Genomic DNA, 144,179 nt, shown 5'->3' with positions numbered 1-144,179 from the left:
CGAATGGCCTGTTTCTGTGCTGTAAAATTCTATGTAATTCTATGTAAACATCCTGAACAATACAGATTACCTCACACCCTTCGTGTATGTTCAAACTTTCCACTAGTTACCATATTTCTGTGCCTCTTATCCAACTGGTTCCCATTCTACAACTCCTCACTTCAGCCAAAAGCACAGAGCCTTGACACATTCCTTCCTCGAACACAAACCTGACAGAGCTCTCCGAATAAGAAACTTTTCTATTGAATGGACTAAGATTTGACTCTGAGTAAATCAGGCAAACCAAACCTGTCACAGAGGAAGTGGTTTACAGAGTGATAATTCATTTCCCAGCCCCAACACGACTGCAGATCTTTAGCACCACTAGGCCACAGCACCAGGAATAACAGCACACATTCTAAAACAGAGCACTTGTCTTCTGTCTCATCAGAACAGAAGAACATAAGAAATACAAACAGGAGTAGGCCATATGGCCATTCCAGCCTGCTCCGCCATTTAATAAGATCATGGCTGATCTTCTACCTCAACTGCACTTTCCCGCCTTGTCCACATATCCCTTGATTCCCTTAGTGTCCAAATAGCCATCGATCTCAGTCTTGAATATACTCAATGACTGAGCATCCACAGCCCTCTTGGGTAGAGAATTCCAAAGATTCACAACCCTCAGTGAAGAAATTTTTCCTCATCTCGGTCGCCTTGTTTTCTCTCTCCCTCCTTTCTTGAATTGCAGGATTACATTTGTTATCTTCCAATCCACGGGGACTGCTCTAGAATCTAGGGAATTCTAGAAGATCAAAACCAATGCATCCACTAATTCTGCAGTCACCTCTTTTCAAACCCTATGATGTAGGCCATCAGGTCCAAGGGGTTTGTTGACTTTTAGTCCCATTAATTTATCCAGTGCTTTTTCTTTACTAATCTAAATTGCTTTAAGTTCCTCACTCTCATTAGCCCCTTGGTTCCCATTATTTCCAGTATGTTGTTTGTGTCTTCTACTGTGAAGACAGATACAAAATATTTTTTTAACATCTCTGCCATTTCCTTATTCCCCCTCCTGTCTCTGCCTCTAAGGGACCCACGTTTACTTTCGCTAATCTCTTACTTTTTATATACTTGTAGAAGTTCTTACAATCTGTTCTTAAATTGCTTGCTAGTTTACTCTCATATTCAATTTTCTCCCTCTAACAATTTCTAGGTCATCCATTGCTGATTTCTAAAACCCTCCCAATCCTCAGGCTTACTACTCTTCGTGGCAATATTGTAAGCCTCTTCTTTGAATCTAATACTATCCTTAACTTCTCTGGTTAGCCACGGTTGGATCACTTTTCTGTGGAGTTTTTATTCCTCAAGGGAATGAATATTCGTTGGGAATTTTGAATTATTTCTTTAAATGTTTGCCATTGCTTATCTACCATAATTTCTTTTAATCTAATTTCCCAATCTACCTTAGCCAACTCGCTCCTCATATCTACGTAATTGGCTTTGTTTAAATTTAAGGCCCTAGTTTCGGACTTAACTACATCGCTCTCAAACTCTATGAAATTCCATCATATTATGATCATTCCTCCCCAGAGGATCCTTAACAATAAGATTGTTAATTAACACTATCTCAATATACAATACTAGATCTAAAATAGCCTATTCCCTCGTTGGTTTCTCGACATATTGTTCTAGAAAACTGTCTCGAATGCATTCCATGAACTCAACATCCAAACTACTTTTGCCAATTTGGTTTCCCCAGTCTACATGAAGATGAAAGGCCCCCACAATTCTTGCATTACCCTTCTTACATGTTCTTCTAATTTATACTCTGTCCAACACTATTACCACTGTTAGGAGGCCTATAAACTACTCCCACCCTTGTTTTCTGCCCCTTGTTATTTTTTAGCTCCACCCATACGGATTCTACATCCTGTTTTCTGAGCTAAGATCCTGGGCTCAATTTTAAAACCGAGCCGGGAAGGGGCGGGGGGATTAAATTGAGAATGGAAAACCCACGGACATCCTTACGATTTTGACGTAAGGATGTCTTTTATTTTTTTTATCCGTTTCCCGTCCGACTGACCGGCCTGATTGACAGGCTGGTCTCAGTTGGACCAGAGACCAGTCAGGGAGAGGACGTGTTCAGATAAGTCTTCGGGTAAGTCTTTGTTTTATGGATGGGGTTGGGGGGGCGGGAAATCGGGTGGCATGGGTGGGCACGGGATCGTTGGGGGGTCGGTGCAGGTAGGCTTGTTGGGCCTGGGAAAAGCACTCCTGCTCCTCCAGGCCCACAGGCTATGCCTTTCTAGGCATCTACCTGTTAGTCTCGGGCCTTCTCGCTTCCTTTCACGAGGCGTAAAACAGAAGGCCCGGGAATCCAGTTCAACACTCTGAGCTGAAGTTCCTCGAGTTGCAGACACTTAATACAGATGTGGTTGCCTGGGATCACGCAGCTCTCCACAAACTCCCACATGCTGCAATTATGGGACATCACTTGCACTGCCATCTCGATCTAATCTGGTTTTATTTATTTAAAGTTATTATGTAATGAATTCACTTGGTTTATTTTCAGTTATTTTTATAAAATTAATTTATCTAGTCTAAGTTATTAATTTAATAAAGTATTAGCATGTTATAGGTTCCTAGTTTATACGACTCCCCAAGCTCAGAGAGCAAAAAAATGTATTACTCACCAACCAGTCATCAACCCGCTGTCCTCAGATGTCACTCTTACAAATTTCGGCCTGTGTTTGTGTTGGTCTCGACCCTATATCCCGCCCTACTCTCAGTCGCTGGTCCCACTCTGCTCTCAAGCCTCTGCTCCCACTCATTTAATCCCCAATAACCACTAAAAACAATAACCAATGAAATAACTACTTACTGACTTACCCTCGACATTCCTCCTTGGCTTCTTTTGATTCCTCATGCGATTCCCTTTATGCTCCACTCAGTCTTAGTCTAAATCACTAAGCACCTCCTTCCCCCTCTGCACCTAATTCCCACACTCACCAAATTCCCAGTTGAATGTCCTCACTCTGTTAGCGCTTCACTCCATTAGAGGTTCACTCTCTGTCTCTCCCAACCTCTGTGTCTCAAAAGCATTTCCCCATATAAAGAAAGATTTACATTTCCATTACCTCCCATGTGCCATGTTTCTGCTCAGTGCCAGGATGTTGACGGGATCATCCACAATGAGGTCATGAATAGCAAGGGCCTTGTTCACAACTGAATGAAGGGAGGGAAATACCGAGAGGGGCTGTGATTGCTAATCTACCCGTGGGGTCTGGATAGTGGGAAGGCTGAGCAGGATGGGGCCGAGATTCGAGAGGTTAACCCCCGAGGAAAGCGTCGGCCAAGGTGACTGGCGAAGGGGGAAGATGGGATAGTTGGATAAAGGAAATTATCGTTACCAAACAAGGCTTTTTGATTCCTTGCCCTGTCGAGAACACCAGCTTACCGCAATCACTTACGTAAAGGCTTCAAGCAACAAAAGGAACAATTAAAATGTGAATAATATCATTATCACTGATGCCACTGGCAGTTATCCAACATGTGGTAATTATCACTACACTTCATTGTCTTTACAGTTTTAAACACAACTTTAATAGAATGAGTCAAGTTGGTCAAGTTTTAATATTTTTAAGTATAAATACATCTATTGCTATCCTCTGAATTACATAGAATGCACAGCACAGAAACTGGCCATTCGGCCCAACAGTTCCATGCCAGTGTTCCTGCTCCACATGAGCCTCCTCCCTCCCAACTTCTTCTAACCCCATCAATATATCCTTCTATTCCTTTATCCCTCATGTACTTATCTAGCTTCCCTTTAAATGCATCTATGCTATTCGCTTCAACTACTCCCTGTGGTAGCAAATTCCACATTCTAACTACTCTCTGGGTAAAGAAGTTTCTCCTGAATTCCCTATTGGATTTATTAGTGACTCTCTTATATTTATGCCCCCTAGTTCTGGTCTCCACTGCAAGTGGAAACATCTTCTCTACATTTACCCTATCAAACCCTTTCACAGTCTTAAAGACCTCCATCAGGTCACCCCCTCAGCATTCTCTTTTCTAGAGAAAAGAGCCCCAGCCTTTTTTAAAATTCGTTCATGGGATGTGGGCGTCGCTGGCGAGGCGGGCATTTATTGCCCATTCCTAATTGCCTTTGAGAATGTGGTGGTGAGCCTCCTCCTTGAACCGCTGCAGTCCATGTGGTGAAGGTTCTCCCACAGTGCTGTGAGGAAGGGAGTTCCAGGATTTTGACCCAGCAACGATGAAGGAACGGCGATATATATCCAAGTTGGGATGGTGTGTGACTTGAAGGGGAACATGCAGGTGGTGTTGTTCCCATGTGCCTGCTGCCCTTGTCCTTCTAGGTGGTAGAGGTCGCGGGTTTGTGAGGTGCTGTCAAAGAAGCCTTGGCGAGTTGCTGCAGTGCATCCTGTGGATGGTACACACTGCAGCCACTGTGCACCGGTGGTGAAGGGAGTGAATGTTTACGGTGGTGGATGGGGTGCCAATCAAGCGGGCTGCTTTACCTTGGATGGTGTCGAGTTTCTTGAGTGTTGTTGCAGCTGCACTCATCCAATCAAGTGGAGAGTATTCCATCACACTCCTGACTTGTGATTTGTAGATGGTGGAAAGGCTTTGGGGAGTCAGGAGGTGAGTCACTTGCTGCAGAATACCCAGCCTCTGACCTGCTCTCGTAGCCACAGTATTTATATGGCTGGTCCAGTTAAGTTTCTGGTCAATGGTGACCCCCAGGATGTTGATGGTGGGGGATTTGGCGATGGTAATGCCGTTGAATGTCAAGGGGAACATGCCTGTTCAATCTTTCCTGACAGGTATATTCTCTCAGTTCTGGTATCATCCGAGTAAATCTTTTGCACCTTCTCCAGTACCTCTATATCTTTTTTATAATATGGAGACTAGAACTATTCGCACTACTTCAAGTGTGATCTTACCAAGGTTTGATACAAGTTTAACACAACTTCTCTGCTTTTCAATTCTCTCTCTTTAGAAATGAAACCCAATGCTTTGTTTGCTTTTTTAATGGCCCTATTAACCTGCGTCGCTACTTTTAGTGATTTGTGTAACTGTACTCCCAGATCCCTCTGCTCCTCTACCCCATATGTGTGCTCGTGATCTATGACCAAGCTGTTGCTGACTACTTCCTTAATAAACCTTGCTGTGCAGACCACTCAATGTCCCAATTTCCCACATCCGTGGGTCAATTTCCTGCTGCTCCACTCCCCCGATTTCAGGGCAGCATTCGCAAATGTTTTTATTCCTAAAACCATAGACCAAGACTACTAAATGTAAACCTGACAACCAGAACATGAAGAGCTGATTTCCTTCTCAACCAGGATGTAGATTCGCTGCAATTAATGCAAACTCCCTGCAATGAACTTCTAAGACTTGTTAGCTGAGAAGGGCACCCAAGTCAATGAGAAACACGCTGTGGTTAACCATCGCACTCCACTTCAGGATGTGGTGTGATTTCACATTACGCAATGTCAAAAATAACACTGTTTACTACTAGAAGAAATAATAGGGTGGGGGAACACCTGAGAGAAAGCTTAGAGCAACAGTTCAGCCTAAATGGAAATCTGAAACCACTTGAAATAGGTGGAGGGAACAACAAACTCAACAAGCCTGGTACAAAGATTTGTCAATAAATTAATGACGAGTTAAATATGTTAAAGCCAGCACTGAAAGCTGCAGATATACAGTGTGAAGCATCTTCAGGACAATTCAGTCAGAAAGCATCATTCAACGATGTAATGGGAAAGTGAACTTCCTCAGAGTTACTCCCGCTCTGCCACCATTACTCCATCTCATGCGTAAACAGGGTTTCTGTCACACTTCCGGCGAAGTTACGGTGGCAGAGCGGGAGTAATGGTGAGGAAATTCCCAGACATGGGGCTCGATTTTAGGGTCGGGTTTCCGGCGGGTTACCAGCGGGGTGGCCCCGAAAATCCCGATCTCCGGTCACGTGACTGGATCGCGACAAAATCCCGGCCACTTCCGTGTACCGTGCTGACGTGCGGGGCTGCGCGCGCAAGCCCCGCTGGTGGGAATCCCGCAGGCAATTAAAGCCAGCGGGGTTCCACTTGAGTGTACTTAACTTGCTCGTTGTGGTCAGTTAATGAGCTGAAGCAGCTGTCAAAAGAGGAAGTGTGGGATTTTAGGTTCAAGGCAGTCAGTTTCCCACACTGGGGGAAACAGGACCCTTCAAACCAGGCGTGTTGCAGCCAGCAGCCTGTGGCAGGTGCCAAGGTGCACTCCACGGGGGAGAGCCCTCACCCACGCAGGAGGCCACCGCGTCACATAGGGCAACCCCTGCCCCCCACCACCCCCCGCCAAGCCAGAGGACAGACCGACACGAAACCGCAGCCCCAGTCCGAGGACCCACACACCTACCCTGCACAACCCCTCAGACCAACACCTGCCAGTTGGGTGGTGTGTGGACACCCTTGGAGGACGAAGAGCATGACCAGCACCAGCAGCCTCGCAGTCCACGCCATCCGCCGCAGAGACGTGGATCCCCCCAACACGGTGTTGTTGCACGCCCACCTGCACAGCAGGAGGGAGGGCTACCGCAGAGAGAGACGCGTCGCAGAGGGCACTACCCTCGCCACAGGGTCCACAGACCGAGGCGCAGCTCCCCGGACCTCTCCGAGCAGCAGTGCACAGGGAGGCGCAGATTCGCTCGACATGTAGTCGTGGAGATCTGCAGCCTCTTTCATGCCGAGCTGCTCCTGGCTGGCCCCAGCACCAACTGCTTACCTGTCGCTGGCAAAGTCACCACTGCCCTCCACACCTTCTCCTCCGTATCCTTCCAGGGTGCAGCCGGCTACACCGCCGATGTCTCTCAGTCGTCTGCGCGGACGAGCCCTGCAAATACACCTGCACCTACTCTGCAGTAACACGATGGGTGGCATCAGTGGTGGGTCCTCATAGTGATACCCAGGAGCGGGCATTATTGGACACAACGGACAGGATTCGCGGAGACATGGCAGTGGTGGTGTCAATATAATGTGTGCTGTTTGTTGCTCTGAAATTCAATATGGGTAACACCCATGACAAACCCTCAGACACCCTTGTGCACCCCCTTCAGCGCGGAGAGAGCGAGAGTCCAGTCGGTGAGCGGCGGGAGAGAGCGAGACCAGAGCGGAGATATAAACAGTGCGGAGAGAGCGAGACCAGAGCTTACTCTGAGAGCGAGACTCTGAGACCAGCGGCAGTTCGGGGTGACGTCACCAGTCAGAAAGTGACGCGGCACAGGGGAGGCAGCTGATTGGTGAGTAGGTTCAGGTGAGTATTTCTACCATTTTACTGTAAGTAAAGTAATAAGAAAGGGAAGATCTGCAGGTTTTATAGCAGATAGTGTTTTTTTTAGTGAACCTAGGTCCCTAGTATAGTTAACATTTTCTAATTTCAACATAATTTAAAAGGGGTAACTCAGCTAAGGCAAGTCATGGCAGCAGACCTCGCACCCGTGATATGCTCCTCCTGCAAGATGTGGGAAGTCATGGACACTACCAGTGTCCCTGCCGACCATGTGTGCGGGAAGTCTGTCCACCTGCAGCTACTGACCGATCGTATCTCGGAGCTGGAGCTGCGGGTGGACTCATTGTGGAGCATCCGCGATGCAGAGAAACTCGTGGATGGCACGTTTAGCGAGTTGGTCACACCGCAGGTAAAGGGTATACAGGCAGGAAGTGAATGGGTGACCACCAGGAAGAGTAAGAGATGCAGGCAGGTAGTGCAGGGGTCCCCTGTGTCCATCCCCCTCTCAAACAGATATGCCACTTTGGATGCTGTTGGGGGGGATGACTTATCAGGGGAAGGCAGCAGCAGCCAACTTCCTGGGTAGCTCTGCTGCACAGGCTGGGAGGAAAAAGAGTGGCAGAGCTATAGTGATAGGGGACTCAATTGTAAGGGGAATAGACAGGCGTTTCTGCGGCCGCAACCGAGACTCCAGGATGGTGTGTTGCCTCCCTGGTGCAAGGATCAAGGATGTCTCGGAGCGGCTACAGAACATTTTGGAGGGGGAGGGCGAACAGCCAGCTGTCGTGGTGCACATAGGCACCAACGATATAGGTAAAAAAGGGGATGAGGTCCTAAAAGCAGAATATAGGGAGTTAGGAGGTAAATTAAAAAATAGGACCTCAAAGGTAGTAATCTCAGGATTGCTGCCAGTGCCACGTGCTAGTCAGAGTAGAAATAGGAGGATATTTCAAATGAATACGTGGCTAGAGGAATGGTGCAAGGGGGAGGGATTCAAATTCCTGGGACACTGGAAACGGTTCTGGGGGAGGTGGGACCAGTACAAACCGGACGGTCCGCACCTGGGCAGGGCCGGGACCGCTGTCCTAGGAGGAGTGTTTGCTAGTGCTGTTGGGGAGGGTTTAAACTAAAGTGGCAGGGGGTTGGGAACCTGAGCAGGGAGAGAGAGGAAAGCGTAACAGGAAGGGACAGAAGGTATGGAGTAATAGGTAAAGTGTTAAAAAAGGAAAAAGCAGGAACTAAGCGTCACAAAACAGATTTGAAAGTTCTTTATCTGAATGCACGTAGCATTCGTAATAAAATGGACGAGTTAACGGCACAAATAACTACGTATGGGTATGATCTTGTGGCCATTACAGAAACATGGCTGCAGGGTGACAACGACTGGGAATTAAATATGCCAGGGTATTTAACAATCAGGAAGGACAGGCAGGAAGGAAGGGGAGGTGGGGTGGCTATGTTAATAAAGGAAGGAATCACTGTAATACAGAGAAATGATATTGGGACAAAGCATCAAGATAATGAAACAGTTTGGGTGGAGATAAGGAATAATAAGGGAAAAAAAACATTAGTGGGCGTAGTATTTAGGCCTCCTAATAGTTGCAACTCTGCTGGAAGAAGTATTAATCAGGAGATAGTCGGGGCATGTAATAAGGGAACAGCCATAATTATGGGGGATTTTAATTATCATATTAACTGGACAAATCAAAGTGGGCAGAGCAGCCTTGAGGACGAGTTCATTGAGTGCATCAGGGATGGATTTCTTGAGCAGTATGTAACTGATCCTACAAGGGGGCAGGCAACCTTGGACCTGGTCCTGTGTAATGAGTCAGGATTAATTAATAATGTCCTAGTTAAGGATCCCCTTGGAACGAGCGACCACAACATGGTTGAATTCCATATCCAATTAGAGGGTGAGAAGGTTGATTCTCAAACAAGCGTACTGAGCTTGAATAAAGGAGACTATGATGGTATGAGAGCGGAATTGATTAAAGTGGACTGGGAAAATAGATTAAAGGGTAAGACGGTACATGAGCAGTGGTGTTCATTTAGGGAGTTATTTTACAACTTTCAAAATAAATATATTCCACTGAGGAAAAAAGGGTGTAAAAGGAATGACAGTCACCCGTGGCTAAGTAAAGAAATCAAGGATAGTATCCGACTAAAAACAAGGACATATAAGGTAGCCAAACTTAGTGGGAGGATAGAAGATTGGGAATTCTTCAAAAGACAGCAAAAAGTAACTAAAGGATTGATTAAGAAAGGGAAGTTAGATTATGAAAAGAAATTAGCAAAAAATATAAAAACAGATAGCAAGAGTTTCTATAGTTATATAAAAAGAAAAAGGGTGGCTAAGGCAAACATAGGTCCCTTAGAGGATGAGACCGGGAAATTAATGGTGGGAAACATGGAGATGGCAAAAATGCTGAACAAATATTTTGTTTCAGTCTTTACAGTAGAGGACACTAAGAATATCCCAACACTGGACAAACAGGGGACTCTCGGGGGGGAGGAGCTAAATACGATTAAAATCACTCAAGAGATGGTACTCAGTAAAATAATGGGACTCAAGGCGGATAAATCCCCTGGACCTGATGGCTTCCATCCTAGGGTCTTGAGGGAAGTGGCAGTAGGGATTGTGGATGCTTTGGTGATAGTTTTCCAAAATTCCCTGGACTCAGGAGAGGTCCCGGCAGATTGGAAAACTGCTAATGTAACACCGTTATTTAAAAAGGGTAGTAGGCAGAAGGCTGGAAATTATAGGCCAGTTAGCTTAACATCTGTGGTGGGTAAAATTTTGGAGTCTATTATTAAGGAGACAGTAACGGAACATTTAGATAAGCATAATTTAATAGGACAAAGTCAGCATGGCTTTATGAAGGGGAAGTCATGTCTGACAAATTTGCTTGAGTTCTTCGAGGATATAACGTATAGGGTGGATAAAGGGGAACCAGTGGACGTAGTGTATTTAGACTTCCAGAAGGCATTCGACAAGGTGCCACATAAAAGATTATTACTTAAGATAAAAAATCACGGGATTGGGGGTAATATTCTGGCATGGGTGGAGGATTGGTTATCGAACAGGAAGCAGAGAGTTGGGATAAATGGTTCATTTTCGGACTGGCAACCAGTAACCAGTGGTGTTCCACAGGGGTCGGTGCTGGGTCCCCAACTCTTTACAATCTATATTAACGATTTGGAGGAGGGGACTGAGTGCAACATATCAAAATTTGCAGATGATACAAAGATGGGAGGGAAAGTAGAGAGTGAGGAGGACATAAAAAACCTGCAAGGGGATATAGACAGGCTGGGTGAGTGGGCGAAGATTTGGCAGATGCAATATAATATTGGAAAATGTGAGGTTATGCACTTTGGCAGGAAAAATCAGAGAGCAAGTTATTTTCTTAATGGCGAGAGACTGGAAAGTACTGCAGTACAAAGGGATCTGGGGGTCCTAGTGCAAGAAAATCAAAAAGTTGGTATGCAGGTGCAGCAGGTGATCAAGAAAGCCAACGGAATGTTGGCTTTTATTGCTAGGGGGATAGAATATAAAAACAAGGAGGTATTGCTGCAGTTATATAAGGTATTGGTGAGACCGCACCTGGAATACTGCATACAGTTTTGGTCTCCATACTTAAGAAAAGACATACTTGCTCTCGAGGCAGTACAAAGAAGGTTCACTCGGTTAATCCCGGGGATGAGGGGGCGGACATATGAGGAGAGGTTGAGTAGATTGGGACTCTACTCATTGGAGTTCAGAAGAATGAGAGGCGATCTTATTGAAACATATAAGATTGTGAAGGGTCTTGATCGGGTGGATGCGGTAAGGATGTTCCCAAAGATGGGTGAAACTAGAACTAGGGGGCATAATCTTAGAATAAGGGGCTGCTCTTTCAAAACTGAGATGAGGAGAAACTTCTTCACTCAGAGGGTGGTAGGTCTGTGGAATTTGCTGCCCCAGGAAGCTGTGGAAGCTACATCATTAGATAAATTTAAAACAGAAATAGACAGTTTCCTAGAAGTAAAGGGAATTAGGGGTTATGGGGAGCGGGCAGGAAATTGGACATGAAGCTGAGTTCGGATCGGTCAATGCCCTGTGGGTGGCGGAGAGGGCCCAGGGGCTATGTGGCCGGGTCCTGCTCCGACTTCTTGTGTTCTTTAGATTTGTGGTTGGGATCAGATCAGCCATGATCTTATTGAATGGCGGAGCAGGCTCGAGGGGCCGATTGGCCTACTCCTGCTCCAATTTCTTATGTTCTTATGTTCATGCTGACGAGACGTTTGCCTTACGCTGCCTACTGCACATATGTGATGCATGCCCTGTGGCTGCAGCACAGGTGGTGGCAGGTTGAGTGAGGCTGGCCGTGAGGGAGATGCACGAGAGGGTGAGTATGGGATGGAGCCATGAGATTGTATGAGGATTGGGTCGCGTGTTAGTGGCAGGATGAGTACTGGCGAGGTGAGTAGGTGGAGGTAAGATGAGGATGGGGTGTGAGTGGGTATGAAGGGTGATGTGACAGAATAGTGTTGGCGGTGCCGAAGGAGATGTGGGGTGGGTGCAGTGTTGTGGCAGACGGAGTGTAGGGGAAAGACTTCGTGTTCTCACTGTGGCTGACCTACTGCGGTCATTGCAGCGCCTCCTGCACTGTATGCAGGTGGGCCATATGTTGGTGGCGCAGGTGACCCCCTCTGCCACCTCGAGCCAGGCCTTCTTGGTGGCAGAGGCAGGCCGCTTCCTCCCGCCCGCCGGGGGGAAGATCTGTGTCCTCCCCCTCCTCCTCACCCCATCTGATGATACCTGGGGTGAGGCATCATTAAACTGGGAGCAGCCTTCCCCCTGGGCTGCTCCATGCTGCAATTTGTTCCATTGGTTGCAGCATCTGTCAGTGGAGGACTGCCCCTTTAACTAGAGAGCCTCCAGCTGACAGATCGTACTGCGCATGCGCAGCCCGACCGACGCGCAGGCCAGCGCCGTGGACCCCGGAGGAGCAGGTAATTGATTCCTCTTAGTGGGTTGCCTGCTACGATCGCGTGGGCAACCCACTAATTTCGCCGTTCGCGTTTTCGACGCTCCCGGAGGACCACCCGCTGGGAACCCGCAGGCCTGCTAAATTCGAGCCCATGGAGTCAGTGGTTCACGACATTACACAAGAATCAGGCAATAGGGACTTACAAGTCATTTCAGCAGATGAAACAACATAACCAATCTTCAACATTCTTCACACTGCCCTACCAAATAGTAAAACACTATGGGGATGATTGTGACTTTGGGCGACAGTGTAAAACAGCTAATATCGATCAGCTGCCCTTTATACATCTCTCCCACAAATCAGGAGAGATGCATAACGGTCGGCTGATCGATATATCGCCCATTTTTCACAGTCGCCCAAAGTCAAATTCACCCCCTGTGTGTTTATGGAATGAATTTTCCCTCACCTGTCCTCTATTACATTTTATGATCGCACCACAAGATACATGGACCTAAGAGTAGAGGCCAGGGCCCAAGTACACAAACAATGCTTTACTCATATTGAGTTAAACTTCAATATATTCATGAAGGATGAATTCGTAAGAAGAGTTTTGAAATTGCTCAGCCGTTCTTGTGAACACCCACCGTAATTCTGAGCAATGTCATCAGATTCTGGTCATGAGAGGGAGATTCCTGCGGCCATGTTTAGGGGCTAGAACATCTGCCTACACCAATCAAGGCCACTGTCACAGAGGGGAGGGGGAAGGATGTGGGGACTCAATATCGGGAGTTTCCAGTCCTTGGCCGTCAATTTGGAATCAACGTACTATTGGTGCAGGTACTCAGCAGGCATATCTCCCTAAAACTAATGGAAGTGAGGCCAGAACCAACTGTTATTATTGTACCTTTGCTAATACTTGTTATCAGAGAGCAAGTTATTATCTTAATGGCAAGAAACTGGAAAGTACTGCAGTACAAAGGGATCCGGGGGTCCTAGTGCAAGAAAAGCAAAAAGTTAGTATGCAGGTGCAGCAGGTGATCAAGAAGGCCAACAGAATGTTGGCTTTTATTGCTAGGGGGATAGAATATAAAAACAGGGAGGTATTGCTGCAGTTATAGAAGGTATTGGTGAGACCGCACCTGGAATACTGCATACAGTTTTGGTGTCCATACTTAAGAAAAGACATACCTGCTCTCGAGGCAGTACAAAGAAGGTTCACTCAGTTAATCCCGGGGATGAGGGGGCGGACATATGAGGAGAGGTTGAGTTGATTGGGACACTACTCATTCGAGTTCAGAAGAATGAGAGGCGATCTTATTGAAACATATAAGATTGTGAAAGGGCTTGATCGGGTGGATGCGGTAAGGATGTTCCCAAGGATGGGTGAAACTAGAACTAGGGGGCATAATCTCAGAATAAGGGGTTGCTCTTTCAAAACTGAGATGAGGAGAAACTTCTTCACTCAGAGGGTAGTAGGTCTGTGGAATTTGCTGCCCCTGGAAGCTGTGGAAGTTACATCACTGAATAAATTTAAAACAGAAATAGACAGTTTCCTAGAAGTAAAGGGAATTAGGGGTTACGGGGAGCGGGCAGGAAATTGGACATGATTTTAGATTTCAGGTTAGGATCAGATCAGCCATGATCTTATTGAATGGCGGAGCAGGCTCGAGGGGCCGATTGGCCTACTCCTGCTCCTATTTCTTATGTATTCTCACCTTTGATCCCACAGACTTTGTACTGTTTCAGGATTGTTTCCCTGGGCTGTGTCTATCAGCAGCTGAGCAATCCTGCAAGGTCAAATCCAGGTCTTGTAATCCTCAGATTATGGGTACTCTGGTCCTGATCTATCTGGTTGTAAATGCTTTGAGTATTATTGTGCTCCTTGCTCCATTGTACCCTCCACCCTGTATCTTCTGTGAAAAGTACCCAACTGCTTTGTAGTTTATTGCCCAGAATGTGGTCTCCATTCCCAGATGACAGGATCATTTCCAGGATTGTCTGATCCATTTAATATGAAATTGCCTTCATTATCTAAAAAAGATAGGATTTGTGTTTTCTGCAAGAAATAAATATAAAATAAATATTTTAAAATCAAACAGCAATTCCTTAATTCAATGTGTATAACTAATAATATTGCAGGGAATTTATTTACAACTTGCAGTTAAATTTTTATTTTGTTCAGAAGTTCTGCAACACATTCACAACCATGTAAGAAATAAACAAAAAATGCTGGAAACACTCAGCGGGTACGGCAGCATCTGTGGAGAGAGAAACAGAGATAACGGGCCAGAAATCGCTCCCGCAATACCAGAGGAGCCCAACAGCGCTCTCTGTTTTTACTGGTGAATTGAAGGAGTGAGTTCCCGTATTTGCACACGCTCAGTAAAACGCAGAAATCGTGAACTTGCTCCTCGTGGTTTGCCAGCGATATGACAGCTTCGAATTAAAGGGCCATCGCACGCTACAATCAGAGAAATCATTGAAAAAGCGCCAGCTTGCTTATCTGCCCAGCTGGAAAGTAACTAATTACAGCACCAAACAGGTACGCTTATAATACCAGGTCTGAACTAAGTTTTAACAGCACGGTAAGTCTTAATAACTGCCAAACAACTAAAAATTAACTTTTAAAAATGTGGAGTATCATATTACTCCTTATTTTAATAGTGTTTGATCATTAAAAAAAAATTAAATTTAAAACATTTTTCTTACTTTTCTCTTCTGTCTCTTTAATTTAATTCAATTATTTCTTTGGCTTTTCATAAAAAAATACATTTTTATTTACAATAACATACAGAATACTAACTTTAAATGAAGTCTGCTTGCCTGCTTGAGCAATGCAGCCTGAATCTGTGGGCGTGACTTCTCTTCCTGACAGATTTTGTCGGCGTGTCTCCTCACGGACGTTTCCAGCCGCACGGCAACTCACTCTGTGCAGAGACTGGGTTGATAGCGCACCATTTTGTTTAAAGTTCAAATTCAAGCAATTCGACGTCACAGAGCCCGCAGTAGATATTTTTGTTAATTTAATTTGCAGGAGCTGCGGTGAGTGTTGCCTCGACGCTCTGGGCGATTTCTGGCCCGTTGCTTCAGGTCGATGACCTTTCATCAGAGGTCGGAGAGAAGAGCAGAACTTCTCCAAGGTGGACATTCCTGGAAGAGAAGTGGAAGTGAATTAAACAATAATGGCCCAGAATTTGCTGAAACAATAACGGCATGTGAACTACGCACGCCATTATTAAAGTGCAAATCGGCCAGCAACTTGTGGCGATGAAGAGATACCACGTGAATTACGAATCGCCACAAGTTGCTGGCCGATTTGCGCTGCTGCACCATTAGCTTCGTGAAAACTGCTTCTCGCACTTAACCTCCTGGTGACTTTCATGAAGTTTCTGTATTTGCACGTTAATTACCCATTAAACTCGCCAGAGAAAGTTAAGTCTCGTAATTAATAGTGCAAGTTCCCATTTAACGATGTGATAATTGTTAATGACTGCCAATCAACCTCTCTGGCCCAGAAAGTGAACAATTAAAAGTGTGGAGTCTTATTCCTTCAGGTAGTGAATTGCTGATGGAGATTTTATTAATGTCAAATTTTAATTTTCTTTTACTTACTTTTCCTTTCAGTCTCTTTTTTTCTCATACCCTTAATCCAATCTTTCTTTCCCTTGCTTTATTTCTTTCTGTACCTGATTTGACATTGAATCCATCCACTCTAATTCACCCTCCTTCTCAGTCCTTCCTCTGTTTATTTCTCAGTCCTTTAATCTCATTGGTTAAGGAAATAGACTGTTGGTCCCGTTGTTCACCAAGGTCCCAGATGTCCAATTGCCCTCGTTATCGGCTCGCACTTCCACCAACTTACAGGGCAAAACATGTTTGAGCTGAAGGGTGAGGGAAAGTCTAATTAACCGGGCACTTCGGGAGATGCCCTGCTCCAGCAAAATCTGGGCCAATAATAAAAGAGACTGTAAACATCGGCACAGGCCCCAGGGATTTACAAACAGACATTTTGTGGACTTTTGTGTTTTGACATTTTTCTGCTGAAAGAAACAACAGCCCGTTTGAAAAGTGGGTGTGGCCCAGGTGTGTGTAATGGACAACGGATTCTGACCAGACTCCTGAGCCAATTAAGGGAAATGTCTGAACGGACAGAGTTTCTCTGGGAACACAATGAGCCAGGAAGGGCAATGCATATGGTTATTGGCAGGAGATGGAGACACCATTGTTAATCAATGTTAAACCACTTAACCCAGGACCAGGTGCGAAGTGAAACCCACTATCAGCCATTACCACCATTACCTAGATGAGGTAACTCCGAAGGGCGGGAAACCAAACAAAGGAGGGCCATCAAAATCCCAGACCGGTTGGAAGCAAAACGACATCACTGTAAGATACTGACTACACAAAAACAGCAAGCTGCAAAAACAGCACCGCAGGAAAAGGAACGTTTCATTTTTTGGCACAAAGAAGTTTGGAACTTTGGGGGGTATAAGAGGAGGCAGTATTGGGACTTTTCACTCTCTTGCTTCCTCGCCTGCTCTCATCTTCGCTTGTCCTCACCTTCACAACAAGAACTGAGCACTCCACCTGGGGTGGAGAGAAGAAACCACCACAAGAAGCAGAGCCTCGTTCTTCAACTGTAAGGACGAACCTCAAACTGAGACTTGAATACTGCGCGGCGGTACGGAACCAGGAGACACGTTTTCTACAAGGGGAAGCAGTGAGAAAGTCAAGGGACAATCGAGGTGAGCATTGTCCAAGTCCACATCCTTAAGACCACCGGTATTGTGTGAAGGGGTGTTGTGTGTTCCCAACCAAGCCATAGGGGTTTAGTGGGAAGGTTCTGCGTAGTGACGTAGTGTACTGTTTTGTCTTACGCCACTGTTTTTTTTTGATATATTGAAGATGGCGGTGTGTGTTAACCTTAATAAACACTGTACGATTGAGTCCGAAAGAAAACCTAACCGTGAGTCAATTCTGTTCACAGTAATTCCCGTCGTCTAGAACTGTGTAAGGGTGGGGCGGGGGGGTGATTTGAACCACCCAGGCAAACCACTCACATACTGGCTCTGACTGGTCAGGGGAATGGACCAGAGTTCATTTGAAACGTAAATATCTTGAATTGGGCTGATGTTTTCATTGGTGTCTCAGGGGAGGAGGCTCCTGTCGGGGATACCGCCGGACAGTATTTGTTAACTTCGCGGTAATCAATGGTTAACTGCCATGAGTCATGGAGTTTATGGATGGGACAAATTAGGGAGTTACAAGTGCTTGATGTCTTTGTCAGGACTCCCTGTTCAACCAGTGACTTCACTACCCTTGCTATCAGTATCTCCGCTTCCTTCAGGAAACAGCATAGTCGGGATGGTCGGGGTGGGTCAGGTCCCTCAATCTGTACTAATCGTTCTATTCTGCCACACTCATTCTTGTGTTGTGCCCAATGGGGGCGGTCTTTAGCTGTTGATCAAATTCTCTCCGTTCGTGTCAGAGTTACACTGCTGGGTCATACTGACCTTGTATCCCTATCAGCGGCCCTCCTTGCGGAGAGTCTGCAACCCATTTGCCACAATCAGACATTGACCATGTCCACTACCACATTGTTCTTGTCCATCCAATCTACTCCTAAGATACCATCCTCCGTCTCCTGTCGTTTTTGAGTCCACACTATGTGCCGAGTGTGAACATCCACTGTTGTAACTTCCGTCTCCACCATCTTCCCCGTAGCTCCTCCTCCTCCAAAGCCCCCTAGATCTATTGTGCTTTGAAGCTCAAATTGTTGGTCAAGTGCACCACATACCACGGTATGTGACGTGCCAGGATCTACTAGCAATATTTTTGGGCAGCCTCAAACCATGCTTTGGTATGGGGCCTTCCATTAGGGTCCCGGTGCAATGCACACAAGGCTGCCTTGACTGGAGAGGCCGCATACCGTCATTTCATCTGTCCCTGACTTTCACGGGTGGGTGCTGAGCAGTTTATGCTTCCACACTGGCGGGGAGGGAATTGCTGAGGAATGGTAGGATCAGAGTGATCTCAGTGCTTCTTTAGGAATTCTATCTCCTGTCTCAGAGCGTCTATCTCGGATTTTAATCTTTCCTCCGGCTCCTGTATTTTTTTTAGACAGTGGGTATAATCTCACACTCCTGCTACACTATGCTGGTCATCTAGTTTTCTAATTGTTTCTTAAGTTTTCTAACTTGCTATCCTTGCCATAACACAACTACAGCTTTCCACTTTTCCTTTCTCACTTGTTTTTCTTTAGTTAGTATCTTAACCAACTCCCCTAGCTGTTCTAGGTTTTCTGCTTTTTCTATCAAGAAGATTTATTCACTGGCGTCCAAAATTTATTAACTCTTAAATAGTCCAATGACACGACATTTCCCAATTCTTGTCATAGAGATATGAGATATCCTTTCATTAATTGTTTCTTTTTTCAGACAATTTTTCTGACCACAAGATAAAAGGGGTGCTGTCAGTTTGCTAACAGCTATCACATTTCAGTACAACTAAGATGATTATCTAAAAATTTTCAAAATTGATGCCCTATACTAGATAACACGATATCGTTCTTTGATTACAGTTACACACATTAACTCCTTACACATCAATTCACACTCACCAATACTCCAACCAGATCAATTCACCCTAACCAATGCACATCACAACTTCAATCATTTAAGAAATTCAAAATGTCAGTTTTCTTTTGTGATAATCTCATGTCCGGAATTTGACACTCTCACATTTAAATTTATCAGAACCAGAATTTCACTGTGGCCACAATAAAAGTCTGTTTTCTACAAATTGATAGGTTAGTTAACCTCAATAACTCCAATTTTAATTCAGCAATATCAAAATTAAACACAAGACGGAGCAGATAAAATTATCAATATAGCACGTGCTTACTAAAACCCAGTACACGACAGCATCTTTCGTTTCATTCGTTCTTCAGGTGCATCTTTCCAAAAACTGTAAAATGCAGGAAATAACTGCCTTCACAGCAAAGCAAAATCTTTGTAACATTACACAAAAGAGGAAAACACATAACAAGCATCAAAAAGGGGCCATAGCCTGAACAGCGAAAAGAGAGCACTCACAATGAGGACAAGCTTTTTAAAGAGACAGTACATTGAAAACAAAAAACAATTCTGTAGCTTGTGATCCTCTCCCTTTCTCCTTCCTGAAACCAACTTAAAATTTCTGATGTTTGTGACTTAACCCCATTCTGTACCGAATCAAAATCTCAAGCTCACAGTCTATGTCCTCACCCAAGCCTGGTGTGGTGAAGGTCCCTCCATCTTTCTTTTTGTTCTTCTTTCTTCCTCAACTTTCAACCTACCCTTCAGAACTTCAGCTTCCTCTCTCAACCTCTCTAACTCCTGACACTGAAACAACAAGACTCCTGCTTTCCAATCCTCCTCTTTAATTTTTTTCTCCTTTACCACTTTCTTCATCTCCTCCTGGTTCTTTTGCCAATTATTTAAAATCTATGTCGTCTGGTTACCGATCCTCCTGACAATGCAAACAGTTTCTCCCTATCTACTCTATCAAAACCCTTCATAATTTCGAACACCTCTATTAAAACTCCCCTTAACCTTTTCGCTTTAAGGAGAACAATCCCAGCTTCTCTAATCTCGCCACAGAACTGGTAACATTTTAGTAAATCTCTTCTGCACCCTCTCCAAGTCTTTGATATCCTTTCTAAAGTGTGGTGCCCAGAATTGGACATCCATAACAGACTTTTCAGTTTTGGCAACCAGTTCTGAAATTACATCTTAAAATGAATTGCTGAGCTAAGCAGTAATGCACTTTGTGTATGCGTCATCAATTGAGGTTGTTAATTGCTGATCAGCAGGCATTCCAGAAACTTTGTGGGAAATCCTACTGTTTAATGTATAACAGCAGTTGTGTGAGCCCTTTTCACAGTAAAAATTGGCAGGAGAGTCATGTTCTTTGTTGAGATAGAGTCAGATATTTTTTTTCCACTTAGTATTGCTGCCTTGTATTCTTTGTTGTGATGCATGTACTTATGTTGATATCATGAACTACTTTGCCCTTTACTTTTTCCCTTCTCAATTTAAATCTCCCAACTTTGAACCTTCCCCACTCCCTTTTCTGGCCAAAAAGTCAAGGGGCACAGATCCAGTATCCAATTGGAGCTGTGAAGAGGAGGAACAAAGATGGCAGCTTCAGGCTAATGAAATTAGAGTCCAACAGAGGTAAACCACCCACACTCAAAGATACCTCAATATGTCACTGGAGCGATGTTTAAGGAGGCTTCAGTTAACTAGACCTTCAGGGACCCACATCTGCAATCTGCCACTGAGTAATGGAGGTGAAAACCCTGGAATCATTTAAAAAACAATTGGACATTGCAATGGGGAGACTATAGGGTCTTTCTAGATGCATAAACTAAGATGGCCCAAATAGTCTTCCTCATCATTAATTATCTTGTGAACTCCTTGGACCCAAAGAGAGACAATCTCTTGAGCTGAGCTGTGTTGCCCTATGCTGTGAGATCAAACAGTAGTGGGTTCAAATTCCTAAGCTACTTGAAACCACTTCATTGATTATTGCAGCCCCCGCAGTGAGGGGGATTGCCATCTTATCATTTTAACCTTTGAACTGATTGCAAGTAGTCTGCATTACTTAGAACGCATGAGAGATCCAGGGCAGAAAATTCACAAATACCCATCACTGTATCGCTTTAGCATGATGAGAAATTCTTTAGATGAGGTAAGTATGAAAAGCAGAAATTCTAGGGTTAAAATATCCTAAAATTCTCCTTTACTGAAAATTTGACTTTCCTTCGTTGCAGTGACAGCGAATCCCTCTCACAGTCTGGCTGAAGGAGACAATGTTAACCTTACCTGCTCTGCTTCTCATGTTAGTGGAGCAACAAGACTTGTTTGGATGGAAAATGGCAGAAAAATCCTTGTTAAAGAAAAAACATTTAATCCTTCAGGAGAAGGAAACCACAGCCTGTTGCTGTTTATTCAGGAGATTGGGCAAAATAACAGAAAATGGAAATGCCTTGTATTTAATGGAACCATGCCAAAAATTTACATCACGTACCAGCTTGAAGTTAATGGTAAGAATTGTATTCATTTTACAATGTGCCTGATGGGGCTGAATAGTCTTGCTTTCAAAAGTAACCATGAGTGATTCTTTTAACGTCATGAATTGCACGCACCATTCATCAATGCTGCACACACCTTGCATAACTACCCATTGCCACCCCGTGCCCTCTTTTGTAATTGCACAAAGCAGTGCTATGGCACACCACCAGATTTTGTACTTGTTCCAATGAGTCTTGTTTGCTCAGAGCCACAGGGTTTCTGTTGTTTGAACTTTCATCAACATCCTACTTCCTGCTACATTCATCTGTATTGCGGTACAATGAACCCAGCTGAACATGTGGAAGGGTACCATAGAGAAGGGTCGGCAGACTGCAAACTCAATTTCTGAACTAATTTTGTATCCCTCTATCACTGCAACCTTTTCTCAATCACCCACTGTTTATTAACATAGAGCCCTACTCCATTCTGTGACATTTTGCTCAGTCTTGTAAAAGTACCACAAATCCTTTATACTGTGTGTTACAGTTGTAGTATAAATGTAACATATGTGATTTTGAATGCATGAATATGTAGGTGTCAGCCTTGGCTCAGTGGTAGTATGCTCGCCTCTGAATCATAAAGATTAAGGGTTTAAGACCCCCACCCCTCACTTGCCTCCAGTGTCCTTCATTATTCTTCGGCAAGAAAGAAAACACTTGCATTTGTATAGCATCTTTCACGACCTCAGGATGTCTCAACGCACTTTACTGTCAATGAAATATTTTGAAGTGTAATGTAGGAAACGCAGCAGCCAATTTGTGCCGTCTGCCCTCTCAGGTGGATATTCGAAGAAGAGCAGAGGAGTCCTGTCCAATATTTATCCATCAGCCAACATCACTGAAACAGATTACCTGGTCATTTATTTCATTGCTGTTTGTGCGACCTTGCTGTGTACGAATTGGCTGCCGTGTTTCCTACATTACAATAGTGACTACAAGTCTACTTGATTACTACATTGACTGTAAAGAGCTTTGGGATGCCCTGAGGTCGAGAAAGGCGCTATATAAATGCAAGTCATTCTTTCTATGCCATGCACAGTACACATGCAGTTAGTAAACAACAAAACCTTTAACTCTCTTCTATTGGTAGCTGTAATGATGCTTATCTGGACCAGCCATATCAATAACAAACACAAAATGCTTTACTTACACCTCAGCATTTTCAGGGCCCATCATTTCTTTCTGCTGATCTCCTGAATCTGTTGACTGCTTGCTGAGCTATGGTCAACTGGTGACCTCTGGTAATAACTCAAGTGGCCATTATTCATATGTAAATATTGACAGTGAGTTTTGTTGGACTATTTGACCACAGGCCATTATAACTGAGTCTGATTCTGTCTTCACCTGAAGCCCACATACGGACACCTTCCAGTAGTGATTGCTGGACAGCAATCAGGAACAGGAACCGTGGTCACTTCTCCTCTTTCTAACCTGGGGAGTTAAGACCAATTCTAACCACACTCAGGGTTGTGCATGTAATTGAAGCTGACACTTTAATGCATTCCTGAGAGAGTGGTGTATTTTCAGAGGTGCTGTCTTTCAGGTGAGATGTTAAACTGAGATCCTGTCTGCCTGTTCAGGTGGACATAAAAGATTCCGTGGCATTTTTTTGAAGAAGAACAGGAAGGTTTTTCTGGTGGCCTGGCTAACATTTATGCCTCAACCAACAAAACCAAAACAGATTAACTGGTCATTCATCTTACTGATGTTTATGGACTTTGCCATGCACAAATTGGCAGCTGCATTTTCCTCAAAACAACATTCGAAGCTAATTAATTAGCAATAAAGTGCTTTGGGACACCCAAAGAATGTGACAGGCATTCCATAAATGCAAGCTTTTTTTTCACATTACTGGACCCGAGAGTAAGAGGGAGCTGAGCTAACATTACTGAACCCGAGAGTAAGAGGGAGCTGAAGAGTCATCACTGATCCTTGTAAACAATTTTACAACACAAAGTTATAGTCCAACAATTTTATTTTTAATTCCACAAGCTTTCGGAGGCTTCCTCCTTCCTCAGGTGGTGTGGAAATGATATTTTCGAATCCTTCGCATTTTAAAATCACAGAACAATGCCTGGTGATTACTGCCCGTTGCCAAGGCAATCACAGTGAGCAGACAGAAAGGTGTCACCTAAAAAGGCCACCGAATATACAAACCCCCCAAAAAAAAGAGAGAGAGAGAAGGAAGACAGTCAATGACCCGTTATATTAAAAACAGATAACATTTGTTCGCTGGTGGGGTTACGTGTAGTGTGACATGAACCCAAGATCCCGGTTGAGGCCGTCCTCATGGGTGCGGAACTTGGCTATCAATTTCTGCTCGACGATTTTGCGTTGTCGTGTGTCTCGAAGGCCGCCTTGGAGAACGCTTACCCGAAGGTCGGTGGCTGAATGTCCATGACTGCTGAAGTGTTCCCCGACAGGGAGAGAACCCTCCTGTTTGGCGATTGTTGCGCGGTGTCCGTTCATCCGTTGTCGCAGCGTCTGCATGGTCTCGCCAATGTACCATGCTCTGGGGCATCCTTTCCTGCAACGTATGAGGTAGACAACGTTGGCCGAGTCACAGGAGTATGAACCGTGCACCTGGTGGGTGGTGTCCTCTCGTGTGATGGTGGTATCTGTGTCGATGATCTGGCATGTCTTGCAGAGGTTACCGTGGCAGGGTTGTGTGGTGTCGTGGACGCTGTTCTCCTGAAGGCTGGGTAATTTGCTGCGAACGATGGTTTGTTTGAGGTTGGGTGGCTGTTTAAAGGCGAGTAGTGGAGGTGTGGGGATGGCCATAGCGAGGTGTTCGTCATCATTGATGACATGTTGAAGGCTGCGGAGAACATGGCGTAGTTTCTCCGCTCCGGGGAAGTACTGGACGACGAAGGGTACTCTGTTGGTTGCGTCCCGTGTTAGTCTTCTGAGGAGGTCTACGCGATTTTTCGCTGTGGCCCGTCGGAACTGTCGATCGATGAGTCAAGCATCATATCCCGTTCTTACTAAGGCGTCTTTCAGCGTCTGTAGGTGTCCATCGCGTTCCTCCTCGTCTGAGCAGACCCTGTGTATTCGCAGGGCCTGTCCATAGGGTATGGCCTCTTTGACGTGGTTAGGGTGGAAGCTGGAAAAGCGGAGCTTCGTGAGGTTGTCCGTGGGCTTGCGGTAGAGTGAGGTGCTGAGGTGTTCGTCTTTGATGGAGATTCGTGTGTCCAAGAAAGAAACTGATTCTGAGGAGTAGTCCATGGTGAGCTTGATGGTGGGATGGAACTTGTTGATGTTATCGTGTAGTCTCTTTAGTGATTCCTCACCGTGGGTCCATAGAAAGAAAATGTCGTCGATGTATCTGGTGTATAGTGTTGTTTGGAGGTGATGGAGGAGCCATCAGCTGATTAATGGCTCAGGAAGTTTATCCAGAGTCGCTGAACCATACAGACAAGTAAGGTCCCAGGATTGACCTCTGGTCCCCTATCGTCTCAGGCTCATCTAAGCTGGGGCGGTGAACACAGGAATGCTGCAATTAGCCACAGCTAATTGAGTGAGGGAGGCCACAATTGACCAGAGTTGCTGCCCCTGATTGCTTGTCATCGACCACTGCTGGAAGTGCACATTTGTGGGCATCAGGTGAGGTCACAAGTAGGCTCAGCTGTGATACCTGCCAAGGAGAAATAGCCTGTCAACATTTGCCTTCAAGGCTTACAGATGAATAATGGCCATTTGGGTGAGGTACCAGAGGATAGACAGTGCTCATAGAATATGATCCAGGCCAACCTTCAGGGGAAAAGGGGGGAAAATTGACCAGAGAACGGCTGAAACTTCACGAGCCAATTTGAAACTTCTAATTTAAAAAAAAAGAGTTACCGTGGGAATTGGTGTCCTTTTGTCAATCTATTTTAAATAAAACCTGCTCATTTACAACTCAAAATGAAGAACTTCCTCCTCCAGTGGAAGCTATTAAAAGCTTTTGTATTACAGATCTGAATTTTTATTAAAGATTTCTTATTAAAGATTTGTATAGAAGATCTGAAGATTTTTAACAATCCTTTGATTAGAGTAAATAATGGTATAGTTCACACCAACTAATCTGGGTTGGGAGTGAGGGAGATATTCCATAATATCAACACTTTGTTTTTGTATAAACTGTAAAATTTAAGATCTAAATCCTCAATGATATGATTTTTTTTCAAACAGAGATGAATAAGATTGCTTATTTGAACTATATTCGCATTTCTGTGGCTCTTGTGCTTCGTCTGTGCATCATTGCAGCAATAATGAGTTACCCGAGGAGGATCAATGAACCAGGTAAAAGAAATAGGTGTCTGCAGATGATTCGGTCACTCGTACCAGACAGACTGATGGTGAAAGCCCTAAGGAGAATGTACCCTCACTTGCTCTTGCCCTGACGAGCACCTGCATGGAAGTAGGTGCCCCACATGACTTAGATAGTTTTAGGGGATTGCACTGGAGGGTTCACTGAGCAGAGGTGAGCAGATGGAGGTGCCAAGCGACGCCCAGGGCACAGCTAACCGGAATGCCAGCTCACATCCCAGCATTGCTGAAGAGGACAGAGATAAGACTTGGAGAATCCAGCATTTAAGAGAAAGATGAATTAATTGCACCAGCAATTGATGAATGTATTGTTAAGCCTACCAGGCAGTTTCCAAAACATGTTGGATATGTTGGTGGCATCATCCTATCCAACATGTTTTGGAAACTGCCTGTTAGGCTTAACAATACATCCATTAATTGCTGGTGAAATGAAATTGATGGTGGAATCCCGTATCAATTAGAGGGGTATCACACGTGGTATTGACAGTCTGCAGTCAACCATGGAGTGTCCGGTCACGTCAATGGATGCTGCAGCTGTGAGCTGTGCCCCCTCCCCCCACCCCCTAGAGGAGGCGATAACACCAGTATTGCCTCTCTCAGGGATGTTCATGCGATGGTCATGCAGACTGTGGACTCCACTACCTCCTCAGCCTTGGACAGGAGAGGAGAGAGAATGGATAGGGGCTTCACTTGGATCACTGATCTCCTAAGGTCTGCTCTCTCACAGATCAGTAGGTGCTGAGCATTAGAGCAGGGACAGTCATAAGAGACCATAAGAGCATAAGAGACCATAAGAGCATAAGAGACCATAAGAGATAGGAGCAGGAGTAGACTATTCGGCCCCTCGAGCCTGCTCCGCCATTCAATGAGATCATGGCTGATCTGATTTTTATCTCAACTCCACTTTCCCGCCTTTTCCCGATATCCTTTGACTCCCTTGCTGATCAAACATGTGTCTAACTCAGCCTTGAATGTATTCAATGACTCAGCCTCCACAGCTTTTTGGGGTAAAGAATTCCAAAGATTCACGACCCTCTGGGAGAAGAAATTCCTCCTCATTTCTGTCTTAAACGGTCGACCCCTTATTCTGAGCCTATGCCCCTGGTTTTAGATTCCCCCATGAGGGGTAACATCCTCTCAGCATCTACCCTATCGAGTCCCCTCAGAATCTTGTATGTTTCAATAAGATCTCCTCTCATTCTTCTAAACTCCAATGAGTATAGACCCAACCTGTTCAATCTTTCCTCATAAGACAATCCTTCCATACCCGGAATCAACTTAGTGAACCATCTCTGAACTGCCTCCAATGCAAGTATGTCCTTCCTTAAATAAGGGCACCATAACTGTACGCAATACTTCAGGTGTAATCTCACCAGCACCCTGTACAGTTATAGAATGACTTCCCTGCTTTTATACTCCACCCCCCTAGAAATAAAGGCCAATATTCCATTTGCCTTCCGGATTACCTGCTGCACCTGTCTGTTGACTTTTTGTGTTTCATGTATGAGGATACCCAGATCCCTCTGTATCGCAGCATTTTGTCGTATTTCTCCATTCAAATAATATTTTGCTTTTTTATTTTTCCTCCAAAGTGGATGACTTCACATTTTCCCACGTTATATTCCATCTGCCAAATTTTTTCCCATTCGCTTAACCTGTCAATATCCCTTTGCAGACACTTTGGGCCCGATTTTAGCACCCGCTACGGGGTGCGTTCTCGGCGGGGGGGCCACGAAAATCCCGAAATCCAGGTGCGGGACCGGATCGCGCCTCGATCCCGCCCACTTCCGGGTTCCCCGATGACACGCCGGCGTGCGCGCGCAGCCCCCACTGGTGGGAATCCCGCAGGCAATTAAAGCCAGCGGGATGCCACTTGAGAGTATTTACTTTGCTTGTTCAGGTCATTAAATGACCTGATTAAGGGACTGTGTGTGATTTTGGATAAACATGGGACTGTTTCACACACTGGGGGAAACACTCCCAGTTGAAATGGATGTGTTGCAGCTGTCAGCCTGTGGCAGCTGCAAAGGTCCATTTGACAGGTGGGTGGGGGGAGACCCACACCCATTGCAGGAGGCCGCTCTGTCACTTGGGACAAAGTTTGGCCTGCACCACCCTCCTCCTGATGGTCGAAGTCACCAACCTGCACACTTACCCCGGGGTCCGGAGACATGTACCTACATTGCGGACCCCCTCAGATGTACATCTTGCGGATGGGGGCCGCCGTAGCTGCAGTCATGACCTCCTCAGAGGGCGAACAGCATCACCAGCCTCACCAGCCTCGCCATCCACGCCGTCCACCTCTGACACGTGGAGCTCCACAACAGAGTGCTGTGACACATTCACCTGCACAGCAGGAGGGAGGGCTACCGCAGAGAGAGATGCGTCGCAGAGGACACTACCCTCGCCACAGGGTCCGCAGACCGAGGCTCAGCCTCCTGGACCTCTCTGAGCAGCAGTGCACACGGAGGCTCAGAGTCAGTCGACATATAGCCGTGGACATCTGCAGCCTCTTTCATGCCGAGCTGCTCCTGGCTGGCCCGTGCACCATCTTCCTACCTGTCGCTGTCAAAGTCACCACTGCTCTCCCGAACTTCTCCTCCGCAGCCTTCTAGGCTGCAACCGGGGACATCCCCGATGTCTCTCAGTCGTCTGCACAGAAGAGTCCTGCAAATACACCTACACCCACTCTGCAGTGACACACTGGGTGGCATCAGTGGTGGGTCCTCATAGGGATACCCAGGAGCGGGCATTATTGCACAAACCGGACAGGATTGGCGAAGACATGGCAGTAGTGGTGCCAATATAATGTGTGATGCGAGTTGTTCTTTAATTCAATAGAAGTAAGAACCATGACAAACCCTCAAACACCCTTGTGCATCCCCTTCATGCTCACGACACGTTTGCCTTACGCTGCCTACTGCACATATGTGATGCATGCCCTGTGGCTGCAGCACAGGTGGTGGCAGGTTGAGTGAGGCTGGCCGTGAGGGAGATGCACGAGAGGGTGAGTATGGGATAGAGCCATGAGATTGTATGAGGATTGGGTTGCGTGGTAGTGGCGGGGTGAGTACTGGCGAGGTGAGTAGGTGCAGGTAAGATGAGGATGAGGTTTGAGTGGGTATGAGGGGTGATGTGACAGAGTAGTGTTGACAGTGCCGAAGGAGATGTGGGGTGGGGGCAGTGTTGTGGCAGACGGAGTGTAGGGGAAAGACTACGTGTTCTCACTGTGGCTGACCTACTGAGGTCAATGGAGCGCCTCCTGCACTGTATGCAGGTGGGCGATATGTTGGTGGCGCTGGTGACCTCCTCTGCCACCTCGAGCCAGGCCTTCCTGGTGGCAGAGGCAGGCCGCTTCCTCCCGCCCGCCATGTGGAAGATCTCTGTCCTCCCCCTCCTCCTCACCCCATCTAATGATACCTGGGGTGAGGCATCATTAAACTGGGAGCAGCCTTCCCCCTGGGCTGCTCCATGCTGTAATTTTTGCTGTTTGTGGCAGCATCTGTCAGTGGAGGACTGCCCCTTTAAATAGAGCGCCTCCAGCTGACAGATCTTACTGCGCATACGCAGCCCGCCCGACGCACAGATCAGCAGCGGGGAACCCGGAGGAGCAGGTAAGTGGATCCAATTAGTGGATTGCCTGCTACGATCGCGCGGGCAACCCACTAATTTCACCGGGCGTGTTTTCATCGCGCCCGCTGGCCCACCCGCCAAGAACCCGCACCCCTGGTAAAATCGGGCCCTTTGAGTCCTCATCACAACTTGCTTTTACACCTATCTTTGTATCATCAGCAAATTTGGCCACAAGACACCCTGCTCCTTCATCCAAGTCATTGATATATACTGTAAATAGTTAAGGCCCCAGCACTGAGCCCTGCGGCACCCCACTAGTTACAGATTGCCATTTTGAAAAAGACCCTTTTATCCCGACTCTTTATTTTCTGTTTGTTAGCCAATCCTCTATCCATGCCAGTATATTACACCCAACACCATGAACTCTTATCTTGTGCAGTAATCTTTTATGTGGCACCTGATCGAATGCCTTTTGCAAATCCAAATATACAACGTCCATTGGTTCCCCTTTATCCACCCTGCCCTGTACTTCCTCAAAGAACTCTAATAAATTTGTCAGTCATGATTTCCCCTTCCTAAAACCACTCTCCTTGATTGTATTATGAGTCTCCAAATGTCCTGCTACTACTTCCTTAATAATGGATTCTAGCATTTTCCCAATGACAGATGTTAGGCTAACTGGTCTTCAGTTACCTGCTTTCTGTCTCACTCCCTTCTTGAAAAGGGGTGTTATGTTTGCGGTTTTCCAATCCGCTGGGATCTTTCCAGAATCTCGTGAATTCTGGAAAATTACAACTAATGCATCCACTATCTCTGCAGCCATTTCCTTGAAGACCCTCGGATGCAAGCCATCAGATCCAGGGGACTTGTCAGCCTTTAGACCCATTAGTTTACCTAGTACTTTTTCTCTAGTGATAGTGATTGTTTTTAGTTCCTCCCTCCACTTTGCCCCTTGATTTTCTACTATTATTAGTGTCTTCCACTGTGAAGACAGATACAAAGGGCTCGAATTTAGCAGGCCTGCGGGTTCCCAGCGGGTGGTCCTCCGGGAGCGTGGAAAACGCGGACGGCTAATTGTGTGCGTCCCCCACGCGATCGCGGGATAATTGGACCCATTAAGCCCTGCTTCCGGGTTCTGCGTTCCCCAGCTGCGTGCCGGCCGGCTGCGCATGCGCAGTACCGTCGACGCGATGTAGGAGCTCCAGTTAAAGGGGCAGTCTCCCAAAGCCCCTCCTGCTGCAAGCAAGAGGTCTGGGAGAATGGCTCAACAAAGGGGAAAGGCTGCGCCCCGTTTTTCAGATCTGGCACTGCAGCTGATGCTGGAGGGCGTGAGGAGGAGGAGGGAAACACTCTTCCCAGAAGATGGGCGCAAGTTCCCTGCCGCCGCAACCAGGAAGGCATGGGCAGAGGTGGCGGCGGAGGTGAGCAGCAGGGGCAACACCCCAAGGACTTGGGAGCAGTGCCGCAAGCGCTTCAATGGCCTGACTAGGTCTGGCAAGGTGAGTACACCAACGCACCCTCCCACATCCCGTCCCCACCATCACGCCAAGCAGATCACAACCCCCTCCTGCACAGCCACCACTGCGCTCCATCAGCAATCCTCACAGCCACTCATTCACCATCCTCGCCGTGCACGCAAGTACCCACCGTCCCTGACCCCACCCGAACACTACCACACACCCCAATCCCCATGCAATGGGATGGGCACGTGGCCCACACTTCCTCCCATCCATCCGCGCCACGCTCAACCCAACCACACCGATGCTCGATGCGTCTCACGATGCAAGACGCACCCACTCACACATCTGTGTTTTGCCTTCACAGGAGAAGAGAAGCAAGAACAATAGGGAAAGGGCACGCACCGGAGGTGGGCCGCCGCAAGCGGTGGAGCTCACCGACGCAGAGGTGGAGGCGCTCGACCTCGCCCGCACGCGACATTGCCTGTCGGTGGCCGATGGCGAGTGTGTCGCTGCCGAAACGGCCGGTAAGGGAAAGCTAACACTCAACACCCATGATCGCGAGTTACCGTCTCATCACCTGCCATCAGGCGCACTGTCAAGTTGGTCCACATGCCTCAAAGTGCCCTCTGTTCTCTTGCAGGTCCGTCTTTGGGTCAAGCGAGCGTGGAGGGCGATTCCTCAGAGGACATGGCGGTCTCTGAGGGTGCATCGTCACATCAGAGCCAACCATCCACCAGCGCAGAGACACGTACCTCGGTGGGTCCCCCTCGCCAACTAGTTGGGGTAGCACTTGGTGAGTCACTGCGCACGAGTGAGCATGAGCAGACCCTGGTGGCAGGGGCAGCTGCGGAGGGTCCGCGACGGAGGGAGCACTCATCTCCAGGCTCTGCTCAGCCGGACCCAGATGCTGAACCCAGGGGGCCACCAGTGAAAAGGAGAGTCGTCGAGGGCCACCAGCTAATTGCTGAGGTACTGGCAGAGGTGCCACGCGCATTGTCCACAATAGCGCAGGCGATGGAGGAGTCCACCTCCTGCATGTGGGCATTGGTGGCGCAGGCACAGGAGGGTACCGGCGACACAGTGTCGCGGGTAGGTGCGGGACTGTCTGCGGTGGAGGACAGGCTGGTCTCCCTCGAGCGTCACGCACAGCTCCACTTCGAGTCCTTGCAGGCCCTGACAACGTCTGTACGGATTCAGGGTGAGCAACATTCCGACGCCACCAACAGGCTGAGGGATACACTAGGGGTGGCCTTGCAAGGCCTCACACATGCCATCCAAACTGCCGACCAGCAGGGTGGAAGGGGTGATGTGGGCCGAGGCCAAGAGAGGGATGATGGTGACCGGGGACATGGAAGCGGGGACGCCTCTCAAGGCGTCCCCACGTCCCACCCGTCGCCCACCTCTCAACCAGTACCCGCAATGGTGCCTCCTCTCCAGGTGGCCGAGTCTGCCCCTGCCCCGGTGCAGGAGGAGCAGTCTGTGGAGGTGCCCTCATGGGCACCGAAACCCAGGGGCCATCCGCCAAAAGCATCTACCCGGTCAAGGCAAGAAGACGAGCAACCTGCCACTACCTCTGCTGGAGCCACAGGGGTAGCACCACGTAGGGGTTCCCGGAGAAGAATTGCAAAGGCCTTATAATCACAAAGGGAATACACCAGGGTGTTTATTATTTTGTACTTTGTTTCTTATATAATGTCACATTCCAGATATTAAATAGTCTATTCTCACCACTCCTGCCACCTCTCGTCCATTCTTCCGCGGCTTGTGCAATAGTTGCGTTCCGTGGAGGCCATCATGACGGCGAACACCTGCTGCCACCCATTGGGCACACTGCTGTGGGTGCAGGATTACTGGCAGCACTCTTCAGTGGAGGGGGCTGGTATGGCCGCTCGCATGTGCAGGTGAGGAGATGCGAGCGCCTCGCAGTGTCTGACTCTAGGAGAACCGTTGACGTATGAGTGCGTCCCTGGCCCGGCGACCATCCCGGTGAGTCGCGGCTCGGCGCATGGGTCGTCCAACATCCTCTGGCGCGTCCTCCTCCTCCGCCTCCTCCTCCTCCGCATCCTCCTCCTCCTCCTCCTCCTCGCCCTCGCCTTCCTCAATATGGGTGGCGGGTGTGGATGGGGCCTCCTCCAGCGGCACCCCTCTCTGTTGGGCCATGTTGTGCAGGGCACAGCAGACAACTATGATTCGTCCCACTCTGAATGGTATGTATTGGAGCGCTCCGCCAGAACGATCAAGGCACCTGAAGCGCATCTTGAGAAGCCCTATGGTCTGCTCAATTGTAGACCTGGTAGCAGTGTGGCTGTCATTGTACCGACGCTCCGGCTCGGTGATGGGCTTCCTCAGAGGTGTCATGAGCCACGTGTGGAGGGGATACCCCTTGTCGCCGAGGAGCCAGCCGTTGCCGGCGTTGGGTGCCTGCAGGATGGGCGGGACGGCGGACTCCCTGAGGACGAAGGCATCGTGGCAGCTGCCGGGGTATCTGGCGCACACGTGTAGGAATCTCTGGCGGTGGTCACAGATGAGCTGGGCGTTCATGGAGTGATACCCCTTCCTGTTGATGAACAGCCCTGGCTCATGCGGAGGTGCCCGTATTGCGATGTGGGTGCAGTCGATTACACCCTGCACCCGTGGGAAGCCGGCCATGGCATGGAATCCAACCGCCCTCTCCATCTGGCTGCGCTCGTCCATGGCGAAGTTGATGTAGTGGGAGGCCCTGCGGAACAACCCATCGGTGACCTGCCTTATGCACTTGTGTGCAGAGGACTGACAGACCCCGGTGATGTCCCCGGTGGCACCCTGGAAGGAACCGGATGCGAAGAAGTTGAGGGCAGTGGTGACTTTGACGGCGACAGGTAAGAAGATGCTGCTTGGTCCATCAGGGAGCAGCTCGTCGTTAAGGAGGCTGCAGATGTCGGCGACTACCTGGCGATTGACTCTGAGCCTTCGTATGCACTGCTCCTCGGAGAGGTCCATGAAGCTGAGCCTCGCTCTGTACACCCTGTGCGGAGGGTAGTGCCTCCTGCGACGCATCTCTCTCTGCGGTTGCCCTCCCTCCTGCTGTGCAGGTGGGTGTGCCGCAGCACCGTGTTGGCGGCCCCACCTCTCCGAGGCAGACGGCGTGGACTGCGAGGCTGCTGGGGCTGGTCATCCTGTTCGTCCTCCGACGATGTCAACGCACCACCCATCTGGCAGGTGTTGGTGTGAGGGGTTGTGCAGGGTAGGTGGGTGGGTCCTCGGACTGGGGCTGCGGTTTCGTGTCGGTCTGTCTTCTGGCTTGGCGGGGGTTGGTGGAGGGCAGGGGTTGCCCTATGTGACGCGGTGGCCTCCTGCGTGGGTGAGGGCTCTCCCCCGTGGAGCGCACCTTGGCACCTGCCACAGGCTGCTGGCTGCAACACGCCTGGTTTGAAGGGTACTGTTTACCCCAGTGTGGGAAACTGACTGCGTTGAACCTAAAATCCCACACTTCCTCTTTTGACAGCTGCTTCAGCTCATTAACTGACCACAACGAGCAAGTTAAGTGCTCTCAAGTGGAACCCCGCTGGCTTTAATTGCCTGCGGGATTCCCACCAGCGGGGCTTTCGCACGCAGCCCCGCACGTCAGCGCGGTACCCGGAAGTGGCCGGGATTTCGTCCGAATCCGGTCACGTGATCAGAGATCGGGATTTTCGGGGCCCCCCCCGCTGGAAACCCGCAGGTAACCCGACCCTAAAATCGAGCCCAAAATATCTGTTCAATTCCTCTGCCTTTTCCTTGTTTTCCATTATTATTTCCCCAGTCTCATCCTCTAAGCGACCAATGTTTACTTTAGCTACCCTCTTCCTTTTTATACACTTGTAGAAGCTTTGACTGTCAGTTTTTATATTTCTTGCTAGTTTACTCTCATAATTTATTTTCTCCCTCTTTATTATTCTTTTAGTCATCCTTTGCTGGTTTTTAAAGTTTTCCCAATCTTCGGGCTTACCAGCAATCTTTGCCATGTTGTATGATTTTTCTTTTAACCTGATACCATCCTTTACTTCCTTCGTTAGCCATGTTTGGTTCACCCTTTTTGTGGAATCTTTCCTCCTCACAGGGATATATTTTTGTTGCGAGTCATAAAATATCTTTTTAAATGTTTGCCACTGCTTATCCACCATTATACCATCTAATCTGTTTACCCAGTCCACTTTAGCCAATTCCGCCCTCATTCCTTTATAATTGCCCTTATTTAAGTTTCATACAGTAGTTTCAGCCCCAAGATCCTCACTCTCAAACTGGATATGAAATTCTATCATGTTATGATCACTGTTTCCCAAGGGATCCTTTACTTTGAGATCATTAATCAATCCTGTTTCGTTTCCTATTACCAGATCCAAAATGGCCTGATGCCTGGTTGGTTCCCCAATGTATTAGACTAAGAAACAGTCCCTAATACACTCTATGAACTCCTCCTCAGGGCTATTTTTGCCAATTTGATTTGTCCAATCTATGTGAAAGTTAAAATCGCCCATGATTATTGCATTACCTTTTTTACAAGCCCCCCCCCCCACCTTATTTCCTGATTAATATTTTGCCCTCCAGTGTAGCTACTCTTCGGGGCCTGTATACTACTCCCACCAGTGATTTCTTTTCCTTGCTATTTCTTACCTCCACCCAAATTGATTCGACATCTTGATCTTCTGAGCCAAGATCATTTCTCACTATTATACCAATTTCATCCTTTATTAACAGAGCTACCCCACCAACCTTACCTTTTTTCCTATCCTTCCAAAATGTTAAATAACCCTGAATATTTAGCTCCCAACCTTGGTCACCTTGCAACCACGTCTCTGTAATGGCCATGAGATCATACCCATTTGTTTCTATTTGTGCCATCAATTCATCTATCTTATTACGAATGCTGCGTGCATTCAGATAAAGAACCTTTAATTTTGTCTTTTTACCATTCTTTCCTACCCCAGCCCCATTTGCTAGTGCACTCTTATGTTTGTACGCTCTGTCCCTTCCTGACACACTCTGTTTATCATTACCCCCATCACTTTCCTGTACTACTTCCTTGTCTTTTCTCTTTATCAATCTAAACTTCGCCCTACCTGAGCCCTCCCCCCCTCTATTTAGTTTAAAGCCTTCTCTACCACCCTAGTTATTCGGTTTGCCAGAACACTGATCCCAGCATGGTTCAGGTGAAGCCTGTCCCAATGGAACAGCTCCCTCATTCCCCAGGTCATGCTATGGGAATGGAACATGAGGCCATCTCTCATGGTGACATGTCTGTACCCTTGCGACCCTCAGGGCCATTACCCGTTCTGGTGCCAGGCAGCATGCTGCCGTGACAGAGGCCGAGTTGTGATATTCTGCAGCTGGGCCCTCTCAGACCTGAGCTTCCAGACGTCAAGGTCCATGAGCATAGTATGAGCCCATGAGTCACAGCAACCTCCCTCCTCCCATGTTGCAGCCACTAGAAGTGGAGGGGAGTGAAGTAGGATTCAGAACAGGGTGTGAAATAGGCCTTTTTGTACAGTAAAACCACAGCGCTATTTGAAATCTTTGTGTGCAGAGAGTGTTCCTGCAGTGGCTGGTGATCTTGCAATGTTAGTTAACATGAATATCAACTTTGGTATTTAGGTAGATGCAGTTAACTGTAGGGTGGAAGGACTGGGTGTGACTTTAATACAGGGGAGGACAGATTGTTTCGCTGAAGTTCTCTTCAATAAACTGCTGCCGAGCAGCTCAGGTTGCTGGAAACTGTTGGACCCCTCCCGCTTTCTCGTCATCCTCTACATCATTAGTGTTCTCTCCCTTGTTATGCTGAAAGTCCTTCACTGATGGCAGCTCCATGCGTTGCCTCCATTGCAGAGCCAATCCATGCAACATACAGCGAACCAGTTGCATACAAGACACCCTTTCTGAGCTGTATTGTCCAGACCTCTGAACCACTGTTCGAGAACTCCAATGGTTTCCTCGATGAAGCCTCCAGTTGACCTATGGATCTGATTGTAGCAGAGTTCTACTCTGCTGAGCATGGGTTCCTAAGAGGTGTCATAAGCCAAGTGTACAGTGCTAGCACTCGTCTTCATTCCGTCTGACCAAGGTTTCAATGGCTCTTCTGCCAAAGTTACGGCAGACCAGCAGGAAAATCTCTGCCTAAACTCACTCCCCATATTGTCCAGTTCCCAAGTGAGGTAAGTCTATCTCAGGAAAAATACAAAGGCACAAAATACACTGAACATTCATGTTTACCAACCCTGATGATATGAAGTAGCAGCTGACGTCGATTGAAAAATTTGATGAATTTCTCAAGCATTTATGTAACTTTCAAATTGATTCATAATATTGCAGAATATTTTTCAAAAGGTGAGAGATTAAGAAATGTTGGTATTCAGAGGGATTTGGGTGTCCTTGTACGTGAATCACAGAAAGCTAACATGTATGTACAGCAAGCAATTAGGAAGGCAAATGGTATGTTAGCCTTTATTGCAAGGGGGTATAAGAATAAGGAGGTCTTGCTGCAATTATATAGGGCCTTGGTGAGACCACACCAAGAGTACTGTGCACAGTTTTGGTCTCCTTACCTAAGGAAGGATATATTTGCCTTAGAGGGGGTGCAACAAATGTTCACTAGACAGATTCTTGGGATGAGAGGGTTGTCCTATGAGGAGAGATTGAGTGGAATGGACCTCCATTCTCTGGAGTTTAGGAGAATGAGAGGTGATCTCATTGAAACGTATAAAATTCTTAGATGGCTCGACAGGGTAGATGCTGAGAGGATGTTTCCCCTGGCTGGAGAGTCTAGAACTAGAGGTCATAGTTTCAGGATAAGGGGTTGGTCATTTAGGACCGAGATGAAGAAAAATCTCTTCACTGAGGGTTGTGAATCTTTGGAATTTTCTACCCCAGAAGGCTGTGGATGCTCAGTCATTGAGTATATTCAAGACAGAGATCAATAGATTTTTAGACACTAAGGGAATCAAGGGATATGGGGATAGAGCGGAAAAGTGGAATTGAGAAAGAAGTTCAGGCACGATCTTATTGAATGGTGGAGCAGGCTCAAGAGGCCGTGTAGCCTACTCCTGCTCCTATTTCTTATGATGTGGAGATGCCGGTGATGGGCTGGGGTGGACAAATGTAAGGAATCTTACAACACCAGGTTATAGTCCAACAAATTTATTTTAAAATCACCTGACGAAGGGGATAATCTCCGAAAGCTTGTGATTTTAAAATAAATTTGTTGGACTATAACCTGGTGTTGTAAGATTCCTATTTCTTATGTTCATATGTATTTATGATTCAACTCATCCTTCACAGACAATGAAGATCAAAGGGAACCTGACTGCAGTAATATAATTCCAAACTCAGAGCTAAACACTGAAGAAATTCTTTACGCTTCTGTCATTTTTCAAAAGAGAAGGGCAGGAAATTAACAGGCTATATCTCGACAGCAACATTTTGATAATTTTTTTTCAAACATATTTACTTTAATATTTAATTGTTCTTATATCAAAGGTCCTACCCAAGATGAACAATGTAACCTGCAGCTTTCAGATGCTGTAAGTAGACAAATACACAATTCAATCTGTGTGTAACAATTTGATTATAGCCCTTGAATAGATCTTTAGGCTAATGAAGTGGAATTCAAATTGAAGCTCGAAGTCTAATGTCTTGTTTTCATTTTTGCTCAGAATCAAAGAGCTTCAGATGGAAATGAATAATCCGTTATCTGTGGCCCAGTAATTAAGTAGAAGATCCTAATTTACGTGTGGATAATTTGAGGAAGGAGGATGGGAGAAACAAAGATTTTTTTTGTCAAAGTATGGATGTTTATAGAACCAGATGTATATGTTTGGGGTTTTGTCAATTGATCTCAAGGTTACAAGACAGAAAATAAACACACATTCATGGAGTATCTCGGCCCAGAAATGTCATTTTCAAATATACATTTGGAATACTTTTAAAGACTTGTGGATCTCCTGTAACATTGCTTATGGTGATATGTTATTTTGCTGTAGCTTTATGCCATATCATGCACATTCTTTCACAGAAGACACTCATATCCTTCCTGGTATATTTGGAGTACACCTTGCAGCATTGTTACAAAACAATAATATTAATAAACACTCAAATAAAACAAACATGGGAAATTTTTCTCGCAGACATCATTTGTCACTTTTGACCCTCAAAGAACATTCCTCTGGCTGTATTAATATGATATAAAATTATTGTAAAAATCTGACTGTTAAAAACTCAAACATTATAATAAAATGATTTTCTAGCAATGCGTCTGTGTTCCCACGGATTAACATTCTGTACCTGGGTCTATTCCATTTCACTGTAGCCCCCTTTCAGTTGATTTCTGTACTGTACCATTATATTATGCCCCGGTGTGTTTTCTCTGGTCATCATAATCTTATCTGCAGCACAAAACCCGACTGACAGGACAGTCTAACTCAGCACAGCAGCCCAGTCTATCTGTACACGCTTCTCCTGTGACTGAGTCTTGGCTTGTGTTGCTTGCTGCCCCCTAACCCCTCCTCCCTCCACCAAATGCTGGGGTATTCCACATCCGATGTAGTGAACCAGAATCCAAGCCACATGGTCTGGAGCCAAAGGCCGATACTTCCCACACAGCCCTCGGTTTGACGTTAGGTGTTAGCCGTGGTTCAGTGGTGGCACTCTCACCTCTGAGTCAGAAGGTTTCATTCTGATTAACATTATGTCATTGACTTGTCCAAAAGACCTTTGTTCACAGTCTGCTGAAGTTTGTGTCCAATTACAGGTGACTGGAATTATGATTCAAATAATAAAATAATCAAATAATAAAACTTGGCAGTTTATATTAAACAGCACACCACTTTCTCAGAGGAAAACCTGAACTAGATCGAGACCCAGACACTGGAGAAAGTGCCAATCCTCTCAAACACTCTCAGTGCTACAGGTGGTGTTGAAGGAAAGTGAAACTTTCAGCACTGAGTTATCTCAGAACAGGTTGGGATAGAATTTAAAGGAGAATTAACAGATATAATTAAATTATTTCAAGACATAGTCGATTTTATTTAAAACTCCAAATTAAATTATTTATTAATATTGACCAATATTTAAAATCTGATTTTAAACATTTTAAATATGTTGCTTGTGGCACTTCTTAATTTGCATCAAAATCATAGGCTTTAGGAAGGAATTAGAGGCAATAAAGAGGGTACAGTGCAGATTCACTGGGATGCTGCCTGGTGTGCGGAAATACAAATACAAAGAAAGACTTGATTTCATTAGAACAGAGGAGAATATAGGGTGACTTGGTAAAATTGTTTAAAGTTATGAAAGGATGGGATAGGGTGGACAGAAACAGACTGTTTCCAGTGGTTCAGAGGTCTACAACAAGGGAACAAGATTAAATATAAGAGATTTTGGACAGAGAGCAGGAGAGGTTTATGAGGCTGTAGAATGTACGACTGATTGAAGCAGGCACTATGCCAACGTTTAAGAATAGGTTGTATAAGCAGTTGAAGGAAAGAGACATAAATGAATGCAGGAACAGAGCAGATGCATGGGATTAGGACTACTGCTTGTGTGGAGGATAAACACCAAATTAGACTGGTTGAATCAAATGGCCTGTTTCCATGTTATAATTGCTATGTAATTCTATGTAGAGCATAAAGTTGGAATTTGAGACACAAATGACACGGAATAAGTGACTGCAGTAGTATGTTTTTCCACAGCTGTATGTAATGTTGACTAGATCACTAAGCCACAGCAAAGGCTTTAGGAAGCTGGTATAGTCATGTGACTGAGTTGGGGTAAGTGGATGCCACATTGACTGAACATAGACTCTGTGGGTTAAGGTTGACCACAGTGTGGGAACTATTGGTGTTCAGATATGAAGTTTCAAAACAGTTTGAAGTTCACCCTTTTAAATTGAGTAACCAAACATTCTGCCCCATATTAAGAGTATAGATCACAGAGGGCTGAAGCGCAGAGAGTATTTGGAACGGAGTGGATTGTGAACCAAGTGAGAACTTGAGAATTTGGTGAGAGGGGGAATTAGTTGTAGAGGGGGAAGGACAGTAAACAGAGAGGAGGAACTCTGAGAGACCTGGAATAAAAGGGTAGGTTAATCGGTGTAAGTAAACAGTAAGTAAATTAATAATAATCGAGTTCTAAAGGGAGTTTAGAAAAATGAAGGTTTCTAAATATAATGGACGGGCAGCTGAGACCCATTGCCTGCAATCCCTGCATCATGTGGGAACTTCAGGACACTTCATGTGTCCTGGAGGGCCACATGTGCAGGAAATGCCTTCTGTTGCTCGAGCTCAAGCTGAGGGTTTCTGAGCTTGAGGGGCAGCTGGAGTCATTGCAGAGCATAAGGGAGGCTGAAGGTTTCCTGGATCGTACGTTCCAGGAGGTGGTCACCCCGCAGCCACGGAGAGTTCAGGATAGCAAAGTGGGTGGCCATCTGAAAGGGTAGGAAGAGGCAGGCAGTGCAGGAATCTTCTGGGTGGGTGGCACTCTCAAACCGGTATTCAGCATTGAATACCAGTGAGGGTGATGACACATTGAAGGAGTGCAGTCCTGAGCATGGCACCATGGGTCAAAGGACTGCACATGGGGGTACGGTGAAGTGTAGAAATGTAATCGTCATAGGGGATTCGATAGTCAAGGGGACAAACAGGCATTTCTGTGACTGTCGACGTGAGTCCTGCATGGTGTGTTGCGTCCCTGGTGCCAGGGTAAAGGACATCATGGAGAGGGTGCAGAACATTCTGTGGGGCAAAGGGGAACAGCTGGAAGTCGTGGTCCATGTGGGTACCAACAACATAGGAAAGGAAATGGATGAGGTCCTGCAGTCAGAGTTTTAGGAGCTAGGAAGGAAGTTAAAAAGCAGGACCTCAAAGGTAGTAATCTCTGGATTACTGCCAGTGCCACAGGTTAGTGAGTAGAAATAGGAAGATAAGACAGGTTAATGCGTGGCCAGAGGCATGGTGCAGGAGGGAGGGCTTCGGATTCTTGGGGCATTGGGACCAATTCTGGTCAGGAGGGACCTGTTCAAGATAGACGGGTTGCACCTCAACAGAGCTGGGACCAATGTCCTCATGGGGAGGTTCACTAGTGCTGTGGGGGAGGGTTTAAACTAATTTGGCTGGGGGTGGGTACCAGGATGTAGCATTAGAAAGGGGAAACAAGGTGCACAAAGGATTGGGAGAGATAGATAGCCCTAGAGTAAGAAATAGTACAGTGTTCAGTGGGATCAGACTAAGAGTGAATACGTGAAGGTCTAAGATAGGTTTAGAGTGCGTGTGTGTAAACGCATGAAGTGTGGTAAAAAAGGTTGGTGAGCTGCAGACTCAAATAGCCGTATGGGAATATGATGTAACGGCGATAACGGAGACTTGGCTCAAAAAAGAGCAGGATTGGGTACTAAATATTCCTGGATATAAGGTGTTCAGGAAAGATAGGAAAGGAATAAAAGGAGGGGGTGGGGGTGGCAGGAAGAAGGTGCTGCTCGAGTCTCAGTAAAGGAAGATTTAGTTGAGATACTGGATGGGCTAAAAATTGATAAAGATGAGGTACTAAAAAGGCTGGCTGTACTTAAAGTAGACAAGTCACCCGGTCCGGAATGGATGCATCTAAGGTTGCTGAGGAAAGTAAGGGTGGAAATTGCAGAGCTCCTGGCCTTAATCTTCCAAACATCTTTAGATACAGGGTGGTGCCAGAGGACTGGAGAATTGCAAATGTTACACCCTTGTTCAAAAAGGGGTGAAAGAATAAACCAGGCAATTACAGGTCAGTCAGTTTAACCTCGGTGGTGAGGAAACTTTTAGAAATGATAATCCGGGACAAAATTAGCAGTTACTTGGACAAGTGAGGATTAATTAAGCAAAGCCAGCAAGGATTTGTTAAAGGCAAATCGTGTTTAAAGAACTTGATAGAGTTTTTTGATGAGGTAACAGAGAGTGTCGATGAGGGCAATGCGGTTGATGTGGTTTATATGGACTTTCAAAAGGCATTTGATAACGTGCCACATAATAGGCTTGTCATCAAGGTTGAAGCCCATGGAATAAAAGGGGCAGTAGCAGCATGGATACGATATTGGCTAAGTCACAGGAAACAGTGGTGAATAGTTGTTTTTTGGACTGGAGGGTGGTATACAGTTGTGTTCCCCGGGGGTGGTGCTAGGACCACTGCTTTTCGTGATATATATTAATGACTTAGACTCAGGTATACAGGGCACAATTTCTAAATTTGCAGATGACACAAAACTTGGAAGTGCAATGAATAGCGAGGAGGATAGCGACAGACTTCAAGAGAATATAGACAGGCTGGTGGAATGGGCGGACACATGGCAGATGAAATTTAATGCAGAAAAATGCGAAGTGATGCATTTTGGTAGGAAGAACGAGGAAAGGCAATATAAACTGGAGGGCACAACTCTAAAAGGCATGCAGAAACAGAGAGATCTGGGGGTATATGTGCACAAATCATTGAAGGTGGCAGGGCAGGTTGAGAAAGCAGTTAAAAAAGCATACGGGATCCTGGACTTTATAAATAGAGGGATAGAGTACAAAAGCAAGTAAGTCATGATGAACCTTTATAAAACAATGGTTCGGCCACAACTGGAGTATTGTGTCCAGTTCTGGGCACCACACTTTAGGAAAGATGTGAAGGCCTTAGAAAGGGTGCAGAAGAGATTGACTGAAATGATTTCAGGAATCAGGGATTTTAGTTATGTGGATCGAGTGGAGAAGCTGGGGTTGTTCTCCCCAGAGCAGAGAAAGTTGCAAGGAGATTTGATAGAGGTGTTCAAAATCATGAAGGGTCTAGACAGAGTAGATAGAAACTGTTGCCATTGGTGGAAGGGTCAAGAACCAGAGGACATGGATTTAAGGTGATTGGCAAAAGAAACAAACGTGACATGAGGAAAAGCTTTTTTATACAGCGAGTGGTTAGGATCTGGAATGCACTGCCTGAGGGGTTGGTGGAGGCAGATTCAATCATGGCCTTCAAAAGGGAATTGGATAAGTACTTGAAGAAAAATGTTTGCAGAGCTACGGGGATAGGGCGGGGGAGTGGGACTGGATTGCTCTTGCATAGAGCTGGCATGGACTCGATGGGCCAAATGGCCTCCTTCCGTGCTGTAACCTTTTTATGATTCTATGATTCTATTGATTAAGGAGAATATTGCAGTGCTGGAGAGTGACGATGTCCTTGAGGGGTCAAGGACAGAATCTATTTGGTTAGAGTTAAGAAACAATAGAGGTATCCTTACACTACAATTAGTGGGAAGGATGTAGAGGAGCAAATTTGCAGGGAACTTACAGAGAGTTGCAAGAACTATAGAGTAGTGATAATGGGGGACTTCAACTATCCTAATATAGACTGGGATAATAATAATATAAAGGGCAAAGACGGGGAGGAATTTCTGAAGTCTGTTCAGGAGAACTTTCCTGACCAGTAAGTTCCTGGCCCAACGAGGAAGGAGGCATTGCTGGATCTGGTTCTGGGGAATGTGGTGGGTCAAATGGAGCAAGTTTCAGTGAGGGAACATTTAGAGAACAGTGATCAAAGTATCATAAGGTTTAGATTAGTTATGGAAAAGGATAAGGAGCAATCTAGAGTAAAAATACTCAATTGGTGGAGGGCCAATTTTTTTTTTTTCCTATTCGTTCACAGGATGTGGGCGTCGCTGGCAAGGCCGGCATTTATTGCCCATCCCTAATTGCCCTCGAGAAGGTGGTGGTGAGCCGCCTTCTTGAACCGCTGCAGTCCGTGTGGTGACGGTTCTCCCACAGTGCTGTTAGGAAGGGAGTTCCAGGATTTTGACCCAGCAACAATGAAGGAACGGCGATATATTTCCAAGTCGGGATGGTGTGTGACTTGGAGGGGAACGTGCAGGTGGTGTTGTTCCCATGCGCCTGCTACCCTTGTCCTTCTAGGTGGTAGAGGTCGCGGGTTTGGGAGGTGCTGTTGAAGAAGCCTTGGCGAGTTGCTGCAGTGCATCCTGTGGATGGTGCACACTGCAGCCACAGTGCGCCGGTGGTGAAGGGAGTGAATGTTTAGGGTGGTGGATGGGGTGCCAATCAAGCGGGCTGCTTTATCTTGGATGGTGTCGAGCTTCTTGAGTGTTGTTGGAGCTGCACTCATCCAGGCAAGTGGAGAGTATTCCATCACACTCCTGACTTGTGCCTTGTAGATGGTGGAAAGGCCGCAGAATACCCAGCCTCTGACCTGCTCTCGTAGCCACGGTATTTATATGGCTGGTCCAGTTAAGTTTCTGGTCAATGGTGACCCCCAGGATGTTGATGGTGGGGGATTCGGCGATGGTAATGCCGTTGAATGTCAAGGGGATTACCATCGCCGAATTTCATTGGGTTGAGAGGGATCTGGCCTGGTTTATTGGAATCAAAGATTGGCAGACAAAACTGTAATTGAACAATGGGTGGTCCTTTAAAGAAGAGATGGTTTGGGTACAGTCTCGTTCATTCCCACGAGGAGGAAAGGGAGGGCAACCAAAGCCAGAGCTCCCTGGATGACAAAAGAGATAGCGAGTAGGATGAAGCAGAAAAAGGAGGCGTATGACAGATGTCAGGTTAATGATACAAGAATGAACCAAGCTGAATATAGAAAGTATAGAGGAGAGGTGATAAAGGAAATAAGAGGGGCAAAGAGACAGTATGAGAATAGACTGGCAGCTAACATAAAAGGGAATGCAAAAGTCTTCTATAGGCATATAAATAGTGAACGGCTAGCAAGAGGAGGGATGAGACCGATTAGGGACCAAAAAGGAGATCAACGCATGGCGACAGAGGGCATGGCTGAGATACTAAATGAGTACTTTGCATCTGTCTTTACCAAGGAAGAAGATGCTGCCAAAGCCACAGTCAAAGAGGAGGCAGTTGAGACATTGGATGGGCTAAAAATTGATAAAGAGGAGGTACTAAAAAGGCTGGCTATACTTAAAGTGGGTATGTCACCCGGCTCGGATGGGATGCATTCTAGATTGCTGAGGGAAGTAAGGGTTGAAATTGCAGAGGTGCTGGCCATAATCTTCCAATCCTCCTTAGATATGGGTTGGTGCCAGAGGAGTGGAGAATTGCAAATGTTACACCCTTGCTCAAAAAAGGGTGTAAGGTTAAACCCGGCAACTACAGGCCAGTCATTTTAACCTCAGTGGTGGGGAAGCTTTTAGAAACGATAATCCGGGACAAAATTAAGAGTCACTTGGACAAGTGTGGATTAATAAAGGAAAGCCAACATGGATTTGTTAAAGGCAAATTGTGTTAAACTAACTTGATAGAGATTTTTGATGAGGTAACAGGGCGGGTTGATGAGAGCAATGTGGTTGATGTTGTGTATATGAACTTTCAAAAGGCGTTTGATAAAGTGCCACATAATGAGCTTGTCAGCAAAATTGAAGCCCATGCAATAGAAGGGGCAGTGGCAGCATGAATACGAAATTGGCTAAGTGACAGGAAACAGAGAATAGTGGTGAACAGTTGTTTTTTCGGATTGGAGGAAGATATACAGTGGTGTTCCCCAGGGGTGGGTATTTGGACCACTGCTTTTTTTGATATATATTAATGACCTGGACTTGGGTGAACAGGGCACAATTTCAAAATTTTCAGATGACACAAAAGTTGGAAGTGTAGTAAACTGTGAGGAGGATAGTGATAGACTTCAAGAGGACATAGACAGGCTGGTTTGAATGGGCACACAAATGGCAGATGAAATTTAACACAGAGAAGTGCAAAGTCAAACATTTTGACAGGAAGAACGAGGAGAGGCAATATAAATTAAATGGTACAATTCTAAAGGGGGTGCAGGAACAGAGAGACCTGGGGTTTTTTGTATACAAGTCTTTGAAGGTGGCAAGACAGGTTGAGAAAGCAGTTTAAAAAACATACAGGATTCTGGGCATTATAAACAGAGACAGGGAGTACAAAAGCAAGGATGTCATGTTGAACATTTATAAAACACTGGTTCGGCCACAACTGTAGTATTGGGCTCGATGTTACCAGGGCTGCGGGTTCGCTGTGGGGGGGGGCTATTGGACGCGTGGGTAACACGCTCGGCGAAATCAGTCTGCCCCCCACGCGATCGCAGCCTAATTGGAGCCACTTACCTGGTCATCCAGGTTCCCCACTGCTGATCTGCGCGTTGGGTGGGTTGCGCATGCGCAGTAAGATCTGTCAGCTGGAGGAGCTCTATTTAAAGGGGCAGTACTCCACTGACAGATGCTGCAACAAATAGGAAAAATTACAGCATGGAGCAGCCCAGGGGGAAGGCTGCTCCCCAGTTTAATGATGCCTCACTCCAGGTATCATTAGATGGGGTGAGGAGGAGGGGGAGGACAGAGATCTTCCCCCCGCGGGCGGGAGGAAGTGGCCTGCCTCTGTCACCAGGAAGGCCTGGCTCAAGGTGGCAGAGGAGGTCACCTGCACCACCAACATATCGCCCACCTGCACACAGTGCAGGAGGCGCTGCAATGACCTAAGGAGATCAGCCAAAGTGAGTACACTTACTCATTCCCCTACACTCCATCTCCTTCTGCACTGCCAACACTACTCTGTCACATCACCCCTCATACCCACTCAAAGCTCATCCTCATCTTACCTGCACTTACTCACCTCGCCAGTACTCATCCCGCCACTACCACTCAACCCAATCCTCATACAATCTCATGGCTCTATCTGATACTCACCCTCTCGTGCATCTCTTTCACAGTCAGCCTCATTCAACCTGCCACTACCTGTGCTGCAGCCACAGGGCATGAATCACATATGTGCAGTAGGCAGCGTAAGGCAAACATGTCGTGAGCATGAAGGGGATGCACAAGGGTGTTTGGGGGTTTGTCATGGTTGTTACTTATATTGAATTTCTGACCAACTCACATTACATATTATATTGGCACCACTACTGCCACGTCTTTGCGAATCTTGTCTGGTTTGTGCAATAATGCCCTTTCCTGAGGATCACAATGAAGACCCACAACTGATGACACCCATTGTGTCACTGCAGAGTGGTGTAGGTGTATTTGCAGGGCTCTTTTGTGCAGATGACTGAGACACGTCGGCGATGTCCCCGGTGGCACCCTGGAAGGATGCGGAGGAGAAGTTGTTGATGGCAGTGGTGACTTTGACAGCGACAGGTAAGAAGATGGTGCTCGGGCCAGCCGGGAGCAGCTCGGCATGAAGGAGGCTGCAGATGTCCACGACTACATGTCGAGTGACTCTGAGCCTCCGTGTGCATTGCTGCTCAGAGAGGTCCAGGAAGCTGAGCCTCGGTCTGTGGACCCTGTGGCGAGGGTAGTGCCCTCTGCGACGCATCTCTCGCTGCGGTAGCCCTCCCTCCTGCTGTGCAGGTGAATGTGTCACAGCACTCTATGGTGGAGCTCCACGTGTCAGAGGTGGACGGCATGGCCGGCGAGGCTGGTGAGGCCAGTGATGCTGTTCGCCCTCCGAGGAGTTCATGACTGCAGCTACGGCGACCCCCATCCAGAAGATGTACATCTGAGGGGTTCCGCAAGTTAGGTACATGACTCTGGACCCCCGGGCAAGTGTGCAAGTTGGTGCATTTGATCGTCAGGAGGAGGGTGGTGGAGGCCAAACTTTGTCCCAAGTGACAGAGTGGCCTCCTGCAATGAGTGAGGGTCTCCCCCCACCCCACCTGTCAAATGGACCTTTGCAGCTGCCACAGGCTGACAGCTGCAACACGTCCATTTGAACTCGGAGTTTTTCCCTCAGTATGGGAAACAGTCCCAGTTGTCTATAAAATCCCACCCCTCCTCACATATTCCCTTAATCAGGTCAGTTAATGACCTGAAATAGCGAAGTAAATACTTTTAAGTGGCATCCAGCTGGCTTTAATTGCCTGCGGGATTCCCACATACGGGGGCTGCGCACACACGTTGGCGCGTCTGTTGGGGAACCCGGAAGTGGGCGGGTTGGGCTCCAAACCCGCTCCGGGATTCCCCGATTTTCGGAGCCCCCCCGCCAGGAACGCACCCGATAGCGGGTGCTAAAATGAAACCCATTGTGTCCAATTCTGGGCACTGCACTTTAGGAAGGATGTGAAGACCTTAGAGAGGGTGCAGAAAAGATTTACAAGAATGGTCCCAGGGATGAGGGTCTTCAGTTATGTGGATCGACTGGAGAAGCTGGGGTTATTCTCCTGAGAGCAGAGAAGTTTGAGAAGAGATTTGATAGAAGTGTTCAAAATCATGAAGGGTTTAGATAAAGTAAATAAAGAGAAACTGTTCCCATTGGCGGAAGGGTTGAGAACCAGAGGACACAAATTTAAGCTGATTGGCAAAAGAACCAAAGGTGACATGAGGAAAAACTTTTTTATGCAGCGAGTAGTTATGATCTGGAATGCGCTGCCTGAAAGGGTGGTGGAAACAGATTCAATTTTGGCTTTCAAAAGAGAATTGGTTGAATACTTGAAGGGAAAAAATTTGCAGGACTGCAGGGAAGGGGTGGGGGAATGGGACTATCTGGATTGCTCTTACAAAGAGCCGGCACGGGCTCGATGGGCCGAATGGCCTCCTTCTGTGCTGTAACCATTCTATGATCCTATGATTCTCTGATCAGACATCACTAAATTAAAATTTGTCTCCATTTAAAAACTGACTTTATCATATCACAAACTTCAAGGAGAAATTACCATCCCAAATGGTATACTTTAATCATTATATATGAGCTAGATTCTATGTCTTTTTAAGTTACTATCTGGACACCTAGAAAGTAAAATATTTAACACCAGAGGTTCACAAAGGAGAACCTCAATACAAAATATTTCCTCGGAAAGTATTTATTTTTTTAATTTGAGGAAAACATTCTTAATTTGCAACAAGAAACCTTCGTGAGTATTTATATTCCAAATAGGATTTCGGTCTCCAACTTGTATGTGAATATACAAGTTGCAGAAAAACTTTTGAGCGGCTCCATTCATCCACACAGAAGTGAACATTTTGGATGGGGCTGGATTCCAATCTAGGAAGGCCTCAACCAGAAAATGTGAGGAGCAGTTCAGCACAGAGCAGTACCAAGTTGATGTTAACTTTTCTCGAATTAAGTCCATTTCGATTGACATTCAGGCTATCCAAGGCATCGCATTTTATACGAGTTAATGAAGCCATTCTGAGATATGAGTGGACCACCCCATACCTGTATTATCTGAGTCATTCCAGAGGGCTAATTTTAACCCCGAAGAACGAGTGGGTTGGGGGCGGGTGGGAGGTTAAAGTAGCAGCTTTTTGGAACGGGACCGGGTTTAACCCAGGCGTGTTATGATGCGCGCGACAGAAACCCGAATGACCCGTCACTACTTAAAGCCAATGGGCTGATATTTTAAAGGGCCAATTCAGGTAGTTGAAGCACTTTAGTTACTTAATGTTTTGAGGATTCTGCAACAGAGATGGATTTAACTACTCCTGAACATGTCTCCCATGGCTTCTGAAACATAACATTGAAACGGAGGTGAATTGCAGCCGAAGCTCATTTGGCCCTTTCAACTGTGATTGACACATCTCAATAAAAGGTGCGGTATTGCAGCTGGGCACTCTAGATCTCTCAGACAAACTTTTGGCTGGGAGTTCTTTGTGTTTAGACTGAGATTTCTTTGTTGAAGCTGAGAATTCTTGTGTTCGGACAAACTTACCCACATTTTGGAGCCCCTCAAACTGACAAGGTCAGGATGGGGGGTGCAATGGATCTATTCCACAGTGCATCTGAGGAGGAGGAAAATAAAGATGGGGAACCCATCGCCAGAGCAGTCGGGCACATTGCTGCCCGTGATGCCAGGGATGCTCTCATCTCTAACAGGTTCTCATAATGAGATTTGAAAATTGAAGATTTTGAAATATCAGGCCACCTGGAACAACCACGACCACCAAAACCAACCCCACCCCTCCCTTCCTTTGCTCAAAACAGTCGTGCAACCACACATGCCCTCATTGCACACCCACCCAATGTGTGATATCATGTCTTGGTATTCATGATGAAGCAAATGAAAGGGCAAATTCACAAAAGGGACTTAATAATGGCCAAGATTTGGCAGTGGTGGCGATAATGATTAAATTTAACGTGATATAAGAAAAAATATATAAATTAACAACACGACAGCTCATCAAACATCCTTGTGCACATCCTTGGTGAATTACAATTGCTTAACCTTTCTCTTTCTACCGCTTCTACATGGAGCATCCCCTGTGGCTTTAGCAGAGGTAGTGGCAGGTTGCTCAGATCCCTGACCTAACCTGAGTTGGTCTCGGCCTACAACTTCTGGGATTTTAAGCCTGTGAGGGCCCCGCCAAAGACTGCTCCACCTGCACCTGTGCAGGGGCAGATTCGGCCATTGGGAGAGGAGCCCAGTATTGCAGGTACCAGTTGAGGAGGAGGCAAAGTGTGAGACGTGGGAACGTTTTGAGTGGAGCCCACACTTCCATGTCCTCTTTTGTCATCCTCCCTCTCCTGGGCCAGCGCAACATCATTCCCACCACTCTGCTGGCCAGCAGCTTGGTGAGCAGAAGTGCCACGTTTTAAGGCTCCAGCTAACATATCCTGTTTAAAGCGACAGACATGTTGGCATCCAAAGTCCGCATGGCCATTTTCATGGCCTGCATGGACTTATTTGTGAGTCGTGCTTGAAGCTCAATGGAGACTGCCACTTTCTCCATCGCAGACATTCTCGCACTTACCTGCGCCGCCGATCCATTAGCGATGGAGGTGGACTCTTCCATGCTCTCTGCTATTGTGGAGTGTGCGTGGCACTTTTTCCATTACCTTACAAAGTTGTTGCTGTAACTCTCTTATTCTCCTTCTCATCGATGGGGTGCAGCTATGTCCAGCTGAGCAGAGCTTGGAGAGGAGTGCACCCCCTGGTGCGGACGCTCCACAGCTGCCCCTCCCATCAGTGCCTGCTCGTACTCACTTGTGAGTGGTGAATCACCAAGACAACCCAACTAACCGTCTAACAGGACCCAGTAAAGTCTGAGTATCAGCATTGGTGCATATCTGTATGTCCTGTGACGGTGCACCCACAGAAGGAATGAGCCCCTCTGAGGAATCATGTTCTTCCATTTCTGTTGATTCCTCGTGAAGGTGTGAAGGCCCTGGAAGAGAACAGAAAGCGATATTAATGATTCATCTCAAAAGTGACAATCTTTCCAATGACCATACTGAGGTCTGGCACAGTTACATCATTGATAAAATCAATTCATCATGTGTGTGAAAGATGTTGAAGTCCTGTCACCAACTATCTGCGGGTTGCCAGACTCGCCATCTCTGATGGATAGGCACGCGACGGTCCGACTTATTTCCATGGCCTCCTCCTCCATATCTGTTACCTTCACTATGTGGTGGGCCAACTCCAGTTCTGCTCCTCTCCCTTGTGTTTTGTGCTCTCTTCTCCTACAAGGAGAGAAAGAACAGACCTGTGAGTGACTGAAGGTGACTTATTCAGCCTATGGATGCATTGCTTTGAGTGAGGCTGTCCATGAAAGAGATGCATCAGAGGGTGACTATCAGACAGATGCATCATATTGCATCAGGATTGGGGTAAGCGGCAGTGGTGGGTGAATAAATGGGCAGTTGAGGAAGTGCATAGAAAGTGAAGGATGGTTGCTGCTGCTGACAAGTGGATGTGAGGAGTGATGTGATGGAGTAGGAGTGACGAGGGTGTGGGGTTGGTGAACAATACAGGATGTGGGTGAATTAGCAACTCTACTCACTTTCCCTGACCTGGCTAGGTCATTAAAATGCTTCCTGCACTGAACCCAAGACTTGAGCTCTGCTGCTCACTTCTTCTGTCACCTCCAGCCAAGCATTTTTGATTACAGAGCCAGGTTTCTTCCTGCCATCCATTGGAAACATTACCTCCCTCCTGGCTCTCACTGCAGCCAGCAGTACATCCAGGGAGGTATCATTAAATCTAGGGGCAGCCTTTGCTTTCCTGGACTCCATTTCTCCTTTCTCCTTCAAAATCCATACTTGGCCCTTCCTCTTCCCTCATCTACATTGCTGTCCTTTGGTGGACTGGCCTTTTAAATAGTGGGTTTATGTCGTGTCATTCGGATGCGCAGTGGGCCCGCTGAGCAGCTTGGAGACGCAAAACCCAGAAGCAAAGATAATTGACTGCAATCAAGATACGCTCGCTGATTAAACACACTCAATTTGCCTTTGGGTTCCCCACACGCAAATCCACCCACCCGCTGACTACTCGCTGCCATGTTAAAATCATGGCCCAGGTTTGAGTGCAAATCTAACATGGCAGCACCCAGATGAAGGACAATAACTTGCTAGAAGTACCTCATCATTCTTCGATTCATTTTTGTTTTCTGTTTATTTAAATGTTACTCATCAGAGTTTTTTGTGCTGAAACTACTCTCCTTGGGGTAGATCTTGACTTTGTGCGATTGTGTAAAATGGGTGATCGCGAGTCGGCAGTCCCATTTTACATCTCTCCCTATTTTGATTTCTGTTGACTTCGAGTATAGTTATAGATCTAGACGCTGACTGGGTGATTGCAACATAACTACAATACTAATGAGGAAACGTCTTCATTGCCCACTTCCTCATTTATGTTAACAGGAACTGACAGTTTGAAAGAAGAACTTAACTTCTCAAGTTGCCAAAGATGGAAATAAGTGATTGATGCCCATCACCAGCATCGACAACAACTTATATTTCTATAGCACCTTCAATATAGATAAACATCCCAATGTGTTTCATAAAGGAATAATGATAAAAGTATACGGTAAGCTAAAGAAGGAGGTATTAGGAGGGCTGTCCCAAATCTTGATCAAAAAGGTGGGTTGGTTTCGGAATGGAATTCCAGAGTTTGGGGCCTAGTCAGCTCAAGGTACAACTAACAATGGTGAGGTGAAAGAAGGGGCGGGGTGTGCACAAGAGACTGGGCTAAGAGGAATGGAGAGTTTGTGGGAGGGTTGTAGCACTTGAGGAGGTTACAGAGATAGGAAGGGGGAAGCTATGAAGAGATTTAAACATAAGGATGAGAATTTTAAATTTGAGGTGTTGAGGGACTGTGAGCCAATGTAGGTCAACAAGGACAGGGGTGATAAGTGAGCGGGACTTGGTGTAGGATAGGATACGGGCAGCAGAGCTTTGGATGAGCTGAAGTTACAGAGGGTGGAGGATAGGAGGTCGACCAGAGTAATGGAATAGTCAAGTCTGGAGGTTACAACAGCATGGATGAGAGTTTCAGCAGCAGATTCACTGAGATGGATGGATGATGTCACCAAAGGACAGCAATGTAGATGAGGAAGAGGAAGGGCCAAATATGGATCCTTTGGGGACCCCTGAGGCAACAGTGCAGGGGTGGGAAGAGAACCTATTGGTAGAGATGCTCTGGCAATGATCTGATAGGTCAGAGTGGAACCAAGTGAGAGCAGTTCCAATGAGCTAGGGAACAGAGAAGCATTGGAGGAAGGTGATGTGGTTGAGCATGTCAAAGGCTGCAGTGGTTGAAGAGGGATAATGCAGAATGGCCACAGTCACACAGAATATCATTTGTGATTATTTTTCTTGGCCTATTTCAGTGCTGTGGGAGGACAGATATTTGATTGGATGCAAGTGAAATTTTTACTTGTACTGTAAGTGTTATTTCCAGAAGAAAAAGTAAAAGATGTCAAATATTCTGTCACAACAGTCAATTTGGTGTTACAATACTGTACATATAGTGGTGTGGTAGCACACTGAATTTCAGCTCTTGCAGCCAATATATCTGTGCCTTCTGTTAGCAAATCATGAAAGTGCATCAGGAGGTTAGGGGTCATATGTATCATGCAGACTGGCACCAGAGGAAAGCACCATCGCAAATCATGCTGACAACATTCACAGTCTGTTAAAATTGTCTCTGGTGTCGATGTTTGGTTTGTCATTTGGGAGGTTACAGTCAGACCAGACTTTAAGATGGAATAAGATGGTATGTGAGCGACAGGGCTGTGAACTGAGAGAGATGGTGGCTTAATCCAGGGCTAGAGACACATGAGGCGTGATTTGTTAATAAAAATTCCAGTAATTAGAGGACAGCACCCTGTTTGAGTACTGGGATTGCAATTATTCCTTGCTATGTTGGGGAATTTACAGCTAGCTTGTCATTATTGCTGCTGTCTTCTTGTTTTGCCAAGTTTTGGTCATTATGTATTTTCTCCTCCATGGCCTTACACCTTTGCAGAGGAAATTTTTATGCAGCCTGTATATAGAAGTCTATGCACAAGCTTCAGTATTGACAGATTTTTGTAAACCAAAAGTATTAAGGGATATGGGGCTAAGGCGGCGATATGGAGTTAGGTCACAGATCAGCCATGATCTCGCTGAATGGCGGAACAAGCTTGAGGGGCTAAATGGCCTACTCCTGATCATATGTTCCCATAAGAGATGGAAGAGGAGGCAGAGGTCCAGGTGTACTAATTTTACTCTAGGATCCCTGTGAGGGGAGTGTACTGCACTGCCTCAATCGGTCTAATCATCTGAAACATGGGACCCTGTGTACCTGTATTCTGGCTGTATAAATGGGCCAGCATTGCTCTGGTCTCCCAGCATTCAGCAGCAGATGGGTTGAGGTAGAGGCGGAGATGGACAATGGAGGTGGAAGTAGGCAGTCTTTGTGATGAAGATGATATGGGGTTGGAAGCTCAGTTTAGGGTCAAATAGGACACCAAGTTGCAAACAGTCTGGTTGAGCTTGAGTCTTCAGTAGGTGGAGGGAGTGGTAGCGATGGAATGGAGTTTGTGGCAGTGGCCGAAGACAATAGGTTCGGTCTTCCCCATGTTTAATTGGAGAAAATTGCGACTCATTCAGCACTGGATGTTGGACAAGCAGTCTGACAACATAGAGGCAATGGAGAGGTTGAGCGAGGTGGTGCTGAGGCAGAGTTGGGTGTCATCAGTGTACATGTGGATCCTGACATCATGGGAGTTATATTGGATAGCCCCCCCAAAACCAGGCACGGTGTCGCGGTGCGCGACTAACCCACGCACGGTCGTTACGATGCAGGCAGCACGTAACATGCGCTCACTGGCAGGGGGCCCAGATATCGCTCGTGACTAGCACTACTTAAAGGCAGCCTGCACCTCTGAAAGGGAAGGTGTAGTGTGTCTGCAGGATGTGTTGGAAGTCAATTGAGAAGTGAATCTGCGCTGCAATATAGTGCAACATGGTGATGATGGGACCTGTAGAATTTTTAATGAGCAACAACTGGGCTGCTCAATGTTTGCGGGGCTCTGATATTTGCAAAATATAAGATATGGGTTCGCACGGAGTCTGAACGGAGATCAGACATTGCACACGTAAAACACAGATGCAGGTCCCATCCCTATGTTTACAAGTGCTGAGTTATGTTAAAACATTGAATAAAGGTTGTGCACTACTAAATCCCACATAACAGGAGGCAGCAAGTGGTGGAGGCTCCATGGAACATGACCCTGCTGTCCTCTCTCAGGATGACAGCATTCCTGTCCCACCCCTTAAACTCCACCAGTGCCCTTGGTGTTGCCTGTCAGCCAGCCAGCCCACTCCCTGTACAGTGTTGAAACTTTATTATAGGAACATAGGAAGATAGGAACAGGAGTGGACCATTTAGCCCCCCCATGAGCCTATTCCATCATTCAATGAGGTCATAGTTGATCTGTGACCCAACTCCATATACCCGCCTTAGCCCCATATCCCTTAATACCTCTAGTTCATAAAAATCTATCAACCTCAGATTTAAAATTAACAATTGAGCTAGCATCAACTTCCATTTGCGCAAGAGAGTTCCAAACTTTTACCACCCTTGGGTGTAGAAACTTTTGCTAACTTCATTCCTGCAAGCCCTGGCTCTAATTTTTAGGCTGTGTCCCCTAGTCCTTGTATTCAAGTACAGGAGACCTCCAAAAACAGGTACAAATGAATCAGCAGCAATAATCCAGCAACTAACCTGTAACTCCTGCAACATCCCTTTCGATAGGAATTTTCATTGTCATGGTGAAATTTTTTGGAATTTTTTTTATGGAGTTGTAGCAGTTACTGTGCTGAGTGCGCTCATATATAATGTTGACATTTTTGATACTCAGCTAAAATTAGCATCAGTAACAGCAACACAAGACTTATTGGTTTACGAGAAAACGAAACGTGGTTTGATCTTGGATCGCCAAAGTGTGTAGATGTGAGTTAGCTACAGGATCTGACTCAAAAATGGTTTGTTTTGTGGTTAACCACACAGAGCTAAGATATTTATTTGATGGTTTCCACAGAACCATGGAGAAATCACGGACTAGAAATTCTTTAGGCCATTTTTAATGCAGTAAATGGGTGCAGGGAACAACCCCAGTGCCCAAAGACAGAGGCCCAAGGATTACAATAAATTTAGGGCGAGTTGCCGACACCTGTCGAGCCTCCACAGGTAGCTCGCACGAGGGGGGTCGATTGCGGCAGACAGCAACCATTGGGAGTACTGTGGAGCTGGGAAGAGCACTCCTGGGCTCCACAGAAATGTAAAATAATAATACTTCACTTATCCTTTCGGAGGCAATCAAGGCTCGGCCGCATCTATGTTCCAAAAACCTGAACAGAGAAGGCCCAAGCCTGCTTCACTCGGAGACACCCAATTCCTTCTTGTAATGTTCCTTAAACAGGCGTTATGCTCTTTAGTGGCATATGCAAGGGACCTGATGCCTGTTTTAGGCGGCTGCGTTAGACACCTGAAAAGTGGCCAGATCCAAATTCGGGTAAGACGTTTATCAGGCATTCTTGGGGTGCAGGGCTTGTGCTCCCAAATTGGTCATTTTTTGTGCCCGTTTCATGCCTGATGTCAAGGTGTTTTATAAATAATTGTAAATGTACCATTTATTATTGCTACAGATTTCTTAACTACTTATATTGTTAATAAATAATTCAGTAGTTCACAGTTTAAGCCAACATTTGATAGAATCATAGAATGATAGAAAGGTTACAGCATGGAAGGAGGCCATTCGGCCCATCAAGTCCATGCCGGCTCTATGCAACAGCAATCCACCTAGTCCCACACACCCACCCTAACCCCATAGCCCTGCAAATTCTTTACTTTCAAGTACTTATCCAGTTCCCTTTTGAAGGCCATGATTGAATCTGCCTCCACCACCCCCTCAGGCAGTGCATTCTAGATCCTAACCACTCGTTGTGTAAAAAAGTTTTTCCTCATGTCACCTTTGGTTCTTTTGCCAATCACCTTAAATCTAAGCCCCTTGGTTCTTGACCTTTCCACCAATGGGAACAGTTTCTCTCGATCAACTCTGTCTGGACCCTTCATGATTTTGAACACCTCTATCAAATCTCCTGGCAACCTTCTCTGTTCCAAGGAGAACAACTCCAGCTTCTCCAGTCTATCCACGTAACTAAAGTCCCTCATCCCTGGAATTATTCTCGTCAATCTCTTCTGCACCCTCTCTCAGGCCTTCACATTTTTCCTAAAGTGTGGTGCCCAGAACTGGACACAATACTCCAGTTGTGGCCGAACCAGTGTTTTATAAAGGTTCATTGTGATTTCCTTACTTATGGACTCTACACCTCTATTTATAAAGTCGAGGATCCTGTATGCTTTTTTAACCGCTTTCTCAACCTGCCCTGCCACCTTCAATGATTTGCGCACATGTATCCCCAGATCTCTCTGTTCCTGTACCCCTTTTAGAATTGTGCCCTTCAGTTTATATTGCCTCTCCTCGTTATTCATACCGAGATGTACCACTTCGCATTTTTCTGCTTTCAATTTCATCTGCCACGTGTCCGCCCATGCCACCAGCCTGTCTTTTTCCTCTTGAAGTCTATCACTATCCTCCTCTCTGTTTACTACCCTTCTGTGCTCACCAGCCCCTGACCTTCTTACCATTAAAGTGAAAGGACAAAAAAAATCACATGTTGGAGAATGCAAAAGCAGAAAAAGCCGGCCAATATCTCTACCGATCCCATATAGAGGGCAGTAACCTGTATCAGCAGCAGAGGTGTTGTGGTCAACATTTATCCCTCAACAAACATCACTCTCACAGATTGGGGGTGGAATTAGACACGGTGGGGACACAAAACAGGCGGTATCGCATCGTTCACCCGTTATACGCCCCGCCTGATAGTCTGTCCCACGGACTTCAATACAATTGACTATCGGGCGTGTTGTATGAATGTCGGCAAATGAGATTCCACCTGTTTTGTGTCCCTGCCCATGTTCAATTTCACCCCCATTGTTTGCTGTTTGAGGGACCTTGCTGTGTGCAGATTACTTGCCTTCTTTCCCTACATTTCAACAGTGACTACATTTCAAAAAGTATTTCACTGGTTATCAAGACATCCTGAAGACGTGAAAGTGCTTTAGAAGGACAAGTTCTTTCTTCTTTCTTTAGGTGTGTGTTGTAAAAGATTCAGTTCACATTAGCATATTGTACCCAGGGTCAGATTTACTGGACCTGTAAAGTTGTATTGAAGTCACTATTTATTTTCATATATTTAAAATATATGAAATTCAGGAGAAATTATTTTTGGCTTGAAAGGTAGAATTACAGTTGGCCTCAAAATATCAGAAAATGCACCAAATAAAGACATAGGGCGTTAAATTGGGCCGTGTAGCGCCCGTTGTTTCAGCGCTACACGGCCTCTCCGACATCCAAGATGGTGTCTTGGATAAGCACGCATTTTTCCAGCGTGACGTGCACCAGATGCCATCTTGGTATAGGAGTTAGAGCAGGTGCAGTTAAAGCACGCTGGAATCATGTAAAGTAGGGAGAAAATGGCTTCAATCAGTGTGCAACGCTGATTTAAAGTGATCGACACCATTTTGGGACTTAACGCTCAACTCAACACACAGTCTTAAGCCCGACCATCTGAATGTGTCTTAGAGTGCCTGGTGGACCCCCCACCAGCGCTATTTAAAGGGACCATGCAGGATTTGCAGGTTAGTGGCTGGATTACTGCTTCTGGCTGCTGAGATATTTGTAACTGTTTTTGGAGGTCTCCTACACTTGAATACTGGGACGTGGGGATTATAGTCTAACATTTAAAGCCAGGACGTGCAGGAGTGAAGTTCGAAAATGCTTCCACACGCAAAGGGTGGGAGACGTTTGGAATGCTCTTCTGCAGACGGCAGTTGATATGAGCTCACTTGTGAAAGTTAAAGCTGAGATTGATACATTTCTGTGAACCAAGAGTGTTAATGGATATGGGGTTAAGGCGGGTATATGGAGTTAGGTCACAGGTCCACCATGATCTCATTGAATGGCAGAATAGGCTCGAGGGGCTAAATGCCACTGCCACTTGCCTCTTGATATGCGCCACCTTCTCCTGCAAGAAAGTGGGATGTGTGTCTGGGTGATGTGCCTGTCATGTTTGAATAGCTGCTAATGTGTGTGGCCTGTGAGTTGTGGGTGGATGGTTTAAAACAGTGCTAACGTGTAAGGGTGAGAGGAAGCATCTGGTTGGAAGAGTTGAGTATTGATAGAAAGAGTTTGCTGATATATGGAGGATGGGGGGGTGTAGTGTGTGGTGCAGTTGGTAGGAGATGCCACTTGAGATTTGGCCTCACTCACCTTGACCACTCATGTCAAAGCATTGAACTTCTTCCTGCACTGCATCCATGTTCATGATTCTATGCACCTGGCATTGACTTCGTCCCCCGCTGCCTTCCACTGTCTTTTGGATACATGTCTGGAGGGTCTCTTGACCCCCCGCGGATATAGGATGTCCCTCCTTCTGTCCACCACTTGCACCCAAGGTCTCTAGTGCATCAGCAGAGAACCTTGGTGCATTCACTCTCGCAGGCCTGGTACCAACTCAGATCGGCAGATTGGCGAGGATGTGGGATTTAGTAGTGCGCAACCTTCATTCAATGTTTTAACATAACTCATCAGTGTATAAAGATAGCGATGGGACCTACATCTGTGTTTTATGTGTGCGATGTCTGATCTCTGCTCAGACTCCATGCAGACAGTAAACTGTTATTTTCAGCAAATAACAGGTACCAGCTACCTTTAAGAGATTTCTTAGAAACATCCTCCTTTAAGAGGTTGAGCTCCCCCTGGTGGCAAAAATTGCAAATTGCATCAATTCCGAGTGCAAGGCCTGGAAAGGAAGGCTGATTGCAGGTAAGTCCTCGGGTGGGTCGAAACTTGCGTCCTGCCTGCGCAGGGTCCATCGGGCACGGGGCACTAGCGCATCGCGGTACCCCCGCCCGAAATGGACATTTATCCAATTTCTCCCCCAAAAAAAATCAAAACTTTCTGGGGATGCTTCCCGAGAAAGTAAGGCGGTGATTTTAACCCAAACCGTCCAGCAGGAACTGGGCAAACCAATTAAAATTGCCTCTTAAAACTTACCGCCCTGTTCCTGCTTTTTTTTATGTAGAAACATAGAAAATAGGAGCAAGAGTAGGCCATTCGGCCCTTCAGGCTTGCTTCACCATTCAAAAATGATCATGGCTGATCGTCTAACTCAGTACCCTGTTCCCGCTTTTTCCCCAAATCCCTTGATCCCTTTAGCATTAAGAAATATATCTATCTCCTTCTTGAATACATCTAATGTCTTGGCCTCCACTGCCTTCTGTGGGAGAGAATTCCACAGGTTCACCACCCTCTGAGTGAAGAAATTTCTCCTCATCTTTGTTCCCGCTCCAATCCCGCCTGCTCCCACATTAATTGGGCCCTTTTTTTAGGCAGCCCAGGCGCCCAAGTAACTCAGGCGGGAGTTTCATCACTACATGTAAATCAAGATCTTACGATGTCATTAGGACACAATGGCATTTTAACCACTGACTGATCAGGGTGCCCGTTGTGACTGCCCCACTCGGTAAAACCTCTTGGGGACGAAGCGGAAGCCATAAAAGGTAAGTTTTAAACTGTTAAATTGTGGGGTCAGGAGGAAAGTCTGAGCCTCTGCTGCCCCGGCCTCCCCCTTTCCCAACTACAAGGCCCTACCGAAATCAACCCCTCGCAACTTACCTCAGTGCCGGCAGGTGGCCTCTGGGCTGTTCAATCTTCACCTGACAGTAGACGGACAACTGCCTCATTTCAGGTGGGCAGCTGGCTGGTGAGATGTAAGTAAGGCCTGAAGTTAAAATAGCCTCGGCTTGGGAGGGGAGGGTTTGACATTTGCTCCACTCCTGCCTGTTAGAAACACGCTCCGAGTTAAAATCCTTCAAAGTCCCATGCCTTCAACATGTGTATTTCACTTTGGTAAGTTTCAAATCCAACACTGCTTTTCCCTTGCAATAAAAGTGATGCAGTTTTAGTAATGACTTGCCCGTGTCCCACTGCACTTTCAGTCTAACTTCTCATCTTTACACGTCATAAGGCCATTATTTTGAAGTTGTCATCCTTTTTGGGGCTGAGTCAGTTTTTACCAGCGTGCTGGAATGGCATGTACACAGACATGATGGTAATGACCCGGATTTTGGGAACAAACCCTAATCAGATGTAACAAGCATTTTTGCAACATTGATGGGAAAGCTTGATTTCACATCAACCAAAGCTTGAATAGACCAGAAACTCCCTCATTCCCCTTTGCAACCTTTCTTGTCCCTCTATCATATTCATACTGTTACTGTTAATGCTTCCCAGAGCTTTTCTCTCTTGTTCCTCCTCTTTGCCATCTGACTCATTTTACTTCTTACCCACTTCCTCAATGTATTGAAATGAAGATGCACATCCATGGTAACTGTCGAAAAGCAAACCAACAGTTTCAAAAAAAAGTTGGCAAAAAAAAGACGTCCAACTCCAAAACCACCCTGAATGTTACTCTGCAATATATGAACACTTGTCATTTATGCTGCAAGGATACCAAAGTTTGTTACTCATTTATTACTCATCTTGAAGGAGTAAAATCAGAAGTTTATGAAATTTTTATGAGTGATATAAGTTTAGTGGGCACAAGATTTGATTTTTTGAACCTTTATTTGGTACATTTTCCAAAATTTTAGATTCTCGAGTGAAAATGGGCATTGAATTTTTTTTTACACCTAAAAATGGGGAATTTTGAGGATCATTTTGAAATAAAATATGCTTGGCTGCAGGGTCCGGCACCCCGAGAGAATGGTAAGGTGCCCCTCTGACTTTTCTCGCCACCCTTTGGGGTGAATGCCCACGAGGAGCTGGAAATAGCACAGGTCTTTGGGGCAGGGGCAACGATGGGTCATGCTGACAATCGGAAATCTCGTCCCCTGCAATTCTATCAGGGGTACGAGTCTCCAGGAATTTCATTTCCCGTGTGACTTTTAGTCCAGGCAACATTTAGTTGGATCTTTTCGGCCTTCGAAGTAGAAGGAATTTCTCACCACATTGATGGAATTATGATTTATCCATCCTTCTTTGTCCCATTTTCACCTAAAGTAGGTCTGGTGGAAAATGGGACAAAGAGGGATGAATAAATCACAGGGCACTGTGCTGTTTCCTCATGTTACATTGGAGTTGACACAATCCACCATTAGACCATCAGCTACGGTAGGTCTGGGGAATGGTCTAATGGTGGAGTTGCATTATGCAGAATCCACGACACATGACACAATGCACATCAATACTGTCAATCATTTTCACCCATGGATGTGAGCCTGACTCCAATAGACAACATTCCAGTATTTAAGTAGATGTGTTGATCAGGTTATACCATTTGTTTCATCTGAAAAGAACTTGGAGCATTGCCAAACATGTACACACGAGAGTGTACACAGAGCATGCATGAAGCTGAGTTGTGATTTGGAGTGTTTAATGGGGGCGTACTGAAAAATGGCAGCATAAGATGGAACTCACACTGGTAACCAAGGATAACAGGAGCAGTAGGTGCATCATTGAATGAATTCATTAAATGCTGGTGGTTATTAAGGCATGAATTTACCCACATTGACTTCTAATCAGAGACAGAAAAACTCAAGCTTAAGGGATACATTGCGCAGTTGAATCATCATTGTTGGTTATTACACTTCTGAGAAATAAATCAACAAAATTACATTTAATCTTCAATATATTTAACATAATGTAGCAGTTTTTTTTTAAAAAGCATCTGCAGAAGCCCGGAAAGGATTGTTGAAACTATATTAAGAGAAGTATTTCTATTGCAGGTTATGTTTGTAAGTTATGTTCATAGTTGAAAAAAGTGATGCAATGATTATGTTACATCAGAGCAGCTGCACAGGAAGACAGTTAAATATCGGTTCTTAGGTAATGATATCAATTCCCCAAAATGTTATATTCCACATATCTAACTCCAAGCTCTTCCTGTCTATCCTGTGCAGCTCATTTAGATTTTGCTTGTGCTATTTGTGCATAGATAACAGATGAATCATCTTCCTTTGATGGAGTCATGTTCTGCAAGAGAGAAATTAACCATTTATAATAATGTGAACTATTACTGCATCTCTTTACATCAGATAACAACTTTACAGATTTGTTGCGGATATTAATATTGCAGGATGTGTGATTTCACCAATATGAATCTATATACTTACAGTATCTGAAGATTGTTGATTGTCTGGTGTACCATGTCTGGACCCTGTGATAATTGCAAACACCACAATTAAAGGATAACACTTACAGATCAGACTGACAAAAAATTGACACACAATGGCACACAAATATTCTCAACTTATTGCATTTCATTCGTTCAGCCATTGGATCAGCAAGACATTGATTGACAGTGAACCCAGTTTTCATCTGTATAACCCAGATCCACACTAAGCACTGCATTTACACAGGGAGCCATTGGGACGGTCATAAATGAACTAAGCTCCTGAAAAGACTCTGCAGAGTTTGAGAATTTCATTGCCTTTTCAGCTTCAGATACGTGCTTTCATATAGAAAGCATAGAAATTACAGCACATTACGAGGGTCATTTGGTCCATTGAACCTAGGCCGGTGTTAACTGTTCATCCGCAGCTTTCTATTCCAATCCCACTAATCTTTTATATGCCTCATGTATTTTTAGATGATTGTAGTTTACAATTTATGCTCTATTAGATGTAGGGGTTGATTCTCCTGGCTCGTCTTTGCCTGGGTGCTGCACAGGTGGAGCAGACTCAAAGTGAGATCTGCCTGTCCAGGCCTCAGGGTGCCTTAATTTAGTTGGCCAGGCCTTTATCATGGTCTGATTAAACCCCGGTTGTAGGCCCACTTCCTAGAAGAGCTGTTCCCGAGGAAACAGACAGAAAATGAACCACAACTGCAGTCCTGAGAAGACCTGAAACTGTGGGACAGGCCATCGGTCTCGGGGCCTTCTGGCTGTTGACCAGCAGTCAGTGGCTTAGTTCAAGCTTGCATGCCTGAAGATTGTTGGGGGATTGCAAGAGATAATGAACACTTACCTTTACGGCCTTGCTTGCCTATCCATCTGGTTCCCTCAGACCCGAGGGGCTCCCAGGCACACGGCCCACTGTCAGCTCATTCAGGTGCTGATGGAAGTGATTGCTCTTCGGATGAAACCACAGCAATGGGAGGCTGGAGAAAGTGGGAAATGCTCCTCCGGCCTTATTTCCATTGAAGCATGGGGGCAACATAAAAAGAGCAGAGGTCCCATATTACAGATCACCACCCCTATTTCGTATCATTAAGGCCCAGGGAATAAGTGTTTCCTAGTTACTGATAGGAAAATCAGCCTTACTTATATCAACTTGGGAAGAATTGTAATAGTGCCTTTCACATCCTCAGGACATTTCAAAGCAAATTAAACACTTTTAATGTTTAGTTACTGTTTTAGGCAATGCGCCTCCAACAATACAACACTCCCTGAACCTAGATTGTAGCAAGTAGGGTGTGAACCCATGACCTTTTCTCAGAGGTGGGAGTGCTACCCCTGAGCCAAGCTGGCAATCAGAAGGCTGAAACAAGTTTCTTTCTACACCAAGTGTGAAATTTTAAATTCAGATTCAAGAATGTCAGATGTTTTCCTCTTACTATGGTTCCATATTGCTAATAACTTCAATCTTCAGTTCAAGATGATCACAATAAAGTGGTTTTCTATCACCACATTTTTTTCTAAAATGAGTTCCAATTGGAAAGATACCACTGATTCGATCTACAAGATGCACTGCAGCAACTCGCCAAGGCATCTTCATCAGCACCTCCCAAACCCGTGACCTCTACAACCTAGAAGGACAAGGGTCCAACACCACCTGCACGTTCCCCTCCAAATCACACACCATCCTGACTTGGAAATATATCGCTGTTCCTTCATCGTCGCTGGGTCAAAATCCTGGAACTCCCTACCTAACAGCACTGTGGGCAAACCTTCACCACAAGGACTGCAGCGGTTCAAGAAGGCGGCTCACCACCACCTTCTCAAGGGCAATAACGGATGGGCAATAAATGCTGGCCTTGCCAGCGATGCCCACATCCCATGATTGAATGAATAAAAAAAGTTACCACGTGTTATCGTGTGTGCAGGAAATTGCACTGGTCATAAGGGTCTTGCACCATTTCAGTATTTTTATGTTTGTTTTCAGGATATGGATGACCCTGGTCAGGGCCACATTTATTGCCCACCCCTAGTTACCCGAAAAAGGCAGTGGACATTCTTCTTGAAACAATTGTACACTTCAGAGAGCAGTAAGAGTTAATCACATAGTGTGGATTAGAGTCCAATTTAAGCCAGAATGGGAGGTGCCTTTCTCTGAAGGACTTTAATAAACCCAGTTACCTAGATTTTCCTGGTGCTAGCCTACAAATTAAGAGATTTATTAGATTCAATTTCACAACATACCATGGTAAGATTGGAACTCATAACTTTCAGGTTGCTAGTCCAGTACCATAGTCACCACAATACTGTGTCTGGCTCTTGAGGTACTTTAATATTTGTTGTTTCTCGTTCTTCAGCCTCAGTGCAGTTCCTACTGGGCATTGGCCGACAGCACAATACTTTCTCTAATTCAATATTGATTGGCGATCTCACTGAGAGGGCACAGGACAACTGGTGTGGCAAATGGAAAAATGGCACACTGGTGCATCAGCGGGTGCTCGTCTGAGGTTGGTGATGAGGCACTTTTTCAGGGCAGAGTATGAGGAGATTTACTCTGTGTTTGGCTGCGCAGTACCTGCCCTGGGAATGTCTGATGCTGACATTAGGGGCATACTTTTAGCATGGCAACAGGATCTCAGCAGGGGGTCAATGTGCACGTGGGAAATTTGAAAAAAATTTTACTATCTTATTGCACGCGATTGTGACTTATTTGAAGGCCCTTAATGTGGGTTCTGGATTTGGCGTCCCCACACTGTGCAGCGGGATGTGCTGGCAGCTGGAATATTTAAAGGGATATTGCAAGCATGGCTTTTGTGAGAGAAAGAAGAAATTTAAAAAGATGGAGCAGCAGAAGAGAAAGCCAACACCCAGGTTCAATGACTCTGCATTTGAGTTGCTACGGGCCGGGGTGAGGAGCTGGAGTGAGATGCTGTACTTGGTTGTTGGGGAGAAGCGACCTGCCTCTGCCACCAAGAGGGCCTGGCTCGAGGTGGCAGAGGAGGTGACCAGCTGCATCAATGTCTATCGGTCTTGGGTGCAGTGCAGAAAGTGCTTCAATGGCCTAACAAGATCAGGGAAAGTGAGTACAGTTACTGATTCACCTGCATTGTGCAGTACACATCACCTCCCCTCACACTCTGCCCTTTGTGTGCCCTCTGCCACTCTGTCCAAAGGACTAGTGAGAAGGAGGAATTAAAGGAAATTAGTATTAGTAAAAAATAGTGCTGGAGAAATTAATGGGACTGAAAGACTATAAATCCCCAGGGCCTGATAATCTGCATCCCAGAGTACTAAAAGAGGTCGCCATGGAAATAGTGAATGCATTAGTTGTCATCGTCCAAAAAACTATAGATTATGGAACAGTTCCTGCAGATTGGGAGGGTGGCAAATAAAACCCCACTATTTCAAAAAGGGTGGAGAGAGAAAACGGAATTACAGAGCAATTAGCCAACATCAGTAGTAGGGAAAATGCTACAGTCTATTATAAAGGATGTGACAAACAGGAATCTTAGAAAATATCAACGGGATTCGACAAAGTCAACATGGATTTATGAAAGTGAAATCATGTTTGAAAAACCTACTGGAGTTTTATGAGGATGTAACTGGTAGAATAATAAGGGAGAACCAGTGGATGTGGTGCATTTGGATTTTCAGAAGGCCTTTGATCAAGTCCCACATAAGAGGTTAGCATGCAAAATTAAAGCACATGGGATTGGGGGTAATATACTGACATGGATTGAGAATTGGTTAACAGACAGGAAACAGAGAGAAGGAATAAATGGGTCTTTTTCGGGGTGGCAGGCAGTGACTAGTGGGGTACCGCAGGGATCAGTGCTCGGGCCCCAGCTATTCACAATATATATCAATGATTTGGATGAGGGAACCAAATGTAATATTTCCAAGTTTGCTGACGACACAAAACTAGATGGGGTCATGAGTTGTGAGGAGGATGCAAAGAGGCTTCAAGGCGATTTAGACAAGTTGAGTGAGTTGGCAAATACATGGCAGATGCAGTATAATGTGAATAAATGTGAAGTTATCCACTTCGGAAGGAAAAACAGAAAGGCAGAGCATTATTTAAATGGTGATAGATTGGGAAATGTTGATGTACAAAGGGACCTGGGTGTCCATGTACACCAGTCACTGAAAGCAAACTTGCAGGTGCAGCAAGTAGTTAGGAAGGCAAACGGTATGTTGGCCTACATTGCAAGAGGATTTGAGTACAGGAGCAAGGATGTCATACTGCAGTTATACAGGGCCTTGGTGAGACCACACCTGGAGTATTGTGTGCAGTTTTGGTCTCCTTACCTAAGAAAGGATATACTTGCCATAGAGGGAGTGCAGCAAAGTTTCACCAGACTGATTCCTGGGATGGCAGGACTGTCGTATGAGGAGAGATTGGGTCGACTCGGCCTGTATTCACTCGAGTTTAGAAGAATGAGAGGGAATCTCATTGAAACATATAACATTCTGACAGGGCTAGACTGACTGGATGTTGGGAAGATGTTTCCCCTGGCTGGGGGTGTCCTGAACGAGGGGTCACAGTCTCAGGATATGGGGTAGGACATTTAGGACTGAGATGAGGAGAAATTTCTTCACTCAGAGGGTGGTGAGCCTGTGGAATTCTCCAGCACAGAAGGCTGTGGAGGCCAAGTCACTGAATATATTTAAGAAGGAGCTAGATAGATTTCTAGAAAAAAAAGGAATCAAGGTGTATGGGGAGAGAACGGGAATATGGTATTAAGATAGAGGATCAGCCATGATCATATTGAATGGCGGAACAGGCTCGAAGGGCCGAATGGCCTACTCATGCTCCTAGTTTCCATGTTTCTATGTTTGTATAGCAAAATGTTATGCCACACTTGCACTTGTTCAAGTTTCACAGTGATAAAACAGTGACAACCTGTTTGACAGGAAAATTCTTTTTGAGCATTTACCTTTGCAAATATGGACAATTGAGAAAAGAGAAAACCATATGAAGGCAGAGAGAAAGAAAAAGATGTCAGGAGATAGATAGATAGATGGAGAAAAGGTAAAGAGACAGACGGTCAGAGGGAAAGAAACAGACACAGATAAAGGGACAAACGCACACACAGAAAGAGAAACAAGCAGAGAGAGAGAGAGAGAGAGAGAGATGTATAGAGAGAAATAGACAGTGGATGAATGAGGGAGATGGTTTGTGACAGTGAGTAGCAGGCCCACTCCTGCTCCTATTTTCCATGTTCTGTGTTGAGGCCTACTCCATCACATTACTCCTCACACCCACTTAAGGCTTAGCGTCAAGTGACATTCACTTTCTGTGCACTTCCACACCTCCCCATTTGTGCACCCACCACTCCCACTCACCCCAATCCTGATGCAATGTGATGAATCTGTCTGATACTCACCCCCTGATGCATCTCTTTCATTGTCAGCCTCACACAAAGCAATTCATCCATCGGGTGACCCTGTCGCCCTCACTCACTCACATGTCTGTATTTCCTCCCCTTGTAGGAGAAGAAAGCGTAAAATGCAAGGGAGAGGACGATGACTGGAGGGGTCCAGCAGAAATAGTGGCCCTCACAGAGGCGAAGGAGGCAGCCTTGGAGCTGAGTGGAACGGTGGAATGCCTGGCCATCGGGGAGGCCGAGACTGGGACCCCGCAAACGTCTGGTGACAGAACTTTAACCTTCTTCACACACACACAAACTCACTTATATGATGATTCTTAATATTGCTTTGTGTTCTCTTCCAGGGCCTTCAAAGATCAATGAGGAGGCACGGACCAAGGGCGAGGACGATTCCCCAGAGGAGCTCCGTTCCTCTGAAGGCGCACCGTCACATCATATCCAGCAATACACCAGCGCAGATACTCGAGCTTTGGTGGATCCAGTTCGGCAGATAGTTGGGTTGTCACCTGGTGATTCAACACTCACAAGTGAGCACGAGCAGTCACTGGTGGCAGGGGCAGCTGTGGAGAGTCTGCATGGTGGGCACACTCCTCTCCAAGCTCTGCTCAGCTGGTCACAGATGATGAACCTCGGGGGACATCTTTGAAATTGAGAATGATTGAGGTACAGCTCCACCTTTGTGAGGTAATGGAAAAGATGTCACGCAGACTCTCCACAATAGCAGAGAGGATGGAAGAGTTCAACTCCATCGCTAGTGGATTGTTGGCACAGGTAAGTGCGGAAATGTCTTCGATGGAGTGAATGGCAGCCTCCATTGAGCTTCAAGCACAGCTCTCTAATGAGTCCATGCAGGCCGTGACAACGGCCATATGGACTCTGGATGCCAACATGTCTGCCGCCTTAAACAGGCAGACAGAAACTTCAACCGAGCCTGAGAAAGCATCACATCTCCTCACCAGGCTGCTGTCCAGCAGAGTGCTAGGTGTGATATTGTGCTGGCCCAGGAGAGGGATGATAGCAAAAGGGGACATGGAAGCGATGACTCCACTCAAAGTGCTCCCACGTCTCACCCGTTGACCCCCCCCCTCAACCAATACACGCAATGCTGCCTCCTCTTGTGATATCCGCGTCTACCCCTGCACAGGTGCAGGTGGAGCAGTCTTTGGCTCAGCCCTCACAGGCTCCAAAACCCAGAGGTCGTAGGCTGAAACCTTCTAAGGAGTCAGGGCATGAATCTGAGCAACCTGCCACTACCTCCGCTGAAGCCACAGGGGATGCACCACGTAGAAGCGACAGGAAGAGGAAGTGTAAGGTTTTGTAATCACGAAGGGTATGCACAAGGGTGTCTGAGAGAATGTGATGTTTTTCATTTATATTTGTCTTTTGTTAAATGCACATTAAATGTTATAATTCTCACCACCACTGCCATGTCTTGCCCATTCTTGAGTCCCTGTAGTGAAAGCGCCCTTTCATTTGCTTCATCATGAACGGCGTTTACAATGGGTGTATGTGTGGTTGTAGGAATGTGGGGTGGGGGAGGGGGCTGGTGTTGGTGTTGGTGGTGCTCGTTCCAGGTGGTCTGAGTATTTGACTATCTTCACTTTGCAGATCTCCTGATGTGATTCTATCAAATATGAGTGACTCCCTGGCAACACGTGCAACCAGGTGAGCCGCTGCTCTGCTGATGGGTTCCCCATCTTCATCCTCCTCCTCCTCCTCAATGTTGATGGCAGATTCTTATGGGAAGCAAGGGATATGGGGATCGGGCAGGAAAGTAGAGTTGTGGTTGAAGATCAGCCATGATCTTATTGAACGGCAGAGCAGGCTCGAGGAGCCATATGGCCTACTATTTCTTACGTTCTTATGTCGGTGCGGATGCTACATGAGTGCATGGGACCTTAGCCACCGGTAACCCTCTATGTTGAGCGATGTTGTGCAGGAGCAACAAACGATTATTATTCTGCACACTCTCGGTCATGCGTACTGAAGGGCTCCCCCAGATCGATCCAGTCCTATGGCTTGTTCAATGACACACCTGGTGGTGATGTGGCTCTGGTTGTACCGCTGCTGTGTCTCGCTGGTGGGGTTTCTCAGAGGTGTCATGTGCCACGTCTGCAGGGGGTATCCCTTGTCGCCAAGGAACCAGCCCTTAAGTCTGTTTTGTGCATGGAAGGGGCCGGAATGTTGGATTCGTGCAGAATGAAGGAATCACGACAGCTGCCAGGGAATTTGGCACACACCTGCAGAAACCTCCTCCAGTGGTCGCAAACCAGCTGCGCATTGCTGGAGTGATATCCCTTTTGGTTGATGAACAGTCCTGGCTCGTGTGCAGGTCCTCGGATTGCTGCATGTATGCAATGAATTGTGCCCTGTACCCATGGGAAGCCAGTCAGAGGGTGGAACCCCACTGCCCTCTCAGTCTGGCTGATGTCATCACAGGGGAATGCCCTGGCAAACAAGCCATCCGTGACCTGTCATATACACTTATGTGCAGATGACTGAGAGAGAGACCCCAGCGATGTCACTGGTGGCACCCTGGAAGGATCCGGAGTCAAAGAAATTGAGGGAAGTGGCGACTGTAACTGCGATGGGCAATGCGTGGCCACTAGGCCCAGCCGGGAGCAGATCTGCATGAAGGAGCCTGCAGATATCTGCAACCAACTGGCAACTCAATCTGAGCCTTCATAGGCACCGCTCCTCAGAGAGGTCCAGGAAGCTCAGTCTCTGTCTGTACACCCTCTCACTTGGGTTGTGCCTCCTGCAACCTCTGCCCCTCCGTTGGTTCCCTCTCTGCTCTTCTGCAGGTCCTTGTGGTGCACCTCTATCTTGTGGAGCTGCAAGTCCCAGAATTGCTGCCATGCCTGTCATGGATGGTGATGTGCCTCCTCCTCAGATGTACGGCAGAATAAACCCATTGCGCCCCTCACCCCCAACATCCTGATGATGTCAGTTTGAGGGGGTCCAAAATGAAGGTAAATATGTGTGAACACAAGAATTCTGAGTGTGAACCAAGAAATCTCAGTCTAAACACAAAGAACTCCCAGTCAAAGGTTTGTCTGAGAGAACTGATTGCCCTGCTGCAAAAACTCACCTTTTATTCTCATTTGTCAATCGCTGGTTTAAAGGTCGAAATGACTGCCGGCTGCAACTCGCCTCCGTTTCCATGGCACCTATTACAGGCCACGGGAAACACATTGAGGCAGGGTTAAAATTGTTACCCTGCCTCAATCCACAGAAAATTAAACACTTTAACTACTTCAGGTATCTTAATTGATGGTTTAAATATTGGTCCGCTGGGCTATGGGTCCTGAGGCTATGGGCCCCGACAACATCCCGACCGTAGCGCTGACGACTTGTGCTCGAGAACTAGCCGAGCCTCGAGCCAAACTGTTCCAGTACAGCTACAACACTGGCATCTACCTGACAATGTGGAAAATTGCCCAGGTATGTCCTGTCCACAAAAAGCAGGGCAAATTCAATACGGCCAATTACCACCCCATCAGTCTACTCTCAATCATCAGCAAAGTGATGGAAGGTATCGTCGACAGTGCTGCCAAGTGGCACTTACTCACCAATAACCTGCTTACCAATGCTCAGTTTGGGTTCCGGCAGGACCACTCAGCTCCAGACCTCATTACAGCCTTGGTCCAAACATGGACAAAAGAGCTGAATTCCAGAGGTGAGGTGAGAGTGACTGCCCTTGACATCAAGGCAGCATTTGACCGAGTGTGGCACCAAGGCGCCCTAGTAAAATTGAAGTCAATGGGAATCAGGGGGAAAACTATCCAGTGGCTGGAGTCATACCTCGCACAAAGGAAGATGGTAGTGGTTGTTGGAGGCCAATCATCTCAGCCCCAGGACATTGCTGCAGGAGTTCCTCAGGGCAGTGTCCTTGGCCCAACCATCTTCAGCTGCTTCATCAATGACCTTCCCTCCATCATAAGGTCAGAAATGGGGATGTTCGCTGATGATTGCACAGTGTTCAGTTCCATTCGCAACCCCTCAGATAATAAAGCAGTCTGAGCCCGCATACAGCAAGCCCTGGACAACATCCAGGCTTGGGCTCATAAGTGGCAAGTAACATTTGTGCCAGACAAGTGCCAGGCAATGACTTTCTCCAACAAGAGAGGATCTAACCACCTGCCCTTGACATTCCACGACATTACCATCGCCGAGTCCCCCACACCATCAACATCCTGGGGGTCACCATTGACCAGAAACTTAACTGGACCAGCCACATAAATACTGTGGCTGCAAGAGCAGGTCAGAGGCTGGGTATTCTGTGGCGAGTTGACTCACCTCCTAACTCTCCAAAGCCTTTCCACCATCTACAAGGCACAAGTCAGGAGTGTGATGGAACTTGCCTGGATGAGCGCAGCTCAAACAACACTCAAGAAGCTCGACACCATCCAGGACAAATCAGCCCGCTTGATTGGCACCCCATCCACCACCCTAAACATTCACTCCCTTCACCACCGGCGCACCGTGGCTGCAGTATGTACCATCCACAGGATGCACTGCAGCAACTCGCCAAGGCTTCTTCAACAGCACCTCCCAAACCCGCGACCTCCACCACCTAGAAGGACAAGGGCAGCAGGCACATGGGAACAACACCACCTGCAAGTTCCCCTCCAAGTCACACACCATCCCGACTTGGAAATATATCGCCGTTCCTTCATCGTCGCTGGGTCAAAATCCTGGAACTCCCTTCCGAACAGCACTGTGGGAGAACCTTCACTACACGGACTGCAGCAGTTCAAGAATGCGGCTCACCACCACCTCCTCAAAGGCAATTAGGGATGGGCAATAAATGCTGACCTTGCCAATGACGCCCAGATCCCATGAACGAATAAAAGAAAATATTGCCGGAAGGAATTCTGGCTTCCTGAAGCGCGCGCACCCAGGTGCGTCTGGGTCGAACTCGAAAGTTGGTTGCTTGGAGCCAGGAGCTGCAAAAAATATTGATTTTCTCTGCCCCCCCCGCCCCGTCCCCAACCCACCCGATCTTGGGGGCTAAAATCATGCCCTAGCTCCCTAAATGTAATGAGTTTTATTACCCAGCATTATCATTCCTCACCTTGATGAACAGAAAAATGAAAAATATAATAACAATGAAAAAAATTGCAATACCAAGCTTCATTACCTGGTGCTTTTTTCCGAAAAGCGACAGATGCGTAATGAATATCTTCTGTTTCTGTGTCTGCAGAGAATAAGATGGAAATAAAGAGTTTGCATCTCTATATAGAGTTCCTTAACATAATCCAATGCACTTAACATCCAATGAATTACTTTTAAAATGGAAGTACTGTTTTCAGGTAAACAAACACAGAATTCAAGGTTCCAAAAGCATTAAATAAGATAGCAACTAGTTAATTTCTTGTGGTGGTCTTGGTTGAGGGAAGAATATAAATCAGGACAACTCCCTGCTCTCCTTCAATTATACGATGATATCTTTAACATGCACCGAAACAGGTCTCAACTGAAAGACAGCACTTTCAATAATGCAGTACTCCCCTTGAAGTGTCACTCTAGAGTATGTGCTCAAGTCCTGAAGTGGGTCTTGAACACACAACTTTCTGTCTCTGAAGTGACAGTGCTACCAAGTGAGCCAAGTTGACTCATGAATTAGAGCATCAACATCACAGATCAGTTGCTGCAGATTTACTAAACAATGTCAATTAAAAACATAGCTCGTTGATCCGATTATCTTTTCCAATTTTCTTCTCTTTTCTCTCACCTCTCTTGACTCTCACTCGGTTATGGTTCCACAAGTACTGACAGTCCTCCAGTATATAACTCAAATGTTCATTCTTCACGTGTGAGCCTGGATATTAAGGGCTCGATTTTAAAACGGAACTGCGGGAATGTTGGGGGCGGGGGTGGGGGCGAAGAAAATCACGATTTCCAGGAGCGAGGGAGAAATCCCAGCTCCAACATGCCTAATAAGGTGCACGACCCAGAGTCATCTGGGTGTGTGCACCAATCCCGAACCCGGAAGTCCCGCCGCCAATTAAAACCGAAGTACTTAAAGTACTTGAAATGTACATGAATCTAATTAAGAATGAAGACAAGCGATTTCAACGCTGCCTCAGCGTGTTTCCCGCGCTGTGTGAAACACGTCATAGTGAACGAGTCGTGTTTCAGCCGGCAGCCATTTGGACATTTAAATGCCTGTTTGACAGATGGGCATAAAAGGTGAGTTATTGCAGTCGGGCACTCAGTTCTCTCAGACAAACTTTAGGCTGGGAGATCTTAGTGTTCAGACTGAAAATTCTTGGTTTCCACTCAGAATTGTTCTGTTTACACATATTTATCAACTTTTCGGACCCCTCAAACTGACACCATCAGGATGGGGGGCCGTGATGGCTGCATTCACCAGTACACCCGAGGACGAGCAACATCACCATCCTCACCAGGCACGGTGTGCACTTCCGCCACTTGCAGTTCCACAACACAGTGCTGCGTCACAAGCACCCGCACAAGACCACAGAGGGGAACAACAGAGGGAGCGACATTGTCGGAGGCACTACCCTCGTCAGAGGGTCTATAGACTGAGGCTCAGATTCCTGGACCTCTCTGAGGAGCAGTGCACACGGAGGCTGAGAGTGAGTCGCCAGGTGGTCGCAGACATCTGCAGCCTCCTTCATGCCGAGCTGCTCCCAGCTGGGCCTGGTGGCATCTCATTACCCATCGCAGTTAAAGTGACCACTGCCCTCAACTTCTTCGCCTCCGGATCATTCCAGGGTGCCACCGGTGATATCGCCGGGATCTCTCAGTCGTCTGCACACAAGTGCATAAGGCAGGTCACCAACGGTTTGTTTCGCAGGGCATCGCACTACGTCAACTTCCCCATGGACGACCTCAGCCAGACGGAGAGGGCAGTGGGATTCCGCTCTGTGGCTGGATTCCCACGTGTACAGGGTGTAATCGATTGCACCCATATAGCAATCCGAGCACCTCCACACGAGGCAGGGCTGTTCATCAACAGAAAGGGGTATCGCTCCATCAACACTCAGCTCGTTTGTGACCACCGCAAAAGATTTCTTCACGTGTGCGCCAGATTCCCAGGCAGCTGCCACGATTCGTTCATTCTGAGGGAATCCAACATCCCTGGCCTCTTCCACGCACCAAACACTCTTAAGGGATGGCTCCTTGGGGACAAGGGATACCCTGCATACGGGGCTCATGACACCTCTGAGGAACCCCATCAGTGAGCAACAGCATCGATACAACAGCCACATCACCACCAGATCTATAATTGAACATGCGAGAGGGCTGCTAAAGATGCAATTTCGGTGCCTCGATCGTTCCGGGGGAGCGCTTCAATACGCACCAGCGAGAGTGGGTCGCATTATGGTGCAACAGAGAGGGGTACTGGTTAAGGAGGCCCCATTCCCTCATTTACCATCCACATCTGCCATCCACATTGAGCAGGAGCAGGAGCAGGAGGAGGAGGAGGAGGAGGACAAACCCATGGGCAGAGCAGCGGCTCACCTGGCTGCTCGTGATGCCAGGGAGTCACTCATATGTGACTGGTTCTCATAAGATCAGAATGTGAGAAGAGTCCAGTCCTCACACCACCTGGAAAGACCAGCGCCAACACCAGCATTCCCCCGCCCCCCCCGCCTCACTGCACAAAATAGTCCTGCTACTACACATACACCACTGTAAAGTGACCCACTGGGTGGCATCAAGTGTTGCTATTCATGATGAAACACATGTAAGGCCGCTATCACAAAAGCCAGTCAAGAATGGGCAAGACCTGGCAGTAGTGGTGAGAATGATAACATTTAATGTGACTTTAACAGAAACCAAATATAAATGAAGAACATGCAGTCCGTCAGACACCCTTGTGCATACCCTTTGTGATCACAAATCCTTAGCCTTTCTCTTCCTACCGCTTCTACGTGGTGCATCCCCTATGGCTGCAGCAGAGGTAGTGGCGGGTTGCTTATATCCATGGCCAGACTGATTAGATGCTTTCGTCCTACACCCTCTGGGTTTTGGAGCCCGCGAGGGCTCCTCTAAAGACTGCTCAACCTGCACCTGTGCAGAGACTGACTTGGCCACCTGGAGAGGAGGCAGCATTGTAGGTACTGGTTGAGAGGGGGGCAACGGGTGAGATGTGGGAGTGCTTTGAGTGGCATCCCCACTACCATGTCCCCTTTCACCATCATCCCTCTCCTCATCCAGGCCCACATCATTCCTACCACCCTGCTGGAGAACAGTTTGGAGGACATGTACGATGCCTTGGAAGCCCAGTTGTAAAGTTTTCGTCTACCTGTTAAAGGCGGCAGAATGTTGTTCACAGTGAGTCCGAAGGCCGTTGTCAGGGCCTGAAAGGACTCATTTGTGAACCGTGCTTGAAGTTCAATGGAGGTTAGCCTTCTCTCCATTGCAGACATTCCCGCACTTACTGCAACACTATCTCAGACATTTCAGCAGTTACGTGCGACACTATCTCAGACAGTTGCTCAGGTCCCTGCGACACTATCTCAGAGATTCCCTCCCATACCTGTGTCACTATTCCACTAATGCAGCAGTTGGAGTCCTCCATCCTCTGGGCTATTGTGGAGAGTGTGCGTGACACCTGTTCCAGTACCTCGCAAATGTGCTGCTGTCCCTTGATCATTCTCCTTTTAAAGGATGGCCCACGGGGTTCAGCATCTGTGTTCGGCTGAGTGGAGCCTGGAGAGGAGTGTGCCCACCGACACGGACTCTCCACAGCTGCTCCTGCCACCTGTTTCTGCTCGTGCTCATTTATGTGTGGTGACTCACCAGATGCCAACCCAACTAACTGATTACTAGGACCCACGGAGGTGTGAGTATCTGCGCTGGTGGATGGCTCACTAAGATGTGACGGTGCACCCTCGAGGCCGGCAGGCCTTCTGAGGAATTGCCCTCTGCCATCCCTGCGGATGTTGAAGGGCCTGTAAGAGAACAGAAGGCAATATTAAGCATCATCACAGATGTGACATGTTGCAATGAGCATACTGAGGTGTTTAACATGCCAAGCATTGTTAACATCAATTCATGTTGTGTGTAATGATTGTTAAAGTAGTGCCACCAGACGTTTGTGGGGTGCCAGTCGCAGTGTCCCTGATGGACAGGCACTCGAGGGTGCGGATGATCTGCAGGGCCTCCTCCTTCGCGTCTGTGAGGATCACTATTTGTTGTGCTAGCCCTCTCGCATGCATTTTGTGCTCTCTTCTCCTAAAAGGGGAGATAGTACAGACGTGTGAGTGAGTGATGGTGAAGTGGCCAACCGATGATTGCATTGCATTGGGTAAGGCTGACCACAAAAGAGTTGCATCAGAGGGTGAGTATGAGACAGAGACATCACGTTGGATCAGGATTGGGGTAAGTGGTAGTGGTGGGGTCACAAATTGGGAGGTGAGGAAGTGCTGAGTAAGTGCAGGTAAGTTGAGGATGAGCCTTAAGTGGGTGTAAGGAGTGATGTGATGGAGTAGTCTTGGCAGTGCAGAATGAGTTGGGGGAGGGGCAATCAGTAAGTGTACTCACTTTTGCTGAGCTTGTTAGGTCATTGAAACGCTTCCTGCACTGGACCCAGGTACAGGATATGTTGCTGCTGCTGGTGACCTCCTCTGCCACCTCGAGCCAGGCCATCTTGGCGGCAGAGGCAGGGCGCTTCCTCCTGTCGGCCGGATAAAATAGTTCCCTCCTCCTCCTCACCCCGGCCAGTAGCAGCTGAAGTGAGGCCTCGCTGAATCTTGGAGCAGCCTTTCCCCTGTGCTGTTCCATTGGGTCTTCTTGCTCTTTCACAGCCTGTCATGTGGGTGCGCAGTCCGCCCACTGCTCAGCTTTCGGACGGCAAACCCGGAAACAAGGTTAAGGGCCACCAACTAAGTCGCGATGGCGTGGAGAGCGTAAGTTTTTATTAGTCAGGTTTACGGCGTGCCCACTGACCCCCTCCCCCCCCCCCCCCCCCCCACTGCCATCCCGCCGCCCTTTTAAAATCGAGCCCTAAGTGTTGGGAAGCTACATGATCACATGAAGTCTCAAAGCCAAGTGTGATCCTGACATTCGCACTTGTTGCTACTTGTTTACTTTGTTTTAGTCCCTTGTTTTATTTCTAAACAATCATTCCTATTGCATACTGGTGACGTATACAATGACTGAAATGACTGTGAATAGGTTTTTGTATTGTGTTTGAAGCCTTTTATTGTGGACCAGCATCATAAAGATCTAATTTAGTAAAGTTTGTTGAACTATCTCAGAATTTATCATTATAGATCTAAAGAGCTTCCCAGAAAAATATTAAACAAGAAACAAAAATTCAACTCATTGGAACCTGATAATTTCTATGTTAATAATTCTTGCACATCAGATACACATAATACGATTCATCTACTTACCTTCTTTTTTTGCCTTTTTATTGACAGATGCATAGTCAGAAAAATGACTTGTCTCAGGCACCGATGCCACGTTATCTCCTGGAAAAAATATTTTCTGATCAAGACAATAGCATGGTCTGATTTTCAAAAAGCCATATCAGATATTTTCACAAAAACTGCTTCATTGATAACGAGATATATTTGAATGATCAGGAAAGTGGGATCAGTCCTTCAGAGAAAACAATATTTTCTCAATAAGATGTTCATGCAGTACTGAATCTTTGGCACTAGTTGTCACAAGTGGTTTTAGAAACTCGAGAGTATTTATGATACGTGATGGAGGCATCTAATGGTAGTAGTGTGATACCTCAGGCAATGTATGGCCATTCTTTTAGAGGGGAAGTGTTAAGGACTCAATATGCAGCTATTAACCACACTGAAAATTGAAATAGACAGCAAACTTTAACATGATAAGTGAGATTTAAACCAGTGCAAGAAAATAAGAACTTAAGAAATAGGAGCAAGAGTAGGTTATACGGCCCCTCGAGCCTGCTCTGCCATTCAATAAGATCATGGCTGATCTTCTACCTCAACTCCACTTTCCCGCCCGATACCCACATCCCTTGATTCCCAAAAACTATCATTGTATAATGTGGTTTCTTCATGTTTATGGTTTGAACATAGTCTTCAAATGATTTTACAATGGTGTGCAGATTCAAAATTATGAGGGCTTTTGATAGGTTAGACAGGGAGAAACTGTCTCCAATGGCAGGAAGGTCGGTAACCAAGGGACACAGATTAAAGATTAGAGTCATAGAGAGTCATAGAGTCATACAGCACGGATAGAGGCCCTTCGGCCCATCGTGTCCGCGCCGGCCATCAGCCCTGTCTACTCTAATCCCATATTCCAGCATTTGGTCCGTAGCCTTGTATGCTATGGCATTTCAAGTGCTCATCCAAATGCTTCTTGAATGTTGTGAGGGTTCCTGCCTCCACAACCCTTTCAGGCAGTGAGTTCCAGACTCCAACCACCCTCTGGGTGAAAAAGTTCTTTCTCAAATCCCCTCTAAACCTCCCGCCTTTTACCTTGAATCTATGTCCCCTTGTTATAGAACCCTCAACGAAGGGAAAAAGCTCCTTAGTATCCATCCTATCTGTGCCCCTCATAATTTTGTACACCTCAATCATGTCCCCCCTCAGCCTCCTCTGCTCCAAGGAAAACAAACCCAATCTTCCCAGTCTCTCTTCATAGCTGAAGCGCTCCAGCCCTGGTAACATCCTGGTGAATCTCCTCTGCACCCTCTCCAAAGCGATCACATCCTTCCTGTAGTGTGGCGACCAGAACTGCACACAGTACTCCAGCTGTGGCCTAATCAGTGTTTTATACAGCTCCATCATAACCTCCTTGCTCTTATATTCTATGCCTCGGCTAATAAAGGCAAGTATCCCATATGCCTTCTTTACCACCTTATCTACCTGTTCCGCCGCCTTCAGGGATCTGTGAACTTGCACACCAAGATCCCTCTGACCCTCTGTCTTGCCTAGGGTCCTCCCATTCATTGTGTATTCCCTTGCCTTGTTAGTCCCTCCAAAGTGCATCACCTCGCACTTTTCCGGGTTAAATTCCATTTGCCACTGTTCCGTCCATCTGACCAACCCATCTATATCGTCCTGCAGACTGAGGCTATCCTCCTCACTATTTACCACCCTACCAATCTTTGTATCATCAAAAAAGCCAGGGGGAGATGAGTAGAATTTTTTTTACTCAGTGAATTGTTATGATTGGGAATGCATTGACTGAAAGGGTGGTGGAAGAAGATTCAACAGTAACTTTCAAAACGGAATTGGATATATATTTGAAAAGGAAACATTTGCAGGGCTATGGGGAAAGAACAGTGGAGTGAGACTAATTGGTAGCTCTTTCAGAGAGAGATGGCAGAGGCACAATGGGCTGAATAGCCTCCTTCAGTATTGTATGATTCTATGATTCTATATGAAATATGATAAATAATGGAAATCATATCGTGACATAAAATTATGTTGAACTACATTGTAGAAGGTTCCAGATGAATTCCCAATCTTGAGTTTCAATTACTCTCAATAAATGAGCTTCAGCAGGTTATTGACTAGTTTCACCAACAGTAGTCTTACTCCTGGATGTTGTTTAGGAAGACCTGTTAATTGTAATATTTCAGTAGTCTATGTCCCCACAGCATCCTAGGCTCTAAGCTTAAGGAAGTACCTGAATAACAAGAGTCTGCAATAAAGACATAACAGTAAAAATGGGAAGTGATTCTGAAGGATAAGAAATGTACTTGTATTCTACAGGAAATATGGATGAAACAGAATAAAGGCACAAAATTGCTGAGTTTGAGTGTCTTTTAAGTGTAACTGAAAATTACAAAGGGAATTAACAGTTGAGAAGGCAGTTAAAAAAGCATATGGGATCATTGGCTTTATAAATAGGAGCATAGAGTACAAAAGTAAGGCAGTTATGGTAAGCTTTTATAAAACACTGGTTAGGCCACAACTGGAATATTGTGGCCAATTCTGGGCACCACACTTTAAGAAGGATGTCAAGGCCTTAGAGAGGGTGCAGAGGAGATTTATTAGAATAGTACCAGGGATGAAAACTTCAGTTACGTGGAGAGACGAGAGAAACTAGGGTTGTTTTCCTTGGAGCAGATAAGATTAAAGGGATATTTGATTGAGGTGTTCAAAATTATGAACAGTTTTGATAGAGTAAATAAGGAGAAAATATTTCCAGTGGCTGAAAGGTCGGTAACCAGAGGACACAGATTTAATGTAATTGGCAAAAGAACGAGACGCGACATGAGAGGAAAATAAATTTACACAGCGAAGGGTTATGATCTGGAATGCACTGCCTGAAAGGATGGTGGAAGCAGATTCAATAACAACTTTCAAAAGGGAGTTGGATAAATACTTGAAGAGGTAAAACTTGCAGGGCTATGGGGAAAGAGCAGGGGAATGGGACTGATTGGATGGCTCTGTCAAAGAGCCGGCACAGTCACGATGGGTCGAATAGCCTCCATCTGTGCTGTTTCATTCTATGATTCGATGATTCTATAATTGCCATGAACAAATGAAGCACAGCACTTGTAAAATTCCTACTACATTATTAGTGTTTAAATGTTACCTTGCATTTGCTGTATTTCATTAGCATTTGAATAAAGCTGAAATGCATCTTCTCTACTTTCCCTTGGCTGCAGAGGTTTCTGTCTTTGATTTTCCAAACCTGTTCATACAGAGGTCACCTATTAAGATGCATTCAGCTTTCCTCATAACTTTCACACATTCTAATAACAAACTCAGTTTTAAAATGGTTCATTAGCACAGATATTTTTTCAAGTATGAAAGACATTGTGACAAGATATTATGGATATCTCTGTATACACTAGATACAGACTTCGCAAGACATTGCTGACCAACTTATTTACTTGTTGTTGAAGATTGTGGGTTCAAGCCCCAGTTTAGGACATGAGCACATAATCGAGGCTGATACTTTAGTGCAATACTGAGGGAGTGCTGCACTGTCAGAAGCAAATGGGATATTAAACTGAGACTCTGTCTGCCTGTTCAGTTGGATGTAAAGCATCAAAGTGCACAGAGTGCTTCCAGTGTCCTGGCCAAAATTTCTCCGTCAGCGAACACCACCAAAATACGGACCAAGTGATCATTCATCTCATTGCTGTTGTGGAAGCTTCATTAGTTCAAATTGATTGCTATGTTTGCCTAGATAACAATAGTAACTACACTTCAAAAGCAATTTATTGGCTGTGAAATGCTTAGGACATATTGAGGACACGATAGTGCCTTGCAGGACTGGTGATCCAGAGGCTTGGACTAATAATCCAAAGAACATGAGTTCAAATCCCACCATGGCAGTTTGAGAATTTGAATTCAGTTTAAAAAGAAAATCTAGAAATAAATAGCTGGTATCAGTAAAAGTGACCATGAAGCTATCGGATATCAGTTAAACACCTGACTGGTTCACTGGCATCCTTCAAAGAAGGAAACCTGCCTTCTTTACCCGGTCTGGGCTGGATGTGACTCCAGTCCTGCACCAACGTGGTTGACTCTTAACTGGCCTCTAAAGTGGTCTAGCAAGCCCCTCATTTGTATCATGGGCAATAAATGCCGGTCTTGCCAGCAACCCCCACATCCTGAGCATTTTTTAAAAATGTGATGCTGAATAAATGGAAGCTCTCTCCTTTACTTCACATGTGATCACATGTCTTATTTTCCTTCCCCAATTTTCCCCGATTATCAGGGTACAGTTCCATGGGCAATGGCAGACTACTGCTACCTCATGCAAATGGCCATGTGGGTATGGACGGTGTGCATAGTTGGATTACTCATCTGTGGACACCAGCACAGTTGAGGCTAATTGTGTCCTCATTAAATGTTATTATACTTGCACATCTAACAATCAGAGGCACTTCTCTTCCCGAGGAGGGCAGGCGATGGGAGAAACTAATCTAGTGATATACCTCCAGCCAAGCATTGACTGAAAACTTTGGGCTGGATATTGCTGTGAGCAGTGAACGCATGGCGCCAGCCGTTCATTAGACTTGCACTTGCCCATAGACTTTCTATGGGGTTTTGCACGGCAAATTACTGTCAGTGGGACAGCCAAACAGGGCACCTGTGACCTGTGTGAACAAAGTAAGCAACTGTGTATCTCCTTAACCAGTCAGATTAAAGAATCGCTAATAACAGCACAGTCACAACCAGGAAGTGTAAGTTAGAATAGTGAATTCAATATCAAATCAGGTACAGAAAGTGAAATAAAGAGAGGGAAAGAAAGATTGAATTAAGAGACAGAAAGAAAAGAGGCAGAAAGAAAAAGTAAAAAAAAATATTAAATTATTAATTTTTTTAAATGTCCAACAATAATTAATATCTGAAGGAATGATACTCCACACTTGTAAAAGGTAATTTTCAGTGCCAGAGAGGTTGTTTGGCAGTAATTAAGACTTATCATGCGTTAAAATGGTGCTTAAACTAACATTGTAACCTTTACTGTGCCCAGTCGGGAAAGCCTCGATTTTAAAACTCTTATCCTTGATTACAAACACACAATGGCCTCGCCCCTCCCTATCTTTGTAACCTCCTCCAGACGAACAAAAACAACAACAGCAACTTATAGAATCATAGAAAGGTTACAGTGCTGAAGGAGGCCATTTGGCCGATCAAGTCCGTGCCAGCTCTATGCAAGAGCAATCCAGCTAGTCCCACTCCCCCACCCCATCCCTGGCGCCCTGCAATTTTTTTCCTTTCATGTGCTTCTCCAATTCCCTTTTGAAAGCCACAATTGAACCTGCCTCCACCACCCCCTCAGGCAGTGCATTCCAGATCACAACCACTCACTGTGTAAAAAGTTTTTCCTCATGTCACCTTTGCTTCTTTTGCCAATCACCTTAAATCTATGTCCTCTGGTTCTTGATCCTTCCGCCAATGGGAACAGTTTCTCTCAATCTACTTTGTCTGGACCCTTCATGATTTTGAATACCTCTATCAAATTTTCTCTCAACCTTCTCTGTTCCAAGGAGAACAACCCCAGCTTCTCCAATCTATCCATGTAACTAAAGTCCCTCATCCCTGGAATCATTCTAGTAAATCTCTTCTGCACCCTCTTAAAAGCCTTCACATCTTTCCTAAAGTGCGGAACCCAGAACTGGATGCAATACTCCAGTTGTGGCCGAACCAGTGTTTTATAAAGGTTCATCATGACTTCTTCTCTGTTCCTGCACCCCTTTTAGAATTGTGCCCTCTAGTTTATATTGCCTCCCCTTATTCTTCCTACCTAAATGTATCATTTTGCATTTTTCTGTGTTAAATTTCATCTGCCACTTGTCCGCCCTTACCACCAGCCTGTCTATATCCTCTTGAAGTCTATCACTATCCTCCTCACTGTTCACTACACTTCCAAGTTTTGATCATCTGCAAATTTGGAAATTGTGCCCTGTACACCCAAATCCAAGTCATTAATATATATCAAGAAAAGCAGTGGTCCTAGTACTGACCCCTGGGGAACACCACTGTACACCTCCCTCTAGTCCGAAAAACAAGCGTTCACCACTACTCTCTGTTTCCTGTCACTTAACCAATTCTGTATCCATGTTGCTACCACCCCCTTTATTCCATGGGCTTCAATTTTGATGACAAGCCTATTATGAGGCACTTTATCAAACGTCTTTTGAAAGTCCATATCCACCACATCAACTGCATTGCCCTCACCGACCTTCTTTGTTACCTCATCAAAAAACTCTATCAAGTTAATTAGACATGCCTTTAACAAATCCATGCTGGCTTTCCCTAATCAATCCACACTTGTCCAAGTGACTGCTAATTCTGGATTATCATTTCTAAAAGTTTCTCCATCACCGAGATTAAACTGTCTGGCCTGTAGTTGCTGGGTTTATCCTTACACCCTTTATATAGCACCCTTAACGTAGTAAAACGTCGCAAGGCTCTTCACGGGAGCAAACAAAATTTGACACTGCGCCACATAAGGGCACAAAGAAATAAGTTTTAAGGAGCGTCTTCAAGAAGGAGAGAGAGGTAGAGAGGCGGGGAGGTTTGTGGAGAGAATTCCAGAGCTTAGGGCCTAGGCAGCTGAAGGTACGGCCGCCAGTGGTGAGCAATTAATATTGGGGATGCGCAAGAGGCAAGAATTGGAGGAGCGCAGCGATCTCGGAGGGTTGTAGGGCTGGAAAAGGTTACAGAGATAAGGACGGGTGAGGCCATGGAGGGATTTGAAAACAAAGATGAGAATTTTAAAATCGAGGCGTGACCGGGAGCCAATGTAAGTCAGCGAGCACAGGGGTGACAGAAGAATGGGACTTGGTGCAAGTTAGGATACGGGCAGTAGAGTTTTGGATGAGTTCAAGTTTACGGAGGGTGGAAGATGGAAGGCCGGCCAGGAGGGCATTGAAATAGTCAAGTCGAGAGGTAACAAAGGCATGGATGAGGGTTTCAGCAGCAGATGAGCGGAGGCAGGCGATGTTACGGAGGTGGAAGTAGACGGTCTTGGTGATGGAGTGGATATGTGGGCGGAAGCTCATCACAGGGTCATATAGGATGCCAAGATTGTGAACAGTCTGGTTCAGCCTCAGACAGTGACCAGGGAAATTCTGGTCTTTTGCGCATCCCCGATTTTCATCGTACCATTATACCTTCAGATGCCTAGGCCCTAAGCTCTGGAATTCCCTCCCTCAACCTCTCTGCCTCTCTAATTCTCTCTCCTCCTTTAAGACACTCCTTAAAATCTACCTCTTTGACCAAGCTTTTGGTCACTTGTTCTAATATCTCCTTATGTGGCTCCATGTCAAATTTTGTTTGATAACGCTCCTGTAAAGCATCTTGGGACGTTTTACTACGTTAAAGGCGCTATATAAATGCAACTTGTTGTTGCTGTTGTTATTCATTTTTGACCAATTGCATAGCCTAGTATAGAACTCGCATCATTCTAGCAGTTCAGGAACCAATGCCTTTCTAGAATGTTTGACACATAGAAACACAAACACATCTATTTATCTAATCCTAGTGGATTATATCATTTAATTTTAAACAAAGATATAATTGTCACTCCTAATTTTTGGAATCATGTGCCACATTCACATTTTCTTACATGTATGAAAACTGAAATTAGTTGCAGCAATTTACACATCTTACCTGCTGCCTTGAACTTTTTTAGACACAGCACCACTCCCAGGATAATGATGAGGAGAAGAGCCAGACTCCCAAAAATAACAACATTGGTATGTTTAAAAGTGTAATCATCTGTCAGAAGAAGAAGCATAGATTTCACATTTAGTTTACAGGTTAATTTTTTTTAAGCTCCCCGAATGACCCATTAAAAAACTACTGCCTGATTTACCACTAAGCCGTACAGACCAGAGGGTCTTAGGTTTAATTCCTGATCCAAGTTAACTGACCTCCCTCAGGAATGTCGGAGTGCTACAATTATCCTCAGGATCCTTCAGTTAAGGATAGGGAGAAAGATCACACAGGGCTCAAGTTCCCGGTTACAATCCAGTGATTCCTTCTGGAAAGGAGATGTGTGCAAATGACTGGTAAGAAAAGGATGCAATTCAGCTGTGATGCTTCCACTGTACAATAGGTCAACGATACTCATTGTCTAGGCTTATACTTGAATAATTCCATTTGAATGAGAACTCACTCAATGGGGTAGATCTTGACTTTGTGCGATAGTGTAAAACGGGTGGAAATATAAATAGGGAGAGATGTAAAACGGGCTGCCGACTCGTTATCATCCATTTTACAATGTCGCACAAAGTCAAGATCTACCCCAACATGGGAGGAGAAGAGGAAAGAGGAGAAAACTGGCAGAGAACTCGGAACGATAATTCGTACAGTGTCTTCCTGGCCATAATATTTAGCAAAAATTAATCCTTGACAATACAACCTAAGTAATGACACCACAATGCATATTGGAGCAGCAAGACACTACCATGGAATGCGTTTGTGACCATGATGAGCCACAAACCAAATGTACAATCTCAGTCAAGGTTTCAGAAGTGGGTCAGAAAAGTGTGGATGAGCGTTCCCCTGGGAGGGAGAAAAAATACAGCGACAACAACTCACCTCATACTTTTCTCATGCACCTCCCTGTGGCAGGTTGGAGGGTAACTTTGGGAGAGACCTGGAAATAGGCCACCTCACCACACAGGTAGGAAATGGTGCAAACAATGTGATACCAAAAGAAAAAGGGAATGATTGCAGTATTGGAAATACAGACTAAACAAATTATTTTGTTTGAGATTACTCACTCCAAAGGCTCGATTTTCGGACGTCCGAGACGGCGGGTTTGTGGCGGGGGGGCTCTGAAAATCGGGGATTCCCGGGGTGGGTCCGCAGCCCAGCTCCAACCCGCCCACTTCCGGGTTCCCCAGTGACGCGCTTAGATGCGCGCGCAGCCCCCACATGCAATTAAAGCCGGCGGGATCGCACTTAAACCAATTAATTGGATAGTTCAGGTCATTTGCAGACCTGATTTGTAGGATATTTTAGGAGGGGTGGGATTTTCAACTCAACTGAGCGTGTTTCCCGTACTGGGGGAATCACTCCCAGTTGAAATGGACGTGTTGCAGCCACCAGCCTGAGGCAGCTGCAAAGGTCCATTTGACAGTTTGGGGGGGGGAGACCCTCACTCATTGCAGGAGGCCACTCTGTCACTTTGGACAAAGATTGGCCTCCACCACCCTCCTCCTAACAATAAAATTCACAAACTTGCACACTTATCCCGATGTGCAGACACATTTACCTACCTTGCGGACCCCCTCAAACGTACATCTTCCGGATGGGGGCCGCCATTGCTGCAGTCATGACCTCCTCGGAGGACAAACAGAATCACCAGCCTCGCCAGCCACGCCATCCACTTCTGACACGTGGAGCTCCACAACACAGTGCTGTGACACATCCACCTGCACAGCAGGAGGGAGGGCAACTGCAGAGAGAGATGCGTCGCAGAGGGCACCACCCTCGCCACAGGGTCAACAGACCGAGGCTCAGCTTCCTGGACCTCTCTGAGCAGAAGTGCACACGGAGGCTCAGAGTCACTCAACATGCAGTTGTGGACATCTGCAGCCTCCTTCATGCTGAGCTGATCCCGGCTGGCCCGAGCACCTTCTTCTTACCTGTCGCTGTCAAAGTTACCACTGCCCTCAACAACTTCTCCTCCGCATCCTTCCAGGGTGCCACCGGGGTACCGGGGACATCGCCGACATCTCTCAGTCGCCTGCACAAAAGAGCCCTGCAAATACACCTTTTTTTTTATTCGTTCATGGGATGTGGGCGTCGCTGGCGAGGCCGGCATTTATTGCCCATCCCTAATTGCCCTTGAGAAGGTGATGGTGAGCCGCCTTCTTGAACCGCTGCAGTGACACAATGGGTGGCATCAGGTGTGGGTCTTCATGGTGATCCTCAGGAAAGGGCATTATTGCACAAACCAGACAAAATTTGCAAAGACGTGGCAGTAGTGGTGCCAATATAATATGTAATGTGAGTTGATCAGAAATTAAATATAAGTAAAAACCATGACAAACCCTCAAACACCCTTGTGCAACCCCTTCATGCTCACAACACGTTTGCCTTACGCTGCCTACTGCACATATGTGATGCATGCCCTGTGGCTGCAGCACAGGTAGTGGCAGGTTGGGTGAGGCTGACTGTGAAAGAGATGCATGAGAGGGTGAGTATGAGATGGAGCAATGAGATTGTATGAGGATTGGGTTGAGTGGTAGTGGTGGGATGAGTACTGGCGAGTGAGTAAGTGCAGGTAAGATGAGGGTGAGCTTTGAGTGGGTGTGAGGAGTGATGTGATAGAGTAGTGTTGGCAGTGCAGAAGGAGATGTGCGGTGGGGGCGGTGATGTGGCAGACGGAGTGTAGGGGAATGAGTAAGTGTACTCACTTCGGCTGACCTACTTAGGTCATTGAAGCGCCTCCTTCACTGAATGCAGGTGCGTGATATGTTGGTGGTGCAGGTGCCACCTCGAGCCAGGCCTTCATGGTGGCAGAGGCAGGCCACTTCCTCCCGTCCGCCGGGGAGAAGACCTCTGTCCTCCCCCTCCTCCTCACCCCATCCAGTAAAACCTGGAGTGAGGCATCATTAAACCTGGGAGCAGCCTTCACCCTGGGCTGCTCCATGCTGTAAATTTGATTCCTTTCTGCAGCATCAGTCAGTGGAGGACTGCCCCTTTAAATATGGCTCCTCCAGCTGACAGCCTATGATACGGGAGCGCAGTCCGCCCGCTGCGCAGCTTTCCAGCGCGAAACCTGGAAGCCAAGGTAAGTGGCTTCAATTAGGCTGCGATCATGTGCGGAGCACCCCGAATTCACTGGGCGCGTTAACCACGCGCCCAGTCGACACCCCGCTGCCAACCCACCTCCCTCCTAAAATTGAGCCCCAAGTAACTGTGCCCATATGATGAATGATTTGATAACTGATTTTGCAACTAACCACAAAATTTGGGAATTTTTATTCCTGAATTTGATCGCACGACAAGAACTTAAAGAAATTGCTGAAGAGTTTTTAACCAACTTAAGGATAGCAGAAAATGCGGTACAAAAGAAGGCCATTTAACTCATTAAGCTCACTTCTACCAGACAGCATGAACAATTTTCTTTATTATAGACTCTGTCACAAAAACTTAGGGCATGATTTTCCTGGTCTTTGCACCAAAATAGCACCTGTAAAATGAGCACGATGCACTGGAAAAATGGATGCGAATCCTGTGCTCCTGTTTTGCAGCTGAACAGCACTGCATTTGAATTTCCTGTATGGCTTTTCAGGTAGTTGGTCCTGAAGTTAGTTGAAAAATATAAATTGCATGCAATTGAGCCTAAGAGTTCTGTACCCTCAGATTCCCTACTCTATTGATGGGTGCAATTCAGAAGCAAATTTACTTCATTAAAAACCTGGTGCTATAGTTTCCGGAGCTCTCAAGTTGAATTTCCAAGAGTAAATGGCAAGCATGTTATTTCTGCTCCTTTCCCAAAACCCATTTCACATGGACCAGGGGCAATAAGTCGGCCAGGCAGTCGTTCTATCACTCCCCAGCCAATCATTCCTCGGCCAATCATTTACCAAACAATTATTCCCCTACCAATCATCCCCCGGCCAATTATCCCCCGTCCAATCATTCTCCGGCCAATCATTCTCCGGCCAATCATTCTCCGGCCAATCATTCCCCGGCCAATCATTCCACGGCCAATCATTCTCCGGCCAATCATTCCCCGTCCAATCATTCCCCGGCCAATCATTCTCCGGCCAATCATTCTCTAGCCAATCATTCCCGACCAATCATTCCCCGGCCAATTATCTCCCGTCCAATCATTCCCCGTCCAATCATTCCCCGGCCAATCATTCCCCGACCAATCATTCCCCGACCAATCATTCCCCGACCAATCATTCCCCGACCAATCATTCCCCAACCAAACAATCATTACCTGAACAATCATTCTACGACGAATCATTCCTCAGCCAATCGCCACCACTTCCTGGATTTCCTGCCAGAAGTGACACTGGTCAAATGTGGGTCAAATAAGTGGCAGGGACAGAGTGACATCATGTGTCACATTTTCCATCATTACTCACAATTGCAACACTGGATACAAGGAAACCCACTATGTTACTTGCATCTAGTCTGATTACAATGGGCAGGAGGGAATTTAACATTTAAAATGCTCTTTACAGGAGTGTAATGGACGCAAAGATTTTGAAAAATTTACTCCTCGTCAGCTCCTCTCTATTGCTTTGAGCTGTATAGTTTGACTTTTGATGTTCAACTGTTATATGTGAACACCTACAACTGTGAACTCTTAATAATGTTGAGTGCAATAGGATATGAAAAATAAGAGGTTATCATAATAAAATATCAGTAAGTGACAAGGACTTTCTATGGAGGTTCCAAAGAGCAAAACCTGAGACACTTACTGTTAACCTTCAGGTAATATGGAATTAAAACCTTGGGCGAGTTTTGATGAAACAAAACACATGTCCAGTTCCTTCTGTCTCGATCAGCTTTCTGAATAATCAGACGTAAACATTTCTCTTCCTGCTTCTGTTCCTTAAAAGTTTTCTCTTCAACAATTTTGCTATAATTATTGATCCAAACAAGTCTCATTGATTCAGTGACATCAGAGACAGAGCAGGTCAGGGTAACGGTGTCTCCCTCAGTCACTGCATCAGATGGTTCAGCTGTGACTGTGTGAACAAGAAAATCATTTAGATTTTAAACAATGACTATATCATTGAAAACAATGTCAACATTCTATCTCCTACTTTAAGAAATACGATTTCTCAACCAAATCATAATCATATATCCCATGCTTAAAAGCTTCAGGTGCTTGGCTGAAAAGCGATGCTGCGGGAAGGGCAGACCTTGGGGTAAATTTTAACACACCGGTGGGAACTCAGCGAGGGGCTCAATACATGCGTGGGAAACGTGGAAAAATTTTGTGTGTAGTGTCTCGAGTGATCACGACTCAATTGAAGACCCTTAATGTGACTTCTGGGTTTCACGTCTCCAAGTTGCACGGCAGGCATACTGCACACCTGAATGACGTGCTGGGAACTGGAGTATTTAAAGGGCCATTGCAACCATGAATTTTGAGGAAGAAAGAAGGAATTTAATGAGATGGAGCAACAGAGGATGAGGCCAGCACACCTGTTCAGTGACTTTTCCCTGGAGTTGCTACTAGCCGGTGTGAGGAGCAGGAGGAATACATTGTACCCAGCTGATAGGAGGAAACGCCCTTCCTGTACCACCAAGAAGGACTGGCTCGAGGTGGCAGAGGAGGTGAACAGCAGGAGCACCGTGACAGGGATATGGGTACAGTGCAGGAAGGACATTGATGAACTAAACAGGTCAAGAAATGTGAGTACAATTACTGATTCACTTACATCCTGTGGTGCACATTACCCCCCATCTCACTCTGTCCTGCCAAGCCTACTCCATCACATCACTCCTCAAACCCACTTAAGGCTCATTATCAACTTACCTTTACTTTCTGTGCACTTCCTCATCTCTCCATTTGTGAACCCACCACTCCCATTCACCCCAATCCTGATGCAATGTGATGAATCTGTCTGATACTCCCCTCTGATGCATTTCTTTCATTGGCATCCTCACCCACAGAAATGCATCCATTGGGTGGCCCCGTCACCCTCACTCACTCACACGTCTGTTCTTTCTCCTCTTATAGGAGAAGAGAGCACAAAATTCGCGGGAGAGGAGTAGGACTGGAGGGGCCCCCACAAATAGTGGACCTGGCAGAGGTGAAGGAGGAGGCTCAGTCGCTTGGTGGAATGCCTGGCTGGAGATGGTAAGACTGGCAACCCACAAACAGCTGGTGACCAAACATTAACATCCTTCACACACATGAATTGACATTATCAATGATTGACCTGTTGCACACCTCAGTATGCTCATCACAAAATAACTTCTGCAATGATTCTTAACCCCTCTTCCAGGGCTTTCAAGGAGTGCTAAAGAGGCCCACAACATGGACGAGGGTGATTCCTCAGAGGAGCTCTCTGCCTCTGAGGGTGCACCATTACATCATATCGAGCCACGCACCAACACCTCGGTGGGTCCTATCGGAGAGTTAGTTGGGTTGTCACTATTAAATGTTGGTGCTCAGAGAGACTTGGGTGTCCTCATACAAGAAACACAAAAAGTTAGCATGTAGGTACAGCAGGTAATTTGGAAAGCAAATGGCATGTTGGCCTTTATTGCAAGGGAGTTGAAGTATAAGGGTAAGGAAGTCTTACTACAATTGTACAGGGCTTTGGTGAGACCTCACCTGGAGTACTGTGTACAGTTTTGGTCTCCTTATCTCAGGAAGGATATACTTGCCTTAGTGGCGGTGCAACAGAGGTTCACTGGATTAATTCCTGGGATGAGAGGGTTGTCGTATGAGGAGAGGTCGAGTAGAATGGGCCAATACTCTCTGGAGTTTAGAAGAATGAGAGGTGATCTCATTGACACATAAAAGATTCTGAGGGGTCTTGACAGGGTAGACGCTGAGAGGTTGTTTCCAATGGCTGGAGAGTCTAGAACGAGGTCTAGTCATAGTCATAGTCTCAGGATAATGGGTTGGCTATTTATGACTGAGATGAGGAAGAAATTCTTCACTCAGATGGTTGTGAATCTTTGGAATTCTCTACCCCAGAAGGCTGTGGATGCTCAGTCGTTGAGTATATTCAAGGCTGAGATAGATAGATTTTTGGACTCTGGGGGAATTAAGGGATATGGAGATTGTGCAGGATAGTAGAGTTGAGGTCAAAGATCAGCCATGATCTGATTGAATGGTGGAGCAGGCTCGAGGGGTCGTATGGCCTACTCCTGCTCCTATTTCCTATATTCTTATGTCACCTGTTGATTCACCACTCACAAGTGAGCATGAGCAGACACTGGTGGCAGGGGCCGCTGTGAAGAGTCCACGTCGGGGGACGGGGGTGGGGGGGGGGCGCACTCGGCTCGGCTCAGCTGCACGCAGATGCTGAATCCCGGGGGCCATCATTGAGAAGGGGAATGTTAGAGGTACAGCTGCACCTTTGCGAGGTACTGGAAGATGTGCCACGCACACTCTCCACAATGGCGGTGAGGATGGAAGAGTCCACCTCCAGCACTTGTGGACTGGTGGCGCAGGTAAGTGCTGGAATGTCTGTGATGGAGAGAATGGCAGCCTCCATTGAGCTTCAAGCACAGCTCACAAATGAGTCCATGACAACGGCTGCGCAGACTCTAGGTGCCAACATGTCTGCCGCCTTAAACAGGCAGACAGATACATTAGCAGTGGCCTTACTATGCGTCACAGATGTTCTCCAAGCTGTTATCCAGCAGAGTGGTGGGAGTGAATGATGTGACCGTGGCCCTGGAGAGGGATGATGGCGAAAGGGTACATGGAAGTGGTGGCTCCACGCAAAGCACTTCCACGACTCACCCATTGCACCCCCCCCCCCCCCCCAATCAGTACCCAAAATGCTGCCTCCTTTCCCGATGGCCGAGTCTGCCCCTGCACAGGTGCACATGGAGCAGTCTTTGACGGGGCTCCCATTGGCTCCAAAACCCAGAGGGCATAGGCTGAGAGCAGCTCTGCAGTCAGGGCAGGACCTGAGCAACCTGCCACAACCTCTGCTCGAACCAAAGGGAATGCATCATGTAGATGCAGTTGGAAGAGGAAGGCAAAGGCTTTGTAATCACCAAGGGTATGCGCAAGTGTGTCTGACTAAATGTCATGTCTTTTATTTCTATTTGTTTTTTTCTTATATTCACATGAAATGTCATAATTGTTACCACCAGTGCCATGTCTTGTCCACTCTTGAGTCCCTTTCGCAAAAGGTTCAAGGTGGGAGGCTGAGGGGTGATTTAATTGAGGTGTATAAAATTATGAGGGGCCCAGTGAATGGATAGGAAGGACTTATGTCCCTTAGCAGAGGGGTCAATAACCAGGGGGCATAGGTTGAAAGTGATTGTTAGAAGGATTAGAGGGGAGCTGAGGAAAAACTTTTTCACCCAAAGGGTGGTGGGGGTTTGGAACTCACTGCCTGAAAAGGTGGTGGAGGCAGAAACACTCATCACATTTAAAAAGTAACTGAATGTGCACCTGAAGTGCTGTGACCCACAAGGCTACGGACCAAGTGCTGTAAAGGGGATAAGGCTGGGTGGCTCATTTTCAGCTGGTGCAGACACGATGGGCTGAATGGCCTCCTTCTGTGCCATAAATTTTCTATGATTCAATGATTCTAAAGCGCCCTTACACGTGCTTCATCATGAACGCAAAGACTCTATGCAACCCATTGGGCACGTTTACAATGGGTACATGTGTGTTATGTGTTTTTGTAGGAGTATTTTGTGCAAACGCGGGGGTCGGGGGGAGGTGGGGGGGTGGGGGTGGGGGGTGCTTGTGGTTGTTCCAGATAGTCTGAGTACTTCACTATCTTCACTTTGCAGATCTCCTTATGAGAATCTATCAGATATGAGTTACTCCCTGGCACCACGAGCAGCCATATGTGCCGCTGCTCTGCCAATGGGTTGCCCACCTTCGTCCTCCTCCTCCTCGTCTTCTTCAATGTTGCCAACAGATGTGGATGCTTCATGAGCGCATGGGAGCTCCTCCATCTGTAACCCTCTCTGTTGAGCGATGTTTTGCAGAATGCAACACACGACGATTATCGTGCACACCCTTGCCGGTGAGTACTGAAGGTGTCCCCCAGATTGATCCAGGCACCTGAAGCGCATCTTGAGCATTCCTATGGCTTGTTCAATGACAGACCTGGTGGTGATGTGATTGCCGTTGTACCACTGCTGCGTCTCACTGGTGGGGTTTCTCAGAGGTGTCATGTGCCATGTCTGCAGGGGGTATCCCACGTCTCCAAACACGTTCATAAGCAGTTAAAATGGCTTGTGTAGGTCAATACACAAAAAGTTTTCAGGTTTAAGCATATTAAGTGCCTCAATTGGCCCTTTAAATATCGTCCCGCTGGCTTTAAGTGCCAGCAGGACTTTCGGGTTTCAGAAGCGACGTGCGCCCAAACGCGCCTGGGTCAAACCCGAAAGTAGGAGAAATGGAGCCGGGATACGGTCCCGCTCTGAAAACAGAGAATTTTTACTCCCCACCCGCCCCCAACCCACCTGTTCTTTGGGGGTTAAAATTTACCCCCTTGTGTCCGTGAGACAAAGGGAGCCAACATTCCTCAGGAAATTATAATTCTGACATCAGGTAAAGTGATTGGGAAGATTGCAGAGACAATAGAAGCGTGAAACAGACACATTGAAGACCAATTGTCAGAAACAGATAACAAGAAGTCCCAAGGCAAAATCAAAGACTCAGGACATGGTCACAGACTAATCCTGTTGTGTTAATTGCAGGAGCTGTGTTCAGATAATTAGGTAGCCTTCGTGATTGGCATACACAGGATGAGAAATCTTAAATGGCTGCATCAGAACAATCCAAATTAGGATTGTGGACATGCCTCCACTGCAATATAAGGGCACGTCCCTCCCCCATACATTAGATAGAATTGCCAACAGTTAACCACGTAGAAAATGTGTCAGACAAACAGTTAATACCATGGAATGGATATCTCAAAGATGTCTGGAACAATGGGCATCCTGGGGGGAAGATGACATCATAGGGTTAATGTCGTTAAGCTACTCGAAACAAATATGCTTCAGAAAATTATAGGAACTGGAGCTTTTTCCCACTAAAGGTTAGAAGCAGCTTCTCGGGATGGCGATTGTCCACACACCCTACGAACCAGGTCTGATCAGCCTGACCTCTCCTAGGGACAAACAGGTTGTACAATACTTGTTTATTTGATATAATTGCATTGGAACATTGTTATATAAATATTTTTTATTTGGTATAGCTGCCTTAGAACGTTGTCCTTGTGTCTATTGTAAAGCTTGCATGTTTGTTCACACTCAGTCCTGAATCATAGTGGAAGTTATTATGAAGAAGGATTAACAACCCTTGGTAGGATTAATAATAACATATTTCCAACACTTACCTTTAACTGTGATTAGTTGAATGATCACGTATTGATTTAATCCCAGAGAACATGAGTAAATTCCGGCATCTTCAAACAGTACAGGGATAATGCTTACAATGAAGTTCATTCCATTAAAATTTGCCACTGTGGATACCAGTCGAATTCCAAAGTGGGTCCCGTTTTTTTTGATAGGCTGAGATCTGAAAGTAGAAGCTATTTCTTTCTCTTGATTTTGAAAATGATGTGACCTCCAAGTCCATTTAGTTTTACTGCGCTCAGAAAGAGCTTCACAAATTAGGTAGAGTTCACTGTGATCTGTGCCTGACCGATAAAGTGTATAACTCTTATCAGATAAATCTGCAATAGAGAGACAGGAACATAAGAACATAAGAAATAGGAGCAGGAGTAGATCATACGGCCCCTTGAGCCTGCTCTGCCATTCAATCAGATCATGGCTGATCTTCAACCTCAACTCCACTTTTTTGCCCGATCCCCATATCCCTTGATTCCCCCAGAGTCTGAAAATCTATCGATCTCAGTCTTGAATATACTCAACGACTGAGCATCCACAGCCCTCTGGGGTAGAGAATTCCAAAGATTCACAACCCTACAATGTGTCAATGCAGCCTATCTGAGAAATTAAGAGTGATATCATACAGTTCTGCATCATAAAATCTTGTTCTGTAATGCTCCAAGAAGACAAATCCTTTAAAATGTTTCTTCATTTAAGAACAAGCTCTTTACTTACCTCCAAGGTGCCACATATCCCAAATAGGATGATATGCCAAATACACAACATGATAAAGTAAGTGTAGAGACAACCATGCTACATATTTTCATCTCAATTTTGTAATTTTTTGCAACCTCAGTTCTTAACTTGAAAACTGTGCAGAGCACTATTTCAAACTGACAGCTTTTGTTTGTAGCAGCCTGGAATCACTTTCATGGCTACATTTTCCTCTTATAACATCCAGGCACAAATCTCAAAGTTTACACTGTATCTGTTGGCATTTTTCAGATGTGACAAACTATAAGGTTAGCCAAGTACCACAGTTCTAGGAGTATAAAGGCTCTGAACATCAGCTTCTGCCCTCATCCAAGTTCGCAAGGATTCACCTTAACCCTTCACTGGTTTGTTGCATCTGGGGAGAAGCTCATACAATACTGTTTAATTAATTTCCTCTAATAATAATTGTTTAATGAATCACCCATTGTAATACTGTCTCCAGTTATAGAGCTACTTACTGCACCTTAGCTCCCATTTAAAAATAAATAATAATTCTTCACTATAATATAGAGGGCACAATCCATAACCCACACAAAATAGATTCCCTCAACTTGGTGAGTAAAAGCACCACAGACCAAAATGTCCCATTTCAATCCTGTTTCTACAGTTAGCTAATCTCACTGAGGGTGGCATTGGGGCACTAATGTTATTTTTTTTGTTCCTAGACTGGGGAAGAATTACATAGAATTATAGCACAGAAACAGGCCATTTGGCCCAACTGGTCTATGCCGGTGTTTACGCTCCACACGAGCCTCCTCTCACCCTACTTCAGCTAACACTATCAACATATCCTTCTATTCCTTTCTCCCTCATGTACTTATCTGGCATACCCTTAAAGGCATCTATGCTATTCGCCTCAACTACACCATGTCGCAAAAAGTTGCATGTCCTCTAAGGGTGGAGGATCAGAAAAAAATACTAAGAAAGAAAAATAAGGAAACAAGGTGTTAGATTTTTATAACTGCTGAGATACAGATGTTCTGAATTTCCACAGGGTAAAACGGCGCCCTCTTGGCATAAGTCAGCTGGGAGTGCAACATTGGGACAGGGAAATCGGCTGGAACCTGGATAGACTGGCTGCCGGCTCAGGCTGCCTATTGTTTAAAGGCCTGTTTGTGGTCCACAGTCCATCTGCCCCAAACATGGCCCCCAATATCAGAGAGTTAGAGGCAAAAAGCCTGCAAACTGTGTAGCAAGAGCTATTTGGAAGATAGTGGAACTGGAAGCAAGCGGAAGATCTCTTACCCCAGGACATTCTTGCAACGTTGCAAGACAATGTTGCAAGAGCAGGGGAATTAGCTGCCATGCTTAATACATTACAACAGTGACTACACTTCAAAAGTAAGTCGTTGACTGTAAAGCATTTTGGACGTGCTGAGGTCATGCAAGGTGCTATATAAATGCAAGTCTTCAAGTCTTTCTTTCTTTCATTCAATAATCTGACAACTGCAGCAAAGGTAGGTGATGTGTCAGCTATGTGGCTAGATTAATACATATAAAACCATTGAGACAAGTGCATGTCATAAAACCTGATGTTCCTGAGTGGAAGCTAAGGAAAAGTCAGTCCTTGGCTCCAAAGTGGGTAGATGATAATCTCAGGAGTCCTGCTGTGAAGAAAAGGATGCTGATATCTGTATATGCCCAATAAACAGGAAGGATTCTAGGCCAATGAGTGTGTCCAACATGGAAGCATTTACTAATGGCTTACATAAGAACATAAGAACATAAGAAATAGGAGCAGGAGTAGGCCAATCGGCCCCTCGAGCCTGCTCCGCCATTCAATAAGATCATAGCTGATCTGATCCTAACCTCAAATCTAAATTCATGTCCACTTTCCTGCCCGCTCCCCGTAACCCCTAATTCCCTTACAGGCCTTGGGAGATCTAATGGAGAGATCATTGACTACCAGGTTCAGATTTCCACAGAGCAGCTTCTCGGAGTGTTTGGAGGATATCAGGTACACTCTCTGTCAGGGGTTTGAAGATACTAATGATTCCATTCAGTCTGTTCTCCGATAGCAGTCATCAGCCTTCTGACCCTCTTTCAGAGGAATAGCAAGAGACTGCTCCCAGGAGCCAATTCTCCCTCATGACAGCAGCTCAGGGGAACTCTCAGGACTGTCCTTTCAATGTCTTCACAAGTAAAAGTTACTCCTATGGTAGCATAGTGGTTCTATTACTGGATTAATAATCCAAAGACCTGCATCTCATTAGTTCAAGTCCTACCACGGCAGCTGGGGAATTTAAATTCAATTAATTAAATAAAATCTGGAAATAAAAAAAACTAGTATCAATAATGGTGGCCATGAAACAACTGGATTGTTGTAAAAACCCATCTGGTTTAATAATGTCCTTTAGGAAAGGAAATGTGCTGTCCTTACCCGTTCTGGCCCACATGTGACTCCAGACCCACAGCAATGTGGTTGAATCTGAAATGGCCGAACAAGACACTTAGTTGTAAAATCTCGCTTAAAAAAAAGCCATATTATTATTTAAAAGAATAAAACTTGACGGACCACTGGGCACCAGACACGACAAAGCAAAGCCAAGCCCAGTCGACCCTGCAAAGTCCTCCTCACGAACATCTGGGGACTTGTGCCAAAATTGGGAGATCTGTCCCACAGACTAGTCAAGCAACAGCCTGACATAGCCATACTCACAGAATCATACCTTTCAGCCAACGTCCCAGACTCTTCCATCACCATCCCTGGGTATGTCCTGTCCCACCGGCAGGACAGACCAACCAGAGGTGGCGGTACAGTGATATACAGTCAGGAGGGAGTGGCCCTGGGAGTCCTCAACATTGACTCTGGACCCCATGAAATCTCATGGCATCAGGTCAAGCATGGGCAAGGAAACCTCCTGCTGATTACCACCTACTGTCCTCTCTCAGCTGATGAATCAGTCCTCCTCCATGTTGAGCACCACTTGGAGGAAGCTCTGAGGGTAGCAAGGGCACAGAATGTACTCTGGGTGGGGGACTTCAATGTCCATCACCAAGAGTGGCTCGGTAGCACCACTACTGACCGAGCTGGCGGAGTCCTGAAGGACATAGCTGCCAAACTGGGCTTGCAGCAGGAGGTGAGTGAACCAACACGAGGGAAAAACCTACTTGACCTCTTCCTCACCAATCTACCTGTCGCAGATGCATCTGTCCATGACAGTGTTGTCCTCGTGGAGATGAAGTCCCGTCTTTGCACTGAGGACACCATCCAACGTGTTGTGTGGCACTATAACTGTGCGAAATGGGATAGATTCAGAACAGATCTAGCAGCTCAAAACTGAGCATCCATGAGGCGCTGTGGGCCATCAGCAGCAGCAGAATTGTATTCCAGCACAATCTATAAACTCATGGCCTGGCATATTCCTCACTCTACCATTACCAACAAGCCAGGGGATCAACCCTGGTTCAATGGGGAGTGTAGAAGAGCATGCCACGAGCAGCACCAGGCACACCTAAAATTGAGGTGCCAACCCGGCGAAGCTACAACACAGGATTACACGTATGCTAAACAGCGGAGGCAAAATGCTACAGACAGAGCTAAGCGATTCCACAACCAACGGATCAGATCAAAGCTGTGCAGTCCTGCCACATCCAGTCGTGAATTGTGGTGGAAAATTAACCAACTAACGGGAGGAGGAGGCTCTGTAAACATCCTCAATGATGGCGGAGTCCAGCATGTGAGTGCAAAAGACAAGGCTGAAGCGTTTGCAACCATCTTCAGCCAGAAGTGCCGAGTGGATGATCCATCTCGGCATCCTCCCGACATCCCCACCATCACTGTAGCCAGTCTTCAGCCAATTCGATTCACTCCACGTGATATCAAGAAACGGATGAGTGCACTGGATACAGCAAAGGCTATGGGCCCCGACAACATCCCGCCTATAGTGCTGAAGACTTGTGCTCCAGAACAATTCGCACCTCTAGCCAAACTGTTCCAGTACAGCTATAACACTGGCATCTACCCGACAATGTGGAAAATTGCCCAGGTATTATCCTGTCCACAAAAAGCAGGACAAATTCAATCCGGCAAATTACCGCCCCATCAGACTACTCTCAATCATCAGCAAAGTGATGGAAGGTATCGTCGACAATGCTACCAAGCGGCACTTACTCACCAAGAACCTGCTCACCGATGCTCAGTTTGGGTTCCGCCAGGACTGCTCGGCTCCAGACCTCATTACAGCCTTGGTCCAAACATGGACAAAAGAGCTGAATTCCAGAGGTGAGGTGAGAGTGACTGCCCTTGACATCAAGGCAGGATTTGACTGAGTGTGGCACCAAGGAGCCTTAGTAAAATTGAAATCAATGGGAATCAGGGGGAAAACTCTCCAGTGGCTGGAATCATACCTAGCACAAAGGAAGATGGTAGTGGTTGTTGGAGGCCAATCATCTCAGCCCCAGTACATTGCTGCAGGAGTTCCTCAGGGCAGTGTCCTAGGCCCAACCATCTTCAGCTGCTTCATCAATGACCTTCCCTCCATCATAAGGTCAGAAATGGGGATGTTCGCTGATGATTGCACAGTGTTCAGTTCCATTCGCAACCCCTCAGATAATGAAGCAGTCCGTGCCAGCATGCATAAGGCCTGGACAACATCCAGGCTTGGGCTGATAAGTGGCAAGTAACATTCGCGCCAGACAAGAGCCAGGCAATGACCATCTCCAAAAAGAGAGTCTAACCACCTCCCCTTGACATTCAATGGCATCACCATCGCCGAATCCCCCACCATCAACATCCTGGGGGTTACCATTGACCAGAAACTTAACTGGACCAGCCATATAAATACTGTGGCTACAAGAACAGGTCAGAGGCTGGGTATTCTGCGGCGAGTGACTCACCTCCTGACTCCCCAAATCCTTTCCACCATCTACAAGGCACAAGTCAGGAGTGTGATGGAATACTCTCCACTTGCCTGGATGAGTGCAGCTCCAACAACACTCAAGAAGCTCGACACCATCCAGGACAAAGCAGCCCGCTTGATTGGCACCCCATCCACCACCCTAAACATTCACTCCCTTCACTACCGGCACACAGTGGCTGCAGTGTGTACCATCCACAGGATGCACTGCAGCAACTCGCCAAGGCTTCTTCGGTAGCACCTTCCAAACCCACGACCTCTACCAGCTAGAATGACAAGGGCAGCCGGCACATGGGAACAACACCACCTGCACGTTCCCCTCCAAGTAACACACCATCCCGACTTGGAAATATATCGCCGTTCCTTCATCGTCACTGGGTCAAAATCCTGGAACGACGCCCACATCCCATGAGCGAATAAAAAAAAGAGTTACTCTGCAGACCCATACTGCTGAGGATCCAAGTCCAGAGAAGCAATTGGTGGTGGGTCAACAACAACAACAACAACAACGTGCATTTATATAGCGCATTTAACTTGGTAAAACATTCCAAGGTGCTTCACAGGAGCGTTTTCAAACAATATTTGACAACGAGCTACGGCCACCAATGGTGGAGCAATTAAAAACCGGGATGCGCAAGAGGCCAGAATTGGAGGAGTGCACAGATCTCGGATGGTTGTAGGCTGGAGGAGGTTACAGAGATAAAGATAGCGAGAGGAAAGGCCATGGAGGGATTTTAAATCGAGGTGTTACCGCACCAGGAGCCAATGTAGATCAACAAACACAGGGGTGATGGGTGAATGGGACTTGGTGCCAGTTAGGATACGGGTCGCAGAGTTTTGGATGTGCTCAAGTTTATTAAGGTTGGAAGGCGGTCCATCCTAAGACTCAGCAGTCACATATGACTCTATACAAGGCTACGGACCAAATGCTGGAATATGGGATTAGATTAGACTGGGCTTGATGGCCGGCGCGGACACGATGGGCCGTAGGGCCTCTATCCGTGCTGTATAACTCTATGACCCTATACAAGAGGAGGTTCATTCGAAAGTAATTCATTCATATCTATTATTAAGCTCATAGGAACAGGGTACTTAGCAAATCATAATATGATTAGGCAGAGTCAACACGGCTTTATGAAAGGGAAATCATGTTTGACAAATTTATTCGAGTTTTTTGAGTGTTTAGCTAGCAGGGTAGATAAGGGGGAACCAGTGGATGTAGTATATTTGGATTTTCAAAAGGCATTCGATAAGGAGCCACGTAAGAGGTTGTTACACATGATTAGGGTTCATGGGATTGGGCGTAATACATTAGAATGGATTGAGGATTGGTTAACGGACAGAAAACAGAGAGTAGGAATAAATGGGTCATTTTCCGGTTGGCAGGCTGTAACTAGTGGGGTGCCGCAGGAATCGGTGCTTGGGCCTCAGCTATTAACAATCTATATTAATGACTTAGATGAAGGGACCGAGTGCAATGTATTCAAATTTGCTGACGATACAAAGCTAGGTGGGAAAGTAAGCTGTGAGGAGTCTGCAAAGGGATATAAAAAGGCTAAGTGGGTGGGCAAGAAGGTGGCAGATGGAACATAACGTGGGGAAATGTGAGGTTAATCACTTTGGTAAGAAAAATAGAAAAACAGAATTTTTTTAAATGGTGAGAAACTATTAAATGTTAGTGTTCAAAGGGATTTAGATGTCCTTGCACACAAAACTCAGAAATTTAACATACGGGTACAGCACACAGTTAGGAAGGCAAATAGTATGGTGGCCTTAATTGCAAGGGGGTTGGAGTGCAAGAGTAAGGAAATCTTGCTGCAATTGTACTGGGCTTTGGTGAGATCACACCTGGAGTACTGTGTGCATTTTTGGTCTCCTTACCTAAGTAGGGATATACTTGCCATAGAGGTGGTGCAATGAAGGTTCACTAGATTGATTCCTGGGATGAAAGGGTTGTTCTATGAGGAAAGATTGAGTAGAATGGGCCTATACTCTCAGGAGTTTAGAAGAATGAAAGGTGATCTCATTGAAACAAATAAGATTCTAAGAGGGCTTGACAGGGTAGATGCTGAGAGGATGTTTCCCCTGGCTGGAGAGTCTGGAAATAGGGGACATAGTCTCAGGATAAGGGATCGGACATTTCGGACTGAGATGAGGAGGAATTTCTTCACTCAGAGGGTGGAGAATATTAAGAATTCTCTACCCCAGAGGGCAGCGGATGCTCAGTCGTTGAGTATATTCAAGACTGAGATAGATAGATTTTTGGACTCTAAGGGAATCAAGGGATATGGCGATCGGGCGGGAAAGTGGAGTTGAGGTCGAAGATCAGCCATGATCTTATTGAATGGCTGGGCAGGCTTGAGGGGCCGTATGGTCTACTCCTGCTCCTATTTCTTATGTCAGGAGCCACTGACATCATAGAACCCAAGGCCTTGTGTGGTATGTAGAAGTGTTCGAATAGGGCAAGAGAGATGTTGTGAAGCAACAAGGGGTAAGCACAGTGGTGATTCTTAATAGTGATTATAAGTTCTTCAAGACCATTGAAGATTGTCTGACCATTTTTCCAAAGAAGGGATTTGGTAAAAAGAATAACTTTTAATCTTGGGATTTAAAGCAAAGTGTTAAATACAAGTTGGGCACCTCTGGTCCCCTCGGGTTATTAAGAGAAGGAAATAAAATAGACAGAGACAAAGGCAGACAGGCCGATCCATCAAAGACTGCAACGTCAGTCAAACTTGAAACAGAAAACTGCAATGGCAACCTTTGGCCAGGCTTAGAAAATTAGTATGTAGGAGGGTGGTTAGGAATTATTTTGTTTACGTCAAGTAGTTGACCCCCTGGTGTGGGAAAGTGTAGCGTGTTCATTATTTTGAACTTATCCACAAAGTCAGGTTGTACTGATTGAACAAAGTGAATCTGATCATAACTCATTTTCTGTACGTTCACTCGCTGTGAAATAAAGTAGTGTAACAATTCATTCCTGGCCTTGCCTCACCGAGGTTTTTTTTGGTCCGCCATCAAAGAAACGAAAGCAGTACAGTGGTGGGGGTCTTATTCTTGCACCCCTGGGTTATGTTATCAAATAGTCAGATATTGGGCAGTATAAGAAAACCCCTAAACGTAAGAGACTGAAACCACATTTGTGAGTGACCAGCACCACTGTACCCAAGGGAATATCTCAGGAAAGATTCTAAACTTGTGACACATGTATTGGGTACCTTTAATTTGTTTGTATTTCTCTATTTCAATATAGACTGGAACAGCAGTTGCGATTGGAGATTGATGATTTTATTCTTTTTGATTCGTACATGTGAATCAAAGTGAATCCATTGAGTTCACCTCATTGGTTACATCAGCTCTCAATATCACCGTTTTATATTTACACCCATGTTCCAGGGCATAAACAAGGACTACATTCTGCAGTAAAATCCCACAGTGGTCTCTGTGCTCCCTGTACTTTGTGTGGAACAGTTTTATATCAGTAACTATTTAATACATACTGCAAGGTAGCTTTGGACTTACTCCGATCCACGTCAACATTTGTGTTTCCACTGAGAACAATGGATCCATTTGCCTGCACTTCCCACGTATACAAATTCAGATTCTCTGCTCCAACGTGTCTGACTGTCAGATAGACTGTGTTATTCAGATGGATCTCATCAGTGTTGTTCCTGATGTTCCGCTGAGATGAGTCTCTTGGTTTCCATTGAAGACTGACTGTATCTGAGAGTCTGGAGATGGTACAACTAAGGGTGATGTCACTGCCCATTACAGGCCTCTGTGAATCTCTCTCAACTGTAAAAAGAGATAAATAACGTGTAATATAGTTTTCCATAAATGTAAACTTTCTAAACTATTGCATTCAGAATTTTTTTTTTACTACGAACAGACACAGTCAGACAAATTCAAACCAGCCATGCTTTGTGCTGACAATCAATGTTTCCCAGAGAGTGTTCACTTGTCCCCCTCCTCTTCCTCATTAGGAAAGAGTTAAAGGTTCCAATTGGGGAAAGGCCAATTTTACTAAACTGAGAAGTGATTTAGCAGAAGTAAACTGAAAACAGCTACTTGAAGGTAAATCAGTGTCAGAGCAGTGGGGGACATTCAAAGGGGTGATTCAAGGGGTTCAGGGTAAACATGTTCCCACAAAGAAAAAGGGAGGGGCTACCAAATCTAGAGCCCCCTGGATATCAAAACGTATTCCGGGTAAGATAAGGCAGTAAAAGAAAGCCTATGATAGACACCGGGAACTCAATACTACGGAAAGCGTGGAGGAGTATACAAAGGGCAGGGGTGAAGTTAAAAAGGAAATTAGGAAAGCAAAGAGAAAGCATGAAAAAATATTAGCAGGTAAAATCAAAGAAAACCCAAAGATGTTTTATAAATGCATTAAGAGCAACAGGATAACTAAGGAAAGAGTAGGGTCTATTAGAGACCAAAAAGGTAAACTATGTGTGGAGGCGGAAGTTGTGGGTGTGGTTCTTAATGAATACTTTGTATCTGTCTTCACAAATGAGAGGGATGATGCAGGGCTTGAAGTTAAGTAGGAGTGTGAAATGTTGGATGGGATAAACAGATAGAGGAAATATTAAAGGGATTAGCATCTTTGAAAGTGGATAAATCACCAGGGGCAGATGAAATGTATCCCAGGCTGTTAAAAGAACCCAGGGAGGAAATAACAGAGGCTTCAACAATCATTTTCCAAACTTCACTGGATACAGGCGTAGTGCTAGAGGATTGGAGGACTGCTAATGTTGTATCATTGTTTAAAAAGGGAGCGAAGGATAGAATGAGTAATTACAGGCCAGTCAGCCTAACCTTGGTGGTGGGCAAATTGTTGGAATCAATTCTGAGGGACAGGATAATCTGTCACTTTTTTTTGATTCGTTTATGGGATGTGGGCATCGCTGGTGAGGCCGGCATTTATTGCCCATCCCTAAATGCCCTTGAGAAGGTGGTGGTGAGCTGCCTTCTTGAACTGATGCAGTCCGTGTGGTGAAGGTTCTCCCACAGTGCTGTTAGGAAGGGAGTTCCAGGATTTTGACCCAGCAACGATGAAGGAATGGCGACATATTTCCAAGTCGGGATGGTGTGTGACTTGAAAGGCATGGACTAATCAAGGACAATCAGCACGGGTTAAGGGGAGGTCGTGTCTGACCAACTTGATCGAGTTTTTCGAGGAGGTGACAAGGAGGATCAATGAGGGTAGCGTAATTGATGTAGTTAGTCTACATGGATTTTTGCAAGGCTTTTGACAAGGTCCCACATGGCAGATTGGTCAAAAAAGTAAAGGCCCATGGGATCCAAGGGAATATGGCAAATTGGATCCAAAATTGGCTCAGTGGCAGGAAGCAAAGAGTCATGGTCGACGGGTGTTTTTTGCGACTGGAAGGCTGTTTCCAATGGGGTGCCGCCGGGCTCGGAACTCGATCCTTTGCTTTTTGTGGTATACATTAACGATTTGGACTTAAACATAGGGGGCATGATTAAGAAATTTGCGGATGATACAAAGATAGGCCTTGTGGTCGATAGTGCGGAGGAAAGCTGTAGACTGCAGGAAGATATCAATGGACTGGTCAGATGGGCAAAAAAGTGGCAAATGGAGTTCAATCCAGAGAAGTGTGAGGTAATGCATTTGGGGAGAGCAAACAAGGCAAGGGAATACACAATAAATGGGAGGATATTGAGAGGTGTAGAGGAAGTGAGGGACCTTGGAGTGCATGTCCGCAGATCCCTGAATGTAGCAGGACAGGTAGATAAGGTGGATAAGAAGGCATGTGGAATGCTTTCCTTTATTAGCCGAGGCATAGAATATAAAAGCAGGGATGTTATACTGGAACTGTTTAAAACACTAGTTAGGCCGCAGCTTGAGTATTGCGCACAGTTCTGGTCACCACATTACAGGAAGGATGTAATTGCACCAGAGAGGGTGCAGAGGTGATTTACGAGGATGTTGCCAGGACTGGAGAATTTTAGCTATGATGACAGATTGGATAGTCTGGGATTGTTTTCCTTGGAAGAGAAGAGGCAGAGAGGTGATTTGATTGAGGTGTACAAAATTATGAGGGGCCTAGATAGAGTGGATAGGAAGGACCTATTTCCCTTAGCGGAGGGGTCAATAACCAGGGGACATAGATTTAAAGTGATTGGTAGAAGGATTAGAGCGGAAATGTGGATAAAATTTTTCACCCAGAGGGTAGTGGGGGTCTGGAACTCACTGCCTGAAAGGATGGTAGAGGCAGAAACCCTCAACTCATTTAAAAAATACCTGGACGTGAACCTGAAGAGCCGAGACCTGCACGGACCAAATGTGGGAAAGTGGGATTAGGCTGGGTGGCTCGTTTCTCAGCTGATGCAGGCGTGATGGGCCGAATGGCCTCCTTCTGTGCCATAAATTTTCTATGATTTATGATTCTATGATCTACATACTGCTCCTTGGCAACATCATCCAAATATGTTGAGTCAGTTTGCACAAGTATGTTGACTACACCTAGCTCTACCTCTCCACCACCTCTCTCCAACCTTCCACTGCCTCTGTGCTGTCAGATCACTTGTTGAACATCTAGTTTTCAATGAGCCGTAATTTCCTCCAGTTAAATATTGAGATAACTGAAGCCATTGTCTTCGGCCCTCTCCACAAACTCCATACTCAACTCCAATACCATTAACTCCAACTCCCTCACTGGCCATTGTCTCAGGAATTTTAGGAGGAGGGGCAAAAATTTGCAAACAAATGCTAATACTAACAATCAAAACTTCTAGTCCTTAGTGCAAAACCTAGTTTTAATGCACAGAGGATTTTTACCCACCTGCCTCTTTTTAATGCGAGATTGATTTTAGGATAGGGGATAGAACTTAAGGATCATGACATGATCCCAACGTTCTGTTCGAAATATATGTGTAATTACTCACAGAAAATCATATTATTGAACCTTTTCTAGACTTTGTCCCACTTACCTTTGATCCCAAATACTTCATACTGTTTCAGAATTTTATTACTGGGCTGTGTCTGAGTCCAGGTGAACAATCCCGCAAGTTCAACGGTGGGGTTTCTGATTCTCAGATTAAGGGTACCCCAGTCCTCATGTATCCTCTGAGAAATGCCTGGTATATTATTGTACTCCTCACTCCATTGCACAGCCCACCACTGGTTTTCTTTGTGAAAAGTACCCAATTGCTTTGTAGTTTGTTGCCCTGAGTGAGGTCTCCATTCCCAGACAATGGGGCCATTTCCAGGATTGTCTGGCCCTTTCAATACAAAGTTGCCTTCCTGATGGAAAAAATAAATATAATTGGGGCTTCCTGCAAGAAAGGAGAACAAACATTTAAAAATCAGATAGCAATCTCCTCAATCCAATCTGTGTAATTATTAATGCTGTGGAGAATTTGTATCCAGTAAGCTGTTAGTTATGATTCAATGGAAAGTTGGTATCATGATATCCTCAGGTTTAGTGTAGTTATTGAAAAGGACAAGGAACAGTCAAGCTTAAAAATACTTAACTGGGGAAGGGCTAATTTCAGTGAGTTAAAAAGGGAACTGGCCCAGGTTGATTGGAGTGAAAAATTGAAGGCAAAACAGTAATTGAACAATGGGAGACCTTTAAGGAGGAGATGGTTCGGGTACAGAGTAGGCACTTCCCACAAAGAGGAAAGGAAGGGAATCTATAGCTAGAGCTCCCTAGATGACTAAAGATATATAAATTAAAATGCAACAGAAAAAAGAGGCTAATGATGACTGTAAGGTTCATAATACAGTGGAGAACCAAGCTGAATACAGAAAGTAGAGAGGAGATCTAAAAAAGGGAACAAGAGGGGCAAATAGAGAAAATGTGAATAGATTAGTGGCTAACATAAAAGAGAACCCAAAAGTCTTTTATAAGCACAAAAATAGCAAAAGGGTAGTCAAAGGAAGGGTAGGGCCGATTAGGGACAAAAATGAAGTCTCCTTGTGGAGGCAGAGGGCATGGCTGAAATACTAAATGAAAACTTCACATCTGTCTTCACTAGAGAAGAGGATGCTGCCAAGGTAGCAGTAAAGGAGGAGGTAATAGCGATATTGGACAGGATAAAAATAGATAATGAGGAGGGACATAAAAGGTTGGCAGTACTCAAAGTAGAAAAGTCACCCAGTGTGGATGGGATGCATCCTTGTTTACTGAGGGAAGTAAGAGCAGAAATTGCGGAGGCTCTGGCCACAATCTTTCAATCCTCCTTCGATATGGGTACATGCCAGAGGATTGGAGGATAGCAAATATTACAGCCCTGTTCAAAAAAGGGGAGAGGGATGAACCCAGCAATTACAGGCCAGTCAGCCGAACGTTGGTGGTTCGGAAACTTTTAGTGACCATAATCCAGGACAAAATTAATTGCTCCGTGGAAAAGTATGGGCTAATGAACAAATGTCAATGGAAAATCATGTTTGACAAACTTGATTAAGTTCTCTGATGAAGTCACGGAGAGGGTCGATGAGGGTACTGCGGTTGATGTATGCGCGGACTTTCAAAAAATATTTGCTAAAGTACCACATATTGGACTTGTTAAAAGTAAAGCCCATGGGATTAAAGGGACAATGGCAGCGTGGAGACTAATGACCTGCACTTGGGTATACAGGGGATCGTTTCAAAGTTTGCAGATGACACGAATCTCGTAAAGGTGATTGGCAAAATAATGAGAGGTGACATGAGGAAACACTTTTTACGCAGCGAGTTGTTATGATCTGGAATGCACTGCCTGAAAGGGTGGTGGAAGTAAATTCAATAGTAACTTTCAAAAGGGAATTGGATAAATAGTTGGAGTGAAAATATTTACGGGGCTATGGGGAAAGAGCAGGGGAGTGAGACTAATTGGTTAGCTCTACCAAAGTACCAACACAGGCACAATGGGCCAAATGGCCTCCTTCTGTGCAGTATCATATTATGATACTATGATTTCAGAAGTGACACAGCACATACACACCCCAGTAATAAACTGTATAGAAAATAGTCACTTTCCTATAGATATAATTATTATAATGAATTATTGTTTCTCAGACATTACCTCAGCTCTCAGAGCTTCAACAGAAAAAAAACCTTACATTTATTTGGCACTTTTAATGTTGCAAGTACTTTACAAAGAGTGGGAAAATAGATGAAAGCATTAAAAGAGAACAACATCATCAACAACAACTTGAATATATAGCGCATTTAACGTAGTAAAACGTCCCAAGGCACTTCACAGGAGTGTTATCAAAAAGAATTTTAAACCAAACCAGGAGATATTAGGATGGGTAACCAAAAGCTTAGTCAAAGTGGTAGGTTTTAAGGAGTGTCTTAAAGGAGCAAAGCAAGGTAGAGACGCTGATAGGTTTAGGGAGGGAATTCCACAGCTTAGCACTGGGCAGCTGAAGGCAAGGCCGCCAATGGTGGAGCGATGAAAATTGGGAATGTGCAAGAGGCCAGAATTGGAGGAACGCAGAGATCTCAGAGGGTGAAAATGAGATGTGACTGAACAATTGTAGCACCAGCGTTCTGGCCATTTTTATGAATCATATTTTAAATCCAATGCCCCCAAGAAAGAACTGTACTGTTTGGCAAGCTTGTGGGAATGGCTTCGGAATAGGATTGACTGGCAGGAGTTTCGAGCCAGACTAACCTGACTAAGGTGCATTCATATGCAAACTGACATATCACACTGACAGGCTGGGTGGAAGAGAACTCAAGCCGATTGATGTCATCACCACTTAACATAATTATTGGGAACAATACTTCAAGTGGTAACACAGAGACCCTCAGTCTCCTCGTGGAAGGCAGGACATGGCCGGGCCATTATCTCCCAGGAGAGAAGCCAGTTAAGCAAGATCAGTTTGAGATTGAAACCCATTACCTGCTAATGGGGGCCATCAAATCAGGAAACGACAGACACCTAGTAATCAGCTCCCATTGTCTCTCCAGGTGCAAGGCCTGGGAGTGGGAACACGAAATAGCATTTTTCACAAAGATTTCAAAGGTTATGAGTCACTCCAGGCCACAGGGCAGGTTGGGGGGCAGACGGATGACTTGAGTCAATACATCGATCAGTATTCGTATCGTTTGGGCTCAGCTACAGATTCAGCGCAGAACAATATCAGCGCGGCTCTGCTCGGCTCTGGGCTGCACTCTGCTCTCTGGGCTTTTCTCTCTGCTCCTTGGCATCAATCTACACCGAGTCTCCCGAGTGGGGCTCAGCTCAATTCAACGGAACACCGCCAGAAGCTGAGCGCTGGTCTTCATCCCTCATCAACGGACCTAGACTCAAACTGCAAACTTGGATACTGCGTCGGAGGTACGGAACCAGGAGCGAGACGTGCAGGAAGAAGCTGCAAGCAAGACAATGGGCTATCGGGGTGAGCATATTGCGTGCGCCTATACATCGACAAGATCACTTAGCTGTGTGAGGGGGTGGTTGGAAGTCCCAACCAAACCTTAGAGTGTTTTGGTGCTGGGGGGTCCTGTTTCTCTTATTAGTCCTTGGTAATTTAGCATGGTAGGTCTTATTGGACAAGCCAGGGTTGTACTGTTTATACTTTTTAAATAGTGCCATTGTTAATCTTATTAAACACAATATGGTTGAGCCAGAAAACGTGCGTCCGAGTCTGATCTGTCCTCATGATCCCTATTGTTCCAGAACTTATAGTAAGAGTTGTGTTTTTGGTATGCCCGAGAAAATCTACATTAACGATTTGGAGGAGGGGACCGAGTGTAACATATCAAAATTTGCAGATGATACAAAGATGGGAGGGAAAGTAGAGAGTGAGGAGGACATAAAAAACCTACAAGGGGATATAGACAGGCTGGGTGAGTGGGCGGAGATTTGGCAGATGCAATACAATATTGGAAAATGTGAGGTTATGCACTTTGGCAGGAAAAATCAGAGAGCAAGTTATTATTTTAATTGCAAGAAACTGGAAAGTACTGAAGTACAAAGGGATCTGGGGGTCCAAGTGCAAGAAAATCAAAAAGTTAGTATGCAGGTGCAGCAGGTGATCAAGAAGGCCAACGGAATGTTGGCTTTTATTGCTAGGGGGATAGAATATAAAAACAGGGAGGTATTGCTGCAGTTATATAAGGTATTGGTGAGACCGCACCTGGAATACTGCATACAGTTTTGGTCTCCATACTCAAGAAAAGACATACTTGCTCTCGAGGCAGTACAAAGAAGGTTCACTCGGTTAATCCCGGGGATGAGGGGATGGACATATGAGGAGAGGTTGAGTAGATTGGGACTCTACTCATTGGAGTTGAGAAGAATGAGAGGCGATCTTATTGAAACATATAAGATTGTGAAGGGGCTTGATCGGGTGGATGCGGTAAGGCTGTTCCCAAGGATGGGTGAAACTAGAACTAGGGGGCATAATCTTAGAATAAGGGGCTGCTCTTTCAAAACTGAGATGAGGAGAAACTTCTTCACTCAGAGGGTAGTAGGTCTGTGGAATTTGCTGCCCCAGGAAGCTGTGGAAGCTACATCATTAAATAAATTTAAAACAGAAATAGACAGTTTCCGAGAAGTAAAGGGAATTAGGGGTTACGGGGAGCGGGCAGGAAATTGGACATGAATTTAGATTTGAGGTTAGGATCAGATCAGCCATGATCTTATTGAATGGCGGAGCAGACTCGAGAGGCCGATTGGCCTACTCCTGCTCCTATTTCTTCTGTTCTTATGTTCTTATGTTCCAAAACCACTTCCAGAATCAAAACAATTGGCTTGGAGAATGTTTTTAAAGGAGCATAGAGAAATAAAGAGGTGGAGAGATTTTGTGGTAATTCCAGACACTGGCTGAAGGCTCTCCCATCATTGGTAGTCTTGGGTTCAAGGGAAAAAGTGGAGAGGGAGAGCTGGGTGTCCTCAACATACATATGGAAGTTGATCCTGTGCATGATGTCACCGAGGAGCAGTGTGTCGATAAAGAAGAGGAGGGAAATATATATTTGAAAATAACCAGCTGCATTTTTCAAACTCATCTCTTTTCTGGTTTTCCACAGGTATCTAGTGTGTTACAGGTGACAAATGAAAAAGGTCCAGAACTTTAGGTGAACTTTCTCACCCTCCATATAGTGGGGAGCATATTCTGGACCATTTCATAATATCGCCCTGTGAGCAAATATCCCTAACACTCCAGGGTCATCCTGCATCACTTCAATCTCTCCTCATCCACCACATACCACCTCTTCAGATCTCTCTTCCCCACAGTCTCCATTGTGATCTTTGATAACAAAAGCAAAGTGTTTTTAGAATTTTTTGATGGAAATCAAGGCAGCCTCTGCCTCCTCTGGAGCATCAAGGTGGGAAAATGCCCAGCTCTCTGACAAATGTTCACCCACTTTCCAAACGTACAGAAACAATGTAAAATCTAGCACACTGCCAACACAAGATATCTGCATAATGCGTATTCAGAAACCCACTTAAGGTGGGTGCTAGGCTTGGCAATAGGGTGGCATTGTCTCTGCTTTTCCCAATTCCAGCATATGTCTATTTTGTATATTCTTTTAAAGGCTACATGTGTGAACAGATTTGTACCTAAAATGGACCTCACAAACAGCGCTCACTGACTCTGCGAGCGAAGTGGGGAAGAAGCTGTTTCCTTTGGATTTCCACCCCAAAATCAATGCACCCGATTTCCCTTGAACATTTTTACCTTTCCCACGATCTGCCTGTGTCGTTCCCAAATGAGCTAATTTATATACATTATAATGAGGACCAGAGACACTGCTTTTACACTCACAATGCACTGGCCCGAAGTTAGAATGAGAGTGATGAGGCACAGATGTTTCCAGGATCAGCTGAGACAGGCAGAAAAGAAGAGTTTCTCTGAGCCTGAAGAGTGGAGAGTTTCAATTGCAATGTTTGCAGCTGGGAATTACATTTTGCTGTGATTTATTTGGACATTCTGCCTCGGCATTCAGATTGATTTTGTTCAGGAAACAAATGGAAACGGCTCCATTTTGCTGTCAAAAAATAAATGCTTGCCCTGGCTCAGTGTTTTTACCAAGAGCATAACTGAGACATACAGACCAGGAAGTTTTCAGACTCGATCCCAGAATGTGCTGAGTTATCTCCAGGGTAAATTTTCTGAGGCTCTGCACCACTGGTAGAGCCTCACACACAGGATATAAAGGAGGGGTTACTTCTGGCAAAAAGACCAATAAGTGACAAGAATATTCTATCGAGAATATAAGTATAAAAAGCAAAAACTGAGTCACTTACCACTGGGCTCCAGATAGTACGGGACTAAAACCAGGGGCCTGTTTTGATAAAACAAAGCACATATCCAGTTCCCTCTGCCTCTGTCAACTTTCTGAATATTGAGTCTCAATGATTTCTCTTCCCCATTCCATCCATTCAATGTTTTATTTCCTACAGTTTTGCCATCACTATTGATCCAAACAAGTCTGATTGATTCAGTGACATCAGAGACAGAGCAGGTCAGGGTAACGGTGTCTCCCTCAGTCACTGCATCAGATGGTTCAGCTGTGACTGTGTAAACAAGAAAATCATTTAGATTTTAAACAATGACTTTATCACTGAAAACAACAAAATTCTGTCTCCTACCTTTAACTGTGATTAGTTTAATGGTAACAAATGTATTTGATCCCAGAGAACATGTGTAAACTCCAGCATCTTCAAACAGTACAGGGACAATCCTCACACTGAAGTTCTCGCCATTAAAATTTGCCATTGTGGGAACCAGTCGATTCCCAAAGTAGGTCCTGTTTACATTGATGAGCTCAGATTTTGAAGCAGATGCTATTACTTTCTCCTGATTCTGGAGATGATGTGACCTCCAGGTCCATGCAGCAGTATCGTAAGAATGAATATAATTATCATAATAATCATAGCAAATCAGGTGGAGTTCACTGTGATCTGTGCCTGATCGATAAAGTGTGTAACTTTGATGATATAAATCTGCAATAGAGAGACACAGAACAAAGTGTTCGAATTTTACTGTTACTGAGATACAGAGAAAAGCCACAATAATTACCACCAACAATTATATAAAGCTAATTGACTTTTGATCATCATAACTTCATTTGATAAACTTTCTTCAAAGTCATGAACTGTTTAAGAATGGTAAAGCTTGGATGAATTCAATTCACAAAAAGCAGTGGAAATTTATAAAAATGAAACTTTAAAAATTTTTAATATGAAAAGATTTTTGTGCCATTGATGACACCATGACATCACAGGCCCAATGTTATGAGGTTCAATCTTCTGGCTTCTGGCTGCTGGAGGAGTAGGAAGTGTTTTTTGAAGCTCCCTATTCTTATTGAGAGTTCCTACACTACTTTTGAGAGTGCTTTGGCAGGTATTGCCTGACGGGTCAAAAAATTACAACACTGGTGGAACAACATTCCTGCCAACCATGGGCGGTCTGCTAGGGCTCCCGATGGGCATTGAGCATGACTGGGAGCATGCAGAGAGGCCACGCCCAGCAGGTCAAGCTGCGAGGAAACGGAGGACGAGGAGGCGCAGGGCACTGAGCAGGTGGCCCTACCCAATGAGGACCTTCAGGGATCAATTCTCGTACCTCAACATGACCGAGAAGGATTGCATCCGACGCCTGAGGTTCACCAAGGAAGTCGTCATTGAGATCTGTCAACTGGTGCTGACACAACTGCAGCCTCAGAGCAGGGCGAGGACAGCATTGCCTGTGGCTGTGAAGGTCACCATGGCACTGAATTTCTATGGCTCAGGACCATTTCAGGCCTCTGCTGGCGACATGTGCAACATCTCGCAGTATGCAGTGCACTGCTGCATAAGGGAGGTCACAGATGCACTGTACCACATGAGGAACAGGTTCATCACCTTCCCTCTCAACAGAGACAATCAGAACGAGCGAGCACGGGGGTTCGCTCGCATTGCTGGCTTCCCCATGGTGCAGGGTGCCATGGACTGCACCATCAACTTCGTGTCCCACACATCAACTCGGCTGTCTTCGTCAACCGAAAGGGCTTCCATTCTCTCAACATGCAGCTGGTGTGCGACCACACGCACCGTATCTTGGAGGTCGAAGCCCACTACCCTGGGTGCAGTCACGACGCCTTTGTCATGCGGCAGTCCAAAGTGCCAGCTGTCTTTCATCCGACTCGGCAAGTCAAAGGATGGCTACTGGGCGACAAGGGCTATCCCCTCACGACGTGGCCCATTACACCAGTCAGGAATCCACGCACATGTGCACAGCAGGTCTATAATGAGAGCCATGCTGCCATTTGCAACATCATGGAGCACACATAGGCCTCCTCAAATAACACTTCCGCTGCCAAGACTGGTCTGGAAGAGACCTGCAGTACTCCCCTGAGCGGGTGGGCAGATTCGTGGTGGTCTGCTGCATGCTGCACAACCTCGCCATCATGAAGGACCAGCCTTTGTCACCAATGACTGCAGAAGATCCTGAGCCAGAGGTGGAGGAGGAGGAGGCTGAGGAGGAAGAGTCGGAGGAGCAGGAGGAGGAAGAGGCTGAGGAGGAGCAGGAGGAGGGGGTGAAGCTGGAAGAGGAGGTGGAGGAAGACGCAAGGTTGCAACAGGAACCACACGCCTTGTCTGCAAGGGCTGTGCGTACTCGCCTGATCCGTGCCCGCTATCAATAATTGGAACTACATCCCCCAACTCACCAACACTCCTACATTCCCCACCCACTAGACAATCAAATCGCCCTCCATCAGATTACACATTGATATCCCTCTCAGCTCATTGAATGAATAAAAACCACCACCAAATGCAAAATCAAACTCTCATTTATGGATTAATAAATGAAAATATGCAAACATAACATAACCATTCACCCTTGTACATTCCCTTAGTGCCTGTTGTCCATGTGCCTTCACCTATCCTAGTGATCCTACGAGGTGCTTCTCCAGTTGCTTGAGCATGGGTGGTGAAAGGCTGCTGGCTTTCAATGGAGAACGTCCAGATGGCCTTGGAGGATGACCTCGAGCAGCTCTGGGCCTGGAGGGCCCGGCTTCAGACTGCACCATCTTAGCATGGGCTGCAGCAGTCTGGCCTGGCTGGCCGACAGGCAACAACAGGGGCACTGGCGGAGTGGCAAGGGTGGGAGCAGAAATGCTGTCGTCCTGAGAGAGGACAGCAGGTCCGATTGCCATGGTGCCACTGCCACTCTCCCGGGGCGACGCCTCAGCACTCCTGGTGATCAGCTGGAGAACGGATTGCTGGAGTGCTGTGATGCCCTGGAAGCCCCGTTGCACAGTGGTCCCCAGAGCCATGATAACAGCAGTCTGAGCTTCCAATGCAGCAGTCTGACCTGCAAATGCAGCAGTCAGACCTTGGATGGCAGATGTTTGTGCTGCAATGGATGCTGTGACATCAGTCATCAGACGCTGCATCATGGTGGGATCCACAGGTGTGCTGATGGAGGTGACCACCCGTTCCATGTTGGAAAGGATGGGCTTCAAGCTCTGCACAAATCCCTGTGCCAAGTTGGAGCTGGCCTTCTCCATGCACCTTCTCATTATGCGCAGGCTTTCTGGCAGGCTTTCCAGTGCCCCAAGCATTTGTTGGTGTACGCCCATCAGCCGTCTTCTGTAGCCTGGCCCATCGAAGTCCTCATTTGACTCCTCTGCAGGAGAACTAGTGAGCGACCTCGCCCTCTGGTGAGTTGGCTCCTGTGGTATCTGTTCTCTTTGCCCCAGCTCCTGAGCACTTGTGCTCGGTGTCTCACCATGTGCAGATCCCTCCTCTAACCCAACCTCGAAAGGACGCGCAGTGTCAGTCTCTGAGCTGGTGGAAGCAAGTGTCAGATCGAGTGACGCTGTGGCTTCAGTGTCCTCCTCCTCCTCCTCCTTGGAGGGTGCAGTCACGTGTTCTTGGGTATCTGCAATGTCAAAGGGAAACAGGTTGAGTTGTGGAGTGGGGAGAGGAGCAAGTAAGAGGTGCGTGCTGGCAGCATGTGCAGCATTTGAGTCAGAAAAGAATATGGGAGGAGGGAGATGGGGAAAAGGACAAGGATCATTAGATATGCAGAGACCCCCTTGACCGGGACCTCCAGCGCGACATGTTGGAACGGCTGCAGCGACAGCCCGCTCAATGATCTGTGGCACCGTCTCCTCTAGGGGGGTGAGGATGTGTAGACGTGCTCGTCCAGCCACAGGTCCCTCCTGCTTCTGGGAGTTACAAGCCACGTTCTCCTGCAAGACAGAGGACAGTGGGTCAGTGAGAGTCCTGGAAGGTGTGTGGGTGATGTAGGAACATAGGAACATAGGAACAGGAGTAGGCCATTCAGCCCCTCGTGCTTGCTCCGCCATTTGATAAGATCATGGCTGATCTGTGATCTAGCTCCATATACCTGCCTTTGGCCCATATCCCTTAATACATTTGGTTGCCAAAAAGCTATCTATCTCACATTTAAATTTAGCAATTGAGCTAGTATCAATTGCCGTTTGCGGAAGATAGTTCCAAACTTCTACCACCCTTTGTTTGTAGAAATGTTTTCTAATCTCACTCCTGAAAGTTCTGGCTCTAATTTTTAGGCTGTGCCCCCTACTCCTAGAATCCCCAACCAGCGGAAATTGTTTCTCTCTATCTACCCTATCCGTTCCCCTTAATATCTTATAAACTTCGATCAGATCACCCCTTAACCTTCTAAACTCGAGAGAATACAACCCCAATTTGTGTAATCTCTCCTCGTAACTTAACCCTTGAGGTTCGGGTATCATTCTGGTAAACCTACGCTGCACTCCCTCCAAGGCTAATACGTCCTTCTGAAGTTGCGGTGCCCAGAACTGCTCACAGTACTCCAGGTGCGGTCTAACCAGGGTTTTGTATAGCTGCAGCATAACTTCTGCCCCCTTGTACTCCAGTCCTCCAGATATAAAGGCCAACATTCCATTTGCCTTCTTGATTATTTTCTGCACCTGCTCATGACACTTCAATGATCTATGTACCTGAACCCCTAAGTCCCTTTGGACATCCATTTTTTAAAAACTTTTTACCATTTAGAAAGTACCCTGTTCTATCCTTTTTTGATCCAAAGTGAATGACCTCACATTTGTCTACATTGAATTCCATTTGCCACAGTTTTGCCCATTCACCTAATCTATCAATATCCCTTTGTAATTTTATGTTTTCATCTACACTGCTTACAATGCCATCAATCTTTGTGTCATCGGCAAACTTAGAAATGAGACTTTCGATGCCTTCATCTAAGGGGTTAATAAATATTGTGAATAATTGAGGCCCCAAGACAGATCCCTGTGGGACTCCACGAGTCACATCCTGCCAATGTGAATACTTACCCATTATCCCTACTCTCTGTCGCCTTTTGCTCATCCAATTTCCGAACCAAGTCCGTACTTTTCCCTCGATTCCATGGGCTTCTATCTTAGCTAACAGTCTCATATGTGGGACCTTATCAAATGCCGTCTGGAAGTCCATATAAATAACATCCTTTGACATTCCCTGTCCACTACTTTAGTCACCTCTTCAAAAAATTCAATCAGGTTTGTCAAGCACGACCTCCCTTTCACAAATCCATGCTGGCTGTCTCTGACAAACTGAAAATTCTCGAGGTGTTATTGATTATCGACTCCAGCAATTTCCCCACAACAGATGTTAAGCTAACTGGTCTATACTTCCCCGGTTTCCCTCTCTCTCCTTTCTTAAAAAGCGGAGTGACATGTGCAATTTTCCAATCCAGAGGGACAGTTCCTGAATCAAGAGAACTTTGAAAGATTATAGTTCGTGCATCTGCAATCTGCTCACCTATTTCCTTTAAAACCCTGGGATGGAAATCATCTGGTCCTGGGGATTTGTCACTCTTTAGTGCTATTATTTTCTTCATTACTGTTGCTTTACTTATGTTAATTTTATCAAGTCCCTGTCCCCGATTCAATATAAGTTTTCTTGGGATTTCCGGCATGCTATCCTCTTTTTCTACTGTAAATATTGACGCTGAGTAATTATTCAGCATGTCCGCCATTTCCCCATTGTCAATGTCAATATCCCCACTTTCAGTTTTTAAGGGGCCAACACTGCTCCTGACCACCCTTTTTTTCCTAATATAACAAAAAAAGTTCTTCGTATTGGTTTTGATATCCCTTGCAAGTTTCTTTTCATACTCTCTTTCTGTAGCTCTTACTATCTGTTTTGTGACCCTTTGTTGATCTTTGTATCTTTCCCATTCGCCAGGATCTGTGCCATTTTTTGCCTTTTTGTATGCCCTTTCCTTATGTCTTATACTGTCCCTTACCTCTTTAGTTGTCCATGGTTGTTTTTGTGGCAAGTAGAGTTCTTGCCCCTCAGAGGTATAAACCGGTTCTGTATCTCGTTAAATGTTTCTTTAAACATTTCCCACTGATCATCAGTCGTTTTACCCATTAACAGATTTGCCCAGTTTACTGTGGACAGTCTCTGTCTCATCCCATTGAAGTCGGCCTTACCCAAGTCCAGAATCTTAGCAGCTGATTCACTTTTTTCCCTTTCAATCACTACATTGAACTCGATCATGTTATGATCACTATTGGATAGATGCTCACACACAGTTAAGCTATTAACTAAATCTGGTTCATTACTCATTACTAAATCTAGTATGGCTTGCCCCCTTGTTGCCTCCAGGACATACTGCTGTCGAAAACTATCCCGGACACACTCAAGAAATGCATTACCTTTCTGACAGTTGCTAGTCTGATTTTCCCAATCTATGTGAAGGTTAAAGTCCCCCATTAAGACTACTATGCCTTTGTTACACGCTTGTCTAATCTCTGCATTTATACAATCTAGCACTTCAGAGCTGCTGCCAGGGGTCCTATATACAATTCCTACTGTAGTCTTCGATCCTTTCCTATTTCTCAATTCAACCCATAATGTCTCTGTTGGCTGCTTACCTCTCATTATATCCCCCTTTATCATTGAATTGATTTCATCTCTAATCACTAAGGCTTCTCCTCCCCGTCTTCCATTTTCCCTATCTCTCCTGTAGACCTTATAACCCGGTATATTTAGTTCCCAATCCTGATCATCCTGCAGCCATGTCTCAGTAATAGCTTTCATGTCATACCCTCCAATTTGAATTTGAACCTGCAATTCATTTAATTTATTCCTGATACTCCGTGCATTTATTTATAGAACTCTTAGTTGGGCCACACACCCTAGCCTGACCTTTAGCTTTGATGCTGGGTTAATCGCCTTACGCCTTCTAGTTTTCACTTTATCTGTAGTGTCTAAAGTACACTTTCTTTCTGCTGCTCTACGCTTTTCCCTTTCACTTGTTCTTGAACAACTGTTTGTACTATTTGTATTGTAAATTTCCCCTGGGTCTTCCCCTCTCTTGCTGCTCTCAACTTTACTCCCTTCTGACTCCCCGCTAAGTTTCCCATAGCCCTGCCACTCTAGTTTAAGCCTTCCCCAACAGCACTAGCAAACACCCCCGCGAGGACATTGGTCCCGGTCCTGCTCGGGTGTAACCTATCTCGCTTATACAGGTCCCACCTTCCTCAGAACCGGTCCCAATGTCCCAGGAATCTAAATCCCTCCCTCCTACACCATCCCTGCAGCCACGCATTCATCCTATCTATTCTCCTGTTCCTATACTCACTAGCACGTGGCACTGGTAGTAATCCTGAGATCACTATCTTTGAGGTCGTGCTTTTTAATTTATCTCCTAACTTCTTGAATTCACCTTGCAGGATCTCATCCCTTTTTTTACCTATGTCGTTGGTACCGATATGGACCATGACTACTGGCTGTTCACCCTCCCCCTCCAGAAGCCCTGCAGCCGTTCCGTGACATCCTTGATCCTAGCACCAGGGAGGCAACATACCATCCTGGAGTCATGTTTACGGTCGCAGAAACGCCTATCTGTTCGCCTTACAATTGAATCCCCTATCACTATAGCCCTGCCATTCTTATTTCTCCCCTCCTGTGCAGCAGAGCCCCCCGTGGTGCAACGAACTTGGCTCTTGCTGCTTTCCCCTGATAAGCCATCTCCCCCAACAGTATCCAAAGCTGAATATCTGTTTGAGAGGGAGATGGCCCCAGGGGACTCCTGCTCTACCTGCCTAGTCCTTTTACTCTGCCTGGCGGTCACCCATTTCCTTTCTGCTTGCGTAATCTTTACCTGTGGCGTGACCACCGCACTGAACGTGCTATCCACGATAATCTCAGCATTGCGGATGCTCCACAGTGAATCCACCCGCAGCTCCAGCTCCGAAATGCAGTTTGCCAGTAGCTGCAGCTGGACACACTTCTTGCACACATGGTCACCAGGGACACTGGTGGTGTCCATGATTTCCCACATAGTGCAGGAGGAGCATATCACGGGTGCGAGCTCTGCTGCCATGACTTGCCTTAGATTTACCCTGCGTTCACTGCTCAGACTCTCCTCCCGCTCTAAGTCTCTCCTTTTATACTGTGCTCACCTCTCGGACTCTCCTGCCTTACCTGCGATGTCGCACAGTAGTTGACTCTTGTTGCAGGTCTGCTGCTGTTTTTATCCCCACTCTCAGTCTTCTGCAGCTCAGGTCTGCCACCGCTCTGCGGAAAAAGTTTGGAAAAGCAAGGCAAAGCAGCACCTCCTTCCCTCACTTCACCAAACTCTCACACTCATCAAACTCTCAGGTGATCACTCTGTGCTCCACTGCACTCCGTGCTCGGTTAGGACTAACAGGTCCCTGTTTTTCTACTGTTTGTAACTCAGATGAGTCAGGCCTGCTCCTCCTTCAGGAACCAGTTTAATCTAGCTAACCAATTAACTAACTACAGCAGCTCTCTCTGCTGAAGCCTGACAGAAACTTAAAAATTTAAACTTTAAAATTGAACTTAAACAGTTGATAGCAATTGAACTTAAACAGTTGATAGCAATTTACACTAGATTTTAAAGAGATTAACCCTTAAATTCCCACACTCACCAAACTCTCATGTGCCTGTCATGGTCGAATAGCTGCCAGTTTGTGTGATTTGAGTGGTGGTTGTGTGGCCTGCAAGTGTGTGCAATGTGCGGCTGAGAAGCAGCATTGCGTATGGATGGGCAGTGTTTGTTGGTGGGTGGGTGGGTGACGGGAGGTGTTGTGGAGCATTGGTGCAGTAGGTAGGATATGCCACTTGACACTTGCATTCACTCACCTTGACCACTCGTGTCAAATCATTAAATTTCTTGTGGCACTGCACCCACGTGCGTGGTGCAATGCTCCTGGCTTTCATCTCCTGTGCCACGGCTTGCCAATGCCTACGCAGCTGTAGTCTAGACGGTCTCCAGCCATCCTGTGGGTACATGCCTGCCCTTCTTTTGTCCACACCCTCCACCAGGACCTCCAGAGCATCGTCCGAGAATCTTGGTGCCCGCTCTCTTGCTGGTGCAGCTGCTAGTGATGCCATTCTCCTTTCTCCTACTTGGCTGTGCATCTGCCATTGGAAATGTGCCTGCACCTTTAAGTAGTGCAGGACTGCGCTTGCTGCACAGAGATTTCATGGTAAGTATCAGGCAGCACGAAGTTCATGTTCTTCGTTCTTCCCAATATTTAGTTGTATGAAATTTCTGCTCATCCACTGTTGGATGTCGGACAAGCAGTGTGACAAATGAGAGACATTGGAATGGTCGAGAGAGGTGGTGGTGAGGTGGAACTTGGTGTCATCAGCGTACCTGTGGAAACTAACATTGTGTTTTCGAATGATGTCACCGAGGGGCAACATGTGGATGAGAAATAGGAGGGGTCCAAGGGCAGATCCTTTGGGACTCCAGAGTTAACAGTGCAGGTGCTTGAAGGGAAGTCATTGCAGGTGATTCTCTGGCGATGACTGAAGGAGGCTCCATGAACATCCCCATCCTCAATATGGCAGAGCCCAGCACGTGAGTGCAAAAGACAAGGCTGAAGGGTTGCAAACATCTTCAGCCAGAAGTGACAAGTAGATGATCCATCTCGGCCTCCTCCCGAGATCCCCACCATCACAGAAGCCAGTCTTCGGCCAATTCTATTTACTCCACATGATATCAAGAAACAGCTGAGTGCACTGGATACAGCAAAGGCTATGGGCCCCGACAACATCCCGGCTGTAGTGCTGAAAACTTGTGCTCCAGAACTAACCGCGCCTTTAGCCAAGCTGTTCCATTACAGCTACAACACTGGCATCTACCCGACAATGTGGAAAATTGCGAAGTTATGTCCTGTCCACAAAAAGCAGGACAAATCCAATCCGGCCAATTACCTACCGCCCCATCAGTCTACCCTCAATCATCAGCAAAGTGATGGAAGGTGTCATCGACAGTGGTTCAAGCGGCACTTACTCACCAATAACCTGCTCACCGATGCTCAGTTTGGGATCCGCCAGGACCACTTGGCTCCAGAATTCGAACAAAGTCAAAATCACCCCCATGGAATTTTACAGCACAAAGGAGGTCATTCAGCCCACTGTGTCTATGCTGACCCTTGGCTATAGAAATTCAAACGAACCCCATTATCCTGCTCCCTCCTCATAGCTCTGCACCTTCCTCTGGTTTACATATTTAGCTACTTTTGCTTTAAAACTGCAATCATCTCTGCCTCAACTATTCCCTGTGGCAAAGCATTCAATGCTCTAACAAACCTCTGCAAAATTAAATTCCTTCTAATCTTTTGTTCATTCTCTGACTGCAGTTTTAAATTGATGATCTCTCGGCACTGAGTCCCCAACCAGAGGAAATAATCTTTCCCTACTCTTCCAATCAAATAAATCTCTTTTAAATCTCCTCTTGGCTTTCTCTATTCCAGTAGAAATTGTCCTAGTATCTCAATACTCTTCTCAGAACTATAGCTTCCATCTCTGGTATCACCCTGGAGAATCTACACTGTCCACTCTCTATGGTTTCATTGTGTTTTCAATAATGGTGGACCCAAAACTGCACTCTTACTGTAGCCGAAAAATTGCTGTGCACAAATTTATTATTATTCCTTTGCTGTTGTACTTCATGCCTGTGTTTAGAAAATCCAAAATAATATTGGCCTTTTTATGGATTTATCTACCTGCATTCACACTATATGGAATGATATATTTAAATTCTTTGGCCTCTTTGTTCCTCCACACACTTTCGCATCTTTCCATTAAGTATAAACTCTCATTCCTTGATTTTTTCCCAAAATGCATTATCACACACTTCTCCATATTAACCGACATCTGTCACCTGTCTGCTCATTCTACTAACCTGTCTATATTGTCCTCTCTTTCTCAATTCATCTTGATGTTTGCCGAATTCTGCGATTTCGCATCCAAAGCAAATTTTGATATTGTGCTCCCTACTTCCTGCACAAAACATCTATGTACAGAGAACAAACGTGAAACCAGGTCTGACTTCTGTGGCACAAGATTTCAAGCCCTTCTCCAATCTGAGCAAAGTTCATTGAACACCAGCCTTTTGCTTCTTGCCCTTGAACCACCTTTCCATCTGAAAGAGGTCCCTTTCCTCAAAACATAAACCTGAATGTTTGTAACAAACATCTTGTGAAATACCTTATTGAATGCCTCATGAAAATCCATACACAATAAATCATACTTTTGAACACCTCGATTAAATCTATTTGAAGTCTACTGTATGCAGCAGCTGGAATCACTTCAAAAGCAGCAGAACTCAGTTAGGAGTGGCATTGAGGGGAGAGCGGCCAGTATTTTGTTCAATGCTGATATGTGCACCAGGAACCCACATGCTGACTGTCAGCATGAAGTGTTGATGTTTGACATGTATGACTCCACTTTGTATGTAACAATTTTACATTAGTAACTGTTCAATATCGACTGTAAGATAACTGTACTTACATTGGGTCATGGAAAAATCAGCTTTTCCTTTGATAAGGACGGAACCATTTGTCTGCACTTCACACACGTACAACTCCTTATCCTCTACTGCAACATGTCTGACTATCAGATAATCTGTGTTCTTTATTCGGATCTGATCAGTGTTCCTCCTGTTCTGCTGAGATGAGTCCCTTTGTTTCCATTGAAGACTGACTGTATCTGAGAGTTTGGAGATGGTACAGCTGAGTATAACGTCACTGCCCACCACAGCACTCTGTTGACTTGACTCAACTGTGAAAAACAGATAAATAAGATGTATTACAGTTTTCTGTAAGTAGTGGCATGCTAGAACAATTAAGTTCTAACTGACCTTAAGATTTACCCATTATCAGCAATTGTACCTTGTTTCATTAAAGGGTCAGACCAGATTACACACAAATGCATCTCAGCAGTAGAATAACACAGTGGGGCCGAAGATTCTTGGTCCTGCTCCACCAGCAGAAGTGTGGCAGAGTGGGGCCGGTAATCTTTACTCCTGACCCTGCCGGAGTATCCGGGGTCAGGTCAAGGTTACACAGTTTGGATGGCATTTGTGGGATGCCCACACCACAATGGACAGGTGAAGGAAACTCATCAGAGGAGGGCATGCTGGAAATGTATCCCCTGTATTATCGGACTTGAAGTAGGTTCAAAGCCTACTGTGTTCCCTATGTGCCCAGCACACTTCAGTAAGACTTCCCAACACATGCACTGGGAATCTGTGCACAAAATCCACATCAAAAGTCATTGCAGCCCCAGGAGTGATTTAAATTATGGGGCTCATCAAAATGCATCTGGACAAGGCTCCAATCATTGTGCATCGAAATGGAATGGCACTTCAGGAGAGGCTTGTTCGAAAAATGCCCACCCTTACTTTCAGTCCCACCTACAACATGACATGTAATTATCAAATCTTCAACGGGGACATTTTTCCAAGACCCAGCCAAAAAAATAGTGGCAACAATTGGTTGCTGACGTCCAAAACTCTGGTGTTCGACCCATGTGGCATTCTCTATGTACCATGCACTGTTTACCATGAGCAGCGTTAAAAATTGTAAATGAGTTGATTTTCTATTATGGTCAACTCATTCTGGTTCATTTGGGGTCTACACCTCAGGAGCAATGGTCCAGGGCGAGTACAGTCAGGATCATATTTTCGCCTCTGTGACAATTCATGATTGGATTATATTTTGTATCAACTTCATTTGACAGTGACCTGAGCCTCATTTAGATGTTAAACGCATGAACCAACCACAATATGTCATTGTTTAGTAATATTCTTAGTTGGCAGAAGCTAATTTTTTTGATTTATTTGTACTAATGGTTTTAAATATTATTGAGTTGATACAATTTATCTATTTTTCTCTGCCATGTTTCTCCCTCATTTCCTGAAGGTGTTAACTCCTTGGCAGAGTACAAGTTCCATGGACACTTGACATCCTCTGGGACCTCAACAAAGTGACACATCGAACAGTTTCATTGGATAGCAATCAGGAGCAGTTATACTGGACAATCTTATACTTGTCCCATAGTCCTGAGGCCTATTACTCCAAGTGTTCCATTGGTTTGGTAACAGAATTCAGTACATGTTAGAGAGTGCATCAGTGTACAGGCCATAATACTCTCTGGTGGACAGATTTCCTCGGTTTGCTATTTCAAGTGAAATTGTGAAAATGTCTGTTCTCATGTTGACCATTTCAGGAGAAATAATGAACAAAATCTATCCCCTGCTTGTTTTAATGAGAGATGCACGCTGCACTGGGTGATATAAATCTCACATGATCCTGGCAATCTCTTATCTTTATCATGAAATTATTTATGGAGAATCATATTCTTGAATCTTTTTTAGTCTTTGTCCCACTCACCTTTGACCCCAAATATTTCATACTGTTTCAGTATTTTATTTCTCGGCCATTTCTGAGTCAAGATGAACAATCCCGCAAATTCAAATCTGGAATTTCTAATTCTCAGATTAATGGTACCAGGATCCAGCTGTATCTTCGAGTACAGTTCACTGTATCTAAAGTGATCGCTCCATTGTACGCTCCACCAGCCCGAACGTCTTTTGTAAAAAGTAGCCATCCGCTGGATTGGTTGCCCTGAGTGTGGTTTCCATTCCCAGACAACACGGGCATTTCCAGGATTGTCTGGTCCTTTTAATGAAACATTATCTCTCTCATCCAAAAAATAAATATGATTTGGATTTCCTGCTAGAAAGAGGAACAATGTAAACATTTGAATATCAAATCACAACTCCTTAATCCCATGTTTGGAATTATTAATATTGGACTTTGTTTTGTTACAGTCATTTTTTATATTAAATGGTTTCAGCAATGACACAGACACACCCCTGTGAAGAGCTGTCTGTCTGGAATAATCAGGCCTAATCCAATGATACTTTACGACATTAGAGGGTAAATTTATGCCACTGCACTCTGACCTTGTGGGCTGGTGGTGTCCAATTTCACAATATGTATTTCCATCATTTACCGGGAGTGTGGAAGGGGAATCGTTGCTCCCATATTGTTAAGAAATTTGGAATGACATCACAATAATCAGTATTTTCCTAAAATTAAAAACGATACTGGTGCAGTCATATCACTTCAGGATCAAAAATCAAGTCAGTGATCTCCAAAAGTGGTCTCCTCTCCTTTTGTGCAATGCACAGTAAGTTGTTACTTCTCCTGGACCACCGGTAACCAGGCTACCCACAGGAGTACCGATAACAAAGGGAGGCAGGATTTCCCATTTTGTCATAATCTGGCTGTAGGTCAGCGTGACGGACTCTGTCTTCCCCCACCGCAAACCCCAGGGAATTTCCTGAGGCCAGCCTAATTTCCATAATTATGGCAGCTCCCAGCAAGATTCATGCTTTGATCCGGGGAACCCGCCTGGGAGAGGGAGGAAGATGATTCCTGCAGATCTGGAGCGCGTGCAGCTGCAGATCAGGACTGGATACCTGTGAGGCAGCTGAAGAGGACGGGCAACTTTTGAAAAATTACAAATTTGGCCGTGTGATTGATCACCTCATGATCAATTGACTTGCTTCAGAAAGATCTTTGAAACTTAAATCCCCTCCCGTAGACCATTGAAATGCTGGATGCTGGGAACACGCTGCTGTCCTTTGTGTTCCAGCATTGCTATGGCGATAATGATGGAAATGTAACATCTGATAACACTTGGCCACTACACACAATTTGAATATAGCTGTCCATATTTGGGTCCACATATTCAGTGAAGTGACAACAATCTGCAGGGAGCAGGCCACCGGATCCCATTACAATCCCAAGAATCTGGTAAGGGTCCTTCATTGAGCAGATGGTTAAATTCCATGTTGCAGAAAATAAAGGCTCCACATGTCCTTGTGACTCCTGGTCTACAGGGGGCAGTATCGGGGTGGACAGGAACGAGCGGGAGAGAAATCGGGGAAGAATACGTTTATGTCAGGTCCCCACCCCGTTTGTCCTGTGACGGGGTTCTTTGAGGTGGGAGGAGATCAGATGGTTCCTGTGTCCAACCTCCCCTTGTCTAAAAACACACCTTGACAAAGATAAACCAACTCCTGGAACCTGACTTGCAGCCTCTTTCCACCAGGTGCTTCGCCTTAGCTGTGAAAGATGATGATGACGACGACGACGACGACGACGACGACGACCACCACCACCACCACCACCACCACCACAACACCACCACCACCACCACCACCACCACCACCACCACCACCACAACAACAACAACAACAACAACAACAACAACAACGGCTTTTATATAGAAACATAGAAAATAGGAGCAAGAGTAGGCCATTAGGCTCTTGGGGCCTGCTCTACCGTTCAAAATGATCATGGCTGATCGTCTAACTCAGTACCCTGTTCCTGCTTTCTCCCCATATCCCTTGATCCCTTTAGCATTAAGAAATATATCTATTTCCTTCTTGAATACATCTAATGACTTGGCCTCCACTGCCTTCTATGGCTGAGAATTCCACAGGTTCACCACCCTCTGAGTGAAGAAATTTCTCCTCATCTAGGTTCTAAATGGCATACCCAGTATCCTGAGACTGTGAACCCTGGTTCTGGACTCCCCAGCCATTGGGAACATCCTCCCTGCATCTAGTCTCTCTAGTCCTGTTAGAATTTTATATGTTTCGATGAGATCACCTCTCATTCTTCTAAACTTGAGTGAGTATAAGCCTAGTGGACCCAATCTCTACTCATACATCAGTCCTGCCATCCCAGGAATCAGTCTGGTTATCCTTTGTTGCACTCTCTCCATGGCACGGACATCCTTCCTCAGATAAGGAGACCAAAACTGCACACAATACTCCAGATGTGGTCTCACCAAGGCCCTGTATAATTGCAGTAGGACATCCCTGCTCCTGCACTCAAATCCTCTTGCAATGAAGGCCAATAAACCATTCGCCTTCCTAACTGCTTGCTGTACCTGAATGCTCACTTCCAGTGACTGGTGTACAAGGACACCCAGGTCTCGTTGCACCTCCCCTTTTCCCAATCTATCACCATTCAGATAATAATCTGCCTTTCTGTTTTTACAACCAAAGTGGATAACCTCACATTTATCCACGTTATACTGCATCTGCCATGTTCTTGCCCACTCACCCAACTTGTCTAAATCACATTGGAGCCTCTTTGCATCCTCCTCACAGCTCACATTCCACCCCAGCTTTGTGTCGTCTGTAAACTTGGAAATGTTAAGTTTAGTTCCCTCATCCAAATCATTGATATATATTGTGAATAGCTGGGGCCTAAGCACTGATCCCTGCGGTACCCCACTAGTCACTGCCTGCCAACCGGAAAAAGACCCGTTTATTCCTACTCTCTGTTTCCTGTCTGTCAACCAATTCTCAATCCATGCCAGCATATTCCTCCCAATCCCATGTACTTTAATTTTGCATACTAACCTCTTGTGTGGGACCTTATCAAAAGCCTTCTGAAAATCAAAATACATCATATCCACTGGTTCTCCCCTATCTATTCTACTAGTTACATCCTCAAAAAACTCCAGTAGATTTGTTCAGCATGATTTCCCTTTCATAAACCCATGCTGACTTTGTCCAAACACGTTAATGCCCTCCAAGTGTTCTGTTATCACATCTTTTATAATAGACTCGAGCATTTTTCCCACTACTGATGTTGGGCTAACTGGTCTGTAATTCCCTGTTTTTTCTCTCCCTCCTTTTTTAAATTGTAGGTTTACATTTGCCACCCTCCAAACTGTAGGAATTGTTCCAGAGCCTATTGAATTTTGGAAGATGATCACCAATGCATCCATTATTTCCAGGGTCACTTCCTTTGGTACCCTGGGATGTAGATTATCAGGCCTTGGGGATTTGTCAGCCTTTAGCCCCATTAATTTCCCTGGCACTATTTTTTTACTAATACTGGTTTCCTACAGTTCCTCCCTCTCACGAGACCCTTGGTTCCCTAACATTTCAGAGAGGTTATTTGTGTCCTCTTTGTGAAGACAGGACCAAAGTATGTGTTTAATTGTTCTGCCATTTCTATGTTCCCCATTATAATTTCCCACATTTCTAACTGAAAGGGACCTACATTTGTCTTCACTAATCTTTTTCTCTTGACATATGTATAGAAGCTTTTGCAGTCAGTTTTTATGTTCCCTGTTAGTTTACTCTCATACTCTATGTTTCCCAACTTAATCAATCTCTTTGTCCTCCTTTGCTGAATTCTGAACTGTTCCCAATCCTCAGGCTTGCTGCTTTTTCTGGCAATTTTATATGTCTCCTCTTTGGGTCTAATACTATCCCTAATTTCTTTTGTAAGCCACGGTTGAGCCACCTTTCCTGTTTTATTTTTGCGCCAGACAGGAATGAATAATTGTTGTAATTCCTGCACAACTTCCTTATTCCTTATTCTTTAAATATTAGCCATTGCCGATACACTGTCATCCCTTTTAGTAAAGTTCCCCAATCTATCATAGCCAACTCGCACCTCATACTTTCGTAATTTCCTTTATTTAGATTCAGGACCTTAGTTTCGGATTCAATTACTTCACTCTCCATCTTAATGAGGAATTCTATCATGTTATGGTCGCTCTTCCCTGAGGGACCCCGCACAACAAGATTGTTAATTAATCCTTTCTCATTGCACAATACCCAGTCTTGGATCACCTGTTCTCTAGTTGGTTCCTCAACGTTTTGGTCGAGAAAACCATCACGTACACATGCAAGGAATTCGTCCCCCACAGCATTAGCGCTAATTTGGTTTGACCTGACAAACCTGATTGAATTTTTTGAAGAGGTGACTAAAGTAGTGGTCAGGGGAATGTCAATGGATGTTATTTATATGGACTTCCAGAAGGCATTTGATAAGGTCCCACATATGAGACTGTTAGCTAAGTCAGAAGCCCATGGAATCGAGGGAAAAGTACGGACTTGGTTCGGAAATTGGATGAGCGAAAGGCGACAGAGAGTAGGGATAATCGGTAAGTATTCACATTGGCAGGATGTGACTAGTGGAGTCCTGCAGGGATCTGTCTTGGGGCCTCAATTATTCACAATATTTATTAACGACTTAGATGAAGGCATAGAAAGTCTCATATCTAAGTTTGCCGATGACACAAAGATTGGTGGCATTGTAAGCAGTGTAGATGAAAACTTAAAATTACAAAGGAATATTGAAAGATTAGGTGAATGGGCAAAACTGTGGCAAATGGAATTCAATGTAGACAAATGTGAGGTCATCCACTTTGGATCAAAAAAGGATAGAACAGGGTACTTTCTAAATGGTAAAACGTTAAAAACTGTGGATGTCCAAAGGGACTTAGGGGTTCAGGTACATAGATCATTGAAGTGTCATGAACAGGTGCAGAAAATAATCAATAAGGCAAATGGAATGTTGGCCTTTATATCTGGAGGACTGGAGTACAAGGTGGCAGAAGTTATGCTGCAGCTATACAAAACCCTGGTTAGACCGCACCTGGAGTGCTGTGAGCAGTTCTGGGCACCGCACCTTCGGAAGGACAAATTGGCCTTGGAGGGAGTGCAGTGTATGTTTACTCGAATGATACCCGGACTTCAAGGGTTAAGTTACGAGGAGAGATTACACAAATTGGGGTTGTATTCTCTAGAGTTTAGAAGGTTAAGGGGTGATCTGATCGAAGTTTATAAGATATTAAGGGGAACGGATAGGGTGGATAGAGAGAAACAATTTCCGCTGGTAGGGGATTCCAGGAGTATGGGGCACAGTCTAAAAATTAGAGCCAGACCTTTCAGGAGTGAGATTAGAAAACATTTCTGCACACAAAGGGTGATAGACGTTTGGAACTATCTTCCGAAAACGGCAATTGATACTAGTTCAATTGCTAAATTTAAATCTGAGATGGATAGCTTTTTGGCAACCAAAGATATTAAGGGATATGGGCCAAAGGCAGGTATATGGAGTTAGATCACAGATCAGCCATGATCTTATCAAATGGTGAAGCAGGCACGAGGGGCTGAATGGCCTACTCCTGTTCCTATGTTCCTATGTACCTATATATGTAGATTAAAGTCACCCATGATTATAGTTGTACCTTTCTTGCATATGTCTGTAATTTCCTGTTTAATGCCCTCCCCTACATCTTCACTACTGTTTGGGGTCTTTAGACAACCCCCACCAACATTTTCTGCCCCTTGGTATTTCTTAGCTCCAATCGTACAGATTCCCCATCGTGATTTTCCAAGCCAATATCCTTCCTCACTATTGCATTGATTTCTTCCTTTACTAACAATGCTACCCCACCTCCTTTCCCTTTTTGCCTGTCCATCCTAAATATTGAATACCACCGGACGTTCAGTTCCCATCCTTGATCAACCTGCAACCATGTCTCCATAATCGCAACTATATCACAACCGTTAATATCTATCTGCACTGTTAATTCATCTAGCTTATTGCGAATGCTTCGCGCATTAAGACACAATGCCTTTAGACTTGTCTTTTTAAGATTGCTAGTCATCTTAGTTTTATTTTGCACTATGGCCTTATTTGTTTTTCGCCCTTGTTTTCTCTGCCTTCCACTATTGCTTCTTCCATTTCTGCCTTTTGTTTCTATCTTTGTTTCTCCCTCCTCTGGCTCCCCGCTCAGGTTCCCAACCCCCTGCCATTCTAGTTTAAACCTTCCCCAACAGCACTAGCAAACACCCCTACAAAGACATCGGTCTCGGTCCTGCTCGGGTGTAACCCATCCAGCTTGTACAGGTCCCATCTTCCCCAGAACCGGTCCCAATGTCCCAGGAATCTAAATCCCTCGCTCCTACACCATCCCTGCAGCCCCGCATTCATCTGGTCTATTCTCCTGTTCCTATACTCAATGGCAGGTGGCACTGGTAGTAATCCTGAGATCACTACCTTTGAGGTCCTGCTTTTTAATTTATCTCCTAACTCCTTAAATTCACCTTGCAGGACCTCATCCATATGTTGCCTTTAATATAATAAAATTGCCCAAGGTGCTTCACAGGAGCGTAATCAAACAAAATTTGATACCCAGCCACATAAGCAGATATTTGGACAGGTGACCAAGAGCATGGTCACAGAGGTAGGTTTTTAGGAGCGTCTTAAGATAGAGAGCGGTAGAGAGGTGGCGAGGCTAAGGAAGGGAATTCCAGATCTTAGAGACTAGGCAGCTGAAGGCACAGCCACCAATGGTGGAGAGATTGAAATCAGTCAGCAGTTCATCGGTACCGTTCCCTGGACTGCATTTCCACCTTCAAATCATCATCTATCCTTCATTTCAAGGGTAACAGTAAACTAATAAAATACTCATTTTAACCATTATTTTATCTACATTTTCATAAGGGAAGTTATCTAAAGCAGTAAAACCCTTGTATCTGTGAGTCTTGATTAAATAGCAACTCACATCACAAATACCAAAAATAAAATGGTTCCATGCACACTGTATTTACTGTAAAGTTTAAACACAAAGTTTGGACACTAAACCAGATGTAACCCAAACTGAGCTGCAGCGACAAACTTTCAAACCTTTTCAAATTATGTTTTACCAAACTTTAACTTTTGTAAGTTGTACAGGCTCAAACAACAAAAGATTCTCAATAATTCCTAATTTTATAAACATTCATTAACATTTGAACATTGTTACTACTTTTGAAACCATTCTATATCACATGCTAGCTGTTAGGCTGTTGAATTATCAAATATCAAATATCATGGAATACAGAAAGTGCTCCACAGAGTGAGTGTGACACTTTGAAATGTGACAACTTGCTGTGTGATGACGTTTACAATATGTAAGAGTAGATGGAGAGATGAATGGATAAACAGAGTGATAGATAGATCGGGAAAAGGAGTTGAAGAGCAATGAGAAATATGCGAACATTTTTCATTATATGAACTTTTTTTATTGCTTTAAACTGAAAAGCGAACTTACTCAACCTGTTTAAAGGAGCAGGGACATAAAAATAAAGACCTTACTTGCTTTCTGAATTGTAGGTGTGTGATTTCATTAAACACGATGATAAAGTCAAACAATATGAATGAGATTGGTGGAAAAAAGGCACTTACTCTGAGTGAAAACAGACCGAAGTAGAAACACAAAGAAACTTAACATCAAACCAGCTGCCATTTTGCTGCAGAAAAATTGTAGATTCATTTTGCGGATTCAGTATCTTTGCCTGTAAGAAATATACATATAGATATATAGATATATATATTTTACCAGAAAACCATTCGAAGTAAAACTGAGGCATTTGCTCTTCACTTCTCCACCATAATTTTCACTTACACATAGTTAAATAAAACTGATCAGAAAACGTATGAATTTTATATTCCCGAGGGTATGAATGAACAGCAATTATTGTTTACTTGTTCACTGCTGCTCCTTTTATTGATCACGTCGATATAATAACATGCCTTCAATGGCATTATCATCACCAAATCCCCCACTATCAACATCCTGGGAGTCGCAATTGACCAGAAACTCAACTGTAACAGCCATATAAATGCCATGGCTTCTAGAGTAGGTCAGAGGCTGGGTATTCTGTGGCGAGTGGCTCACCTCCTGACTCCCCAAAGCCACTCCATCATCTACAAGGCATAAGTCAGGAATGTGATGGAATACTCTCCACTTGCAATGTTGGCTGCAGCTGCAAGAACACTCAAGAAGCTCAACGCCTTCCAGGACAAAGCGGACCGCTTGATCACCAACCCATCCACCACCTTAAACATTCACTCCTTCCACCATGGGTGCACCATGGCTGCATTGTGTCCTTTCTACAGGGTGCTCTGCAGCAACTCGCCAAGACTTCTTCAGCAGCACCTCTGAAACCTGCGATCACCACCACCTAGAAGGACGAGGGCAGCAGGCACATGAGAACACCATCACCACCAAGATCCCCTCCAAGTCACACACCATCCCGACTAGGACATATATCACTGTTCCTTCATCGTTGCAGGGACAAAATCTTGGAACTCCCTATCGAATAGCATTGTGGGAGTCCATTCACCACATGGACTGCAGTGGTTTAAGAAGAAGGCCCACCACCATCTTCTCCAGGGCAACTAGGCTCCGCTGTTAGCTTCGCAAAAATGGCATCTCCCTGCTGCCTTACCATTGAAATCCATTGAATGGCGTGAAGTTGGTGTATTTGCGGTAGATACAAATTAAATTCGCCACAGAAAGTTAAGTCTTATTATTTCAAGCACAAGTTCCCTTTTAACAACATGATAATTATTCATTACTGCCAATCAACCTCTCTGGCACTGAACATTAAGTATTGCAAGTGTGAAGTCTCATTCCTTCAGGTATTAATTGTTGTTGGAGATTTTAAAAATGTCAAATTTTATTTTTTTTTAATTCTCCTTTCTTCTTTTTTCTCTCTCTCTTAATCCAATCTTTCTTTCCCTCTCTTTATTTCTCTTTCTGTACCCGATTTGACATTGAATTCATCCACTCTAATTTACACTCTCCTCTCAGTGCTTGTGCTCTTTATTTCTCAATCCTTCAATCTGATTGGTTAAGGAGATACCCTGTTCACTCAGGTCCCAGATGCCCTGTTTCCCTCGCTGTGACGTTATCAGCTCGCACTTTCAGCAACTTAGTGGCCAAGAATGTTTTGAGCTGAAGGGTGGAGGGTTGAGTCTAACTAACGAGAGATGCCGTTGGATGCCCTGCTCCAGCAAAATCTGTGCCAACAAATTGAAGCTATTCCAACGACACTCGGTGGTTGTGAGTAAAGCAAATCAGATGTCGGGATGTATTAAAAAGTCAATCTTGTATCGAAATAGTGGGGGACTCCTGCCACTTTCTAAATATGGGAGACACTGTATGAGTAATTTGAGACATGATGTGGGAAGTGTTACATCGGGGGTTAAATTTCTTAACCCCCAAAACCGAGCATGGGGGTCACTGCTCGCGATTAACCCATGCCCAGTTGTTGAGATGTAGGCAGCACTCGAGATTCGTGCTGCCTGATAATCTGCATGTTGGCTGCGAGCAGCCAGCACTACCTGCATTGTTGAGTAGTTGCACGCACCAGCAGGAGGTCCGATATGGGGCATGGCCAACACTACTTAAAGGCAGCCGACACCTCTTAAAGGGAAGGTGCACTGTCAATTCAATCGGTGGTGGAAGAAAAGTCTAATGCTGGACCGGTGAGATAACATGAACCAAGGTTCTCCGATGATGCTCCAGAGGTCTTAATGGACAAGGTGGACACACGCTGGGCCATCCTGTACCCACAGGGTGGCAGGAGGCTTTCCAGACACCAGCTGCAGAGGCAGTGGGAGGAAGTGGCCTAGTCGTGAATACCAGGAACATTGCACTCCGCACGTGGATGCAGTGCAGGAGAAATTACAATGATTTGACATGAGTGATCAAGGTGAGTGAATTCAAGTGTCAAGTGGCAAATCCTACCAACTACACCACTGGTCCATGCACAATACCCCCCGTCACCCACCCACCAACAAACGCTTTCCATCTTATGCAACGCTGCACTTCGGATGCTGCATCTTACCCTCACATTGTACCATACTTGTAAGCCACACACCCACAATTCACAGGTCACACACACTGGCAGCTATTCATCCATGACAGCCACATCACCCAAACACTTTGCAGGACACTCACTGACACACTTCCCTCTGACTTGCAGGAGAAGTTGGCGCATAACAGCTGGCAGCAGTAAAGACCTGGGGGAGGACAGACACAGCTACACGTCCTCACCCCCACGGAGGAGACAGTGCTGGGGATCATTGGGTGGGCCATTGCCGCGGACGTGGTCACTGGCAGCGCTGGAGGTCTCGCTGATGAGGTTCTCTGCATACCTAATCCTCCTTCTCGTTTTCCACATCTCCCTCATCCCACAATATTTTCTGACTCACGTGCTGCAGTGGGTATCAGCACACACATCTGACTTTCTCCACCCTCAGTCCACAACTCAATCCCTCTCCCTTATCATTGGAGTTGCCCAAGAACTGGAGCCGGCACCGTTCGAGGTGGAGGAGGAGGAAGACAGTGATCATGAAACCACAACGTCACTTGATCTGACAATCGCAGCCACCAGCTCAGATACTGACACTACGTGTAGCGTAGAGGCTAGGTTAGAGGAGGGACCTGCATGTGGTGAGACGTTGGGCACACGGACTGCAGCGGTTCAAGAAGGCAGCTCACCACCACCTTCTCGAGGGCAATTAGGGATGGGCAATAAATGCCGGCCTCGCCAGCGACGCCCACATCCCGTGAACGAATAAAAAAAATAAAAAAAATTGCAGGAGCTGGAGCGGGGGGAACAAATACCGCAGGTGCAAGCTCACTGGAGGGCAAAGTCGCACACTAGTTGTGCTGCTGAAGAGTCAGATGATGACTTCGATGGGCCAGGCCACAGAAGAAGGCTGATCGGCATACACAGCCAAATGCTTGGTGCACTGGAAAGCCTGCCAGAAAGCCTGCACGCAATGCCACACGGCATAGAGGAGTTCACCTTGGAGTTGACACAAGGCTTTGCCTGGATCTTGGAGCCCATCCTTTCCCACATGGAATGGGTGGTCACATCCATCAGCACACCAGTGGAACCCACCATGATGCAGTGACTGATGACCAATGTCACAGCTTCCATTGTAGAACAAATTTCTGCCATCCAGAGTCTGACTGCTGCATTTGGAGTTCAGATTGCTGCCTTGGAGGCTCAGACTGCTGCTATTGTGGCTCTGAGTTCTACTGTGGAACAGGGCAAGCAGGGCATCACAGCAATCTAGCAATCTGTTCTCCAGCAGATCACCAGGATTGCTGAGGCACCGCCCCGGAAGAGTGGCGTTGACTCCATGGAACACAAACCTGCTGTCCTCTCTCAGGAGGACAGCATCCTGCTCCCACCCCTGCCACTCCGTCAGTGTCCTTGCTCTTGCCTGTCAGCCAGCCAGGCCAGACTGCTGCAGCCCATGCCAAGATGGTGCAGTCTGAAGCCGGGCACTCCCATTCCAGAGCTGCTCGAGGTCATCCTCCACGGCCATCTGCACGCTCCTCAACTGAAGGTCAGCAGCCTTCCACCACCCATGCTCCAGCCACTGGGGGTGCACCTCGTAGGAGCACTAGAGATGGAGCACGAACAACAGACATTAAGGGAATGCACAAGGGTGTAAAGTGTAATGTTGTATATATCATTTCATGTGTTAGTTTATAAATTTGTATTTGAAGTCGAAGTTGGTGGTGGTTTTTATTTATGTGATGAGCTGCAGGAAGAAGCAAAGTGTAATCATAAGAAGGATGATTGGATGATGTGGGAGAGGAAAGGTGAGGAGTGTAGGACAGTTGGTGATGTTACTGATATTGCTCATCAATCAGGTGAGCACGCAGAGCCCTGGTAAACAGGGCCTGTGCACCTTGTTTCCTCCTTGCCTCTTCCTCCACTTCCTTTGCTGTCTCCTCCTCCTCCTCCTCAGCCTCTTCCTCCTCTCCCTCTGTCTCTGGTTCAGGGTCTTAGCGGATAGGTGTTGGCAAGGGCTGTCCTCTCATAAGGGTGAGGTTGTTTAGCATGCAGAATACAATGACGAATCTTGACACCCACTCAGCTGAGTACCGCAGGGCTCCTCCAGAATGGTCCAGGCAGCAGAAGCTTTGCTTTAGAACGCCTATGGTGTGCTCGATGACATTTTGTGTGGCCGCATTATTCTCATTGTAGGCCTGCTCTGTACATGTGCGCATCCCTGACCTGAGCCATGAGCCACCTCATGAGGCAATAGCCCTTGTTGCCCAGTAACCAGCCTTTGACTTGCCATGCCGGTTGAAAGATAGGTGGGACGTTGGACTGCCACAGAATAAAGGAATCATGACTGCTGTCAGGGTAACGGGCATTTACTTGCATGATGCTCTGTGCGTGGTCGCACACCAGCTGCACACTAAGGGAGAAAATTGCTCTCTATAATGGTCAATGCCCTCCTTCCTTTTTATAGAGCCATTCAAGATTACATCACAGAAGAATTTGGCGCCTTGTGTCTGTGCCTGCACTTTGCTAGAACATTCTCCCTCAACCATACCTGTAGCATTTATATAGCACCTTTCACGACCTCAGGACATCCCAAAGTGCTTTACAACCAATGAAGCACTTTTGAAATGTAGTCACTGTTGTAATGTCAGAAACTCAGCAGCCAATTAATGCAGAGCAAGGTCCCACAAGCAGTAATTAAATAAATGATCAGTTTGTGGTGGGACTTTGGCCTTGCACCCACAAGGACACCGAAGCCCTGAAAATGCACGTGCACACTTCAGGCGTGCCGTGCGCAGGACGCCATCGTGGTAAAAGTATTTGCGCACGTGCACCTAACAAATGCCGGCGGCATGTAGAGGAGGGAGATTATGATGTTAATCAGTCTGCAATGCTGATTTAAAGGGACCGCTGTTATTTTGGAACGCCAGGCTCCAGCCAACGCACTGTCTTAACCTCGTACATCTGAACAAGTCTTAAACGGCATGGAGGACCCCCCCCACCAGCACTATTTAAAGTGATCATGCAAGAGTTACTGGTTAGTTGATGGATTCTTTGTTCTGGCTGCTGATGCTCCATTTGTACCTATTTTTGGAGGTTTCCAATACTTGAATAAAGTTGTAACACTCTACAGGGAGTGGGCTGGCCAGCTGACAGGCAACAGCAAGGGCACTGGCAGAGTGGCAGGGGTAGGACAGGAATGCAGTCATCCTGAGAGAGGGCAGCAGGTTCATGTTCCATAGAGCCTCTGTCAATTGCTGCCTCCTGTTATGAGCCATCTTCGTCTGCAAGAAAGCTGGATGTTTATCGGTGAGCGTCCTGCGAGATGTTTGGGTGATGTGCCTGTCATGGTTGAATAGCTGCCAGTATGTGTGACCAGTGAGTTTGGGATCTGTAGCTTGCAACAGTGGGTGAGATGAAGCATCTGATTGGAAGAGTTCGTACTGATTGAAAGAATTTGTTGGTATGTGGGTGATGGTGGTGTAATGCGTCGACCAGTGGACGAGGCTAGTGGTGCAGTTGGAAGGAGATTCCACTTGACGGTTGAACTCACTCACCTTGACCACTTGTGTCAAATCATTGAACTTCTTCCTGCACTGCATCCATGTTCGTGGTGCTACACTCCTGGCATTGATCTCATCCGCTAATGCCTCCCACTGCCTCGGGAACATATGTCTGGAAGATCTCTTGTCCCCCCCTGCGGATATAGGATGCCCCTCATTCTGTCCTCCTCTTGCACCAAGGCCTCTCGTACAACATCATAGAACCTTGGTGCACACTGTCTCCCAGGCCCGGTACACTCTGATTGGCCGGGTCTGGCGTGCAGATTGGAGGATATGGGATGTCGGTTTGAGAAAACTTTTACAAAATTTTAAAATGCAACAACTGTTTTTAACC

The 144,179-nt window shown here is 45.8% G+C and overlaps 1 protein-coding gene and 1 long non-coding RNA gene across 3 annotated transcripts; one reads left to right on the top strand and one right to left on the bottom strand.

The window, feature by feature from the left end:
• Window positions 1-25,550: 25,550 nt before the first annotated feature.
• On the top strand, window positions 25,551-38,765 carry LOC137332065 (uncharacterized). The gene is made up of 3 exons (XR_010965563.1): window positions 25,551-25,644; window positions 38,193-38,236; window positions 38,369-38,765. It is a non-coding gene; the product is annotated as an uncharacterized lncRNA (long non-coding RNA).
• Window positions 38,766-63,374: 24,609 nt separating this feature from the next.
• Window positions 63,375-130,536, bottom strand: LOC137332319 (uncharacterized). Of its 2 annotated transcripts, XM_067996059.1 has the most exons (14): window positions 130,198-130,536; window positions 128,315-128,584; window positions 117,134-117,487; window positions 116,789-117,058; window positions 110,528-110,872; window positions 107,093-107,365; window positions 97,943-98,281; window positions 92,360-92,629; window positions 87,576-87,683; window positions 83,035-83,133; window positions 79,899-79,976; window positions 74,666-74,722; window positions 64,131-64,174; window positions 63,375-63,990 (listed from the first exon to the last, which is right to left on the bottom strand). In XM_067996059.1, the coding sequence occupies exons 1-14, from the start codon at window positions 130,412-130,414 to the stop codon at window positions 63,919-63,921; spliced, it is 2,796 nt and encodes a 931-aa protein (XP_067852160.1). In that variant the 5' UTR covers window positions 130,415-130,536; the 3' UTR covers window positions 63,375-63,918. The 2 variants fall into 2 exon arrangements, with proteins under 2 accessions (XP_067852160.1, XP_067852161.1); XM_067996060.1 differs by lacking the exon at window positions 79,899-79,976.
• Window positions 130,537-144,179: the final 13,643 nt, after the last annotated feature.

The sequence above is a fragment of the Heptranchias perlo genome, chromosome 14 (genome assembly GCF_035084215.1).
Source record: "Heptranchias perlo isolate sHepPer1 chromosome 14, sHepPer1.hap1, whole genome shotgun sequence".
Taxonomy (NCBI): Eukaryota; Metazoa; Chordata; class Chondrichthyes; order Hexanchiformes; family Hexanchidae; genus Heptranchias; species Heptranchias perlo.
Note: the sequence above shows the minus strand (reverse complement) of the source record. Positions and strands in the feature narration are given on the sequence as shown.

Bases quoted from the DNA above. Each gene is read 5' to 3' on its own strand.
- LOC137332319 (XM_067996059.1), bottom strand. From the start codon at position 130,414: ATGGCTACTTTTTACAAAAGACGTTCGGGCTGGTGGAGCGTACAATGG. The intron at 79,977-83,034 runs GTAACATTTAAA...TATTTTTTCCAG, and splicing joins TGAAATACAGCAAATGCAAG to GAGATAACGTGGCATCGGTG. The intron at 64,175-74,665 runs GTAATGAAGCTT...CAATTATCACAG, and splicing joins TTTTCGGAAAAAAGCACCAG to GGTCCAGACATGGTACACCA.